Consider the following 121896-nt stretch of genomic DNA (forward strand, 5'->3'; position numbering starts at 1 on the left):
TAAGGGGAAAATGACAGCAGAAAAGTGTGTAAAACATATGAGCAAGAAACTTAGGAGAGAAAAATAATCAACGGATAAAAGAAAAATGTTCAATCTCACAGTAGCCAGGAAATTATAAATTGGAAAAACTATTTCACATTCATCATATCGCAAAAGTTTGCAAATAGGTTTTTGGCAAGAAAAAGGGAACTATGGGAACTCATAAACTCTTAGAGAGCAATTTGAAAATAATTAAGTTAAGATGAATGTCTTCAACCCAGAAATTCCATTTATATATATTCCAAGGGAGCTTTCAAACAGAGATGTGCAAAAATAATAATTGCCACAACTTGTTTGCAATGGCAAAAAATTGGGAAAAATATATTTTCATCAACCAAACAAATGGGTAAAAACTGTAATATAGTTATTGAATTAATCCATTATACAGCAGTTCAATTGACTGCAGTATACATGTATCAACATTAGTAATTCTCAAAAAACGAGATCAATGAAAGAGCAAGATACAGAATATCTACAAAATAATATTTATATAAAATTTAAGAACATGCAAAACAATTTTTTTGGTACATTCATGTTATAATAGTATCAAAAGACGCTTGGAAGTCATAAACACAAAATTCAGTAAAGTGTTCTTCTGGGGAGGAAGAAAATTAGTCCAAGAGTACACTGAAGGCTTCAACTGCATCAGAACTGCTTTCATGTTTTTTACAACCTGAAGTAAACACACCAAGATATTAAGATTTGAGGAAGCTGGGTGAAGAGCAAATGATGTTTATATAATATCCTCTACTATACTGCATATGACTTCAGTCCAAACAGGAAGTGTTTACTGACTTCAACAAGCTATCATTATGTAGCTATCAAAGGCATACAGAAAGTATCTGAAAGGAATTCGGAATGGAATCTGGCAGGAAATAGATTTATTGGATCTAAACATCTGATGAAGCAAATGGGGTGGAAGGCTGCAGACTTAATATCAGACAATAGTTACGTGATGGTATAGCTTAAACTCAGGAAAAAAATCCATACTTTCCAAAGGATATGGACACAGAGATTGTTTTTTTTAATGATTATTAAAAACTGAACCAGTCCTTTATCATTAGTGTTGGGTGCAAAAATTTTCTCCCAGTTGGTGGGGTTTCTCTTTGTTTTTGTTATTGTCTCTTTTGCTGTGCAGAAGCTCTTTAATTTGAGTGGTACATATATACCATGGAATATTACTCAGCATTCAAAAAAGATAAACACATGCAATTTGCAGCAACATGGATGGCGCTGGAAGGGATCATGCTCAGTGAAATAAGCCAAAAAGAAAAAGAAAAATACCGGATGGTCTCACTCATAGCAGGAATCTAGAATACTTAAATAAGGGACCAGGAAAATGAATAACTATAAGAAAGTGAAAATCAAAATCAACAAAAACTATGAACCAGAGACACTTTTTGGGGGGTGGGGGGCGGGAGGGGAGGGATTGGGGTCAGAATGGGGGGATTGCAATTGTATGGGGAATATAAAAATAAAATTTATTAATTTAAAAAAAAAAAACTGAACAAATGTTTGTTGCTAAGTAGATCCAGGAAAATAAGATCTAGTGTCTGGCCAAAAATCTCTGGCCCATAAGCAAACTGATTCTGCTGACATCTCTCCCCCATTTGATTGGGGTAATAATTCTGTTGACTTAGGGTGGTAAAATTATTTCCTTCATGGATGTCTTTTTAACTTTAGGGAGGTTTTGTGGTTTTTTTGTGTGCATGTGTGTATTTTTTAATAATGTATTTATTTATATGTTTTACATCACTGTTCACTTTGGTACAACGTTGCTTTCTTTTCTCAGGTGTCATCCCTATAGAATTTCCACCACCAGTTCACCTGTGCACCATCACCATAGTCCCTTGTGCTCTTCCAACCCTTGTTTTGGCCCATCTCTTTTCCCCTCCCCTGCAGAATGTCTCTGATTTATAATTGTCTGTTTATTTTTGTTTTGTTGTGTTGTGTTTTTTATTGTGATTATTTTTTTCCTTGATCCCTTATTCGATTCCCCTATATTCCTCCTATAAGTGAAACCATCCAATATTTTTCTTTTTCCTTCTGACTTATTTCACTGAACATAATCTCTTCTAGCTTCATCCATGCTGCTGTAAATGGCATTAGATTATCTTTTTCGATTGCTGAATAGTATTCCATTGTTATATATACCACATCTTTTTGATCCAGTCATCTATTTTTGGCACTTGGGTTGTTTCTAGGTTTTACCTATTACAGTGCTGCAATAAACATATATACATATAGTTTCCATATATATATATATAGTTTCCATATATATATATATATATATATAGTTCCATATATATATATATATATATATATAGTTTGTTTATAAAATGAGATGCTCTCCTTGACTAAGCTTGAGGCTTAGTCAGAGGCTCCTCTCCGAGTCCTTTCTGACTAAGCCCCAAATTTGGGCCTGTCCTTGGTCTATTTATTTTACTTTTTGCACTTTTTTTAATGATTTATTTATTTATGCATACAAGAACTGGGGTACAGGCCAGAGATGTGGGGAGTGAGAGGATTCACCAGAGAGAGAGTGGGGAGCAGAACAGGCAGACTGACTGAAATACACTGCTGAGGGGAGCAGCGGTTAAGTCAGGAGAGGTCTGTGGCATCATATGGGTCACCACCCTGGCCAGGGATCAAACTGGCGTTGCAGTGGCTACAGATAATTTCATGGTGCTGCATCTTAACCCCTTGCACCACCAGGATATTTTTTGCACTTTTTGCAAGACTCCTGTTGAGTCGGTTTAGAAAATATCACCCATCCTTGATCTGATCACCCTTAATATTTGATCAAATTCCTCATCTCTCACCCCCAAAGTCTTACGATCCTACCCTGTTGTCTATTATGTCAGTTCAATAAAGAATTACACTGTTTCCTTGTAATTTTTCCATTTACCAGTGCCTCATCCTATTTCCTGACTTTAAATCCCCAGTTTTCCTTATTTTATTCACATTTGAATTTGGTGTCACTCTGCTACTACAAAACTCAATCATATTCATCCTCCTTAAACAAAATCTTGGATGAGGACATAGAAGAACCCTAAATACATATTCTGAGTGAAAGAAGACAGTTTGAAAAGTTACATACTACATACTTCAATTACATGACATTCTATGAAAGGAAAATTAATAGAAAAAATGAAAAACATAAGTGGTTTCCAAGGACCCAGAATAGGAACAGGGTTGAAGAGGAGAAGCACAGGAGATTTCTAGGGCAATGAAATTATTCTATATGATAATGGTAGATACATAATATTATGAATTTGTCAAAACCATAGAATTTTATTGCACAAAGAATAAACCTTAACATATGCATATTTTTGGTTTAATCATTAAGAGGGCAGAGGATCTTAGGCATTAAAAATGTATGAAACAACCTTACTAAAGGGGAGAAAGATTTCTGACCTAACTTTGGAAATGAGTATTATCTATAAACCTAAAGTCAGAAGGAATTGAACATAAACACTGAACTCTAGTTGATAAAGTTGTTTTCCACATGAGTATGGGTTAATGATTCTGATACTACTATATATGTTTACTGGAATTGATGGTGGGAGCCTTGAGACCCATTATAGAAGTAGGAATTTATGGATAAACAAGGGGAGGAAGCTAGAATGGTCCATATGCTAATGGATTAGAGCTGGACAAATCAGTATTCACTGTTGCTTAGTTTAATATAGATTGCATGGTTACATACAGAAATAGTTATAGATATGTGTATATAACAGAGTTAGTATATACATATGCGTGTGTATATATATGCATGTGTATAAAAATAGCTATAAATATATATATCTCTTATCTTTGTTAACTGAGAGGACCTAGAAATAACAGTAGCAATAAGTATACCTAGTGCCCTGATCTTAGCTTCTAATTCCATTCTCCAATGGAAGGAGGTCAAGATTCCTTGAGAAAATGACTGATTATATGACAGGGCAGGAAATATACAAGATAAGCCTGGAGCATTCTTTAAAGATGGGGAAAGAAATGTTTAACACCACATATACACACACACACACACACACAAACTTTTAATTGATGGGACTGTGTCAAAAGGAAACAGAAGTCAATTTAAAGAGCTCTCAAAAGCCAAAACTGGAACAATCTGAGCAGTAAAATAATTACAGTAGTTCTGGATTATAAACTAAATTATAAAATAAATATCCATGAATCCATATGATATAGATGATTGAATAAATAAATGGAGGAGATAAGACATGTTCTTCCATGCACAAGAATTAAAAAAAAATTTATGCAAGTGTGCTGCATAAGGAGGGGGAATATATAAATCCCAATTCCTTAAATACAATCTATGCAAAGTGACTTCCTTCCAAAGAGTACAGTAAGGAAAGAGGAAAGAATAGGATTCACTTTACAGAAGAGAAACTTGACAAATGTTATCTCTGAAGCTGGATGATGAAAGTCAACATCAAAAGTGACAAATCATTTTGATAATTGATCATCTTGATGTGACGAGAATGGACATTATCTCTATGGTCTTCCTCCACCAACCATAACCATGTATAACTGGAGGCTGTTTATCATTCTAATGGTGAATGAATAATCAGTACTCCTCAGAACAATTAAAAACGAGGAAAGTTTGAGCAACTTCCATAGCCACAATGAGTCTTAGGAGACATGACGACCAAACACATGTTGTGCATTGGGAGATCCTGAAATGGAAAAGAAAGATATATGGCAGAAACTAAGAAATTCTGATTAGAGTATAGATTTCAGATCATTCCCATCAAAGATTAGATGATACATTTATAATGTATCAACACTGGCTGACTAATTGTAACAAATGTACCACAATTTAAGATGTTACTAGAGGAGAAAAGAGGCAGAGAATATTTGGGAATCCTCTGTATGATCTTCACAATTTTTCTGTAAATCTAAAATTGTCCTAAAAAAAGTCTATTTTTAAAAGTATTTTTGCTGTTATTTTCTCTTGTTTTTTCAAGTTAGATCATTCATTCATTCTACCTATCGTGTATTATCAAAAAAGACAAAGGAAGCATAAGTAAAACATCAGGGCTCAAGTGAATTTTCCTGTATTAAATTATAGAAAACAAATATTTGTTGATTGTTACTCTGCAAAGCATTGTGTTAACGGGCATAAAACAACATATGTAGCAAATGAAGGAAAGAGAAATCAGGCTGCCTCCAAGGTATTTGGCTTATAGACAAGAAAACCACATACTAAGCTGGGGAAGACCTCAGAAAAAATCATGTGAGATGAGGAAAGGGTAGGAAATCAATCATTTTATTTTATCCACGTTACATTTGAGGTGTTCATCATTCTAAAGGCAACATCAATAAAACGGTAGAGGACGAAGTAGAGAGCTTTGTACCTGCAAAGACAAATGAGCCAGGAATCCAATGACTTCTAAGAAGTTGAGTCAAGTAAAGATTTGAAATGTTGAGTAAATCTGGCAAGAGATCATTATGAAAATTGAAGCCTTCCCTTATTTCCCACACTAAATCTCCCCACCTACCCATCTCTTTCGTCAACATCACATACTCTTTCTTTTATAATTGAGAGTCACATTTTATAGCCTTTATTGAAGCATAAAAATTTTAGAACTTCCTGATTGTGAAGATTCACATTTCTCATTACTCCTAGGGACTAAAAATGGTTGTTTTAAATGAACTGAAGATAACATAGAAAGAAAAAATCTGATCCTTGTTTTAAAAATTAAAGAAAATTGCTACAAATTTAATGCAGTTCTAAAACTTCCGAGTCCATGACCTTTGATAGGTAGTAGGTAATGAATAAACCAAGTGGGTTAGATTAAAGTCTATTCTGTATTATTTATTTAATGGATTAAATTATTTTATTCATAAATAATTAGTCAATAATAATTAAATAGTAAAATTAAAAAATGCTAAAAATGAAGAAAACCAATCTGAACATTTGCTCAAATCTTTAAGTGTTTATAATAATTAGGGCATTATCAATCTCCCCACTGACTATAAGATGAATAGGAAATGGTTTCAGTGCTCAACAGTTTGGAACCTTTTATAATAAATTATCTTATCTTATTGAACATCACATCTTCTTTCTTTAAAAATGTTCTGTGGTTGGGGCCTCCCTGGTGGCATAGGCGTTAACTCAGTGCATGAGTTCAAGCCCCTGCCAGGGAGCTAACACATTTGGCACAGCAGACCTCTCCTATCTCACCTGCTGCTCCCCTTAGTAGTGTATTTCAGTAAATGCACCTGTTCTGCTCCCCACTCTGTCTCTGGTAAATCCTCTCACCCCCTGAACCTCTGGCCTACACCCCAGTTCTTCTATGCAAAAATTAGAAAAAAATGTTTTGTGATTGCTTTTGTCAGATTCTAGTCTCTGGGGTTCTTCTGGTTACTCCTAAGTCTTTCAGTGGGATCTTCCTCATTTGTCTCAATGCTGGTCCTCAAATTTCTTCTGTGCTTTACATACTTTTTTTTCTCTTGGTATCATCAGAACATTGTGCTGGTGTTTCTTCCACTACTGCAATTGCAAAAATATCAGTTGAGGAAATAAAACCGCATGCTACAAAAACAAATGTGATCAGTGCATAAAAATTCAAAGAGGCCTCCAAAGAGCCTGAGATGAGAGACCTTCAAAAATTCCAAAAGAAGATTCTGGTAGTAGGATTTAAAATAGAACATGTTCACCCCTTCAAATAATTTCACATCACTCCTTGGCCCAGGAGAAGAAATTTGTCAGCAATTGGGGCATGGTAACAACTCAAGGGTGATGTTTAAATAGACAGATATATTTCTTTAATGTATCACTGTATTCATATTCCTGAGCTTCAAATTCATATAATGATGTCCAGAGGCTATCATAAATGGGTTAGAAAGCCCAGTATGAGCACACATTGTATTTAAGATCATCTTTCATGAAGAGAAGTAAATGTAGTCTCTCCTGGGGCCACTTACTCTTCTCTTTCTTTTTTTTTTTTAAAGATTTATTTATTTATTTATACAAGCACTGGGTACAGTCAGAAGCGTGGGAGGGTGAGAGAATTCACCAGAGCCAGAGTGGGGAACAGAACAGGCAGACAGACGAAATACACTGCTGAGGGGAGCAGCGGGCTCTGCGCGCCATGTGGGACCCTCACCAGGCGGCCGGGGATCGAACCAGTGCTGTAGAGGCTGTGGGCAGCTTCACAGCTCAGCACTCAACCACTGCGCCACCAGGGAAGGCCCTCACTCTTCTCTTTCAAATGCCTTCCAGAAAGGATCTTTTATGGAATGCTGTCTTTTCTTTCAGATGTTCTGTGAACAGGTTCCAGCATGGGAGCCTTGGGAAGAGAGTAAAAGGAGGCAGACGTTCTTGACTTGTTCCCTGGAGAAGGACACTTGTCCTAAGTGACCTCTGACCAATGATGTTGCAGTGACAATCTTTCATGGAGTTAAAAAAAAAGCAAAAAAAAAGGAAAGTTCTGTAAGATTTTTCTATGGAGCTTCGGAGGCAGGCAGTTGGGGTTCCTAGCAGTTGGAGTCTTTAGAATTAGATCCAACTGAAAAGGAAGTAGAATGTGAACAGAAACATCAAGGAAAGACTAATCATCACTAGTGCAACCAAGGCATTTTCATTAGGTACAATATCCACCAACTCCCTGTAAAAATCTCCATTCCACACTTTCATCTGTACTACCCAGCAGTGTGCTGAGGCTGGCCCATAAGAACCATTAAATATTCTGGGTTTTGTGATCCCATTTGTTAGGCTGAACCATCATTTAAAATTAAGTTATATGCATGATATTAAGAACAAAGTAAATAAATGCTCAAAAAGTGTCACTTCCTAATTATTTTACTGCATTTTATTCATGTTTTGAATAATATATATAAATTCTATTGTATCTATATGCAAAAATGCTATTTAATGGTGAGCATCTCTTCCTGATTCCTTGTTCACTAACTACACATTAGTACCTTGAAATTGACCATGAAATTAACCATGGTGGGTGTATTTATACCATGGAAATTGGCCAATGCTAGAGGTCCATTATTATTTTTTTTTTTGCAGGAGGGAGGGGGGCATGCGGGGAGCTAAGTGCTGAACTTTTGTCATCAAACCCCACGCCCACATTTTCCACATTATCCACATGGGCCACTCCTTGGAGCCTCAACTCAAATCCTGCCTGGCATGAAGCCTCCCCTGATCACCCCAGCCTACTATGATTCCCAGCATTGAATACCCAATACATTGTGTGCCTGTAAGCCTCAGCTGGCCCTTGGCTAACAGTACAAAGGATTTAACAAATCTTTTTATATGGCTATATTCTTCTCTTCTACCTTCCTCTAAGTAGATTGTGTGTTCTTTAAAGACAGAAACTCAGTACATAGCGGGTATCAACAAAGACTTGGTAAATGGAAATTTGCATATGGAACTTTTTAAATAACATGTTCCAGTTCCCAAAGTGTTCCCCTCCAATGGAGGATAAAATGGATGCTGACCAACTTAAAAAGAGTCTTTTTCTATGATAATTTAAGACTACCAAATTGAAATGAAGTTGTCCTTAAAGATATATTAACTCACTCTGATGCTTACTCCAGTGAGTGGTAGATTAAACCAAGTGTTTCTTTTTCTTCACAAAGTGATTTTTGGTTTAGAACGTTGTGTAAATTAACTTTTAGTTGATCTCTTAAAAATGGATGGGAGGGGACCTCCTCTGGTGGCGCGGGCGGTTGAGCGCAGCGCTGTGAAGCTGTCCACAGCCTCTGCAGTGCCGGTTCAATCCCTGCTGGCGAGGGTCCCACATGGCGCAGCAGACCTCTCCTGTCGAGCTCGCTGCTCCCCTAAGCAGTGTATTTCATCTGTCTGCCTGTTCTGTTCCCACTCTGTCTCTGGTGAAATCTCTCACCCTCCCGTGAATCTAGCCTGTACTCTGGTTCTTGTATAAATAAATAAATAAATCTTTAAAAAAAAAATGGAGGGGAGGGCCTCCCTGGTGGTGCAGGGGTTAAAGTCTCAGTGCTATGAAGCTATCACCAGCCTCTGCAGCAGGAGTCCCATCCCCAGCCAGGGAGCTATCCACACAGGGCAGCAGACCTCTCCTGTCTCGCCCGCTGCTCCCCTCAGCAGTGTATTTCAGTAGATCTTCCTGTTCTGTTCCCCACTCTGTCTCTGGTGAATCCTCTCACTCCCTGCACCTCTGGCCTACACCCCAGTTCTTATATGAATAAATAAGCAAATCTTTTTTAAAAAAGCTCCACTGCCTCAGTTAGGCTGTCAAGAGGTGCTGACTCATGGTCTGGAGGATTCTCTCAGGAGCCACCTGGGGGCACTGCACAGGCAGACCTAGCACACTGACATTTTGCAGGGGAGCAGCTGGTGGAGGAAGAGGTGCTGGAAAAGCTGGCTGCAGGGCTGCAGGGAGGGTAAACAACTCTCTGGGAAGGAAAGTGGCTCCAACCTTAAGTGACATTTGGCATTTGCAAAAGGAAGTAGCCATCAACAGGAGATCCCAGCTGGTTTGACTTACAAATAACAAATCCAATTCTGTATCTTGCAGCTTGTCTTCTATCTGTAAACATTGAGGAAGCTATCCGCAGAGGCAGGTTCAAATTACCCTTGTGTTCCAGATCTTGGCATGGGGTTTTGGGAGTGGGTTTCAGAAAAGTTACTGGATGGAGTGAAAGAAAAAGAAGTGCAAGATGATTGATTCTGTGCTCCTCACCAGCCTTCCTGGCCCCCCAAACTTCAGGGCGATGCATTTGGAGGGAAAAAGCAGTGCTGAAGATAAAGACCCAGGTGGGAGTGATGGTTGGGGAGATGAGGCCTAAATCTGATCAATGGAGTAAGAAAGAGCAACAGGAGAAGGAAGCTTCCCTCTCCCAGAACTTTTTGGAAAATGAGTTCTGGTGAGTTGCTCTGGCTGGAATATGTCTGCACTGTTCCATAAAGAAGCTTACTTTGACAACTTCTTGAGATGCTCATTGCTGCCAAATGCATTCTGTAAATCCACTTAATGCATTTGTTTGGTTTTTCCTTTCCATATTTTTTAGTGGGGTACAAAGAGGGGTAGGACTGACCTTAAGTCACAATGACCCAATCTAAATAGGAGAAGCAAGTCAGAAGCATGAACGTCACTAGTGGGCAGGACTCATTTCCTAAACCAAGCAAACAAGGACTTCTCATCCTTGATGCCAGAGCTTCAGTAATTCTGCTCAAAAGACAGTTGTTTCGAATGCTGCAAGTGTCCAGTTGCAGAGAGAAACCCTCTCCATTTTCCTTGTTCCTGCCATGTCTGTCCCACCCAGGATTCTCAAGATCAGGTGACATCATTGCACAAACTTTCAGAAAATCATGTCACTTCATTGGATAAGGTTAGTTCTAGCTGACCCTACACTTCCCAGGCTGGGACAGACCTTTTCCAGGTCTCTCCAGGTTGCGTTGTCCACTTCCCACTGACTCCAAGGCCATGGGATGACCTTGCTAATGCTTCTGAGGCCCTGTGACTCCTGAGGCAGCTGGGCTGGAGCCCAGGTCCCTCCCGTGTAGTCTGGAGCAGCATCTGGTTGGGAGGTTTATCGCCAGCTGTTATCTCAGCGTTCCTTGATGCAGCTTAAACCTATTAATTCCTTATCTTGTCATCACAGGCTAAATGAAAGCATCCTCCACGGCACTTCCTCCCTTTGGAAGAAAATCTTTTACCTCTCGCTCACCCCCATGTAGTTGGCCTCTGTGTTTCCAAGAACTCTTTTTCTTGCTTCCTGTGAAGTACTTTGGGCTGAAGAACCTCCCGGGGAATCAGCCTGGGAGATGGAAAGGCCAGGAGAAAACGAAGCCGATCTAGCTCTCTTAGGGTGATGTGTTTGAGGCCCCCTGGATGAAGCCCTCTGCCCCCAAATGAGTCCCTGGGACCACCTTGAGGCCTAAGAATTACTGTTCTAGTCTTCATGCTATGATCAGGCAGATTTTCCCAATTCAGGAACCTCTTTTTAAACCACAAAGAGGTTTTGAAGGAGCAATCCCTAAAATGGTAGGAAATAAGAATCTACAGAACTAGGACCTGAGTGGCTGAGGCCTGAGACAAGGAAAGATCAGAAAGACAGAGATGAGACAGAAGTTGCAATTGTGCTGGGAAGGCTGCCATGCAGTGGTACCCAAACCTGGGAGATGAAATTCCCAGGCCTGGTGTAGGATAAGGAAAAATATAAGGCTTTTCTGCCCTCCCGCCATCAGGATAGATGACGGATCCCTGCGGTCCTGAATGCATGCCTGATGGCAGGCACCTGGAATAGGGTGTGGGCAGAGGTAGATGGGATTCACCTGGGCTAAGACTGGGCTTTTAAGGGCGGCGTCACAGGGACGCCAGCAGAAGCCGAGAGAGAAGCAGAAGGCCAGAGAGCCCAGAGTGAAGAACTGCTGGGGGCTAGGAGGCCTGCCAGCCTTCCGGCCCCCCAGCACCCTTGCCTGATGTGTACTGGGTAAATCCCAATAAAAGACCTGCAAAAAAACACTGAGGACTCTGACTCCTCCTTTACCCGGTCTGCTGGATCATAGAAAACCTGCACTGTGTCCATTCCTGATCATACACCTGGGTCATCCACTTCTCGCTCCTCCTTTCTCAGAACAATCTGGGAGGTAATGGCAGGGATGGGGAGGTGGGAGAGGGGTGTGGGGTGGGAGCAGGTAGATCACTCTGTGCTCAGAAGGAATAGGAACTCCTCTGCAGGACTACATTTCACTCACCCATAGTTCATCTCCAGAGACCTAGAGGAAGAAGAATTTGAGCATATTTCTTCCAGCTTTTCCTTTCTAGGCACGAGGACACATTTTCTCAGCCAATTCCCCTCCAATCTCATGGCTCTTTAGGTCATGTGGCCCCTACAGTTGCCTCTAGCAAGCATTAGCTTGATTAAATCCCTCAGGATCTATTGCTAGAGTAAGAGGGGGTGTGTCCATTCCAGCTCTTTCCCACCTAACCCAGAGGTCTTAGTACACCCAATGAGTCATGTTTTAATCCTCATCGGCCCCTCTCTAATCAAGGTCACCAGAGACTCCACTGTCTCCTGGTGTTTTACTTTTTGTTGTATCAGCCACCCTTGACATAATTGTTCACGCCCTTGTCCACCTGGCTTCCGGGACGCTTTCTCTTCTCTTCCTCTCTCACTGGCCACTTGATCTCAATTTCCTTTCTGGGATCCTCCTCATTTTCCAGCCCCATGGGGTAAATCCTCCTCATTTTCCAGCCCCATGGGGTATAGAGTCCCATGGCACAATCCTCAGACTTCTCTTTCCTGTCTCTTCATTCTATTCCTAAGGTTTGCTCATCTGTTATCTGTTATCTTGGCTTTAAATATCTTTATTTAATTGTAGTGACTCCCAAATATTCTTCTCTGACATGTACTTTGCCCCTTAGTTGCAGACTTAATCAATTTGACTGCCTAATCAACATCTCCATTGGATGTCTAATAGGCGTATCAAACTTTAATGATCAAAACTCCAGGTATAGGGGCCTCCCTGGTGGCACAAGGGGTTAAGACGCAGCACTATGAAGCTGTCCACAGCCACTGCAGCATGAGTTCAATCCCCGGCCAGGGAGGTGACCCACATGGCACAGCAGACCTCTCCTGCCTCGCCCACTGCTCCCCTCAGCAGTGTATTTCCACCTCTGCCTGTTCTGCTCCCCACTCTGTCTCTGGCGAATCCTCTCACCCCCAACACTGCTCGCCTATACCCAGTTCTTATAAGCATAAATAAATAAATCTTTAAAAATGAAACTCCAGGTATAGTGTAGAGGCAGGAATGGATATAGCGCAGATTTTCTGATCCAGCAGACTGGGTTAAGGAGTCCTGGAGCCCTCAGTGGTTTTTTTTGCAGGTCTTTTATTGGGATTACCAGGTGCATGGCAGGCAGGGGTGCTGGGGGTACACAGCAGGCCTCCCAGCCCCCAGCAAGTCTTCACTCTATCTGGGCTCTCCGGCATTCTCTGCTTCTCTCTCGGCTTCTTCTGCTTCTTTCTTCGCTTCTCGGCTTCTACTGGCATCCCCGTGACACCCCCTTAAAGGCCCAGTCTCGGCCCAGGTGAATCCCATCTACATCTGCCCACACCGTACTCCAGGTGCCCGCCATCAGGCATGCATTCAGGACCGCAAGGATCCATCATCTATCCTGATGGCAGGAGGGCAGAAAAGCCTGACATTTTTTCTTTACCCTACATATAGCTTCAAAATATATTCAGAATCTGATCACATTCATTTCCCCCACTCTATACAAAACCAACACCACTTTCTCCTTTCCTCTTCCCTCCAATAGCCACTTTTCCTACAGCAACCAGTGGAAATAGTATACTATAATAGTGAAATCATGTGGTACTTTTGCTAAAAATCTGAGGACTTCTCATCTTACATAACAAAAACTAGAATTGCTACAAATGACCTGTTATACTCCACATTATCAAGAGGCATTGAAAGAGGTGAGAAAGTGGATGACCTGAGGAAAGTGAGTGAGCATGCATGTGTGCTTAGCATGTTTCAGGAACACATAGGACATTCCTTTCTTACCACTCAAATAGTGATCGCCAAATTCACATCAGAATCTCAGAACATGCTCTTCTTTGGAAATAGATATAATTAGTTAAGGCTTGAAATGGGATCATATTGGATTAGGGTGGTCCCTAAATCTAACAATCTGTGTCCTCATAACAAGACCCACAGAGAGCAGAAGGTCATGTGAAGAGTGGTGGGCAGAGACTGGATTATACTGTCATAAGTCAAGGAATGCTTTGGGCCACACTTACTAGAAGAGGCAAGAAAGGCTTCTTCCCAGGAGCCATTAGAGGGAACATGGCTCTGCTGATACCTTGATATCAGACTTCATGCCTCCAGAGCTGTGAGAGAATAAATTTTCATAGCTTAAAGACATCAAGCCACATGGGTTTTCTCAAACTTCCCGTGTGCTGACAAAAGATGCCATTAGGTTAATGTCAAAATTGGCAGGAATCTTGACCTGAGAGCCTGTGTGGCTTTGTCCAGTCTCTTGACATCCCTGAGCCTCAAAAAATTTTCCTTGTGTATAAGACAAATCAGACTCTACTCTCCCCTCAGTTCTGAAAGTTGTGAATTGTCCCAGTCAGTGATATAGACTCAAATCAGGCAGTGAGAGCAATTCTCATTAGATGACATTGGGTTTCCCCAGCGCTAGGGACCTGCCCCAGATGTGTGCAATGGAAACATTCTCACCCTCATAAGGCACCTGAACGCCACAGGGAAGCTGCTGGAGCTGGACTTGTCCCTGGAAAGAAATCCGGTTCACGTTTGTTTCACAAAACTATTCTTTGCAACCCTGGGCACACTCTCACTATGGTATCAAGAGCTATTCCTAGCCAACATCTTCGAATGGGAACGGGCTGATGATGCTGTACCACTCACAAATGCAGCCAGAAAAAAACGGTTAGCAAAGCAACTCAGGCTTTTTATGCAACTAGTTTCCAGGAACCAAGCCCTCTGATTGGGCACTCCATTTGGGCAATCCTTTCATTGAAAGGACGCCTCCTCCGGACTTGCTGCTGTGTTGTCTTATGTGTTCCAACACTTGTAATTAGTTGCAAGAGGAGGAGTAGGTGATCATACCATTTTAGAGCAAGATGATAGATCTTCAAACTAATTCCTGTTTTTTTCACAAGCAAGGTGTCAAAGCTCAGATTGCCGAAGTCATTTGCAGAGACTGGAAAGCACCCCATCTCCATTCCCAGGAGCATCCTCTTCTTACACTTCCCAGAAGCATCCTCTTCTTACACTTCCCAGATATAAGCCTCCTGCAGGTCCTGCGCACTTTAGAGTTCACGCTGAAAGAGGGTCTTCTGCTCCGTGCTTCTTGCCATGGAACTTCTGCCCACTAATGGGGAAGCTGCCTGATTTGGCACGGAACCACCTATGTCTTCTAAGTCACGGAAGTTAAGTTTGCAAGATTCCTTTTTTTCTTAACTGTTCTTCAAAGACAGAAAACAACAACCATTTCCAATCTGATTCAAGACCACAGGATTGTTTTTAATTCCATTCATCAGTATCTCATTCACCCCAAGAGACTATGGGATGTTTCCATATTTACATAATGGGCTCATCATTTTAAGTTCCATAGGGCCCTCTCTGACATGGTGGCAATTATGTTTCCCTGCAAGCTTCCAAGTTTACTGTAAAGGCCAAAAGGGTCTTAGACACCCAGAAAACATACTTTTTATGTTTTTATAAACTCTATAAAACTGTAATTGGATCAAACTTTGCATTCAAAAGCACATTCTTCAGGAATATTTTATATGCACATAAAACATCGAGAAAATGTTAACATTATGATCTTAACTGTTTGCACATTGAAACCAGCTAAAGTTAGGAAAATGCAATCCATCTGTTCTCTTCTTTGAAATTTGATTATTCTGAGAGCACAAAAGAGTGCCTCAGGGGAGTTTGACACTGCCCTCTCCCAACTCCTGTTATCAGGTGATGGTGAGGTTGACTTAGGGAGGAGGAGAAGGGCCTGCTTTGCCCACCCTTTCTCCAAACTAAGGTCTGGTCAAAGAGGAGCCCTGGCAATAACGGCAAATCCTCTAACAGACTCCCCAAGCCTCAGGCCATGGCCTCAGGTGCATGGGGAGCTTCTGAGAGTCATCTCACCTGTCCTGGCTCTTGCACAGCCCTAATTCCCAAGAGGCCCGGGGATAAGGAAACCCAGGTTTTGCGCTAGCCCCTCAGGCTTGTTTGTTCAAGACTATCCATTAGGCATTTATTAGCCTCATTATGAAGTGCTAGCGGCCTAATTACTTCAAGCTGAGTGGGGGATAGCAGAGGCAGGGGGAAATGGGTGAACAATATGAGCAACAGCTGACATTTGCTTTCCCAAGGAGCCCTACTGCTCAGCCCCCCTGTTTTATCTGTTAGCACAGCAAATTGGACCCTTCATTATCACATTTACAAAGGGCTTGGCACATGCAGGGAGAAATAACTTGGAGAGGGAAAGAGTCAATATTGGGTGAGAGGCTGGTTCCCACCAAGGGTATGCCTCCTCCCCAAAAGAACAATACCCACTGCTCCACAGCCACACCTGTACCTGCTGGGAACCACCACCAGAATCAGGACAAGTGCAAAGATTTCTCCCTGGAGAATGGGGGTCTTCTATAGGGAAGATCAGACGGCATGGGGGAAGTATCTTGGGAAGGCCACTTGCTCTCTATTGAAGGATAGCCATGGTCAGAGCTTCTCAGACAGGTTTTGACCTCATTGGTGGCAACACAAATACAGAGAGGACTTTCCATCAATGATAAATTTCCTATCAATGATGAAAGGGGTTTCAATCTTCACTATGCATAAAGATCACCTAGAAATCTATAAGATAGACTCTTAGGCCCTGTCCCAGATGCAGCAGAATCTCTAAAAAGATGCCCAGTGCTCTGCATCATAACAAAGTCCTTAGGTATTTCATGAATGATACACGAAGACAGTGCTATAGAACAAGTTGCTTAATACACAGCATGCCTAAATCATCTCTACTGATTTCCTACCCTGTGAAGGTACAGGGCAAGGAGCCCCAAGGGCTACACATGGGAGCAAGAGACTGAAGCAGGGTGCAGCGCCGGAGGAGGAGAGCACAAGGAACTTGGAGACAAGTGAGACTGAGGAGCACTGAACTTAGAGTTTAGTGGAGGGGTCATAAGGGAAACACTCTAGCCCAAGTGCTACCCCAGGTAAAGCAGGAAGAGTGGAAACATGAGACAAAGGTCCAAAACTCCATCTGAGGAGACAGGGAAGGCTTCCCAGAAAATATAACATATGAACTGGGAGTTGAAGTTAGCCAAGAAAAGGGTATCCATGAAAAAGAGAACCTAAGCAGAAAATATAGTTTGTGCATAAGTCTAGAAGGGAGAGGCAGGCCAGTCAATCTGGGTCTTGAAAATGACTCAGAATTATTGAACCATAACATGTGAAGATGAGGGATGTAGAAATGAGGCTGGAAATATTTGTAAAGAGCTATTCTGGTTTGAATTCTATCTAAGAGAAAGTGGGAAGTCATTGAAGCAGAATAAGATAATTCTAGATTTGGTTTGGAATGAGTTTGAGAAGAAAGATGTAGGGGACAAACCAATGAGGAGGTTGTTCTAGTAATTTCTCCCCTCCAACCCTAATGAGAGCTGTGCCTGAAGCCTGTCACATTGCTGTTTTTCGCAAAGCTGGAACTGATGTTCTATAGGTAACTTCTTTGGTTGATGCAGCACATCAACCACTGGATAGTTTGCCAACTGGCAGGAGTGCCCTCTACTGGCCTCAGCTTCACACACCGCAACTTGAGACAAGTGGGGAAAGAGAAGACATAATGTTAAAAGTTTCTCTTGCCTGGTGAAGCAATTCTTGATGAAGGTAAGTAATGATAATCCTGTGCAAACTGAGATAAACACACCATTTCCCAGCTGCAAGTTGCCTCTGAGAAGTTCCTAGAGATGATAATCCACATGAAAATCCTCAGAACTCCTACTTGTTATGGGTTTCTGTGGTTAACTATCACTAACAGGCTGTCATGGATCTCAAGCCCCTGCCCCAGTTCTATCCATGAATGCTCAGAATTTTATAGTATTGTCATTGTTGATTCAATGTGCTAGATTTCTTCCTCAGATCTCCCACTCTGGAACTGTAGACTGTCTACAACTATTAGTATCCAAAAATAAAAAATAAAAGAGCACAGATGTAAGGTATACCATCCTGGAATATTCTGAAACTGACCCATCACCCCAGTAGCCAAGGTAACTGCCCTCTGCCTTAAAAAATCATCTCAGCTCATGGCAGCGGCATTCCACATGGCTGCCCTCTGCCCACTGCCTGGCTGAACAAGCAGAGGTGCTTCCTGCTATTCACTGGCATAACCAGGCTAGGTTTCCTACCCCTCCATACAAGCCCACACAAATTGGTCCCTGCACACACCAGCTCCCCTGTTTGCCACACACTCACCCCTGACCTGCCTGGGAATCAAGGGGAGGGAGAGTCAGAACTCTCCTTCTCTTATTTCTCTGGCCACACTACCCAAGGCTTCAGCAAAATCAGGCTGATGGTGAAGGATGAGCCATGGGTTTCTGGAATTTGAGAGACCTGAGTCCAAATCTCCTTTCCACTTGCAGGTCCATGGCCTCAAACAAGATACTTCATCTCTCTGGCCTCAGTGTCACCAGTTGTAGCATAATAATAAGAACTAAAACCACCAGCTTTGTTTATAAAAATGAGATTAGAAAAAAAAAAGTGAATGTGGAATTCTATAACTCATTACCTCTTTTTGAACTTTAGTTTCTTGATCCAAGAAATGGATGTAAATATGTATAAATGTAAGTAAATGTATATAGAAATGTAAATACATGTATAAATATATAAATGTATATATATGTAAATATATATATATGTCCTCTATCCTAGTTCACTGGTTTGAGAAGAATAAACAGATAATATCTGTGGAATCACACAGTAGGTAATATATATAAAATTGTTATTGAGCAAACTCTTGTCCTTACATAATGCTCTGTCATACAGAGAATGAGGATGTCTACAATGAAATACTACTCAGCTATTTAAAAAGATGAGATAGTGCTTTTTGGGACAAAATGGATAGACCTTGACGTGATTATGCTAGGAGAAATAGGTCAGAAAATGTATTGAATGGTTTCACTGATCAGTGGGATATAGATAACAGGAAAAAAAAAAGAGCATACTCTGCCAAAGTACAGCAAAATCAAATCTTAGACTTAGTGAAAAATATACCGGTTACCAGAATAGGGAGGAAGGAAGAGGGACTAAGAGAAGGTAGGGGAGAGGGTACTGGCACAGGAAGCTTGGTGGAGGGCGAGTGAAGCTTGTGCACATATAGAGGACTAAAAATATAACCCCAAGTTTATATAGACATGTAAACGACTGACAATTTTTTTTTTTTTCGGTGGGACCCTCGCTGGTGGCCAGGAATCGAACTGGCGCTGCAGAGGCCACGGGCAGCCTTGCAACCCAGCGCTCAACCGCTGTGCCACCAGGGGAGGCCCGACAATTTTTTTTAAAAAGAAAAGAAAGTGTCTAAATTATAAAAACACTTAACCCACAATAAAACACATTGAAGTCTATACAAGCCTCACAATGATAATTGCACTTTCTAGATCTTAAGGGAATTTTCCATAAATGCCATCAATTAAGATCGCATGAGACTGTCTGCTACATCGTTAGGGCAGCTAATTTTTAGCTAAATTTGTTGCCCGGCAGCTAATTTTTAGCTAAATTTGTTGCCCTTCCCTACATGCATACTGGCACTAGGAGTCAATATTCATTCATGTAACAAATTTGTAATGTGTGCAAAGGGACCAGGCACTATGTCAGGTAACAGGATTGCAGAACCTGCAGAAGGAAAACAAAAACAAACATGGCCTTGATCTGATTTAGTGCAAGAGACATATATAAATAAATATACATGCAAAAAAATCTACAAAAAATATAATACATAGGGTCTCATTTTATTCAACGATATTCATTCAACAAATACCAAATGCCAACATCAAGTTGCATGCTGGGAATAAAATGATCATCAAAACCAACCAGGTACCAACCTACAGTCTGGGGGACTTTTTTTTTTAAAAGTTATAACATTTTCTTCACAAGTTTCTTAGCTATTTGTTGGATTCTGTTTCTTGGAGGAGCATTTCCATTTTATTACATCCATACACATATGAAACTTGCGCATATCAGAATCACATTCTTTGTTTGATTTGTTGCCATGAAGCCTTAGATAATTTTACAAATATGAGAAAGTAATATACACACCATTTGTCCTTCATACTTTTTCCTAGTTCTGTCCTCACCTTCTGAGCATCTCATGCTCTATTCCCCATGCCCCCAATAAGGCGAATTTGAAAATATATCAGTGTCTTTTTATATTTTTATTCATAATCATAAAATCCTACAAAACAACATGCACACGTACACATACACACGCGGCATGCTAACAATCACATACACACAGAGAGGATATTTCTCTGGTATCATTTGTTTTACACACACTTTTCTGCATCTTGCATTACTCATGCAAATATTTCTTCAGGAAAATCTCTCCAAGTCATCTGGTATGGCTCCAAATCTTTTTTTATGGTTGCACAATATTTCATGGTGGAGCTATCAGTTTATTTAGCCATTTCTCTTTTGACAAGGAATTCACTTTTTTCTCTTGGCCACTACGAACAACCACACATAAACATATATGCTCTCATGACTTGTTTTGATGCAATAAATTGCTGGGAGTAAAATGCTGGTTCTCAAATGCTGGTTCTCAAATATTAATATATTTTCCCAGTTGCTTTCCAAAAAGGATATAACGGTTCATATTTTCAGAAGTATGTGTCCTTCATACACATCCCAACAAGGAGCTTGATTTGTTTTTAATTTTGTTTGTCTAATAGGTACAAATTGATACTTTTCCCCGATTACCAATGAATTCACTTCATTTTTATAGATTACCCTATGATCACTACTGGAAGTCACCAAATAGTGAGCCCCTTTGATCCATTTTTGGTGTAACGGTACATGAATTTTTTTTACTTCTCCTGATTCATTGTTTGCATATAGAAATGCTACTGATTTTAGTTATTGAGTTTGTATCCAGTCACTTCACTGTATTAGTTTATTTCCAATGCTTTTTTGGTTGTGTTTTTTGGATTTTCTATGTCTATTATGTCACTGCAAATAGTAATAGCCACTCTTTTTTATTTTCCAATTTGGATTCTTTTTATGTCTTTTTCTTGCTTAATTGCTCCAGCTAGGACTTCTAATACTATGTTGAACAGTGGTGGTGAAAATGGGTATTCTCATCTTGTTCCTTATTTTAGGAAAAAAATGCTTTTAATTTTTCACCATGGAATATAATGTTGGCTGTGGGTTTGTCATATATGGCATGTATTATGTTGTTACATGTTCCATTTATTTTCATCACGATTTCAATGCTTGAAATTATGTATAGATAAAGGGATGAATTGGCACATGCAGAAGCAATAGCTAATGAATGGGATGGGGAAAATGGTACTCATAACAATTACAGAAATTGCAATTTCACAAATCTTGAGAAAGTGGTAGGCTCAGGTTAGCCAACTATTATCTCAAGGCCTTCTGTGAAAGTCAGATAGCCTCCATAGCAGTATTTGAAGAAAACCTTATCTCTTGCAGCTATAGGGCAGACTACAGCTCAGGATTTCATTGTGAAGGTTACAGAGTTACAAAGGAGACTGAAGTAAGCCTTTGAAAGTCTCCTATGTCAAAGTAAGTGTCCAACAAAGAAAGGGTGGGACCTTAAAACTAGGGAAAGCCATATTTAGACAGATGATCAGAGTCAGAGTTTAACAATCTAGAGTCAGAATTTAACAACAAGAGTCAGAATTTAGCAATCTAGCAAGAATAACCTGAGTTGGTATATACTGTTGTGATGGTACCTTAGAGCTTCTACATGGCTGTGGTCAAGAACTGCCTTTGCAGAATATTGAAGAAGGATTCAGAAGTCTAAAAGAGATGGGCATATTAGGGTAGATTTCTTATGTGACATCAATGAATTTATCATTTGACTATGTTCTCCAGGAAGACTGAGAGGACACTCTCTTAAAAAATAAAAATAAAAATAAAAGCTTTCAATTAAATAACAGGTTTAAAAAAAAAATCAGTGATGAGAGAGAAATAACCTCTTTCGTAGACCTGGTTCGACAATAGGTGATGCTGCCATGGGATTCTAGAATGACAGTGGGTGGACATAATGGTCAAACATGGCTGCAAAGCAACCAGGTGCCCTGAAGCCCAGGAATCTATGACAATAGAAACTAGATCATAGTATTCCTGGGGCAAGAAATACGAGTAATCAACTTGAGTGTAACTTGACTTGTATAACTAAAAAAAAAAAAAGACACCACAAAGACCACAAACAACAAACTAGTAGTCGACACCAGCTGTCACAATATAATTGGAAAGTTTCTATCTCAGACTAGTTTTTAGATCCAATTCAGTTAATTAACACAGAGACTACCTGAGTCAAGGAAGTATCCTGCCATGGCACCATTAAAGATGTAATATATACCCTAGTATCTCCCCCCCCCCACCCAAACCTGTGGCCATTTATCAGAATTTCTGGTATTGTGATAAGAAGAATAGTCAAAACTTTAGAACATCACTAAATATATGATCTGAGCCAACATAGATAGCAGGGACCCAAAATATCATCATGGCCTCCCATTAGAATGGAAGTGTATAAAGGCCAGAGGATAACCGGAATCTGCTTCATCTTGCAGAGAATCCACACTTAGTTTCTTGGTTTCTGAGTGCATAACTGTGAAAAGTATATTCAAAACTGCTTAGATGCTCATATTGCTTCCCTGTCAAGTGGAGGAAAGCCATTTTGGTAAGAAGAGTCAAATAGAAACTCCCCAAAATATTACTACTCTCACTGAGAGTATAAATTAGATGCAAAATTTCATGTCTAGAGGAATTACAGAGATTGGCATCACAAATAAAGACTTAAAAGATGCAGAGAGGTGGTTGTCACCATACGCCTGTTTAATGCACTTCTATAGCCCCTAAAGAAATCAGGTGGATTAAGGTATATAACAACACATTACTATTAACTTAACCAAGTAGTAGATAAAATTAAACATGCTGGTGTGAGTTCTCTACAGCAACAGATTAACAGTCCCTGGTTCTTTGACTTAGCATTAAGGAAAATCAAAAACATTTTGCTTTTGCATAGGGATGACAGCAACATACACACATTATTATTCCTCAAGGCATCATTAGCTCTCTGACTTAGTGTCACAGTAATGTTGCCAGGCAAGACAGAATGAGCCTAAACATAAGGTAATTTTTTTTTTCTCAAATCATAACTCAGAAAAGAGGAAGTTGCCTTACATTCAACTCTATACAAAGTCCTACATTATTTCTCAATAACTTTACTTTAAATAATAAAGTACCACCTGTAAAAGGCACATGAACCAGAAGAGACCAAATTAATTCTGGTTTTGTATGCCTAAGGTCAGTTTAAGAAGATACAGGAAAAAAAATACAGTAATTATAGTGTACTAAATGCTAAATACAATAAATATACTTAAAAATTTTTAGTACTTACAATGTCTACTAATTATATAGATACATATATTTGTTCCATCAGTCTTTACTAGAAGTAGCTCCAAGAAGATAGAAAATTGCTCATCTACACTGCAAGTATCTAAACAGAATCCTTAGTGTCTAGGATAACTCAAAGTCAAACCAATCTAACTGAAGCATTTCCTCAAAGTCTCCCCCTAGAGACCCAATAAAAAAACTGATGATTTGACTTGAGGGCTAGTAATAATGTGTTAATAGGAAAGGGATCTACAACTTTTGTGCTCGGTGTCAAAGAGTAAATATTTCGGTTTGTGGACCATACAATCTCTGTTACTCAACTCTGTCATTGTAGCACAAAAGCAGTCATAGAGTGAGTGTGGCTGTGTTCTAATAAGACTTTCTTTATGGACACTGAAATTTGAATTCCATATGCTTTGGAATATCGTGAAACAGTCTTCTTTCTTTTTTTTTTCCAATCATTTTAAAATGTAAAAAGCATTTTTAGCTCATGGTACATATTAAAACAGGTGGCAAACCAAGCTGACCTTCTGGCCAAAGTTTATGTCCCCTTGTAGGTAAATAAAACACTGAATTTAGAGTTAAAAACCTTGAGTGAAGAACCACTACTGCTTTCAATTGTACAATGTGAGACTTTGGGAAAATCAAATTAGTTCAAATAAGCTCTCAAGATTTCGATTTACTAATCTATTAAATAAAAACATTTAGGGCCTCCCTGGTGGTGCAAGAGGTTAAGTTTCAGCACTATGAAGCTATTGGCAGCCACTGCAGCACGAGTTCGACCCCTGGCCAGGGAGCTGACCCACATGGCACAGCAGACCTCTCTGTCTCCCCCACTGCTCCCCTCAGCAGTATATTTCAGTCAATCCACCTGTCGGGCTCCCTACTCTCTCATGAATCCTCTCACCTCTCATCTCCCCATCCCCCACATCTCTGGCCTACACCCCAGCTCTTGTATGCATAAATAAATAAAACAAATAATAAATCCTTATAAATAAAAACAGTTAATTAAATGTTTAAACGCTTAAATTAAAAATCCTTTCAACTCTAAAATTTCTGTAGTGGCTTCTTGTAAAGGCAGGACAGGACACAGTGCAGGTTTTCTGATTCAGCAGACCGGGTAAAGGAGGAGTCAGAGTCCTCAGTGGTCTTGCAGGTCTTTTTATTGGGATTTACCCGGTACACAGCAGGTAAGGAAGCTGGGGGGCCAGCCCCCAGCAAGTCTTCATTCTATCTGGGCTCTCCGGTCTTGTCTCAACTTCTACTTCTCTTGCTTCTCTCTCGGCTTCTCTTTTGGCTTCTGCTGCCGCTGGCGTCCCTGTGACGCTGCCCTTAAAAAAAAAGCACAGTCTTAGCCCAGGTGAATCCCATCTACCTATGCCCACACCCTATTCCAGGTGCCCGCCATCAGGCATGCATTCAGGACCTCAAGGATCCATCATCTATCCTGATGGCGGGAGGGCAGAAAAGCCTGACATTTTTCCTTACCCTACACTTCTATTTCTAGCAATATGGCAGACTAGATGTACAAAAATTGCTTCCCAATACAAAAATTACATTAAAATACTAAATAAAATAAAATATCTTAAAAATTTTTGGTGAGCCACAGCAAATTGAAAGAGAATTCCTCTGAGGCCAAAAATGACCCCCCAAAATCCAAAGAGTTCTCAAAAAAGTCCTCAATTCAAAACTTTTCTGGGGTACCTTTCAACCTCTGGGACCCTAGCCATTCAAGTGTAACATGTCTCAACTGGAGGTAAGAAGAAAGGTCTGTACTGAAAGGGAAGTCAAATATGAGACCTTCAAACAAAGCAAGAACCCCAATGTCCATCACCACCAGAGTACCACTCAGTAGGGAAAATAACTATCAGAAGATTGGGATAGACGAGAACTTCCTCAAACTTATAAAGGACATACATGAAAACCTACAACTAACATTATGCTTAATGTTAGGACATTAGGGCCTCCCCCGGTGGCGCAGGTGGTTGAGCGCCACGCTGTGAAACTGTCCGCAGCTTCTGCAGCGCCAGTTGGATCCCGGCCGGCGAGGGTCCCACATGACACGACAGACCTCTCCTGTCTCGCCCACTGCTCCCCTCAGCAGTGTATTTCTTCAGTCTGCCTGTTCTGTTCCCTGCTCTGTCTCTGGTGAATCCTCTCACCCTCCCGCTGATCTGGCTTGTACCCTGGTTCTTGTATAAATCAATAAATCTTTAAAAAAAAATTAGGACATTAAATGTTTTCTCCCAGAGATCAAATATAGGGTAAGGATGCTCATTCTCAACACCATTATTTTACATTATACTGGCAGTCCTAGCAGGGCAATAAGCCAAGAGAAAGAGGGGGAGGAAACAGTGATATTGGCAAGATGGTGGAAATCCAGACCTTATTTCTCCACAGCCCAGCTCTCATTTATCCACAGAATCATTGATTTGGCAACCACATTAGAAATAAAAAACCATAATAAGAATTCCAGAATCCAGTTAAGAAGCTTAAGTATCTATCACATAAGCAAAACATGAGATCAGTCATACTGACGTAGATAAGAATTTCACTTTTTGGTTCTTCAAGAAAGAAAAAGGAAAAAGAAATGGAGTCCTATGAATTGCCTGAGAAAGAACTCAAAATAATCAAGAACTCAAAATAAAGAAATTCAATGAGTTACCAAAGAACACAGAAAACTAAACAAAATCAGGAAAGTGAGACATGAACAAGATGAGAATATCAACAAAGAGACAAACTATTCAAATGTACCAAATTGAAATCATAGAGCTAAAGAACATAACTGAATCTAAAAACTCACCAGAGGGATTCAACATCAGACTTGATCAAGCAGAAGAAACAGTCATTTGAAATTAGGAACTCAGAAGGAAAAAGAGTAAAGAAATCCTGGGCCTCCCTGGTGGTGCAGGCGGTTGAGCGCAGTGCTGTGAAGCTGTCGCAGCCTCTGCAGTGCCGGTTGGATCCCTGCCGGCCTCAGAGCAACCCACATGGCGCGCAGACCTCTCCTGTCTTGCCCACTGCTCCCCTCAGCGGTGTATTTCGTCAGTCTGCCTGTTCTGTACCCCGCTCTATCCCTGGTAAATCCTCTCACCCTCCTGCGCATCTGGCCTGTACCCCAGCTCTTGTATAAATAAAAAATAAATCTTAAAAAAAAAGAAAGAAAGAAAGAAAGAAAGCCTAAGGGGAAAGTAGGATACCAACAAGGGAACTAAGACACACATTATAGGAGTCCCAGGAGGAGGAGGAGGGAAGGGGAGAGGAAGAAAAAAAGAGGGAGGGGAGAGAGAGAGAAATTTATATAAAGAAACTATGCCAGAGCTACACTGGAGTTCAAATTCTGCTATTTTTTTTAATTAACTTACGGTAAGTTTGACAAGTATTATATTTTAGCCTCCCTAAGCCTTAGTTTCTTCTCCTGTAGAATGGATAAAATATAGCCCCTACTCCTGAACACTATTGTGAAGTTGAAAGATAAATCTCACATAAAAGAATAGTTCCTGGACATAAATGCTTGACAAATAGTCATAATTCTTTTTGTGTGTGAATAGATGATGAGGGTGAGATTTCTATCAACAGTTAGCTAGCAAAATACACTGTATGTTGCAGAGCTGTTTTACTTTCTCCCTCTGAGAGGAAGCCTCTTCTTTTGCCTCCTAGTCAGTCAGTATCTGGCAGTTTTGCCATCCCAAAGCCTCTCAGCACTTCAAGTAGGAAGGCAGTATAAAAACACTAAAGAAAGAATGGCTGAAAACTTCCCAAATCTTATGAAAGAAATGGATATGTAGACTCCCAAAACTTAGAGGATTCCAAATACTAAAAGGTAGAAAACTAAAAACTTTTCCTGTAAGATTGGGAAGAAGACAACAATGGCTATTTTTGCCACTTTTACTCAACATTGTACTGAAGGTCCTAGTCAGAGCAATCAGACAAGAAAAGTAAGTCATCCAGATTGGAAAGGACATAATTAAATTATCTGTCTGTGACACACAACCAGAAAGAGAAACTACCTTTTTGTATTTTAGAAATGGGTAAACTTACCTCAAAAATTTAGAAGAATAAATGCACAACAGGATCTCAGAAATGGAAAATGAAAGGGGAGGGGCGGGGAATCAAAATATTGAGAGACTTATCTTACCAAACAGTAGAATACGTAAGCCACTATATTAACTCAATTAGGCCTTGATATAGGAAAAGTATATCAGTAAAAATGAACATAAACTCCAAAGCCAAATCACAATAGTTTGAAATTTTTTAAATTATTCAATACAACATTGAAATCCAGGGGGAATATGTGTTAGTTCATAATTTGTGATTGTACAAGTGACTGCCTATGTGGGAGAGAAATGGGATTCCTGTCTCAAGCCATATTTACATATTCTAAGTGGCTTAAAATTTTTTAAATTAAAAAAAAATTAAAACTTGTATGGGGAGAAGGTCATGACCAAGAGAGCATGAAATGGACTTTGGGGGCTGTACCTTGGTTGGGGATACTTGGGTGTGTTCACTATGAAGTATCATGTAAAAGTATATTTACAAGATTTGGAATTTAAAATTGTGTGTATATATGTGTGTTATAGTTTTTTAAATGTTTACTTAAAATGGAAAAAAAATCTTGCAAAAAATCTAGATTATAATTATAGTCTAAGTGTGAGAAGACCTTCTTAACCCAGAAGCTGCAAATAAAGAATAAGTCACATTTGACTGAAAAAAAAATGTGAAACATTTGTATGGCAAATGGTATCACAAATAAAGCCAACATAAAATAGGTCAGCCAAAGATTTTTGTAGTATATATATATATCAGATACAAGTTCAACCATTTATAAATTAAAAAACTCTTATAATTTGACAAGAATGAGACAAATATTTCAATTCAAAAGTTGACCAAGGGGCAAACAATTTGGAGAGATGTAAACCCAAATGATTGATTAACATATAAAAAGAGGTTCAAATTCACTAGTAGTCAGAGGAAGATAAATTAAAATAACAATGAGATGTTTATCCATCAAACTACAGAAAATGCTAAAAGCACTAAAATAACTAGTGTTAGCACAGATGTAGGGGAAGGGGTGATAAGTTCATACATCACTGCTGAAGTGTGATGTGTCTGGCCTTTTTGGAAAGTTATCTGACAATTATAGATTTTAATTTAAAAATTTTAAAAACCTAACCCCTCAACCCTACAAGAAATTCTCCTCATGAGGATCAGATCAGCCCGAGGAAATATAATCACCAGTGTGAAGGACACATTTAGAAATGCTTACTGCCACATGTTCATAATGGGGAGAAAAATCTGGAAAGAAAATGAAGGGTGGGTATTCTCTCTCACAAGGGAATAATATGCAGTCACTAAAAAGAATGAAAAGGAGTATACCAGCATTTTCCTACCTTTTCTTGATTATCATTTCCTTTTGGGGTCTTTTTCCTTAATTGTTCTGTCATAAAATGTTAATATCACAGATAGACAGTTTGTTTATTTATTGTATGTGTATCAGTGCTTTATATATTAAAAGAGTACAGTTTTTTTCTACCACACTTCAAGAAGCACCCCCTGTTGTGGTTTTCAGCCCTGTTAAGGGATCAGGACTGAGTACACTCATTGACCTGGGGAGATTTTTCACAAGATAGTTTCTAGAAATTCCAATAAGAAAAGTACATATTATATGATTCCAATTGTTTAATATTAATCATTATAACTATATATGTACTTGTATATGTGTATGTGTGTGGTGTACATACACGTATGACAGTATGAGTAGGAAAAAAATATAGAAGGATATTGTCCAAAAGGATCACCTGGGTTTGGGAAGACCTGATGTGAGTGGGGCAGAGTAGGGGAACAGGGTCAAGCAAAAGAAAAAATGGGGAGATACTTCACTCACTAAAAATTGTGAAGTATGGAACAGGAAAAAGTGATCAAAAGTACAAACTTCCACTCATAAGTGTGTGCTAGAGGGGTAACATACAGCAAGGTGACTAAAGTTAACAGCACTTTATTGAGTATTTGAAAGTTGCTAAAAGTGTGGATTTAGAATTCTCAACACAAGAAAAATAAATAAATTTGTAACTATGTGTGGTGATGATTGTTAATTAAACTTAATGTGCTCATCATTTTGCAATATACAGATAAATCATTATGTCACATGCCTAAAACTAATACAATGTTATATGGCAATTATATGTCAATATAAATAAAATTAAAAGTACAATATAATCACATTTATATAAGTGTAGATACGTTAAAAAAAAAAAGAAAAAAAAAAGAAAAAAAAAAAAAGAGCTTTGCTTTGCTTTGCTTCCAGACTTCTAGTCTCATGGGAATGGATGGGAAGCAGGGACTGGAGGGTCTGTGTCTCCTGCAGTTCCAGGACAGCAGCAGAGTGTAAATAGTCCAATCTACTCAGTTTTCAATTAAGAGAAGAAAATATTCTTTCAGCATTTTTGGACTCTTCCAAAATCTTTCTGATGCACAGGATTTCCTCCTTACTATCTGAAAATAGAGTGTTTCTGTGAAATCTTTCTGAAACTAAAATCACACACGTCAAAGAAGACCTTACCATACGTTTATATGGAAGAAATTTTGAGCATCCGCAGACCTAAATCATACCAAATAACACATAAAAACTTCAAATAGCATAATAGATAGTAAAAGCAGAAATGATATGACACATGCATGGCCTATAAAAATGTAGTTCCTAGGGAAGAGGCTTGATGGGGCCACTCTCACTCCTGGGATGCATGCTCCCTCTAGACCAGCTGCTGCAAAACCAAGGTTTCTGGCACAAAAGCAAAAATGTCCTGATATCCTTCAGTTAACGGAAACAATCACTACAGCAGGTCTCTGAAAAGTGAAGTGGCACAATGCACAATTCCAGAAAGCGATGGATACCTGTATCCAATTCAACTGAAAACTGAGAAACTCAAATCTGAGAGGGACTAACCTGTCTTACGAAGGAAAGGAGAGGCTCATACCCTTTCCAGCTCACCCTCAAATGATCTTTAGTTGCAGACTGTGAAAACACAAGCAACCATGTGGCTGCTGCTGGTGAAGCTCAGGTAAGGATTAGCCTCTTGAAGAGGGTGGACACCTACCAAGCCCTCCTCTAAGAGAACATTTGGCACTTTCTGCCCATCGCATCACCTGCCTTAGACTCAACATTGACGTTTCCCTGGTGGCTATCTCTCGGGTTCATACCTATGGGCATTGAACACAGAAAACTTTCATATTTGGGTGACATTAATTTAAGTTCATGAGCATTGTTGAGTTCCTAGCACTCTCCTATAGGCCATCCAGCATAATAGACCCATTGATGCTGCCTGCATAGAGGTGTCAGATGGGATAATAACCTCTGAATTCCAAGTAGGATAGAATGGGTGTGGAGTGGATCTGGATGAAAGAACTTCCGAGTAGCAGGTCTGACTCTTGCCAAGGTGGGGCTGGAGTATCTCAGAGCCTGTCTCATCCCCAGTGGAAGAAACTTGCAGACGGAAGCAGGCCAGCAAACTGACCACAGCCATGGAGTTCACATGGGCCCCCAGGGCCCCAAAGCTCCCTAGACACCAGCTGGAGAGCCACAGCCTAGAATCTTCCTTAGATCTGGGGCAGGATTTCAATAATTCTCTAGTGCCAATGCTGATATAGGGGAGAACTGATACCACGCTATTTGAGAATATAAAACAACTAAGAAAGAAACAACTAGAGAATAATTTGAAACAGAATTAAATGCCAAAATGAGTGATATAGACAGTATGTGTGCCTGTGGGGCAGAGGACAGACCAGTAGATGCCAACTTGTTCCAGGAGGTTACAAATCAACTCAAGGTGTCTATTTCTTGCCTTACGAATGAGCCTTGATTATGGAATTTCTGAGGTCATTAGCAACAACATTCTTAAAAGAACATTTTGAGGCAATTTTTTTGCCAGGCTCATGTTTTTTACTAAGCTCTCCCTAGTGGTCCCTGTGGCCAGAGATTCTTTTGTAAAATTCCCATGGCTTCTTCCCAAGGGAGTTCCTTTTCCCTTTCTTAGAAAGTGGACTTGGTTGATTTGACTTGATCGCAGCCAGCTGTCTGGTGGAGGAGGAAGGACTCTCCTCCTGAGGTCCTAACCCTGGTGAGTAGCTGTTGCTCAGGGCCCCAGGTGGATAGGCACTGACAATGAACACAAAAGATGAATCAGACTCAACTTAGTCCAGACTGGCAGGCCTGAAGCATTTCCTCCCTCCAACAGCATAATTTAGAAGCCACAGTTTAACATCAACATCTGGAATGTCAGATGCTCTTGAAATAGATAACTTCTGTCAGGGAACACTCCTCTCTCTTTTAACATCTTCTTTTAAATTAAAACAATTTAAGAATGCACTGCAAATTTAGTAATCCTTTTTCTTAGAAGGAAGATGACTCAGAAGGGAGAAGTTGAGGAAACCCAAAGAATATGCCCAAAGTATTTTCAGTCTAGAATTTTCAATCTAGACCTCATCACTTTAGCATTTTCTGAATGCAAGGAAGCTATTTCTGAGTATAGATATGTATATGGGCATAACCATGTTGAATTTTGAATATATTCATCTGGTGTGTATAATACATAAATATGGAATTACATATATTGGGTGGATAGTCAGATAGGAATGGATGCATTTGGTTCCCCCTCTCTAAGAACCGCAAGACTTTGAGCTCAGCCTCCAGCCAGCAAGGCCACAAAACTCTACATCCACCTGTGTGACAGCAGGATGCCCTTTTGCTTGCAACCATGGCCATCATTCCTGCTTCCTCTCCCATTACCACTTCTGTCCACCACTCTGAGGCCCAACAGAAGAAATCTTCTAAGATATTATAATTCTTTCAACCCTTGGGACAGTCAGGTCTTTCCCTTCATGTCTGCATTCCCTTTGAGGACTTAAGAAAATTCTCCAAGAATTCAGCTAGCATTATTCTGACTCCAATACAGCCAATAAGTCCTACCCATGTCCTTCAGAGCTCTACAAAGTTTCCATCCCATATTTCCCAGTCATTTTTTTAGTTTTCTACTTTCTCCCCCACTGAAGCCCAGGAAGACCATGGTTTCTCCCATCTGCTTAGAAGTTGTAAATCTGGGACACCCCCACATCCTGCCCACCCCAAGGCCATACCAACAACACTTGGAAGTCTCCCAGCAGTCTGGGCCCTAGGAACACTTATGAAAGCTGAACTCCTGGGAACCTGAGTTAACGCCCCAGATTTCCTGAAGAATGTATGCAGAACTTCTCTATGACCAAAGCTACATGTTATACACACAAAAACATACACAGGACACAGCGTGCAAGTTTATTCATTCATCAAATACCCACTAAAGGCTTACTAGTGCAAGATCTACAAAAATAAAGTAGAAATGCTGACATACCCATATAAAAAAGATAAATAAAGAAATTTTAACAAAGGCACTATCAAGGAAACACTCAAAACCACCCCCATTTCCCAACATGTAGTAGGGTCCTTCAGCTCTGAATTCATAGAAGTCCCTATTAACCCACCCACCTCCCCTTCCAGCTCATCCTACCTCCAACACTTGTCCAAGAACTTGCCTCGTTATCCCCTGTAGCAGAGCTCTGCCTAGTTAGCTGTCTGCCCATCCCAACAATTTAAGCTAGCCTCCTTTCCAGGGGAAATGGCATTTTCATGACACTCCAGAGGGACTTAGGAGTCTCTGACATAAAGTTATCTCAGGAAGCTCTCTCTTCTCCAGCCAGACAAGCTCTGTGTTTTTCCTCACTGCTACAGGTGCCAGCCCTCTGTCCATGCTTTCTCTCCTCCTACCAGCCCTGCCACTCATACCTTGGCTTGATGCTGCCCTCCCAAATACCAGCTTTCAAATAAGATGTAGAACCTCTACCCTTTCTTGTCATCCTTGAATTTGAATACTTAAAGACCCATGCTAATCATTCCCAGGAAGCAGAGAGTAGCAAAAGTCACAATGAAATGTGTTAGTGGGGAGTTCCTAAAGATTCCAGAAACTTACACTGTTCTCATGCCTCGGATCATCACTGGTAAACTTCACTTCAACATGAAGACCCAAGAACTCCTCCTGGCCCGGAGCTGTGATTTGTTTGGTTTTGCTGTTCTATGCTAATTTTTTAATTAGTTGCCATTACAAATTGAGAGATTTCAAATTGAAATCCAAATTGGAATCTCCTCTTGAAAAATTGGAGGTTCTGCCTGCCCTGAGCCCATATTGCCATGCAGCAATAACTGGCAGAAGAGCCTCTCCTGTTTTGAAATGAAGCATGTCACATTCATATCGCACCAGCTCTAAGTCTGCCACTGTCTGCCCAGCCTACTCTACCCTTTTAGGTTCTCTTCCCAGGTCCTACAGAACATGTGAACTTAAACAAAACTCCTGTCCTGGAGTTTTGGTGCAGACTCCCAACTCCTACTCATGAGCGACTGATCTAGAATAAACAGGGCTTTCCAGCTTGAGAGAAGAGGCCAATGCATGGGAGCAGGACAGACATGAGTAAGAATGTCTAAACAATTAAAGAGGCCTGCAAAGGGGTAGGATGTCTTGGGAGAGAGTGAGTTCTTTTCTCTTTTCTCAGTGGAGATTTCCAAGCTTGGGTAAGGTAAAAAGTTCCTTCCAGGGCCTCCTTAGTGGCCTAGGGGTCAAGTCTCAGTGCTATCACCATGACAGCCCACCATGAAGGCCTGAGTTTGATCCAATCTCTGGGCAGTGAGCTAACCCACATAAGGCACAGCAGACCTCTCCTGTCTCACCTACTATTCCCCTTAGCAGTGTATTTCAGTAAATCTGCCTGCTCTGCTCCCCACTCTGTCTCTGGTAAATCCTCTCACACCCTTCCCCCCTCCCTGCACCTCTGGCTTACACCCCAGTTCTTCTATACAAAAATAAAATAAATAAAAATAAAGTCCCTTTTGACAATGCTATAAGACAATTACTCCCGGAAATCACTGAAGACTTCACTAGAAGATCCCACATAGTGGGAAGAACCCCCTCTGGGGCTACAAGAGCAGATAATAATTTCTATTTGATTGTAGGAAAGATTAAGAAAGAGTTTGATTTAACTTCATTTTCACATTCGACATGCTTCCCTAACTCACTCTGATGCCAAGTCAAAGCTGCACAGAGGGGCTGGTGAGAGGGGGGTCGTGGGGAGGGGGGGCAGGGGGGGTGCGGAGGCTGACCTGCTCAGGCTGTGGCAGAAGACCAGTGCTCTCCCCCAGCCTCACCAGGACAGCAAATGACAGTTACCTCCCTTCCTCCCCCAGAGGGCAACTCCCTCCCTGCTGCAACTGCAGAACGAAGGCACCCTTTGCAAACAGCAGAATCAAAGTGGAAAAAATTATAAGGCAACTTTTCTGGTTTCAACTTGTCCCCTACAGAAAGGAAATAGATTTTAATATAAGATCTAAGAAGCAACATGTTTAATAAACTGCAAAAAATGTACTTTTGGCTGAATGCTAGTATGATGAGCTTTGGGATAAGAGAAGATTTTTCTTTTTCTTTTTTTTTTTTTTAAACAAAGTTAGACATGAGTCCAAAAGGGGGCTGGAATCCACTTTCCACCATCCCAATGAAATGTTCTCTAAGCAGTTGGGAGCAATCACCCTAACCCCATCACAGATACCATGCAAACGGCAAGATGAAAGGCTTTCCCTGCTTCCTATTCACCCAAATGGAAAAGTTTATTGCAAAGGCTCTTTGTGCAAGCCAAGCAATATATAGCTCCTTGTGATGGACCATCACTTAGACACTGACAAATCCCATTCCCCAAGTTGTGGGGCCTCTAGCTGACTGTGCAGGGAGGCAGCCCCAGAGGTCAGGAATGGGAATATTTCATTGTGTCCTCCCCTATCCCAAGTGAAGGAATATTTCATTCTCATTCCCCTTAGCTCAGTTGGAATCTGAAGTCTAGACAGTTTTCAGATAACAACCATTAGAGACAGCAAAGGGGATTGCATACGCTTCCCAAAGATAAGCGGATGCTGGACTTCTCTCATAAGTTTTCTGAAAAGCTCTCAGAAGGCCCCTCTGATGAGCAACTGAGGGAAGAGGGTTTGGCAGTACATTCCCACATGCTGGGACACATTTTACTCATCCCTCACCCAGTTTGTAAAGGCGTGGGAGAAAGAAATTGTCCTCCCCCCAAAACTTGTCCAGAAATAAATGCAAATACAATCCCTGGGAAAGTAGAGGCATGTATGCCACTGTCCACCTCATTAATTCTTTCATTTAGCAAATATTTATCAGGTGTCTATCACTCCTCGGGCATTCATTGCATGCAGAAGATACAGCTATGAATAAACTTGATAAAGACCCTTTCCTTGTGAAATTGAAATTCCTGCTTTCAAGTCTGGCAAATCTTCAGAGAAGGACAATGTCTATGGTGGGCCAACTTGGAATTAAACTGCGAGATGTTATGTACTATACTCTCCTCAAGCAACCAAATTTACTACTCTTTTTCTTAAGTCTGTTGCTCAGTATCAGTAACTGAGCATCTCCATTCCAAAGAGTAAAGGTGTTCCACTCCACTAAGTTACGGGCACTGCAATGGCAGAGACTACAAAAATAAATAAATAGATAAATAAATAAAGTTTTAGGCAAAAATTGTGGCACACATAATTGAACAGTTAAGGGTTGTGGGCTTCATTCTCCAGACATCCTCAGGACCAAGCATGGTTCTAGGCATGAAATGGATGCTCAATAAATATTTGTATAGTTGTTGATTAAACAAGGAAACTTACAAACAAAAGAAGGGGCATGCCTGTCTGCTCAAGGGCTGCTGTAAATGTAAATGTTCTCCTCCTGCCTCTAAGGAGAGGAGCTCTGAGCTCCTCTTTTCAAGACTTGACTAATTTGGATAAGATGCTCACTTTGTGTAAGATCAACTTCTGAAAAAGCAACAGCAGTTTGACCAGTTTAGATCAGACTCCAAGACAGCTTTTAAGATGGGTACATTGCCACCACTTTTCTCACACAAGAAACTAGAAGTTCTATCAAGCCACTAATCTGATACCAGAGACCAGTTCTAAAAATTCCCTGGGTCAGCAGCAAGGGCATATAAATCCTTGGGAAAAGGAAAGAACAGCTTATTATTGTTGTGTCTTTCTTTCTTGAAGCTGGAAAGAATTCTGTGCCTTGATCCCAGTGCTTCTGTGCCTCTGATGAAAAGACTCAACCCTGAATCCCAGAGTGATCGCCTGGAGCAAAGGCTTGAGTAAAATTCCATCACTTCTCTTGCCAAGATGTGGCTTTTTGAGCCTGGGCTGTTGATGAAAATGTCAACAACGCTTGCATCAAGAGGAAAATGCTCATTCCACTGGCAAAGAGCATCCAACATTCCAATAGATCAATAGTGGTCTGATGTACACTTTGCTGGGTAGACAGCAAGAATACACTTCCTTCTAGTATGGATACTGGTATGCCTGCCTCAAAGAGGCTGAGTGAGGTGTGGAAGTTGAGGCCGGTGTACTCTTTCTCCCATATTGATGCCCAGAGGAGGCAGTTGGTCTCCATACCATATTGAGCATCTCCTACAGCAATGAAATTTAGGATCCATATTTGGAATCTGGCCACCCTCCAAGATCTCACCACACACTTGCAAATTACACATGGCTCCAAAGAACAACCAACTGGACTGTAAACCAACATTCTTTGGCAGACAAATCCAAATGCCAAATGATGGCATAGTTAACTAGAAGAAGGTGAAGGTTCTTATGGGCATAGCTAACCCTAAGCTTAAGACTCACAGGTTAAAATGTAAATGAATTATTTGGGGTTTAAGGACCTGATTGCCAAATCTTGGTTAGGAATGAGTTCACAAGAGTAGGATGATGAATGTGCTGGAATAGCTGGGGGAGAACCAGGCTTGTTTGTCTCAACTAAGTGTCCTCTTGTTTATTCACATTCCTAACAAAGGAGGAAAAAAGTTTGTTTTTGTTTTTGTTTTTAAGATTTATTTATTTATTTATACAAGAACTGGGGTACAGGCCAAATGCGCGGGAGGGTGAGAGGATTCACCAGAGACAGAGTGGGGAACAGAACAGGCAGACTGACAAAATACACTAATGAGGGGAGCAGCGGGCGAGACAGGAGAGGTCTGCCATGCCATATGGGACCCTCGCCAGCTGGTCAGGATCGAACTGGCGCTGCAGAGACTGTGGACAGCTTCACAGCACGGCGCTCAACCTCCTGTGCCACCAGGGGAGGCCCAGGAAAAAAGTTTGTAGCAGTGATACAATAACTAGCATTGCAGTGATTCCAGAAAAGGAGCAGACATTTGTTAAAGAAACTAGCTGTGTGTTTTTGCACAGAATCATAGAATTATCTAGCTGGATGGTTTCCAAACTACGCTGAGAATCCCTGAGAGACCTTGACTGGGTAGCACTACCCACATCTGGTGAATATAATGGGACCTCAGTAAGATTTTGTTTGAAGAAGTGATTTTGCTGCTTACATCAGGTGGGCTTCATTTAATGGCAGACAATTAATCAAAAAAAGAATTTAAGCAAAAATTGTGGCACATATAATTGAACAATTGAGGGTTGCAGGCTTCAACTACAGGCAAACATAGTGGCCTAAATAACATTAGGGCTGATTCACTGTTTCTTACTCTGCTTCCATTTACACTGCTTCAACCCTTCCCAGGCAATGGCAAGATGACTGCCGAGTAGATTCAGTCTCCACTCTATCATCTCAGGAGCACAGTGGTTCTCTTCCGCAGTAGTTCTCTACCAGTTAGGGTCACATTAGTCTTCCAAGTGAAAGAAAACTCAAAATGACAATTATTTCAATTAGTTAGAAGTTCATTCTCTCTAATATATAAAGTCCAGAGGCAAGCAGTCTTAAATAAGCTTCTTAATTATCAGGAATCCAAGCATCTTTTTCGCTGCTTTGCTATCTGCCACAGGTGGCTTCCAACTCATTGTCCCATGTGGCTGCTTGAGCCCCAGCCAATTTGTCCATAGTCCAAATAGCATGAAAGAAGAAGAAAGAAAAATGGCTTGCCCCCTTCCTTTAAGGACCTTTTAGAGAAGTAATATATGATACTTCCCCTTATACCCCACTGGCCAGATTTAATCATATATATATACATACCAAGCTCTAAGTAATGCTGGAATATAAGCTTTATTCCTTGTATTTATGAGCCCAGCTAAAAATTAGGAGTTCCACTACTACTGAAGATGGAGAAAATGAATATTGGTGGAATAATAATAGTGACTGCCCAGTCAGGACTAATAATTCCAACAGAAGAATATGAGTATCATAGGCTGGACGTTAGTCATATACCCATCCCTGAACAGCAAAGTGGAGGAAATACACTGATCTGATTTTCATGACTATGCCTGACCCAAAAGAGAAAGAAAGCACCCCCACCTGAGATACAGTTACCAGGCAGTATGGAACTGAAAGAACAGACAGTAAGGATGAAGTAGGCAGAGGCAGAGGAAGGAGAGACTGCATTATGCCCAATACTGAGTGGGCACTTGGTGTATCAGGTGTCATTTAATCCAGACCTGGTGATAACCCTGTCATACAGACAAGGAAAATAAAGACTTTGAAGAGTTAATAACTTATCCAAGGTCACAGCTGTTCAATCTAAAAGAAATATACAAACCCACATCTACTTGATGCCAAACCCCAGGCTATTTCTACCTCATCATATTGCTCTGTTTGGCTTCCACAGGAAAGTCAGGGCTAATGACTTTGCGAGGACTCTGTGATAAGGACTGTGAAAGGACTCTATGAATAATTAAGTTCTGCATAAACATAAAAGGATATTATGGTAAGAAAACCCACCGGACTATTAACATTTTCTCAGTGTGCTAGAAACTGGCTGTATTAAATCATGCTGCCTGCAGTGAGGAGACTGGACTTGACTTTGCTTTTGGTGTTCCAAGGATCCAACTCCTGGGTGCAACTTTACCTGAAGGCCAGATGTGTGAAAAGCCATGTATGCAGCACCTTCGCTTTCAATTCTTGCTTACTTAGTACAGGTTCACAGGCACTTGAATCTGGGAGGTTGGCCTTACCCAGTCACCAATTTCATTCTGACCATGACTTCATTGAGGCTCCAAACCAGCAAGGACTGGGCAAGTTCATCTTGGTGCCTAGGGCCTGACCTGATATGAGCACTGGGTATCTGTGCTCCACTGGACTAGAAACCTTTTCCAATTCCCAGTGTGCATCCAGAGCACACAACAAAGCTTTGGCCTGCATTTCCTGCTTTAAGCCCCAATACCCCTCACCAGAACCTAAGTCCTGCCTTGAACTCCTGCAGCAAAGAAGCTCAGGCATTAGTTAAGCTAGATGGGTCCATGGGTCCACAGAGTCTCCAAAAGCAACATGCCTTCTTTTTTATTTTTTTTAAGCAATTATAAATAATTTTATTTTTTATTTTTAATTTTATTTTATATATTTTTACATCATTTTTCTTTTTGTACAATGTATGCATTTTCATCTTGGTTATAATCCCGTGAAATTCCCACCACCCATTCACCCGTGAACTATCACCATGGTCCCTTGTGCTCTTCCCACCCCACCCTTGTTTTGATCCTACTCCCTTCTCCACCCCCACCCCCCACAGATTGTCTCTGCTTTATAGTTGCCTATTGATTTTTATTTTTACTTTATTATAGTTAGTTTTTTTTCCTGGTCCCTTATTTGGATCCTCTACATTCCCGCTATAAGTAAGACATGCCTTCTTGTGGCATTTTTCAAAGATAAGTGGAGGAGCTGTGTTGGATGCAAGAGTGAAACAGAGCAACCAGCACAATGTCTGGAAACCCCAGTCCTCAAGCTTTGAATGTAGTCAGATTAGGGTTCTGAGCTTCACAGTGCCTAAGCTTTGTGATCATATTTTATTTTGTCAGTATCTCATTGTATCTGACTTTCATTTGAGTTACCTATATAACTCACAGTAATGAAGCTATATTGTTTCTATATTATTACTTCTCATTATCTAATAGTTGAGGACACAGATCAGAATAGTTCATTGTTAAGTAATTCACCCTCAGTCACAAAGTTCACAAGTGATAGGATTTGACTTAGAACTCAAATTCTGATTCTAAAGCCCATGGCTTTTCCATTAGCTATACTGTCTCTTTGCTTTCCTTTTAGAACTCAAGTTCCTCAAGGACAATGTATGTACCTCTGTTTTGTACCTCAAAGTCAGTGTATGCTTTTAAAGGAGAGAGGAGAGAGGTTTAATAGGAAAATCCTACTTCCTGGGCTCACCCTATGCTCCTCTTGGTCCTTCTTGGCCCCCAAGCAGAAGATGCACCCAGACAAGGTCTTGTAGCTGAGCCACATCGGAAAGGAACCACAAATCCTTCCCTCTCCCCCACAACGCCCTGCCACTTTTTCAAGATTTATCTACTTCCTTCTAGTTCTGCCAACATCCTACCACTATCTCCAAAAGTTATCTCTGTTGTATATATTTAATGAACATGATGCAAACCTTGTATGTTTAGTGTGGCTAAAGTCAGTCTTAAAGAAGTGTTTTGACTGACTTGTCAATGTCTTAGACAACACACAGTAGATTTCCATGAATAGTAGACTCTTCACTCCCTCCCTCTCTCTACTACTGCCTATCTACCGAGGTCTCCCCATGGTGATCAGCTCCCAGCTGACTCTTACCAGGTGGCACTGTGGAAGCAATGAGCCAGCTAGTCTATGTCTTAGGGAGTGAAGTAAGATGAATCTCCTTGTTCAGATGTTTGGGTTAGTAAAAGCACCTCTGAATGAGATGGACGGCCCCACCATGGAATGTGTCCAGAGGCCTGGATGCAGTCCAGGTGCTTGGGGAGCTAAACCATTAGTCCCACTGTCTAATTTCAGTCTTTCTCCCTGGCCCTGGTGTCTAGAGAGATTGATTGAGCTCATGCCCTCAGGATGGGGGCAGCAGCGTGGGAGCAGTGAGAGAGGATGAGTCAGACAGATGGGGTGTCTCTGGATTAGCCGACTTGCCTTCACCACAAGGGAAATTGGTGGGGGAGGGAGCCCCAGGGAAAGGAAACCTCTGCCCTGCTGAACTATTCCACAGCAATTACCAGAGGGGAGATGATCCTCTGATCCCTGTGCAATTAAACAGATGTGGTTGTGGTCAACATGCTAGATCACTTTTTCTGCCAATGCACTAATGAGCCCTAAGTGGATCCCAGATTCTCAGTTGCCAAGGAGAGGTGTCCTTTGTCCCAAGACAAGAGAAGAGGATGAAGAATAGGGATGTTTGGGGAAATCTCCATTTTCTGATGTAAACTAAAAAGAAAAAAACCAAAGCACACAACCAATAAGTTATCAAAGAATATTTGGGAAGTACACACAGTGCAAAATAATGTGAATACACTGGGCAAGAATACCAGCAATCAATTAACAATTTCCTTTTGGCCCAGAGAAGAGATGTATTTTTGGTTCCCAACTAGGCAAAGTATTTTTTTTTTTTTTAATTCTGGACAGCACGAGGTAGCTTGTAAAGACTAGTCTCCATCCTCTAATACTCAACTGCAACAGAGGTGCTAGGTATTGTAGAAAGGAAAATCCTTAAAAAATAATTTAATATCTCCAAACTGAAGGATTTCACCCTTTTATTAGAAAGACCAGTTTGCTCATCCACAAACATAACCATGAAAGGTAAAAAAAAAAAAAAAACCTGTAGGGCCTTTCCTGGTGGCGCAGGAGGTTGAGCACCACACTGTGAAGCTGTCCATAGCCTTTGCAGCACCGGTTCGATTCCCGCCGACCTCGGAGCAACCCACATGGAGAGCAGACCTCTCCTGTCTCGCCCACTGCTCCCCTCAGCAGTGTATTTCGTCAGTCTGCCTGTTCTGTTCCCCACTCTGTCTCTGGTGAATCTTCTCGCCCTCCCGCGCATCTGGCCTGTACCCCGGTTCTTGTATAAAATAAATAAATAAATCTTTAAAAAAAAAAAAACTTGTAGATCCAGTCCCCTTGTTTTAAAGATAAGAAACCTGAAGTCTAGAGAAAGCAAGAAACTTGCTGAAAATCCCAGGTCCAACTTAGCTTATGAGAAACAATGCAGGTTTGATATAACAAAAGCGAACCGAATCCTGAAGTGGTTACCTCTACAGAGTATGCAAATATGTTTTGTGCACCATTGTAGTTGTGGGTCAGTGTCCAATGACACAATAATGTATAGCCAAACCTCAAACTATTGCAAGCAATTTGAAATCAACATGTCACTTGTGACAGCAATCCTTGTTGGATGGACAGTGAGCTGAGAGGATCAGGAAACATGGCATAGAGCCAGGGCCAGCTTGACATTCAACGAGAGTCTGAAGTGCTACACATTGACTGGACCTTGTAAGAGCTTTATTTTATGAGTAAGTCCAAAGGCAAAATCGAGGCAGAAAACAATTCTGTTAAAACGGCAACATGATACTGAAGAGTGACCAAAAGCACAAGGCGATATTAGTGAATGAAACTTAATCCCTTCACAAAGGCTGCAAAAATTGTACAATTCCAAAGTGAACCAAAGACATGAAAAACTCGAGGCCTAATAACTGGTAGAGCATGGTCAAGACGGCCGGACCATGAGACTTCATTCTAAAGGCCATGAGATGTGGCCAGAGCAGAGCCTGCGAATGAAAATTACCCTTCAGTCGGATCCTACTTAATCTATGGGACCTGGTCTGGCCTCTCTTTCAGCTACCCTTTTCCCAGCTACACACCCCAAGCTCTCACCTGTCACAGCAGGATCTCACCCAGGCTTGATTTCTCCTTCCTTATCCAAATCTGCTCTCTCTAGCTGTCAGAAAGACAGCTGAGAATCCCAAGTCCAACAGATTTACCCTAAGATGTTCATGGGACTACTGGCATTTCAAGTTTACAATCCAAAAAGAAAAAATTTCTAATGCTGACACACAATAATGGAGTGCCAGACCTAAGCACAAACCTTCCTAAGTGCCCCTCACATCATCCCACAGGAGGCCACTGTCTCCTCCCCATGTGAGAGCACAAATCCTTAGCACTGGAGCAACTGTGAAGCCCTGTGCTTTTGTAACTACATCCTTCACGTCCTTGATTGCTCTCTTAACTTGGGCCTGAGTTTTTGCCCTTACTATCTTTCTAAATTCAAATCATATTCCAAGATCTGACTTTCTATTTTTTTAATAGCATCTCCAGGAGATGTGATTCATATACCATACAGGTCACTCATTTACAGTTCAATAAATTTTTGTGTACTTAGTGTTGTGCAACTATCACCACACTCAATTTTCATTACCCTGAAAAGAAATCCCACAACCAGGAACAGTCATTCCCAATTTTTCTCCATCCCGCTCTGTCCTCAACAACTAACAATCTACTCTCTGTCTCTATGAATTTGCCTATTCTGGACATTTCTTAGAATGAAATCATACAATATGTGGTCCATTGTGACTGGCTTCTTTCCCTTAGCATACTCTTTCAAGGTTCATCCAAGGGGCAGCATGTAGCAGTATCTAATTTCTTTTTATTTTCCAATTATGTTCCGTTGTATAGTTATGACACTTTTTATCTATCATTCATCACTTAATGGACATTTGGATGTTTTCCCCATTTTGGCTATTAGAAAATTAAGCTGATAGAAACATTCTTATACAGGTTTTTATGTGGACATATGTTTTCTTTTCTTTTGGGCATATACCTAGGAGTATAGTTTTGCTCGATCATGTAGTAACCCTATATTTAATTCAGGAACTTCCAGATTGTTATAAATCACATTGAGATAAGACAACAAAGTGCAATGTGGTATCCTGGACTGGATGTTGATAGAGAGAATGGTTATTAGTGGGAAAACAATGAAATCTGAACAACACCTCAGTTTAATTAAAGTAATATACCAATGTTGATATCTTAGTCTTGATGGTTAGGTAAGACAGTAACAAAAAGGAAACTGGGTCTGGGGTATACAAGATCTCTATATTATTTTTGCAACTCTTCTGTAAATCAAAAATTATTCCAAACTAAAAAGTATTCCTTTGGAAAAATTCAATGTCTCTGCATGTCCCCAGTTGAGGAAAAAAAATTGTTTTGGAATTTTTAACCTTTATAAAAAGATAAGGAAAAGAAATAAATGAAAAAACTACCACTGTTATTTCTGAGAAAGTTATATACTAGTAGTTGTTATAGTTTACATTTTTCTATATAAAATAAAATCAATAAAGCTATTATAAAAGAGAAAAAATAATTTATATAAATTTTGGCTATAAAAGACACAAGAAAAATAGCTAAAATTCTCATAATTACAAATATAAGTGAGTGATGTGGTTAATCATATAGTCAATATACAAAAGGCAATGGTTAGTCTGTTTGCCAGCGATTCCAGTTAGAAACATAACAGAAAATAATGCCATTCTAAAAATCTAATAAAAGAAAGTAAGAACTCAGGGAATAAACTTAACTAAAACTTGAAGGTTCTATTTGAAAAGAATTACAAAACTATATTGCAGTACATAAAGAAAGATAGTCAAATAAGTAGAAGAGCATGGTTTGTTCTTATAGAAAAACAGATTCAAAAATGATAAAGATGGCATTTCATCTATAAATTATTTCATAAATGTAATGCAGCTCTAATGCTCAAAACAGGAGAAGAATATCTGAAAATCTGCAAAAAAAAACCAAAACAAAACCATGAACAAGGGCCTCTCTGGTGGTGCAAGGGGTTGAGCACAGCACTGTGGGGCTGGGGCTACCCACTGCCTCTGCAGCAGGGGTTCGGTCCTGGGCCGGCCACGGGATTGCCCTCATGGTGCAGCAGACCTCTCCTGTCTCACCCGCTGTCCCCTCAGCAGTGTATTTCAGTTAGTCTGCCTGTTCTGTTCCCTGCTCTGTCTTGGGTGGATCGTCTCACCACCACCACCACCACCACCACCCCCACCCCCACCCACACCTCTGGCCTGTACCCCAGTTCTTGTATGCATAAATAATTCAATCTTTTTAAAAAACATGAACAATTATTTGTGCTGATGAAAAATTGTAAGTAGTCTAAATTGTTTTCAATCAAGGACCAGGTAAAGTAATTATAACCATTTCATGGACTATCATGAAGCAGTAAAATGAATGAATTAGACTTTCTGTTCTGACATAAAGAGATGGCCAAATATATTTTTAAATGGAAAAACTAATCATAATGTTAATCTATATAACATGATACCTGTAAAGATGCATATACATGTATAATAATTAATGCAAGCTTTTCCCAAAGACACAGAAGAAACTATTAATAGTATTTATCCATTGGAGCAGAACTAGGGGCCTGAGAAGAGAGAAGGCTTTTAACTTTTCATTTTCTGTTGTTTTTCATTATTAAAACTGTTGACCATGAGTATGTATTGCTGTGATTTTTTTCTATTACAAAATACTTAGTGCTGGTTTTTATAATATAACTTAAAGTATATAATAATAATTAGGGCCTCGCTGGTGATGCAGAGGGTTAAGTCTCAGCACTATCAAGCTATCTGCAGTCACTTCAGCATGAGTTCCATCCCTAGCCAGGGAGCTAACCCACGTGGCGCAAGAGACTTCTTCTGTCTCGCTGGCTACTCCCCTCAGCAGTGTATTTCAGTCAATCCTCCTGTTCTGTTTCCCACTCTGACTCTGGTGAATCCTCTCACACATTCCCCTCACCCCCGGCACTTCTGGCTTATGCCCCAGGTCTTGTTTGCTTAAATAAATAAAATAAATCTTTTTAAAAAGTATATAATAATAATTAAGAAAAATTTAAAAATATTGATGTCATCAGTTTATTAAAATACTTAATAAGTTAAAAATAATTATGTTATAATATAATAAATAGAAATATAATAAATAAATAATAGGTTATAATAATTAATTCATTAATATGAATGTTCAGTGTTACAGACTATAGAATCCCAAAACAAATCCAAATAAATCTAAGCGTATAAAGGTAGCATCTGGAAAATAACAGAAAACCAATAATATCAAAAAATCTGAATATGCATAAGGGGAAATAAATAAGTTAAGGGGCAAGGAGATAGAATAAAGGAGGAGGAGACCCAATAGTCTATGGTAAAGAACTATGGGTGCTTTGGTGCTGGGCGGTATGGTGACATACATCTGAGAAGATGTAAACCTATTCCTATACATCACATACAGTGTGGTAAATCAAAGTTACCTGAATAAAAATAATGTTAATAAACTATAATTCAATGATTTTTAGTAAATTTATAGAGTTGTGCAACTATCATCACCACCCACTTTTAGAGTAGTTTCATCATCCCAAAAAGATCCCTTCCTCAACCCCAAACCGATAGATTTGCCTATTCTGGATATTTCATATAAACAGAATCATATGAAAACTGGCCTTTTGGGATGGACTTCTTTCACTGAATCTGATGTTTGTGTGTTCAGGTTGTATCATATATCTGTGCATCATCCCCTTTTTGTTGCTGAATAGTAGTTCACTATATGGATACACTGCATTTGTGTTTATCCATTCACCATTTGATGGACATTTGTATTGTTTTCAGGCTTGGGTTGTTGTGAATAATGCTGCTATGAATATTCTCAAACTAGTCTTTATGCAACTATTTACATTTCTCTTGGGTAAACACCTAGTAGTGGAATTGCTCAACCTTACGGTTAATTTATGTTTGGTTTTTCAGGAGCTATCAAACTCTTTTCCAAAATAGTGGCACATTTATACCAGCAACTTATGAGGCTTCTAGTTTCCTCACCAACATTTCCTGTTGTTTGCCAAAAGTATTAAAGTCATTTTAGTGAATGTAAAGTAGTGAATGTAAAATATAAAGTTAGAGTTTGCTTCACAACTTTGTCAAAATTCCAAGTATATTGGAATGAAAGTTAAATGTAAAACTGACTAGGAGAAAATAGATTTATATAATTCATTTTTAATTAATTATTAAAAATTAATTAATATTATAAAATAAAAACATATGATGTCAACATGAAGTTTCCCTAAGCTTACCACCTAAAACAAAAGCACAAAGAAGACCAATTGATTTGACTAAGTAAAATATTTACAGGTCTGCTTTTGTAAAAAACAAGAATAAGATTGGATGTTAAAGAATTAAATGCAAATAATATTTGCAATGTGTATAAATAATATTTGTAATGTGTATAAAGAGCAATTAGAAATAAACACAAAAATATTAACATTCCAATACAAAAACAGGCAAAGAATATCAATACAAATTCAGAAAACACATTGAAGGGTCAATAAACATGATTAAATTTTCCATTCCCATCATAATCAATAAAATGCAAAATACAGCTACAATAGGATATAATTTTATATCTATCCTATTGTTAAAAAAAAAAAAATTAAGGACAATACCCAGTGTTGGCAAAAAGGCAAGGAACTGAGCACACTCATCTATTTCTGTTAGGCAGTTGACAATTTCCCCTGGTGATTCTAAGGTGCTATCACAGGGAGAATCACTGCTGAGAATGCAGGGCTGGGCTGAGAAGGTGAGCCTCTTTCAGGTCTGATGGAGGGGTCTCAGTGCAGGCTAGAAAGACCTGGATCTTGAGTGCACCTCTCCTCCCTCCCCGACCTACCCTATGTGACATGCGTAAATGCTTAGTCATGAATTTGACACAGCCCAGGCCCCAGGGCCAGGCTGAGGAGAGGTTTGTTTTTATAGTACCAACACTTGACAGATTAAAATCTGAAGTTGGAGACTGTTTACATCCTTCGCGCTGTTTCTCTGGCGTTTTTGGTTTGCTGAAAGGGCTCTGTCCCTTTCCAGAGGTCTGAAGAAGGCCATTTTAACTCGTGTTATACTAACCAGAAGCATTCCAGGACCCAGGACTGCACACAGGCAGGGCTAGCTGCTCACTTTCATTTGGTTAAGATGTTTCTAAATAGTGCCATTAGATTCAGTGTCCATTTATCTGTAGCATATGAATTTTCTAAATATATAAACCATCTCCAAACGGAACTCTTTCTCAGCAAAAGCTATTTCCTGTTATAGAGGCTATTTCCACCTCAGCCCATTACAGACTGGAAACATCACAGCAGGAGAGAGATGAGGAGAAAGAAGGAGTTTGGGAAGATGATGTGAGGTCCTACACGTTCTTAATACTCAGTATGGTCCACAGACCAGTAACAGCAACATTATCTGGTAGCCCATTAGAAACACAGAGCCTCAAGCCCAGTCTAGACCTGCTGAGTCAGAATCTGCATTTTCATAAACTACCTCCTCCGCCATGACTCTCATGCACATTCAAAACTGAGAAGCACTGAGCTCAAGCTCACTGTGTGTTGGGATCACCTAAAAATTTTTTTTCCTTAAAAAAACATCAATCCCTAAGCCTCATCCCAAGAGACTCTGGTTTAATTGTTACAAGATGTGGCCTACATAGCAACATTATTTCACATATTTTTTAAATCGTTGTTCATTTTTAAACAATGCTTGCTTCCCCTGCCAGGTGTAGTCCCCATAGAATTTCCTTCACCAATGCACCCGTGCACCATCACCTCAGTCCCCTGTGCTCCTCCCTCCATCCCTTCCTCTCACCCCTCTCCCTCCTCCTCCCCTGCAAGATATCTCTGATTTATAATTGTCTGTTTTTGTTTTGTTGTGTTTTGTACTGTTATTATTTTTCCCCTGATGTCTTATTTGGTTCCCCTATATTCCTCCTATAAGTGAAACCATCTGATATTTTTCTTTTTCTTTCTGACTTATTTCACTGAGCATAATTCCTTCTAGTTCTATCCATGTTGCTGCAAATGGCATGAGTTTATCTTTTTTGATTGTACATAGCAAGATTTAAAAACTGTAATGCAGAGCAAAATGTTATCATCTAGGCCAATCACCTCTTTTTCAGCTGGACAAACTAAGTCCTGAAGACACGATTCATCGAAGGATCATATGAGTGTATGACAGCAAGTCCCATGGACAGCAAGGTTCATGGTAGAGACATTGGGATAAGTTGTGTAATGTCTTTCATTAGTGCCTGTAGTGGGTAGAATAGTGTCTCCTCAAAATATAAGTCCAAGCTCTAATTTGTTCATACACGTGAATGTGGCCTTATGTGAAAATAAGGTCTTTGCAGATCGTGATAGGAGAATGTTAATTTAGGGTGGGCCCTAAATCCAATGAGAATGTCTTTGTAAGAAGAAGAGAGGACAAAGAATGGAAGAATGGAGTTAAAGTGAAGATGGATGCAGAGCTTGAAGTAATACATCTACAAGTCAAGGAATAGCAAAGGATCTCCAACAACCAGAAACTAGGATAGTGGTATGGGCTAGTTTCACCCTCAAAGCCTGCAAAGGAATCAACATCAAAACACCTTGATTTCAGAATTCTGGACTCTGGAACCATAGGAGAATAAATACAGTTCTGTTGTTTCAAACCACCCAATTCGCAGTGATTTGTTTCAGCAGCTCTAGAAAGGTAGCACAGCCCCCCTTAAGATTTCCAACTCATCTGGTTCCAACACAGGCACTCCAAAAAGTTATGTCTACATCTAGACTGGACCAAACAGTCCTTGATAAGCACAGCTACTCAGGAAACGTCCATTGCTCAAAAATATTCAAGGGTTTGCTGTTTATAGTGAAGCTAATGATGTTATTTGCCTAGGTCCCCACAAGGAGGTCTGGAAATGTTGTTTTCATAATTCTGTATTCTTTTTCACAGAATGACACCTTCAAATTTTATGAGCTTCAAAACCACAAACTTTGAATGCACCCCTGCCTTTAGTGTGAAACCTAAGTTCCCAGTTGGACAAAGCACTGGCACCCAGCCTCAAACAATCTCTCCAAACGTATCTCCCATGTGTGACCTACCTAAGCCCTCCCCTGGGCTCATTCTCTGTGTTCGGGAACACTTTCTCTGTGTTCCCAAACACATTATGCGCTTCTACCTTCCACAATGCAGCTCAGGTTAGTTCCCTGCTTCTGTACTTACCTAAGTGTGTGCTTTTCACAAGACTGATTTGAAGCTCCATTTTGCTTGGATACCATTTCTGAAAACTATCTGGAAAAGTTTTCTTCTGCATAACTCTCTAGTTTGTATTATCATTACCTTATTTTTTAAATATTATACTTATCTTCCTTTTAACTGGCCAGTTTGTTCTCCAAACCACCAAACCACTTGTAAAAAGAAAGGACCTAGAAATATATCTGCGTGGCATGTCCCACTCTGCACCACCCTCCTGATCTCCCTTCTGCCTCTCCCTGACATTCTGTCTCAAGCCAAATAGTAATCCTAAGGCTCCCACATATGTACTGTTGCTCTCATGTTGACATTTACACCCTGGACAGCAGGGAAACTTTTTTTTTTTTGGTGGGACCCTCGCCAGTGGCCAGGGATCGAACCAGCGCTGCAGAGGCCGCGGGCAGCCTTGCAACCCAGCGCTCAACCACTGCGCCACCAGGGGAGGCCCCGGACGGCAGGGAAACTTTACAGTATCTGTATGTCCGTGTGTCCTAAGGCATTCTGATATTTCCCCAAAGAGTGATGTTTGAGCAAATGGGCACTGGCACAGAGTCTAAATCTATTCTGCCCTCCAGGTGAGAAATGGGGCTCCACCAATGCCAACTCTTTGTCTCCAAAATGGAGATAAAAGGGAACATGGCCTAGACAGCTTTCCAAAAGAATGTTTTGATCTGCACTTTGGTTCTGGCAGATGTGTCAGGATTTCTTATAGGTCATGTCATTGCATTTGGAAAGAGAAAGATGACCCTGCAAAGCAAGAATAAAAGAAGACATTTGGGATGACTTGGGTAAAGATGTGTTTGTGGTCACTTATGAGCTAGACAATAAAGTTATGGAAATGTGTCTTGAAATTTTCAAGACACCGGCGAGGGTCCCACCAAAAAAAAAAAGTTTCCCTGCTGTCCAGGGTGTAAATGTCAACATGAGAGCAACAGTACATATGTGGGAGCCTTAGGATTACTATTTGGCTTGAGACAGAATGTCAGGGAGAGGTAGAAGGGAGATCAGGAGGGTGGTGCAGAGTGGGACATGCCACGCAGATATATTTCTAGGTCCTTTCTTTTTACAAGTGGTTTGGTGGTTTGGAGAACAAACACATTTTGGACTTGAGTGCTTTAGTTAGCCCATATCTATCAACTTGACAGGTACTTTCCCACCCCCATGTCTAACTCTTCACAGATGTCCATATTGGACCCTTGCTAACTGTCCTCTTCTCTGTTGGAGTGATCCTTGAAATGTTACAGTTTGCCTCCATAGACGAGTATTAAGCTATTATCATTGGTTCATGTGTGACCCCATACTGTGATAGCATAAGTACATAGACTTGACTTTCAAGACACCCTTGAAGAGCTCACAGTCTAATGGGGAAATCTCACATTGCATTGCCATCAGTTCATCTCCACATGTGTGTGTGCTATAGAAGAGGTATGTACAAAACACTATGGAAGCACAAAGAAGACAGAAACTTACTCATTCCCCAGAGATGAATCAATCACATTCCTCCCTAAACCAAATGTTCAGAGAGGGAAGGGAACTGACAAACATTAACAAAATCATAGAATGACACGATTTAGAGATTGCATTAATAATGTGGCATGGAGTTTAACGTTTATTTCAGAATCCAAGAAGTGTGTGATAGTTCATGGTTTCTAAGCTTAGCCTAGGCTAGAATAATTAATATTCTTGATAGACAAAAAAAACTGGATTATGGACTATCAACTCATATCTAAGCAAAGGGATTTTGATTACCAAGAGGTAAGGGAGATGGTATGAATACATGATTGAATGCCTGAACAATGACTCTGGACAATAAAGGAGTTGCCAAATTAATCAAAAGCCATACATGATTCAGTAGAACTATGTTTGTATTAAATATAAGCACTATGAGTAAAATTTATAAAAAATAAAATCCAGAGTCTAAAATGTGGTCAGAATTCAGGAAAAACCCAAGCATTAAAAGAGAATAGGACTAAGGGAAAGGTAGAGTAATACATATCAGCAAAACAAATCTCTAATATATTATCACATAAGTATAAACTTATAAGGTCTACAAATCAGTATTCTGGATAACATGAATTTTTGGTTGTTTGTTTTTTTTGTCAAGTTTAATATTATGCATTCTTTGTTCAGTTACTATATTCACAGGTTATTATCCAAAACCCTAATCTTTATACTCTTTATTACTTTTTACTTTGATTTTGACACACTAAATACTTGAAGAAAATATAAATGTTAGCTAAAGGGTAGCAAAAAACTTGAAGAAGAAAAATTGAGACTCCTAGGATACAGCTCTGAAGATACAGCTCCGTAAATACATATAGGACATACACATGCATTTACTCATTGTGAAATTATTGGTAATAGCGAAAAACTAGAAACAATTTAAATGTCCTTTAAAGGGAGACTGGTTGCTAACTATGTATATCTATCCAGTATAGTTTTATGTAAACTTACCGAAATTAAACTCTCTAATAGATGGATATGGAATGATTTCTAAGATCATTATTAAGGAAAAAGTCAAGAATATGCAAATGGTATACTTAGTATAAAGTATAACTTCCTTCAGGAAAGAAAAAGGGGGGAAGTATAACACAATTCCTTTTGTGAGAGAAAGCAGGGAATATACGCATTGTTGTTGTTGTTTCAAAAAGAAACATGGGAAAGATAAAGCTGAAATAAAAGAAAATAGTTACCTCTGGGGTGAGGGGTAGGGTGCAGAATGGGGAGGTAGAGATGGGGTCAAGGATTTTCCAAGTTTAATTTTTATATTAGTTTGACCTTTAAGTTTTATAAATATTTTACATGCTCATTGTTTCACTTATAACAGGAATACAGGGAAACCAAATAAGACATCAGTGTAAAAAAAAAATAACAGTACAAAACACAACAAAGCAAAAACAGACAATTATAAATCAGAGACATACTGTGGGAAGGAGGAGGGAGAGGGATCAGAGGGAGGGAGGAGCACAGAGGACTGTGGTGAGGGTGCACGGGTGCATTGGGGAAGGAAATTCTATGGGGACTCAATCTGATGGGGGGGGGAGCAAATGTTCTTTAAAAAGAAATAAAAGAAATAAAAGAAATAAAGAAAAAAGAAAAGAAAAGAAATATTTTACATGCTCAATAGCTAAAATTAAATTAAAAAGAGGGAAAAACCTAAAATCTTGAATGGAAAAAAAAAAACCAGAAACAAATTAACCTAAAAAAATTAACAACATAACTATTATGAGAGACACTATTATTTTGAGGAATTCCTGAATAGATCTGTACATCCTCTGTTCTCTTTTTACAACTATATTCTAAGTACAAAAAGTCCTACAAGAAAATATCAAACTTGACTTGGTAAATTGATCAATCACAACACTAGAACTATAATCATTGAACTATTCTATGTATATTACAAGGTATTACAAGGTAAAAAATAAAATAAGTTATTCTGTAAACCAATATTTTCAGAATAAGAGACACTATATAAAATGAACTATATAAATAAAAGTGAAGATAAAACCTGCAATGTTAGATTAAAGATAGCAACATAAATTCATTTTTTAGAATACTTGCCCCTAGATCTGCCTACTGAAAGACCTAGAAACTACGATGGTAACTCGAACCTACCTAGAAACCAGATTTTTTTTTTTTAGTTATGGTAAAATATATAAAATTCTTACTAACTGAACAGTTTTCAAATGTACAATTCAATAATGATAAATCAGATCTTGGGTTTTTTAATCACCATTTACCCATTAAAAATATAATCAGGACTCTCTAGAAATGGTTGATTTCAGGTCAGGAGCAAGAAAAGAATGTGGGAAATTGGAAATCATGATGTTCCTGAAAACAAGGCAGCACCCAAAGACCACTGAGTTCAGAGCAGAGGGACTCAGGAGCAAATCTGAAGGTACTCCCAACTCCCTAAAGATTCAAATTTGATTGTAACTTATTGGAATACTGTAAATGTATTTAGTTTAAATAAATAAAATCCATAAGTCCATAATGATCCCTAAAGAAGGAGAAAGAAGTATAGGGAGGGTGACCATGGAAGAAAGTTCTTTACAGAAAACCAGGTAATATTAAAGAAAAGATAATATTTATTAAGTCACCACTTTACAACCTCCAAAATAAGCAGTGATCAGGTAAGGGTCATCAAAAGATGCCAAAACCATTTGGTGAGATGCTGTTGGGAACAGGAGATCTACAGGGCGCTACAGTATCATCCCCCAGGTTGCCAGGATGAAAATGTACCTTACAACTGCCAGATTTGCAGCCAACACTTTTATCAAAGGGTCACACACAACCGCACTCCTAGCAATGTGTCTGATACTAATTTGTTTGTCCAGCCTTAGAAGAACCCAGAGGGGTAGGGGAAATTTTACCCTGAGCCCACAGCCAGCATCTTAGTTGATGGTCCCAAGAGCCCCATTAGAGGGCCTCCCTGGTGGAGCAGGGGTTAAATTCTCAGTGCACAATTGCAAAACTACTCAGGTTCAGAGAACAATAATGGGGTTTATTTATTTATTTATTTATTATTTTTTTTAAACACTTTTTTTTTTTTTTATTTATAGAGGCATGTTTTTATTTATTTATTTATTTGTTTGTTTGTTTTGTTTATACATGCACTGGGTACAGTCAGAAGCGCGGGAGGGCGAGAGAATTCACCAGAGCCAGAGCGGGGAGCAGAGCAGGCAGAAGGACCGAAGTACACTGCTGAGGGGAGCAGCGGGCGGCAGGAGAGGTCTGCACGCCATGTGGGACCCTCCTCCGGTGGCCGGGGAGCAGCTGGGGATCGAACCGCTGTGCCGCAGAGGTCGCCGGCAGCTTCGCAACCCAGCGCTCAACCGCTGCGCCACCGGGGAGGCCCATTAATGGGGTTTATTTAATAAACCAGGGAAAATCAAAGAGTTACTGAGGCCAAAAAAAAAAAAAAAAAAAAAAAATGGCTGTTAACCTTACCCAGAGCAGTGTCCAATGTTTTCAAGTCCTAAACAAAACAATAGGCCACGTGCCCAAGATGGCATCTTCCTGCCACTGAGGGCCTGGAGCACATGGCAGCCAGACTATAGGCAATGTTCCAACTCACAAAGACAACAGAAGACACTCAGGAGATGCTCCCAGAGCTGCCCAGATGCCCGAGCACAGCACCAGGCAAGTGACACTCAAAACAGCAGCTGCAGCAGCTGAATTACCCACAAACAGCCACACTCACGCAGCTCAGCGAGGTGCCTGCTCTAGGTCTTTGCTTTCTCTGCCAGGCTGTAACAGCAGAAAAACCAGGAACAATTTCAGTCGCTCAGCTAATGCAAAGCCTCCAAACTTTTCCTCTCTGAGGTTGGCTGCTGGCAGGCTCTCCACATTCATCAGAGGCCCGCAACAGCCTTCTGGAAGAACGGCATGGTGAGGGCCAAAATCGCTGACCCCAGAATCACTAAATATCTGAAAATTCTGAATAATCTGTGGCTGCTTCTGCCATCCCTTATATTTCTTATCAGCCACTCTACCCCAAAATGCAATACCTTTTAGCATTTTCCCTGGGGCTATCTATCCTCACCAGCAACCCCCACCAGGGGACAACTACCTGTCATAGTCTTCAGTTTCAGCCACCCATTACACTATCAGAAACAGAGAGATCTCCAGGCAGGACACTGATCACCAGAGTGGAAAGAGACTTGCCCAAGGTCATACAGCTAGACACTGACTTACAGGTTACTAGGCAAATTCACATACATTAAACACTGGGGCTCCATAAGGAAAGTGAGAAGCTGCAGGTCCTACTCTCTCTGGAAGAAAAAAGGGCTGTTTTGGTCTCTGACTACCCTCTCACGTTAGTTAGCTCTGGCTGCCATAACTAAGAACCACAGACCTGGCAGCTTAAACAAAGAAATCTTTTGTCTCACAGTCCTGGAAGCTAGAAATCTGAGATCTAGGTGTTGGTAGGCAGGGCTGGTTTTTTCTGAGGCCTCTCTCCTAGCCTTGGAGACGGTCACCTTCTTGCTGTGTCTCACCACATGCTCTCTGTGTTGTCTGTGTCCTAAGCTCCTCTTTCTATAAAGACACTAGTCATTTGAGATTAGAACCTACCTAATGACCTCAGCTTATCTTAGTTACCTCTTCAAAGACCTTACTTTGAAATACAGTCTCATTCTGAGGTACAAAGGGTTAGGACTTCAACATATGAATTGGTCTGTGGGGGGCAAAGAGGTAATATAATAAAGTCCATAATATTCTTCCAGGGCCAAAGTCCTGAAATTACTATTTGATTTAGACCAAATCAAGGTAATTAGGAAATAAAAACTAAGCTTTTAAGTTTACTATTAATTAAGTATTAAAATGTCTTTGGATTAATAATGCAGAGAAATTTCTAAGAAATGCTATTTTTGAGCATAAGGGCTCAAACGAGGGGCTCAAATTTATCAAAGAATGCTATAATTCACAAATAATTAATACTGCCTCTGTTTATAAAAACCTGATGGGTTTTCATTTTAAAAAGGAAACCTCTAAAAATAGATATAGGAAGATAAATAAAACACCACATTTTGGAGCAGCTGAGTTAGTAGATTAACAGCCATCCTAATGTTTCATTGAACAAAATAACCTTTGACCTTGCTTGTGTCTTGTGAAGGCAGGATTCTGGAGGCCAAAGGTTAATTGGTCTGGAAATGATAATATGTTTATCAGCAAAATAAACTGAGAAATAATGTGAGAGTAAAGGCCAATCTGTTCTCACTGTCTCAAATTCCTAGGAAAACACAATGGAATTGACAATCCGTGCAGTACAGTCTTTGCACAAAAAAGGGACATTTTTCCATTTTTGTGGACTGAAGAGGACTGTGCCAATACAAACTTCTGCTTTTCATCTTCTGAGCAGTCCAAGGCAACAGTGCTATCTCTGACCCAGGGACATGTTTTTAGAAGCATTGGATCCTCTTCACACGAAATTAATTGTGTATTTTCAAATCTTTCCTAAGTACTCCCCGCCTTGCTGCTCCCAACCCTACTTGACCCAGCTGCTTGCTACATAAAGCAGTTTTGCAAGATCAGCTCAGCTATGATATTGAGGGGGCACTCTATTAAAAGTCTACAAAGTTGGGTTCTAATTCAGACTTACCGCCTTCTGTGTGATTTGGGGCAAGTTAATTCAACCTTCTGGACTGCAGTTTTCTCATCTGTAAAACTACTTGTGACTCAATAATTTTAAGTCTTTACAATGATTTTTTTTTATTCTTTTTTAAGGAAAATGAGATGAGATCTTGAAAAATGTGTTTCAGTTCTGTCTGACAGAAGGAAAAGGAAGAGAAAACCAGCAAAAAACGAATGAATGTTCCTCCCTAAAAGCCCCACTTCTTCAAAAGTGGCTGGAGCACCTGGGGACTGAGGGGTGGGGAAGAAGCAGTGGACAATGGAGTCCTAGGAAAGTGGAGAACAGCCTCAGTTCTGATGGACACTGACGTGGGTCTAGAACGCCAGTCTTCTGACTCAAAGCCCAGTATTGCCACTACCTAGCTGTGTGACTTTAGGAAAGTCACATAAACATCTCTAGCCCCCAGTTCCTTGATCTACAAAAGGAGGGAGTTAGAGTAGATGCTTTCTCTCGTCTCTGAGATTGCATTAGTAAGACAGCTGGTATTGTTAATTGATAAGGAAGAGGTTCAAAGAGAATCCATCTGTTTTTAATTAAATTCCATTTGAGACATCTTTATAAATGCTCTGGGTCTAGGAGATAACATATTAGGAGATACTGAAAACGTACATATTGAATCCATATGGCAACGCATAAAGGACAGACCCAATTAAATTAACCCAGAGGCTGGTAAGAACCAGGAAGCCCATGGTTTGCTTGATTTGGGGAGGGAATTAAAGTTTATTGGGCAACAGAAAGGACAGTACTTTTAATGGAAATTGGATGTTAGCAGAAACATTGTTATAGGAAATTGACATCCAAAGACTTTAACAGAGTAAAAGGAAGTAAGGAAAGTAAGAAAACAGAAGCCAGAGATGAAATAGGAGAAATGGAAGAAATGTTACCCATGGGTATGCAGAGTAGAAGGAAGGGCACAAAATCTCAAGCAGAGGACAATTCCTACCTATAATTCACATTTATCTATGGAGTTTATTTTTTAAACTAATAAACTTTATTTTGGGAGTAGTTACATATTTTCATTTCTGTTTTATATAGAAAAATACCTAAATGACAGAAATGACAGATTTGATGTGTATTTTGGTTTTTGTTTTTAATAAACGCCATTGTTTTACATCCTTGTTAATATTTTGCCAGTACAGTGTTTCTCCCCACAGATGTGGTCACTGTAGCTCTCCCACCATCAAAGCACCCATAGTCTTCCACCATAGGCCATTGTCCTCTCCCCCACTTCTCATGCCTCCCCCTCCCTCTACCCTCTTGGATACCTCAGATCTATGGTCAGCTTTCAAGGGTTGGTTTTAAAGTTTTCTTTTACCCTTTGTTTTAAAGCTTTCTCTATATCCCACATATAAGTGACACTGTCTAAAATCTTTCTTTTTTTTTTTTTTAAAGATTTATTTATTTATGATACAAGAACTGGAGTGCAGGCCAGAGGTGCAGGAGGTGAGAGGATTCACCAGAGACACAGTGGGGAGCAGAACAGGCAACCTGACTGAAATACACTGCTGAGGGGAGCAGCAGGCGAGACAGGAAAGGTCTGCTGTGCCATGTGGGTTACTTCCCTGGCAGGGGAGTGAACTCATGCTGCGGCAGCTACGGATTGCTTCATAGTGCTGCAGCTTAATCCCTTGCACCACCAGGGAGGCCCCTAGAATTTATCTTTCTTAAAGCAGTTTTAGGTTCACAGCAAAATTGAGCAGAAAAGAGAGTTCCCATCTACCCTCGGTCCCCACACATGTACAACTTCCCCCACTGTCAACATCCCTACCAGAGTGGTTCATTTGTAGCATTGATGAATATACAGTATCAACCATTATCATTACAGTTCATAGCTTACCTTATGGTTCACCCCTGGTGCTGTACATTCTATGAGTTTTTGACAAATACATAATTACATGCATCCACCATTGTAGTATCATGGAGAAGTTTCACTGCCCTGAAAACCCTTTGTGTTTCACCTATTCATCCTGCTCTCCTCACTCATCTCTGGCAATCATTTCTTTCTTTATGATCTCTGTAGTTTGCCTTTTCCAGAATGTCATATGGTTGGAATCACACAGTAGGTAGCCTTTCAAATGGTCTTCTTTCACTTAATAATATGCATTTAAGTTTCCTCCATGTCTTTTCATGCTCAACAGCTCATTTCTTTTTTTTTCCTTTTTCTATTTTTTTTTAAATAATAAATTTTATTTTTATATTCCCCATACAATTGCAGCCCCCCCCATTCTGATCCCAATCCCTCCCCTCCCGTGCCCGCCCCCCTAAAAGTGTCTCTGGTTCGGGCCTCCCCGGTGGCGCAGCGGTTGAGCGCTGGGTTGCGAAGCTGAGCGCGGCCTCTGCGGCGCCGGTTCGATCCCCGGCTGCTCCCCGGCCACCGGAGGAGGGTCCCACATGGCGCGCAGACCTCTCCTGCCGCCCGCTGCTCCCCTCAGCAGTGAACTTCGGTCCTTCTGCCTGTTCTGCTCCCTGCTCTGGCTCTGGTGAATTCTCTCACCCTCCCGTGCTTCTGACTGTACCCAGTGCTTGTATAAACAAAACAAACAAACAAACCAGCAAACAAATAAATAAAGCATGCCTCTATTAAAAAAAAAAAAAAAAGTGTCTCTGGTTCATAGTTTTTTGTTGATTTTGATTTTCACTTTCTTATAGTTATTCATTTTCCTGGTCCCTTATTTAAGTTTTCTAGATTCCTGCAATGAGTGAAACCATCCGGTATTTTTCTTTTTCTTTTTGGCTTATTTTGCTGAGCATGATCCCTTCCAGCGCCATCCATGTTGCTGCAAATTGCATGTGTTTATCTTTTTTGAATGCTGAGTAATATTCCATGGTGTATATGTACCACATCTTCTTGATCCAGTCATCTATTTTGGGGCATTTGGGCTGTTTCCAAAGCTTAGCTATTGTAAACACTGCTGCTATAAACATAGGGGTGCAGGTGTTCTTTGGAATTGATGTTTCTGTGTCCTTTGGGTAAATACCTAGGAGTGGAATTGCTGGATCATATAGAAGCTCTATGTTTAGTAGGTCCAGAAATCTCCACACAGCTCTCCACAGTGGTTGGACCAGTTTGCACTCCCACCAACAGTGCAGAAGAGTTCCTTTTTCTCCACACCCTCGCCAACATTTGTTCTTGCTAGTTTTTTTAATATGTGCCAGTTTCACAGGTGTAAGATGGTATCTCATGGTAGTTTTGATTTGCATTTCCCTGATGACAAGTGATGTTGAACATTTTTTCATATGCCTGTTGGCCATTTGCATTTCCTCTTCAGAGAAGTTTCTTTTTAGCTCTTCTGCCCATTTTTTGACTGGATTATTTTCTTTGTTGTTGTTGAGCAGCTCATTTCTTTTTAATGCTAAATAATATCCCATTATCCACATTATACCATAACTTATTTACCCATTCACAGAGTGAATGACATCTCAGTTGTTTTAAGTTTTCGCAATTATGAATAAAGTTGCTATAAATATCCATGTCCTGGTTTTTGTGTGGACATACATTTTCATTTCATTTGGGTAAACATCAAGGAGTGTGATTGTTGGGTCACGTGCTAAGAGTATGCTCAGTTTTATGAGACTTCTAAACTGTTTTCCATACTGGCGGTACTATTTTGCATTCCCGCCAGCAATGAATCAAAGTTCCTGTTTCTCCATATTTTCATCAGCATTTGGTGTTGTCGGAGTTTTGATTTTGGCCACACTATTAAGTGTACAGTGGCAGCTCATCATTGTTTGAACTCACAATTCCCTAATGCTGTGTGATGTTGCATACTTTCCACCTGGTAAGATATCTGTTCGGGTTTTTTCCCATTTTAATATCAGGTTTTTCATTTTCTTATTGTTGAGTTTTAAGAGTTCTTTGTATCTTGGATAAAAGTCCTTTATCAGATGTCTTTTGCAAATATTTTCTCCCATTCTGTGCATTATCTTCTCATTCTCTTGACATGTTATTAAAATTTAGTTGACATCTGGTTAAAATGAACAAGTTCAACTTTGAAGGGGAAAATAAATCACAAAGCATAGCCCCTGAAGGGAGCATAACAGAAGGGCACCCAGTAGGGGGGATAAAGGAGCACAGAGTCTGTACAGTTCTGCCTCAGAATATACGTGCTAGTGTGTTTACCCAAGGCGTGACAAAAACACTGAAACAGGTGCTATACTGGAAAATTCATTTCTGTAAGTCTCAGAGAGATGTTTGGGATAGTGAACACCATTTGCCTTAGTTTTCCTCTCTTCTTTCCTCTCTTCTTACAATTCATCTAAAACATTTTGTAGATGACAAGGAATTCCTATGGCTACCATGCTTGGACGCCACTTCTTACAGGAAGCTCCCTCTAGCCTTCCAAGTACTGATTTGATGTCCCACTTTCACACTCTGCCCCAGACTACTCAGGGACTCTCACACTCCCACATAATGGCCTGCATAGCCATCCAAGCCCTCACTAGAGTGAAAATTCCATGCGGCAAGAGCCACTTGCCTTATTTCCAGCTGTATCCAAAAATTTCCACAGTACTAGGAACATTGTCAGCTCTCAACAAACATTTGTTGGATTAATAAATGAAGTAAGTACTGGAGGGTGAGACAAAGACTCATTGTATTAATTTGCTAGGGCTGTCTTAACCAAGTACTGCAAACTAGGTAACTTACACAAGAGAAATTGATTGCCTCACAGTTCTGGAGGCTGAAAGTCTGAGATTAAGCAATCAGCAGGGCCACACTCCCTCTGAAGGTAGTGGAGAAGGACTTGTTTCAGGCCTCTCCCCTAGCTTCTGGTAGTTTCCTGTGGCTGCATAGCTCCAGGCTTCATGTGGTATTCTCCTGTGTCCCTGTTTATGTCAATTTCCTCTTCTATAAGGATACCAATAATAATGGATTAAGTCCTATCTTAATGAACTCTTTTAGTCATTTGCTCATATTTTCATAAAGACTATCTCCAAATAAGGTTACATTCTCAGGTACTAAATGTTAGGATGACCTTATCTATTGGAAGGGGTGGGGGGAGTGGGTAGGACATGCAATATAACCCATAATAATCATCTTGAGATTTTGAAATTTACCCTGCAGGAAAATAGGTACTTTAAACAAGAGCGTGACAAAATTAAATTTGTATTTTGGAGAGATCAATCGGTAGAGGTGCGAAATTGGAATAGAAACATGCAAGATTGAAAAAGAGAGATGAAGTCAGTCCAGGTGAATGGTAATGAGCTCCAAACAAAGGAGGTAACAATGGCAGTAGAGAGAGAACAGAGTTTCAGAAATATTTTGGAGGTAGAGAGGGAAAGATGTTATGACTAACTGATGGTGACTAATTAGAGAGGGTGTGCCAGTTACTAATTTAGGGGATTACAGAAACAGAAGTAAGTAAAAGAAAAGAGATCAATTTGGGGCTTGTTTTAATTAGACATTAGAGCTTGAGATGTTTTGCACCTCAATATCTGTCTCCCTGGATCTGTACCTACACTAAAACCCAGAATAACTTTCAGTGCCTTTATCCAGCATCATCTAAAGACAAAGAGGTAAATGTATATGGATGGCCACTTAACAAAGAAACGCTAGTATTTCTTAGAATTTTTTAACTTTTCTTTTTTTTAAGATTTATTTATTTATGCAGACAAGAACTGGAGTACAAGCCAGAGGTGTGGGGTGGAGAGGATTCACCAGAGACAGAGTGGGGAGCAGAACAGGCAGATGTACTGAAATACACTATGAGGGGAGTAAGGGGCGAGACAGGAGAGGTATGCTGCGTCATGTGGGTCAGCTCCCTGGCTGACTGGCCAGGATAGAACTTGTGCTGCAGAGGCAGCGAATAGCTTCATAGCGCCTTGCTTAACCCCTTGCACCACCAGGGAGGCCCGATTTTTTAACTTTTCATTTTGAAATAATCACATAAAGAGTTGTTTTTTAAAAGTCATACATCTTTCACCTGGCTTCCCCAAATGTCACCATCTTATAGAATTAGTATAATTATCAATTTTATGAATTACATTATTAATTGTATGCTTATCAATGATTAATATTTGTATTATTGATTGGTTGTATAATACTGGCACATTATTTACTAATTTTCAGGTAATTCAGTATCTTAGATTATTTTTAAGGCAATAGTTTTTAGAGAAATTCAGAACAGTGCCTGGCCCTCAATAAAGACTTGTGAAAGAATGAAAACTTAAATGAATGAAAATTAAATTTAGACAAGGAGGCAAACATACAGTGAGTCACCAAGAGCTGAGTTAGGAACATTATCTGGTTACCTCATTTCATATTCATTAAAACCTGTGACACCATCAATTAATTATCTGATTTTATACAAGGAAATAAAGAGTATAGAGTTTTTGTCCAGAAGATTTGATATATAAATACAATGGAAGAATAATCAGCTAGTAAAATAAAATCAACTCCTGCCATATGTGACAATATGGTTATCTCTTGAGGGGATTATGCTAAGGGATTAAGTCAGAAAGAGAAAGACAAATACCAGATGATTCACTCACATGTGAAAGATAAAGAAAGCAAAGAACAAACAAAACAAAACAAAAATATCTCTTGGGTTCTGACAGCAGAATTGCGGTTACCAGAGAGGCAGGACTTGGGGTAGGAGCTAAGGGTAGAGGGTCCATGGACTGTGGTGGTGGTTGGCACTTTGGTACTGGACATGGTTTGGTCCCAAACATTTGAAGGAAGTGTGAGCCTGTACTCATAAAACATATACAATGTTGTGAACCACTGTTAACTCAAAAACAATTAAAATTAAATATAAAAATATGTTGAATGGGGGTCTCCCTGGTGGAGCAAGTGGTTAAGTCTCAGCACTATGAAGCTATTAGCAGCCACTGCAGCACAAGTTCAATCCCCAGGCAAGGAGCTACCCACATGTCACCGCAGACCTCTCCTGTCTTGCTTGCTGCTCCCCTCAGCAGTGTATTTCAGTCAGTCTGCCTGTTCTGTTCCCTACTCTGTCTCTGGTGAATCTTCTCACCCCCCACACCTCTGACCTATACCCCAGCTCTTGTATGCATAAATAAATAAAATAAATCTTTAAAAAATATATGTTGAATGGATGTAAAAAAAAAAGACAGTTTAAGGAACAGCTTAGAGACAGACCTTGAGGAAGTAACCTCAACCTCAGAAGTAAGGAATGAAGGGCCCATTTTCCTCAGGGACTCATATCACCTAGCAGGACACATAACATACCAGAGAATACCTGCCTTTTAATACTGCAAACCTGGCCACCTTCTTCAATCCCATTAAATCCTGACAGTTCATTCTAACAGTCTGCTTACTTTTGAAAGTGACTTTGTTGTAGCAGAACCAAGGCAGTAAAAATGCTAAATGGGAAAAGTTTATCTTAAGGGTTCCTACCCTCTATTTTCCTTTCCCACATCTTCCAATACTTACCTGTTAAAAGATCATCACACAATAGCCCACCCTACTTCAGACATCTTGTTTCTCCCTTTGCCTAGTCCCAACTCACCTGGCCTTTGTCCTGTTGTGTGTGACCCTGCTTGTGACTGACTAATCTGACAACTACTAAAGGGCAATGGAGAAATGTAACTTCTCTGCAGATTTGACACCATCTAAGGCAAAAAGCTTGCCCTGGACTAGCTCTTGGTAAAACTGTGAACATGTGTTGACATCCCAGATAAGGGTCCACTGCTACCAATTCATGACCTTTCCCAGGCCCCTGTGTCTTCAGGCAGTCTCAGGACCCTCAGAGAACCCTCAGGAAACTCTCTGAGAGTGTCCTTAGGCTATTTTCTTTCCCTCCAACTATTTCCTTCCACCTATTTCAAAAAGAAAATTCATTTACATCCTGTTGTACCCTCCAAGGTCTTTTGGACTTCTAAGAGAAGGAGAATAAGTTAACATATTCATAAGTATAAACATGCCTCAGGTAAGCAAACTGCCATTTATCAAGCGTGGCTTTTTGGTCAGCAGGTTGCAAATGAAAGAAGCAAATCTTATCATGGAAATGTATTTTTCAGTAGGAAGACCTTGGGCCATTTCTTCAGTTACACAGTAATCTTTTTTTTAACTTCTATTTCTCAAAGACCCTACCTATCAGTGTTTTATATGTAGGATATAAGCCCTGCTGGTTAAATGAAGGGGTTGCTAAATTGGGGGAGGCACAATAAGGCTAATTTTTAAGGTTAGATGGGGTTTACTAGGGACATTATACAAGTCTCTACATTCGGGAACAAAAAAATATAACATAAACCACCTGGCAGTCGAAAGGTTCAGTACCACACAACTGGGATAGGTATAGGAGCCCTGAGTGGGCTGAACACGCATGCTGTATACAAAGTGGGTTCAATAACACTGGTGGAGGGGTGTTTCAGAAAGCAGAGAGGATTCTGAAACATACTAACCAGAGTTCGGAGTCTAGGCCCACAAATGGAGCTTTCTCAAAAAAACATTCTCTCCCTGACCATTAGTCTCTTTTTGGTGGGGAGGTCCTTCATGCCTCTTGATTCTTTTCTAGCACTAAGTTACCCAACTCCTTCCCTCTTTCAGTGAGCCCCCAGGGCCAAAGTCAAGAGGAGAGTAAATTTACTTCCCCAAAAGAAAGATCAAAGTATGCACCCCTTCTTGGACAATGCTAGTTTCCAGGGAAAAGAACATCTTAAATATACAGATAATCTCTCTTCTCACTGTCCCCAAGCTCTGAAATGCGTATTTCTATAGAGACACTATAGAAATCTATTCTTCATGTTTGATGGATGCTTTTCCTTCATCCCCATGAAAATTAGATATAACCTGCAGTGGACTTGAAAGGCCCTCTTAGGGGATTCGTGAAGTCTTCACTCGTAGAAGTCATAAAGATAGTTTAAATAGTGCCCTGCTCTAAGAGGGACACTGGACAAGTTCTTCCAGCTCTAGGAAGTTTCCATTTTAAGGGAGATCTTCTTTTACTTTTTTGCTGTGTCAAGACTTGTATTGAATGAGGTTCCAGAGATACATAAGCCAAATCATCTACCCCAGTGAGTGAAGGTGGCCAGAGGGCCTCTTATTCTTTCCAGCCTTGACTAGTTATGTAAGTTTTGAGGCCCCATACAAAATGACAATGTACCCCCATGGTCAAAAATTATTAAGAATTTCTATTAAGTCAAGCACAAGACCCCTTCTAAGTGTACAGGCAATTGCACAGGCCAGCTTTGCTTCCAACTCTAAGATCCTGCACTGTGTTGGTGAGGAGAATGTCTGAAATCACCAAACCCTCTGCTACCATGAGCCACTTCACATGGGAGAGGTCCTCAATATTAATCCAAGCAATAAAAGCAAAAGACCCCTATTAGTGATGTTGTTCAAACCACAATACTTCCTCACAATGAAAGAGACAAAAATGCAGGCAGAACAGCTCTTTCCTGAGGCAAGTGTTCAGTGTAACTGTTAGGCATCTGCTCAACCTGTTTCCAGAAACTGGGACACATGCTGTTTTAGATGATGGGATTTAAATGGAAAGGAACAGATGCTGTCACCTCAGGTATGCTAATAACATTACCTCAAATGCAATAGAGACAAACTTATGAAACTGGCTGGCTTGAAATTACCAACAAATACATGAAAACAAACAGATAATGATCCTTGAAGTTCTGTCCATTAGACAAGTGCTGCCTAGAAACAAGAATGAAAACTAGGAAAGTGGATGTAATCTGTCCATTCAGTTCTGCTACAATGCTTTAGGAGGAAACAACAAAAGAAATCTTAGATGAAATCAGAGGCTTGCTTAGCCTCATGAGCATAGCCAAAGGAGAACAGTTTATAATTTCTTTAGTATAAGTACATCTTCAATTCAGAACATTATGAAGAGCCTGGGAGGAAGTGGTCGGACACAAAGAGAACAAAGCTCAGGAGGGTGGTAACTGAAGAGAAGAAATAAAGTACAGCATGGAAAGCTATTTGTAAGCAGGGCTGAAAATGAGCTCCAGGTCAAAAGTTGAGCATGAGTCAGTGATATAGAATAGGACCCTGTATTGAAAAGCTAGCTTTGTTCTAATCAGAAAAAAAAAGTTTAAGCTGAAAGAACTAAAAGGCAATTTTCTGATAATATTCAACACAGATTTTTGCTCTTATTGGGTCTTGCTAAACACAAGGAGGTTCCAACGTTCATATGAAAAGACTGAATCTTGGGAAAAGAGATCCTATCATACAAAAAAAAAAAAATAGAAGTGTACAAAAGCTGTGAGAGTTTTCCTCACCCAAGCAGACACAAAACTCAGGAAAACAGGGTAGGTAGGTAGGCAGGCAGACAGATAGACACATACATATATGCAGAAAGGTACTGATATAAGGTATTAACTTATGCAACTATGGAGGCTGGGGCTGTCCATGACCAGCCACCTGTAGGATGGAGACTCAAGAAAATTAATGTAGTTTGAAGGTTGAGAGAGAGTCAATGGTGTTGCTACTCTGGGCTGAGAACCAGGAGTGCTAAGAGCAGGTCAAGATCGATGTTTCAGCTCAATCAGAGAGCAAATTCAACTTTCCTCCACCGGTTTGTTCTTCTATCCAGGCCCTCAATAGACTCTATGATGCCCACCCACGTTAGGGAAGGCGCTCTGTTTTACCCAGTACACCAATTCAAATGCTAATGCCTTCAGAAAACACCCTCATAAATACACCCAGAAATAATGTTTAATGAGCTATTTGGACATCACTGGTTTAGTTAAGTTGATGCAGAATTAATCATCACACCAGGAATATTCATCCTTCCTTGAACACAGAGACTATAATGTCCAGTTACCTTTAGCTGTCAAAAATCTCTCTCTTCCTTCAAGATTATCTACCTCTTACATTCTCTTTCTTCTCACCCTCCTGCCACCCACAAGAATATGATAGAAAAGACTTAGACATCCTTTCATGCCAGTTGTTATGACTAAGTGATGTTGAGTGGATTCATTTTCAAAGCATTGCTTGAGACTCTATGAAGGACAGAATGAATATAGAGTTCAAAGAAAGTAGATACAGACAATGGACTCAAATTTCAAAAAGGGGGGGAAATGAATTTTCAAGACTATAGGCTAGTAGCTTGATTTCAGCCCATGAAAATATAAAAGAATTTTTGAAAACATCGAAGAATAATATGACCATTTGGACCTGGCATAGGTTCATGCATAAAGATTGTATCTGATTCATATTATTATTATCAGTGTTTAATCATGATTACTAGATTAATATAGTAAAAATCATACAAGATAATGCAAATGACTACTCAGCCTAACTCCTGATATTACCAGCCCAATAAATGATCTTGCTATTAATATAATTATGCCACACTTTATATTCCCTTGACATTTTCCCCTTCCCCTGTCACTTCCTCTGAACCTCAGAAGCCTCACTTTGCTTACTAGTGTCCTCTAGTTTTTATAACTATTTTTGTTTTGTCAAATCATCCGCTATGAAATGTCCCATAATTGTCTTTATCATTCTGACTTCCTTTACTACACATAATTCCCTCAAACTCCTTCCATTTTGTAATAAATAGTAACATTTCATCTTTCCTATGGCTAACTAGTATTCCATTGTGTGGATATACCACATCTTGTTAATTCAGTCTTATATCAGTGGGCACTTAAGTTGTTTCCATGTCCTAACTATTGTAAATAAAGTTACAATAAACATTGTGAGGCATGTGGCTTTTTGAGTTGACAGTTTTATGTTCTTTGAATATGTGGCCAAGAGTGGGCTTGCTGGGGCATATAGTATTTCCATTTTAATTTCAAGGTAAATCTAAATCACTTTCCATAATTATTGCCCCAGTTTATATTCCCACCAACAGTGTAATAAGGTTCCTCTTTCTCTATATCTCCTCCAGCACTTGTAGTTGGGAATATTTTTTATATGTGTCATAATCACAGGTGTGAGATATCTCGTTTTGATTTTTTTAATTTTATATATATGTATTTTAAGATTTATTTATTTATTTATTTATTTATACAAACACTGGGTACAGTCAGAAGCGCGGGAGGGTGAGAGAATTCACCAGAGCCAGAGCGGGGAACAGAACAGGCAGACCGACAAAACACATCTGAGGGGAGCAGCGGGCGCGGCAGGAGAGGTCTGTCATGCCATTTGGGACCCTCGCCGGCAGCCAGGGATTGAACGGGTGCTCGGGGATTGAACCAGTGCTGCAGGATTCAACCGGCGCTGCAGAGGCTGTGGGCAGCTTCGCAGCCCAGTGCTCAACCGCTGCGCCACCAAGGGAGGCCCTATTTTATGTATTTTTTATATCACTTTTCATTTTTGTACAATGTATGCATTTTCATCTTGGTTATATTCCCCATACAATTCCCACCCCCCTTGTTTTGACCCTAATCCCTTCTCCTTTCTGCCCCCCAATAGTGTGTCTCTGGTTAACAGTTGCTTGTTGATTTTAATTTTTACTTTATTATAATTAGCCTTTTTCCTGATCCCTTATTTAGGTTTTCTAAATTCCTGCTATGAGTGACAACATCTGGTATTTTTCTTTTTCTTTCTGGCTAATTTCACTGAGCATGCTCCCTTTCAGCTCCATCCATGTTGCTGCAAATTGCATGAGTTTATCTTTTTTTGATTTGCTGAGTAATATTCCATTGTGTATATGTACCACACCTTCTTGATCCAGTCATCTATTTTTGGGCATTTGGGTTGTTTCCCTAGCCTAGCTATTGTAAATAGTGCCGCTACAAACAGAGGGGTGCGGGTGCCTTTTGGAATTAATGATTCTGTGTCCTTTGGGTAAATACCTAGAAGTGGAATTGCTGGATCATATGAAAGCTCCATCTTTAGCAGGTTGAGGAATCTCCACACAGCTTTCCATAGTGGTTGGACCAGTTTGCACTCCCATCAGCAGTGCAGGAGAGTTCCTTTTAAAGACTCATTACCCAAAGCAGCGATAGCAAAGGCAAAGATAAACCGCTGGGACCACATCAAATTAAAGAGCTTCTGTACAGCAAAACAGACAGTAACCAAAACAAAAAGACACCCTACTGACTGGGAGAAAATTTTTGCACACAACACTAATGATAAAGGACTGATCACAAAAATCTACAAAGAGCTGAAGAGACTCAACAAAAACAAAGTAAATAATCCAATTATTTTTATTTTAACCCTCATTTCTCTTATTTGAAGTCATGATTGGCCTTCTGGATATACCATTTGGTGAATTATATTATTTTAGCAAAGCATTTGACTGTCTCTAATGATAGGTAACTATATAGCAAATCTATAGTAAACAAAAAAAAGTCTGAGATTAGTATACAAACAGACAAATAAACTAATGGAGCAGAATAGAGAACCCAAATATAAATCCACACTATACATACAGTCAAATCTTCTTTGATGAAAGTGCCAAGAACATACAAAGAGAGGGGAAGGGCAGTTTCTTCAATAAACAGTGCTGAGAAAACTGGATATCTACATGGAAAAGAATGACACTGGACCTCTATCTTACCCCACGCACAAAAACTAATTGGAAATGGGTTAAATGTAAGAACTAAATGTAAGAACTAAAATCCACAAAATACATAAAGGAAAATGTAAGGAGAAAGTTCCTTAAAATTGGTCTTGGCAATGATTTCTTGGATGTGACAACGAAAGCACAGAAAACAAAGACAAAAGTAAACAAGTGGGAGTACAATAAACTAAAGCATTTCTGCACTGCAAAAGATATAATCAAAAATTGAAAAGACAACCTACAGAATGGGAGAAAATATTTGTAAACCATATATACCTGATAAGGACTTAATATTCAAAATATATAAGAAGTCACAATTTCTGAAGAGTTAATCCTTAATTGAAGAGAGGAAATCCTGCCATTTGCAACACTCCAGATCAATCTGGAGGACATTATGCTGAGTGCAATTAGCTAAACAGAAAGAGATAAACACTATGATTTTTTTATTCCATTTACATGTGAAATCAAGAGTTGCTGAAGGTTTGGGGGAAAAAAAGAACGCTGTGCATTGTTGGTGAGAATGAAAATTGATAATCACTATAGAAGTATGATGGCTTCTTAAAAAATTAAAATAAAACAACTTTATGATCCAGTAATCCCACTTCTGAGTACATATCTGAGGGAAATGAAATCAAGATCACAGAGAGATATCTGTACTCCCAAGTTCATTGCAGCATTATTCACAATAAACAAGATATTAAAACAACCTGTGTAACAGATGGTTGAATAAAGAAACTGTCATTATAATGACATTATAATAATATAACAGTATAATCATATTCCAAAATAATAATAGTAAATTATTATTCAGCCATGAGAGAGGAAATCCTGTCATTTGCAACACCCCAGATCAATCTAGAGGACATTATGCTGAGTGCAATTAGCTAAACAAAGAGAGATAAATATTGTATGATTTTTTTTTATTCCACTTACATGTGAAATCAAAAAAAAAAAAAAAAAACAAAGGTCTAAGTCATAGTAACATAGTGTATAGTGGTGATAACCAGGGGCTAGAAGGTTGGGGAGATTCTGCTCAAAGGGCACAAGCCTTCAGTTATAAAAGGAATAACCTCCGGGAACTTAGAGTACAGCATGGTGACTGCAGTTAGTAATTATGAGTTGAGTACTTGAAATCTGCTAAGACAGGAGAACTTAAGCATCCTTACCATACACACATACCATGTGATGTGATGAATGTGTTAATTAACTTGATTGTAGTAATCATTTCACAGAGTACTCATACGTCAAATCATCAGATTGCACACCTTAAATATACACAATGTTTTCAATTATATCTTAATTAATAAAACTAAAAAAGAAAAAAGATCCAATGAGTGAATGAACTGAATGAATGAATGAATGAATGATACAATGAGTACAGAAAGATTCTGGGTTAGGTCAAAAAATTGTGAAATGTCCCTCTTGGAAAAGGGACAAAGAAGTGAAGATAGAGTAGTGGGAACTATAGAGGGTTATAGAGAACTCAGGAAATGTGGCTGCCTAGTTGAAATTGAAGGGGCTGTGTAAGAAAATGAGAGTCATGTGCTTAAATTAGGTAAAATTACTTAATTTAACACCAGAGTTAAATCCAATAGATGCTAGGAAGATATCCCAAGCAGGGAACCAATGCTATGAGACCTGAATTTTTGTATTACTCATTAGTAATAAATAGACCATTGTTCCCCCTAGATAAAGATGGGCTGAGGGAAATGGTTAAAACAGGGCAAGGAAATTAGATTAGATGTAAAAAGATCATTATGTGAAAACTTTGTAAAATCTTTCCTAGAGTCCTCAGAAATTTACCACTGGAGTTTCTGCTATGAGGCAAGGGAATTGTTTACATAATTTTCAAGGGCATTTCCATGCCATGGTAAAAAAAATATGTATTAGTGATACAGAATTCCAAAATGTGCCCAGATGCATAGGTTGGGGTCATTCTAAACTGCTCAATAACACGAACAGTAAATCAACTCAAGGAGGAAGAGGAGGAAAGAGAGGAGGAGGAGAATGAAGATTGATAGAAACAGAAATGTTTAATCTATTCCATGGTCCTTGATCTAGGCTGATCCCCGAAAGTGTCTCATCATCCTTCAGATTATCAAGGCAGGAAAACAGGTTGGGAGCCACCAGGTGAAAGTGCAGTTGATCAGTGAATAACACAGGATTGACCTTAGATCCAGATTTTCTTAAAAACAGAGGATGTACTCTTACGGTATCAATAATCCAGTACAGTACTGTATGTATTTTACACTCCTTATGATTTTCTTAACAATGTTTTGTATTCTCTAGCTTACTTGATTGTACAAATACATTATATAGTACATGCAAACATGAAATATGTGTTAATCAACTATTTATGGTATCAGTAAAGCTTCCAGTCAACAGCAAGCTATTAGTAGTTAAGTTTTGGGGGAGTCAAAAGTCATATGTGGAATTAAAACTGTGCAGGGGCTCAGTGCCCCTAACCCCATGTTGCTCAAGGGTCAGCTGTACATCACTGATCCATGCACAATTCCATAGTCGCACTTATATTTCCCTCAGAAATTAGGTAGAACTTCAAGCCCAATCACCAGTCCCAAAATAAGCAAGGGCACCAGAGAGCACACCAACCTAGCTGACTCCTCCACATAAGAAAGATCAGATTTCACGTCTTTGGGGGAAACTTTTTAAGTGTGAGTTGTGTGAAGTGAAATGTGTACGTTATGACGGGTTGACTAAAAAAAAAATTATTTTCTCTATACTCCTACTTTGTAACTGGGGGAGGGGATGGGAGAGGAAGCTGGGGTAAGAACTTAAATTTGTCCATTCAAGAAAACTTCCTTTCCCAAAACAATTTTTTGATCCTGGGTTAGGTTGTAAATCAGTAAATTCTGAGTTCCTCCTTCTCCTAAAGGAAATTCAAGTCCTAGAGGAGTCTGCATATCATTTGTGGACAGGAAAGCTGGCTTCCTATTCTGGCATCCTCTGGAGTAAAGTTGTCCTGCCTAGCCTCTGGGCATCCTTTGCTGCTATTCACTGAGGTTTGGCAGATCCTGCCTTGTTCTTTTTAGCTTCATGCTGTCAACAATGTAGAAGTCTGGAGGCCTAGCCAAAGGTCCTCACATTCTGTAGCCTCCTCATTCTCACCCCCAGGCTTCTTCCATATCGCTGGATCTTCAGGTACATCCAATAAGGGGGTTTTGGTTCCACCAGCCACAAGTGCATACTGCACAATCTCTGGCCCACCAGTCTTGGCCACTCTCATTTGCCATCAGTATGGCACCTAGGTTGCTCTTATTCACAGGCTCTGTGCTGAAAGAGGGGCATCAAGGTACAAATCTTGAGAAACTACAAGCAAGCTACCCTGCCTGAAATTCTGTTCATCTTCACTGCTCCTCATTCCCTCCCCCACCAGGTTCTGCCAGAAAGAATACAGACATATGAGTGTGTTGACATACACAATAATATGACTTACTGTCAAGTCCTCTCTCACCCAGGACCCTCTTCCCAAGTATCAAGAGAGTTCTCCTTGGATTGCACTTTCCCTTCCATTTCCTGGCACAAAAAAAAGGAAAAACGTTTCAACATATACTCTTAGTGGTCAAGGGCTGCAGGGAAAACCACAGATTAATGACAAACGGAAAGTACATTGAGAAATATTTCCAAAAAAATCACTCTTTTACTCAGTGTATGAAAATTGTTTTCATTGTCTACTCCACTAGCCTGACCATTGAAGGGTAGAGACTGTTTTACCTGTTTGAGGGTGTTCCCAACTGCAAATATTGAATATGCAGGAAAATAACACCTAGGAGAGCTTAGTGAGTCAGAGACAAACACTAGTAGGCATTTAATGCACAACAGGATTAGATGATGGAACAGGACAGAAAATTCAGAAACAGCAACACAAACACATATACATCTAAACAACTGATTTTCAACATAGGTACAAAAAAATGCAGCAGAGAAAGGACAATCTTTTCAAAACATGAGGCTAGAACAATCAGATAATCACAAGGGGGGAGGGTATAATGAACTTTATTCCATACCTGTGGTAAGCAGAATGACGCTCACCTCAAGATGTTGAGAACTTAATACCCCCAAACCCATGAATATTTTGAGAGTGAAAAGGCAAGCTACTGACTAAGAAAAAAATGTTTGCAAAACTTATACCTGATAAAGGATTTTTATCTAAACTATATAAAGAACATTAAAAAATCACTGCAGGTTTACTCCACTATCCAGAAGTACATATCCTATGTACCTTTCATAAGCCAAAATTGCAGAAAATGGGCCCCCCTGGTGGCGAAGGGGTTAAGATGCAACCAGTGAAACTCCACAGCCTTTGCAGATGAGTTCCATCCACTGCCAGCCAGGGAGACTCTCCTGCAGTTCCCCTCAGCAGTGTACTTCGGTCAATCTGCCTGTTCTGTTCCCTGCACTGTCTCTGGTGATTCCTCTCACCCCCCACACCTCTGGCTTGTACCCCAGCTCTTGCATGCATAAATAAATAAATCTTTAAAAAAATAAAATAAAATTGCAGAAAGTCAAGAAGCAATTACCATTAATTTACATAGAAAAATTTTTGAGCATCCCCAAACCCAAAAATACCCTGCCAAATCATATCAAATAATATTTAAAACCTAAAATCACACTAACATTTTGCAAAAGCAGGAATGATATAATAAATACACACTTGTATAAAGTAGTTCTGGAGAAGGAGCTTGTGGGTGGGAGAAACACTTGCAGCTTGGGGTGCATATTGCCCATATAAGAGCTTACTGCAAAACAAACACTGAACATTATTTTTGCTTTTCACTTTTTATGGTAAAAATGAAAATCCTCTTTGGATTTCTTTTGATAAGCAAAAACAGGTACTAATGTAGGCCTTCTGCAGTAGCATAGTAGTGTAATGAGAATTTTCAGAATGCAGGGGATAGCTGTAATAAGAAAACACACAAAAAAAAGACCACTAAACAAGATCACATAAAACGATATGTGGATGTCAAGAAAGCACATAAAAAGATGTCCAAAATCAGTAGTCACAGAAAAATGAATTATGTTACTCATAAGTAGAGGCAGATTTTTAAAAGGGGCCTGAGGAACCTTTTGAGGGATATGAAAGTTCACTAAGCTGATGGTAATGATGGTTTCATGAATGTATACATATGTCAGAACTTATCAAATTATCTACTTTGAACATGTATGATTTATTGCATGCTATTTTTCCCTTCATAAAGCTGTTTCTGAAGTACAATAAGAAAAAAATTTAAATACGTAAAAGGCAGACAAGGTAACAGGTCAATCTGCCTGTTCTGGTCCCTGCACTGTCTCTGGTGATTCCTCTCACCCTCCCACACCTCTGGCCTGTACCCCAGCTCTTGTATGCATAAATAAATATTTTTTAAAAATAAAATAAAATTGCAGAAAGCCAGGAAGCAATTACCATTAACACCAGACGAGGTAAAGGGAGGTTTCTTTGGCCGCCTAGCAAAAGCATACTCAGTTAAGTGAGGGTGTCAGGACCATGGAGGGAGAACTGCTGACGCTCTCAACTCACTTGAGGGGTGTAGTCTGGGGTGATGGATGGAAATCTTTGGGGCAGGAAGAAAGAGAAGAGTTGGAGGTGGAATGCTTGACAAGGTAAACCAGTCAGCTGACTCATCCTCCCTTCCCCGAGTGTGTTGCAGGAGTTTATCGAGGGGCCAAATGGATCCCTAATTGCTGCTTCCTATTCCTAAGTATGTATGAACAGGTTTTTATAGATTTCTTTGGTGTCCCACGTGTAAACTGCGCAGTGAAAATAACCCTTTGCAATCAGTAACTAGACACTACCTCGCCAAAATCAATAGGGGAACGACACCACCGGGAAACTCCCGCGTCTCCAGCCCCAGCCTCTTCGGGTCCGCTCCACCTCCAGGGCCGCGCCCCGCCCGGCCAGTTCCTTCCGGACGGGCCTCTCCGGGCGGGGCGGGAGGCGGAGTCGGCGCTGGCCCCGCCCCCGGTGCCCGCCCCCGCCCTGCGACGCGCAGCCTCGGCCGGGTCGCTTTACGGCCGGAGCGGTGGGTGTGGGTCCTAGACTTGAAGTTGGAAGCGGAGCTGAGGGGCGGGGAAAGAGGTGTTTTGCGGCAGGACGTAAGTGACGCCGTAGGTGGCGCGACAGCAGCTGGGGGCAGAAGAGCCGGGTTCGTGTTTCCCGGGCCGAACCGGGTTGTGGGGGGCGCGGGGCCTGGACGCGGGCGGTGGCTGGAGGCCCACGGGGACACTATGGGGAAGGGGAGTGGGGCGGTGGAGACCTTGGGCTGCTTCGGGCCATGGGTGGGGCTGGCGGGCTGGCGGGCTGGAGCGCTGGGTCCAGGCCGGGGATCTGACCGGTGGTTGGTGTCCCCTGAACCCGCAGCGCTGCCTGTCTTGACCTCGCCATGAGGCCGCAGCAAGCGCCGGTGTCCGGGAAGGTATTCATTCAACGAGACTACAGCAGTGGCACACGCTGCCAGTTCCAGACCAAGTTCCCTGCAGAGCTGGAGAACCGGGTACGCAACCTGGCTTCCCTCACCTGCTCTGGGGCGAGGGCGGGAGACTCCTCGGGGTCGGGAGGGAGTGTGCGCCGACTCCTGGCCCTCCTGAGTGTCTCGAGGCTAGAGGGAGGGTCAGGCCTAGTAGGGGCCTTGGCCAGCGGTGAGGAAGAATAAAGCCAAACCCCCAGGTGTAACTCTAGAGTGCTCAGCGCTGAGAACCTGTACCTAGCCGCCGCCTTCTTCCTTTGCTCTCCCCCACCCACACACGCAGAGTTATTGACAACAGTGATGAAGAACTAATTCTTGAGGCTCCAGGCCACCTAACTCAGCATGTTGTAAACTGTATCCTTTTACCACGCCACGCAAGAGAAATCATATTCTCCTCACAAGTGTTTGTAGGGCCTCTGTGCTGCTCGCACTGCTCGGCAGCAAGGGTTTATTAAGTGCTGTTCCAGTCGTGCTGATAGTCCTTGGAACCTGAAATACGTGGAGCATCTTATGGCCTGCACAGGGAAACCTCTCTGAATAAGAAATCTTGTCACTCAAGATTATGATCACTGGGAGCCACCTGTGTTGTGTTGATTTACATATCAAAATTGTCATCAGGACCTTAAGAATAAGGAAGAATAATGTTTCCCCTTTCTTCTGACTTGGGGGTAGGGGGTTCATTCTATCTTATTTTAAAGGTATAATGAAGTATGCTTATGTGCGTGAATGTGTTTTTTTATGTTCACGTGTATTCATTCATTCACTCAAATAGTGACTCCTGGTCTTCAGCCAGATGACTTTATCTTCTGTTTCCTGTTCAGAGGTCAATTTCTGGTTAGAGCTGAGCAGGTTAGAGCTCTTTCCCCTTTGACAGCTAGGGTAAGGGACTGAGAGGTGATTAGGCATGCTATGGGTGTGGAACTGAGAAATGCTGGTCATGGAACAAGTGGGTGTAGATGAGTCTGTACTACAGAAATGTGTAGCAGTCATTTCAAGTCACCTTGTAGTGAGGTTGTTCTACCTGATTGCCAAGATTAGAAAATCAACAATGATCAATTATAGTGACCTTCAGTTTGTTTTAGAAACATAGGCAGGTTAGTGACTCAAGTATGTTTCTTTAAGTGCAAATTAAAGATCAAGCCTGCCTTATAAAGATGGTTTGTAGATTAGCTTGTTTGTGACATGCTTATAAATGCTTGTTTGTTGTCACCATGTTATTGTTATGAATTAACTTAGCCTGACACTAGGTGAACATTTCCAGAGTGGTTGGAATTGGTCGAAATTGAATCTCTTACCTATTGCTTAACATCACATTTAACATGTTTTACATATTAGAAATTACATGAAAGGGATTAAATGTTTCATTTTTAATCCATTTATAAAAACTGATATACTATTTATGTACTTTCAAATCAAGTTAAACTTCTAACTTATAGTAGAGTCAGATATTTGCCTTCTACTTTGTGTGTGGCAGAGTCTGTTTTTTAGTCCAAATACAGAAACACAGTGTAGTCACAGCACTCACCTGATTCTTAAAGGAAGTTGATGTTTCTAAATTCTAAAGTTGCTTCTGACTTCTGATAGCCCCAAATAGCTTGGGATTCTGAATACTATGTGGAATGTTATATGGTGGTGTTCAGTTGTGCCTTTGAATTTTTTTTTCTTTTTAAATGTTTGGGTTAAAACACTAGCTTATACTAGTTCAAAGCTTTCCCAAACAGTTTGGGTTTTTTTTTGTATTGAGAATAAATTTAAATTACAGGTTTAAATTTTACTTACTTTGTTTGAGAGAAAATTGAAAGGTTTCTTTCTTTGTCTACTGCTTATCCTAGACATTGTGCTGATTGCTTTGCCACTGGAGCTGATTTCTTTTTGTGAGAACATCACACTTGGCAAACTAATATATAAATGTCTTGTGTTACTTTAAAGCATTACGCACATACACACATTTGTACCCTTTAATTTGAGACTGAGGACAAGTTCTGTCTGTTAACAAGTTTACTTTCTTCATTGACTCTTAGAATGTAATCTTTTGATGCTGAAATGCTTTGTTGCTAGGACCGTTCTTTAAAAGAAGTTTCATTCTCACTTGAAGCAAAATACAGACATTTTAGGCACCCTGGGTCTGGGCAGAAGGAGGGATAAATGATAAATGCCTGTAACTGAGGCATTTGTTCCCCTATTTACCTTTAAAAATATCTCTACATCTGGTAGTAGAAATTACCTTTGACTTGCCACCTTTGCCTTTTGATCACTTGAAGCTTCAGCCCCATGTTTCTACCACATAGTTAAACAAGAAACAAAATTCTGGGAAAATGAGTCTGAATACTATTTCCATTCTAACTTGGTTTTTGGTTCAAATTTGTATTTGTTCAATGTCGTATTTGTTGTATTTGTATTTGTATTTGTTCAATGTCGCATAAGTCAAAATTCTGATTTAAATAGTGTCAATGTCAAGTACCTGGGGGAGATCCTGACTGCTGTTTTATATGCGTAGCCCTTAAAGGCAGTGAGATTCAAGTGCTCACATTTGTTCTGTTGAGCCTTGCATATCACCTATGGCTTTGCCTTTACTGCTATACAGCATGCTTTTTCTCTTTTTTCCCACTTTTTAAATAACCTTTCTAAGACTTCTTGATTTGTTAAAGCTTTCATTCCTTTTATTATTATTATTACTAATCTTCTTTAAAAAGTCCTTCACCTTGGTTTCTCTTTTAAATACATGATTTGCCTCCATGCCATAAAGCATTGAAATATTGGAATGACTTTGAAGAATTAGTATTTCTGATATAATCAGTAATTCCAATCTGAAAGAAATAAAATGTTTCAGGATTGGATTCATGGTTTTGTCTCATTTTATATCCAAGGAAATATAAGTAATTCAAAAAACTTTCTTTGTCAGATCATAACATTGTAAGCAAAGCAACAGAACATTTTACTAATAGACAAACTAAAGGTGTTCGTTAATTTCAGCATAATTAATTATGTGAAGATAACAATTTACCATTAATATTTGTTCACTGAGCTATTCTCCTAAGTCTGTTTTCAGGGAATGAGAACTCTGATGTAAGTTCCTCAGGCAGTCCTTAGCATACATCTGTAAGTGGTAGCTTAGTGAAAGAACACTACACTGGCTCTTAGTACCATCTCCACCCAGGCACTCCTTATCAGAAATTCTTAATATTCTGGGAAATTAAAAGTAGCTCCTTAAAAGAACAATTTATGTTAACATTTTAATAAGTTTACATTAAACTTTTTCATACCATTGGCTCGAATCTCATTGTTTTTTCCACACAAAGAACAAAACAGTGATTACAAATTCTTCTGACCTAAAGGATTTTAATGATTTAAAAGTGTTAATGATTTTTTTATTCTTTAAAATATTATGTTCTTAGGAATAGTTTGCCTTATACTGTTGTGAGGTCCTTTCACTATTTGTATATAAAGCTTCATAAAAGAGAGAATTCATAATTTGTTTTAGGAATAAGAGATAGTATGTCAGAGAAGGTCTAGAATAAGGAAGATATGCTGTGCTTTGTTACCAAGAATGATAGTATTGGACAAAAATACTAATGGACCTTTGAAATCCTGGAATAAAGTATTGAGATTTGAAATCTACAGAGTACTGTTAGAAGAAAATAAAGTGATACTGAAAGATAAAAATAAAAGCAGATGATTAGAGTGAAAAAATGAATGACAATGGTAGTTTTAATATAAATGCAAGATAATGGTGTCACTGAATAGAAAGGCAATGGGAATGACTTGGTGTGAAGAGTGTTGTGGTTATTTGAGACTTTGCCTTGATCAATGGGCTTTTTGTCATCAAGTAATTACTATAAAAGGGATGCGATAATTGAGTTATGTTTACAATACAGAACTTGCACCTTTTGATCCTTCTATATAAAATGCCCTTTTTTTATCTAGTAAATTCCCAGTGGTTGGGTACTCAATTTAAGATTAACTGCTCTCACCAGATAAAGGGAACTTCTCCTTCCTTTTGTGCCCCCACACTATGTATGCCTTTATTATCGTATTGTCAATTTATTGTGTTTTTGTGTTCATATAGTTACTCTGCTTGGGTAAACTTCTTGAGGACTAAGACTGTCTTAGTCATTTTTCTCTAAAGCCTATCATAATACCTGCTGGTAGATGCTCAGTAATTGTGAATATAAGTAAATGGAAAGATGGATGGATTATACAATTCAGTTACTTGAAGTTCAGAATAAATAAATACTGTACTGAGCCTTAAAGATATCCAGTATCCATTAGGGGTAAAATTAAACTCTAAGCAGTTTTGGTAACTTGGATTTAATCACCTAAAATTGTGACAGAACAGCAAAATAAAAGAACAAGCCTAGTGAGCTGTTCATCTTTTTTTCAAAACTTATTGTAAATTCTTTATTTCCTACAGATTGATAGGCAGCAATTTGAAGAAACAGTTCGAACACTAAATAACCTTTATGCAGAAGCAGAGAAGCTTGGAGGCCAATCATATCTTGAAGGCTGTTTGGCTTGTTTAACGGCATATACCATCTTCTTATGCATGGAAACTCATTATGAGAAGGTAAGGCTACATTTGTTTTCACAAAATGTCTTTACAAATCATAGTGACGATTGTTACAAAATTTAAAGGAACATAATAATAACTCATACTTTGTTGTTGTATCCACATCACATAGACAAGAGTCCTGAGTCTTTCAGAAACAGGTCAAAATTGATATGTCAACTTGATGTCAGTGTTTAAATTCACTACATTTAACAATGTAGAAAATCAATATTCTCAATCTGTTAGTGGGCAGACTGAGGGGTACCCCAGGACACTCCCAAACCTGCCATCTGCTGCATAAAGACAGCAGCTCTTTATGCAAGAGTAAAGCATACTCACAGTATGCTTACACAGTATGTAAGACCTTTGATAGAAAAGAACTTTAGTAGAATTTTGTGAATAAAGAGGGAAGAAGAGAAAGGATATCATTTCCCATTAAAACACCCAGAGTTACCCATTCCCCTCTTGCGTAAATGCCCAGAAAGACAGGGTTGGACCAAAGTATAGCATTGAGGCCCAGAAGCGTGCCCTGAGTCTAAAGCACCTGCTGGGAAACCATAGGGAAGGGGCAAAAAGTGACAGGCAAGTCTGGGACCAACAGAGCAAAATGAAAGTACAAATCAAGATAATGGCTGCCATTATCAGCCTCCCATATGCCTCACCCACATCTCTTCCAAGCGTCTCTATATGTCTGAGCTTCATGTGTCTCCTTACACTTCCCCCAAATCCCTGGTACAAGTCCAAAGCTGAGAAACAAGTCTTCCTTCCGTGTCACTCTGCTCCACGTGTCTCCTCCAGGTCCTCTCTAGCTTCCCCTCACCCCTCAGCTCCATCATTCATTAGATAGGACCAGGGAACATGGAACCTCCCCTGTTTATGGGAGTCATCTCTGTCAGTTCCACCCAGCTTTCTGAGAATCCTTTTATTGTATTTCCCCAAATTTCTGTCTTCAATCTTACCTTCCCTCCTGAGTTCTTTTATTTCTTGCCTGATAACATCAGAGATGATTTTTTTCCTCTCCTGAGTGCTTTTCTCTTTCCAACTACCAATCAAACCCAGAGTTGCTGACTTCTCAACTTAAGTTGTCCAAAAGTCATACTTCACACCTCCCCATTTTCAGTGCCATCGCTAAGTATAGAGGGAAGAGAGGGAAAAATGTATCAGTTTCAAAGACAGAAGTGTTTTCCATTTTCATTAGTTTTTCATAATTTCTTCTGCCACACTCCTAATTTGTACCCTCCTAGACTATTGAAATAGTCAACGGATTAGTGTGATTTCTTCCATTCTTTTACTTTTCCAAAATGTCTGCTGCTGTCTTCATAAAACAGCCTTACATTGCTGACCACTTTTGCTAGATCAGAAGTCTTCCCAGCTTCCCTTTATTGCCCCTGAGCAAAGTTCACCCCCCTTCTCAGGCTGACCTCCAACTTACCTTTCCAGCTTTCTGTCTCCCTGTCTCCACTCCCTTCATCTCTTTATTTTTCAGCCAAACTTGATTTTTCGCTAGTCAGTACCCTTCAATGTTTTCTCCCACCTAGAATGCCAATCTTCCAGGCATTCAAATCTCACCAGTCTCTATGTCCCTCTTGATCTAACTTTTCCTTAACTTTTCCAATCAGAAAACATTCTCCCCTCTTTATAACTAACAACATTTTATCTTTATCTGTCCTCTGACACTTATCACTCTCTACTTTGGAATGTGGCAGTTTACATTCCTCTTTTATTTGCCCTTCAAGTGTTTTTCTTGCAATCAAGGACAACCCCCTTAACCATATAGTATCCCTCTTTATGCCTAATACCTTGCCTTGGGAATGCAAAACACCCGTTGAAAGTATGTTAAATGAATAACTTTAAGTTAATCACAGTAAATCCCTATTATATCATTAAATTCTGACCATGTTTAGAAATGAAATGCTCTAAGGATATCTGTGTTATATCTCACCTGATAATGCTCCTGTGATTGTCATGTACTCCTGTGTAGTAGAAAGCAGATACCGTTGCAGCTGAAACATTTTGAGCTAGTGACTGAAAATGCTGCTATATTCTTCATTAACATCCTGTGTGTGATCTTTTATGCTTTATATTTCTATATCATATAAAACTATATTTATTAACTAAATGAAGAGTTTATATCTTACATGTCACACAGAGAAGCAGCTTTCATTCCTGTTTAATATTCAAAGTCGGAAGTTATAAAGGATCAGTATCTGCTTTCAGTCTGTTTTTGTCTTAGTAACTTCTCTTCACATTAGTTGTGAGTGAAAGGACCAGGATTCATTCTTTCAAGATATAGTTACCGAAAACCTACTATATGCTAGACAATGTACTGGGGTATAACTAAGTAGGGCAAACATGTTCATTGACCTTATGAAGGTTATAATTTAGTGGTAGCAATTGATGATAAGAAGGAAACAGCCAACAAAATTATATGTTATGGTAAATGCCTAAAAGGAAACAAACTCTCCTATGATGGAAAATCATAGGAGATCCCTAATTTGGATTGTATGGTCAGAAAAGGCCTCTGAGCTGATACTTCAGCTAATATGAGAAGGACAGCGTGTGAGGCCATTCAAGCACTGAGACCAATATATGCAATGGTCTGGTGGGATTGATGAATCATGGGAAATAAAAGAAGACTGGTGTGGAAGAGGAGTGGAGAGAGAGTAACTCGAGATAGAGTTGGAGAAGTAAAAAGGAGCTATATCGTGAAGGAATGTGTAGTCCATGGAAAGAAGTAAGAATTCATTTTCAGTGTGAGGGTAAGTACCAGAGATTTTAAGGAAGAGAGTGAATGATCAGATTTACTTTCCTTTTAAAGAGATCTCTTCATTCTATAAGAAAAATAAATAAAAGCAGAAGTAGGGAAGCCAGTTAGGAAGTTCCATCTAAGTCTAGGCAAGAGATGGTAATAACTGGGACAATAATGGAGCAACAAAAATGGAAGGAGGTAAACAAATCAAGTTATGTGTTGATAGTAGAACCAGAACTTGAAGAAGCTCTGAATGTGAGAGGGGAGGGTAAGGTTGAAATCATATGGAGGAAAGCCTTATCATCCAGGAGTAGTCACTTAAAGAAGTATATGTTATGCAAATTTGAGGTAGAAATACATCCAGAGTACTTTATTTTGTGCTTAAACTATTAGATGCTTGAGTTCTCATTTCAATATAGGTTTTGAATTTGTTCATAAGCTTTTAACTAACTTCTATTTATCCATGTACATTTGCTGAAGTAGATACAGGATACCTCCTCCTGATAGATACTTACTTCTGATGTTGTTAAAAGAAATCTGTAATTGGGTGCCAGCCCAGTCATTTACTAATTATGGGATCTCAGACAAGTTAATATGAGTCTGAGTTCCCTCAAATATAAAATGATTCTTAGGATCATTTCCCATATGGTAGACACTTAATAAAGAATGTTTTAAAATAGGTTTACAAATTAAATAGTATATGTGATTTAATCAGATATTTGTGAACTCACAATTTTTGTATTTTAAGTATGATTGCCTTTAAGCAGCTGCTAATGTATTTAACTGCTAAAACATTTTGCAGCTTTTAATTGAAAATTCTTTGGATAATTAATCTTGGAAGATAGTTCTCAGTATCATAAATACAGAGAAAATTGATTAATCCCAATACATGTTTTAACTTGGGTTCATAGTGAATATATAAGACACTACTTTATAAGTCTAAGAATGTCTCTTTTAAGAAAAATTGTTAAATGTGTAGTGTATTTTTTATAAAATGACAGAAATATACAACACTAAATTCCCCCATTTGTCACTTAAGAATTTCTGTGCTTTTAGTTTCTACTTTATGAACAGACAGTATTGAGTCATTTCTTAATGTTTTTAACACAAAAGCTTATAGTCTACAAATAGTGCACCAAATATAATAGTGCTTACACTTTGTCATGCGTGTTAAATTTTTTGAAATTGTGAAATGGGCCCTTTAAAACTCACTAGAACAATCATGTATTTTTCCCTAATGTGCTATTTATTGATTTAAAATGAAGATAAAGACTTCAGTGTTATTTCTCTATTGTGGCTACACATTACAATTAGGGAACAAATGGGCTTGTAGAAGATTCTTCTCTCAGTAGCTATCTGCCTCGTTATCAACTAGAAAATACCCCTTCTGCCTCTATACTGTAATCTGTAAAAGGAACATAGAAGGAACTTATTTTCTGAAGAGAGTAAAATCCTAATGTTCTCCCTTAGCCTCAATTTAGTTTTTTTTTTTGAGAATGGACTTCAGTTTAATGTTCTCAACGAGACTAATAGTCTTTTTCTGAAGTTTGATCATGTTTTAGTTTTGTAAATATACAGATTGAGGTTTTGAGGATAACAATATGATTTGGTATTATAGTATATTTTAATATTAATTTACCAAAAATAATAAAATATGAGTAAAATGTCAACACCAGATATTTGGAGAGTGAGAATGGTGCTTTGTCCTATCTGGTATACAGTATGAGTTTACCTGTACTAATGCTTTCTTACTGCTAAGAAGTCTTAATAATTTAAAAGCATCTTGTTTAGGAGTGTGCTACCTTCACCAAAATAGTGTAAGAGGATTTGGAGCTTATAAAAAGGAAAACTAATTGTTTTCTTTCTGAACTGATACTCACATCGACTGATACTCACATGTTATTAAAGTTTAAATAAAAACCTTGTACAACAAAGTTTTGCTTGAATAAAAAAAAGGAATGTTATTTCTTTGCTGGTAATCTGTACCCAAGCTAAGAGGGAGGAAAGCTGTTCTGAAGGTATCCTTTCTTTGAAACCAGCCATGCAAACATTTTTCTGAGTGTCCCCCTAGTCTTAGTGGGCTGGGATGAGGGGAAACTGACTCTCCAATTTCCAGTTCTGGCAGGTGAGCTGAGAAGGAAATTGGAGATCGAGAGTCCAGAGTTGGGCACTTTTATGGACCACTTCTTTTTTCAATATTTTATCATAATTGACACTGTGACAGGAAGAATAGTGTCTAAGATTTTTTTGCTTATAAAGACCAAGCATATCTCAAATTCTTTGAAAGCTGAAAATAGAAGAATGATATATTACTTTAGGTAATTAGGTGGAAAGAGTATTTTCTTTAGAAATAGTATTCTTAATTTCATATATAAAGAACTGTAGATTGCTTTAAAGTATTTTCCTTCAGTAAGAAAATTTGTTATATAAACCACAATTTTAAATTCTCGGTTTATACAAAGCATCTAAATTGTAAAATCCTAATTTGTTAATTTGATCTGGTACATTAAACAGCTACACTTAAGCCATTTCTTAATTTCCTACTTCATTTTCAAACATTTTTTTTCTCCCTTTGTGTTGCAGTCATATTTATCTGTCACTTTATCATATGCTGGTAGTGTGAATTTAAAAAAATATAGTAATTAAAGAGCTGGATCAAAGTCTCTTTGAACATTAGAGCCAGAAAACAATTATGATGACTTTGATTCTGAAATAAAACATGTAACTCTTTGATTTTGGATATAGCTATTAAGATTTATTTTCTTCTAGCTTATCTGTCTCAGAATTGCCCTTATTAAAGCTGGAGATTTGGCAATTTCCAGAAGTTCCTTTGTATCCTATCTGGTTTTTGTCTACATTTGCTTTGACTTTTACAACCTTAATACTAAACTTATAAATTGAGGTTACCGTCCAGGACACAAGCAAACTACAGAGTAGCACTACATGCAGTCATGGAAGTGATATAAGACACTTGTAGTCATCGGAAACTCCATGGCACCTAAGGCCACATGCTTTACAAAGGAAATAAACTTTTAATTTTAAACTAATATAGGCCAACTCTGTATTCTTACTTAAAATAGATGAAAACACAAAGAAAAGTAGTAGTTCTTAAATGTTAAAGGCAAAGACCGAACTATCCTTGATATTAGAAGATGTCATTAACAACGCTTTACACGCAGGGAGAGATAAAAGCTTACCTAGCCATTATGTGTATAATCATTATTTCTCTGTATCCAGGATTGAAGTGGATAGGAGCTAAGGAGGAGGGCCTTGTTTCTTACCATGCTTTATATGGCATTGAAGATAGCTGTGACTTGAAGGGCTTATCATGCTCTGCTTTATGCAGTTGAGCCAAATAATCAGAGTTACAGTCCTCCATATTAATAGCCATATGACTTGCTTTGAACACTAATTCCACTGACTGAATATTTTGAGATCCTACTGATACTTAAAGGGAAATCTGATGCAATTTTTAAAAACTGTGTTGTTTCTTTCTGTCAGGTTCTGAAGAAAGTCTCCAAATACATTCAAGAACAGAATGAGAAGATATATGCTCCCCAGGGGCTCCTCTTAACAGATCCTATCGAGAGAGGACTTCGAGTTGTATCTTTTTAGCCCAGATCATAAGGTCTAAAATCTATAACAAGGAAGTTTGATGGTACCATTTGGCATTAGCTAGAGAGAATTTAACTACCTTCTCATGTATTTGCCCTAGGAACCTTCATGTGAATTGCATACATAAGTCTCCTATCTTCCACCATTTTTTCCTAAAATATGTCTCTCCTTCCTTTGCATTATGCAGTATTCTGTGGGTTGTTTAGTTATTCTGGTTACCGTCTTTCTTGGTGGTTCTGAGGGCATCTTGTAGTAATAATGGGGGTGGTATGAGTAATGCATTTCAGCTGCAGAAACTGAACCTAAAGCCCCTTTGAAATGCATAAACTCATAATGTGTGGTGAGACTTGTCATCCAAATGAATTGCAGTTCCGTGGGTTCATCTGACTAGTTGAAATCAGTTACAGCTGCCAGATGTATAATTTCATTACCTTTGACATACTGTGCATATTTTTAGAGGCAGTAAGCTTTGAAAGTCACTAAGTGAATTTCGTAAATAAAATTGCAAAAAACTAATTTAACTTGATAACTGGAGTAATGGATAAAATAATTTTTTTAAACATAGGTCAGATAATCCCAGGCCTTCCGGCCAATAATAACCTCAGCAATTTTATTATACTTTGCATCAATGATTCTTAAACTTTCATAAGCCATGAACCCTCTCCCAAGAAAAAGTTTACATATAATTTTAGGGCATTTTCAACCCCTGAATTCATTACTTTCATGAATTCTTGGTTAAAAACTCACTTATCCTAAAATAAAGCATCCTTTTAGAGAATTTTTTTTCCCAAAAAAAAAAAAAAAATAGTATTGTGGGTAGCACAGATACACTCTACATGCAGAGTACTACAAGCAATTACATTTCTAAAAACAGGGTGAAGAAAGCATGTTTAACTTAGGAGAAGTTTTTAAACAAAGCAGATTGAGAAATAGTCTGTGCAGATTACATACATCTGCTTTCCCTAGTCCCCTTTTATATATTATGTCCTTTTCAGTGTTTTCTTAACAGCCATGCTGTTAGATTGAAATTACCATTTATGAAGACAGAGGCATGAGCAGTGGAAGATAAACCATAGAATTAAAGGTAAATATAAAATGATTTATTTGCAGTTTTTGCAAATTTATGGAATGCATGTATTTTCTTCCCTGCATGGTAAAAATAGTTAAAAAGGTGTATATCCTCTATCTTGATTTAATATTTAAGCCATTCACTGAATTTGCTTGATATGTAAAATGTATATTTAACCTAAGTTCTATTTGATCATATAAAATTTAATCCTGATTTTGCCCCCTGTATTACTTTCAGACTGTTTTTTGGTTGGTGTTGTTATTACTTTGTGTTTCGTTTTTTGTTTTTGTTTTTTCTTTCTTTTTGGAGTTTGGGGCATTTTCTTGTTACAATAGGCATTTAAGTTGTTGGATTTCACATGTCAGAATCAATTCAGGTATTTCCCTGTCTAAATGACTTACATAAACCCAAAGGAACATTTCAGAGGAGAGTGAAGGAGTTCTTAATACTTCATTTACTGTGTTTTTTTTTTTTTCATTCATATATTGTAGTTAAGTGGCTTCATAGCCCTGTAGAAAAAAAAAAAATAACTAACTTTGTGGGTACAACCATCATTTAATTCTTTTATTTAGAATGTTTGTTTCTGTATGTCTATATAATGATGCTCTTGAATAAGTGAGATACAGATTAGTTAATACTAATAGCATTCTGTTGGCAGAACATGTAGAACCAACCCATGGTACATTAGCACAGCCTTCTAAGTGATCGAACATCATCCTTACTGTTTCTGCCAGTAGTCTTCTGTTGCTGCATTTTCCTAATTGACTACTTCTACGTGCATTAATCACTAATTAACAGACAGAGTCTACCAGAGCTGATATATTCCTTCTCAGAACACCAGTAATAGTGGCAGCTACTGTTTTGAGGCACCTGCTTGCTATGTGCCAGATATTAAAACAAAAATGGTATTGCTACTTCTCACAAGAATATTGCCGAGTATTTCCTCCATTTACAGATGAGGTATCAATAGATGAAAGGATATTCTTCCTAAAGTGAGAAAGCTAACAAGTAATACAATGTAATATGAACCCAGGTGTAACTGACCATGAAACCCCTGTTTTACACTTATCACAGCAGAAATACAGTTAATCGGATGACTCTAAGTGTTTATCACCTTGTTTTCTTGTTCCGTGTGGCTTATTTGTTGTGTTTTTTACAGTAGATATTTATTTTAAATAACACATTTGCAGCTCCAATAGGTTCTAATTGTACCAACTTTATAAAAATACTTTGAGGCAGTTGCAGCCATTGATTTTGACTACATGATTATTTCTTTGCCCATTCTTCTGTCTCTCTTCTTTCCTATGTAACCTCTTCCAGATATGGTTCAAGGTAGAATTTATCCTCCTCATATTTTGTCCACTGTTCTTTAGGCAAGACCTGCTGCTTAATGGTAGGTCCAGTCCTCTTTTAATGGGAAACATCCTGTTGTTATAAAGATCCCCAGGAAGTTTTTTATAGTTACTTTTACATCATCATCCTCATATAGTGTATCGTCTTGCATTAACCCCAGTTTATTGAATCCTGCCTCATTGTAATATTATTTTCAAATACCCTCCAGCCACCAGCTTGATGCTGCAACAGCTGGCCTGCCTGCCATTTTGACTGGGACTAATATGTTTTTTAAAACATACTTAAAAAAAATTTTCTGAGGCCAGCTCCTATGCCCTTCATTGAATCCTACAGACCAACCAGTCCTTCAGAGCTGCCTTCTTTTAGCACTAGTGAATGTATCACCTTAATTCTTGAAAGGCAAGGATCTAAATAACGACATCTTTTGCCACATATTTTATTTCTTTAAAAGGGCTTCATTTTGATGTACTTGTCCATAAATTTTCCCACATACAATTTTCAAACTGTTACTTCTCAAACAAGCTATTAGGAATCCTATGTATGGGTTTTGTTATATGCCATTAGAATAAGTTTGTTTTATCAACTGCAGCTGCACTGATTTGGTACAACCCATTTGTCATGACTCATTTTGTAACCATTGTTGCAAAATATAAATGTTTCTCTGAGATGGTATGGGGTTTTGAACAATTAAACACCAGAGACTAATCTATCAATATTCAAACAAATGAGATTTTAAAATAGGAAAGATTTACATTAGGGACTTCTGGATAGTTTCATGAATGCAAACATTTTTGTTCATTGCAACTTAGTTTTCAGAGTTGTGTGTTCCTCAGAGCCCAAGATCCAGTGTGGGCTGAGGTCTTGCGGAGTGGGAAAATCATACAAATAATGAAATCAGTTCTCCCGTTTTTCTTAAATCTAGAGGCTGTCTTCAGATTGAAGCTTTATGTGGGAACTAAATAATTTATTTAAAAGTGTACAAATTGTGGATGTGGCTTTTTTGAAAAACTTTAAACAGAAATATTGTGCTCTTTAAGTTTATTTTTTTAAATATCTTTATAATAGACAGATGGTGTTTCCTTTCTTTAAATTGTCTTATTTAAAAATGGAATATTTAATTCTGTCACAATAAATTCATGATAGTAAAATAGCTAATATTTATTGGCATACTTACTTTTTTTTTTTTTTTTTAAGATTTATTTATTTATGTATACAACAGCTGGGATACAGGCCAGAGATGCAGGGGGTGAAAGAATTCACCAGAGACAGATAGAAAACAGAACAGGCAGACTGACTGAAATACACTGCTGAGGGGAGCAGCAGGCGAGACAGGAGAGGTCTGCTTCACCATGTGGGTTGCTCCCTAGCCAGTCAGGTATCGAACTCATGCTGCAGAGGCTGCGGATTGCTTCATGGTACGGTGCTTAACCCCTTGTGCCACCAGGGAGGCCCTAAATACTTACTTTTAACTATGAAGACTCTGCAAAACAGATACTGTTACCCAGTTTTTCTAATGAGGAAACAGAGCGGAGAACTTCAGTTACATGTCCAGGGCTAAAATTTAATAGGTAGCAATTAATGTGACCTGTCTCCAGATTCACTACTTAACCCTGTACTATTGCCTCTCATGACATGATTGGTTAGAGATGGAAATACGCAAGACTTGGATTTCTAACTAATGAACTTTGAACTTACTTGGACAAGTAGTCAGATACAAGTATTTTATTAGATAGACCCTGGATTAATTGAAGCATATGTCAGCTGGAATAACAGAGCTGTCTTAGAAGTTACTTCATCATCCCTTTCTAAATTACTTTTCCCTTCTAATTATAGATCACACCTCCAGCTGGGACCCTCATCTATCCACTGGCCGATCGCAGAGTGTCCCCTACCTCCTCTCCAGAGCATCATTCCTTTGTATCTGCTGCCAGAGCCACGGTGCCATTTACTCCAAGGACTAACTTTCTAAAATTCCACATCTGGAGTGACCTCTAGTCGCTCAGCATCCACTTTGTGTCTCCAAATTGTGTAGAACTCTGTAATCTTTTGATTAGTTTCTGAGAAAACACAATGAAGCATTTCACTTTTTTTCATTCAAAGCCATTAACAAAATATGCAGTTGGTCAACCCACCACAAAGTTCATATTTTATCTGCCACCAATACTAATGGTTCTCTTTATTCCTTTGAGCTAGCTTCCAAATGGCTCTAGACTTCAACAAGTCCTATCTTAACCAGTGCTGAGTTTTATTCCCCCAAATTAATCATTATTTTTCTCCAGGATTTTGGTGACAGGTAGTGGTTTTACTAATGCATTTCCCAGATTTCAAAGAACTACCAGTTTTGCTATGACTAATCATAAAGACCTATTTCTGCTATTCAGTTTCTCAAACTGGAGCGCAATGGAAAAATAATGTATAATGTTACTTGTTTTATTATAGCAGTTATTCCTCATTAAAACAGTATTTAATGCAATTTCCAGTTATTTTCCTTTGGAGAATTTTGTTATTGCATTACCTTGAATGTTGGGAAGATGTGGTCTGTGTTGCTTGTTCATTACAAAAATAAGTAAGCACAATAAAGTGGATGCTAAACCATCAAACTCATAAATGTCCCTGCTGTGTCCCTGAATGTGTAATAAGCAAGTATACTAAATATTTTAATTATAGTTTTGTTATAACTTATGAGAAAAACATTTGATAGGAATAATAACTGTATATTGCTAATTTTTAACTGTCCCAACTGGCAAACCTTATGATTCATAGACTCCTCATATACAGTATTCAGTGCACAGAAATCCTGTAATTGGTTCAAGTGTACAGTAAGTGGTTTCCAAATAAAACTGTCGTGTTGAGTCAATATTTCTAGTTCTTCTTTTGGCTATATGTTCTTAGTATCAGGGCTTCTTGTGCCCTTCATTCATCTTTGGGATTTGAGAGCACTGTATTTGGGAGAAAGTGAAGAAATTTATTAGGAGAGAATGAAAAAGTTCAAAGTTTTACTTTCAGAGATGTTGTAGGTGCTAATATTGGATTTAATCTTTCATATTTAATTTCCTTTATGAGTCTGTTAGTTATTAAATAAATCCCATAGGTCTATGTAAAATTTTAATTGTATAAAACGCCTTTGTTACTTTATAGCCTATAATAGTGTGTCTGTCTGCCCTTTAAACCCATTGCAATAACTTTGCTGAAATACTAACACATTAGTAAAATTTTTCTTAAACAAATTGTCTCTGTGTCATACTTGGTGGTATTTGGTAATGTGGTAAATTATATGAAATTAACCTTGGCAGATAGACAATATTAGAATCACAGTTACAGTATAGCCCAGTATTTTTAAACATCTTACATACATAGTTTGTCATACTTTTCAGGTTTTTTACATACTTTGTCTCATAAGAGCAAATATGTGAGCTACGTAGGTGAAAACCAAGAAAATAGTCCCTATAATCAAAAATGTATTCAGTTAAAGAAATAAGAGAATGTTCCATTAGTGAAAAAGGTATTATTGTTACTATCTTGGGTTAGCTAATGACTTCATTTTCCTTTTTAATGAAATACATTTGTAGGAAGTAACTGCTTATAAAAGTCTATAGTCAATGTTTTGTGAGTTGATTTTCTTGATAAGATTTTCAGCTTCTCTTTCTTGCCCAGTTAAAATAGTAGTAAATAATACTCATGTGTAGCCAATAATCAAAAAAGTTCTAAGGCCCAAAATTATTATTCCACTTGACCTTGGCTCCTAGCATAAGCTAATGTCAGTTTCTCGAGGGTGACATGCTTTGTCTTTTGTTTTATTTCCATATAAAGGATGTCAGTGTAAGTGATGTACTTTATTTATACACTTATATCCTCTTCCCCTTATCATGCTGCTCTCCTTCCTACCCCAGCTCTCACCTCAACAAAGAGAATTGTTTCCAATGCTGTTTACATCTGTCCTTAACCCCAAGCATCATCACACATGGTGCTGCATATACTTAACACATATTTGTAAAGTGAAGGAATGAGGTATAAGTTGACAGGTCAGTATAGGTACTTTACTACAACTTGATATAACTGGAAAATATTTTAAAGTTAATATTACTCCTTAATTCTTTTAACTGTAATCTTTTGATAAAAGTTGACTTTTAGAAAGGACCTAGTATCACCAAAGACTACAATGATACTAAAAGTACTAACTGAAATAGGCCAAAGTGTTCCCACTATTTGTGCCTGGTTGGAGCATAAGTATCAATAAATAGAACCATTAACCAGTGACCAACTTTAATTTGTAAATGTGTGAGGTGATAAGGATTGTATTCTAAAAAGTTGGAGTAAACAGTTTTATGCAGTACTCAAACTTGGAAACACGTAGAGGAGAGCCAACATCTGGTTAATGTCCTACTTGCCATGATTGTTGTGAGTGCCAAGATGCAGGTTCTGGACCTCCTAAGTTCTGGAATAGTTTAGGAATACAGCAGTCCATGTATTTTGCTCCAAAATGAGTAAACACAATTATATAACCAATAAAGGTTATGACTCTTCCTGTGTTGTATCCTAAGTTTTTCCCCGGTGCCTTAAATGGTGCAGATGTGAATTTCTGTAAAATTCTGCCTAAAACCAGAAAGCCCTATAGAAACAATGCTTACTTAAAAATTCTTAAGCATCCACTTTGAAAGAAGTAATTTTAGGAAATAGGCACAACCAAAGATTTTTGGTTAATGTCACTGTCAAGTTAAAGTATATGCTAGCAGAATTTTAAAAAAAATTTTTAAATAGCTGAGCAGTATCAGTATTGATGTTAGTTAAAAGAATTTAATTAAATTTGTGTTGTTGCTTTTTACCTTGCACATAAAATCTTTATCCTCTAGATTAATATATCATTTTATTTTGAAGACTTTCATTTCGAAGGAGCTTTTTTTAAAAGTGCAAGGGAAGGGGACCTAAAAATGGTCCATTGGCTGCCAAGTCTGTTGTTCGTGATCTTAATGTTTCCGTCCACATATATATTCTCTTACTTCATAGTCTCACCAGTTTGTTGCTAGGAACTGCACATAATTGTTGTAATCAAAATGCTTCAGCAATTACTCTTCTGTAAACAACCAAATGCTAACAACTAGAAGCTCAGATTCTGTGATATACTCAGAAACAGTAGATGTAATATGACCTTTTCTTAACAATTAGAGTTGTGCTCAACTTTTGCACAACTTTTTACAACTTCATAATGTACAAACATTTCATTTAGTCTAGCTCCTTATTTCTGGGGAATTTAAAGGATGATATACTTGAAAAAGCCACATTATTGTAAATGTTACTGTCTAATTTCACAATAGGGAGTGTTTCAGTTAAACAACTGGAAAAGGAAAGGCCTAACAGCATGATGGGGGCATTTTTAATATTGTACAAAAAGATATTCACTTAATATCTAAGGACATGGAAGGACAATTTCAGCATGGAAAAAATTCATCTCTTAACCAGAATTCCCAACAGTGGCCACATTTAACAATAGAAACTTTACAATGCCTGCCAGCAAGAGATAAAAGTTAAAAATAATCAGATCCCTGATTAAGATTCTATGAGGAAAAAACAAACTTGCTTGTGTACATTGTTTTCTAGTCCCAAGCATTATGCTGATTTTAAAGTGAGCACAATTTTTCTATTTATCCAGGAAATGTGTGGTGTCGAAGTAATGTGCAGCTGCATGTTAATTATATGCAAGTTAAAGGCAGAAAATCCTGCCACTGAGACTGAAGGAAGCATGTAGGGTCATAGGATAAAATTTAGTCTAATCATTTCATTTATCAGACAAGCATATTAGAAACTTAAAAACTCACATGCCTAACAAAACCCCAGCAAGGAATTTTATGGAACTTGAGATAATGATTCTCACAAGACTTACTAATAAATTCAGTATTGCTATATATGCCACTGGTGCAAGGATAGACTGACGGAACAACGGAACAGAAGAGAGAACAAATGGCAGACTCAAGAAGTACAGGGGGCTGATAGTCTCCTTTTGCCTCTCCCAATACTTTCTCAGTGTGTGCTCCTTTACTGGAAAATGGATGTCTACAGATTGCATCTACCTGGCTCCTTGTCATGAGGCTTCCAGTGAGGTTTGGCCAAAGGGAGGAATAAACAAGAGAATTGAGTTCAGTAGTGCACTGATCCATGGGAGCAGCTAAATGCTTGGTCAGCTTCTTAGGGATCTGCAAAGCCAAAGCTAAAATGCTAATGAGGAATAGAGAAACACTATGTACAGGGATCTTAAGGAATGGGCTCGGAGTGTGAAGAAACTCATGCCGTGTAAATGCTCACCAGATAACATTTACTGCAAAGAGGTTCTCACTAAGGAAGTAGAAAGTTCTGTGGGTGTCAGGAAGCCTCTTTCCGACCTCCTCAGTGCTTGCTCAGTGGGATCATGCAAATGGTCATGGCAGCAAGGATGGAGGCTACACGTGACTCAACAACATGAATCTCCTCTCATATGGCAAGTCTGGCTACTGCCACTGCTGAGTGCCCAACAGGCCAGCAGAGGCCAAGCTAATCCCTAGTCTGATGCCATTCTCCAGAGGGATTCTGATGATGACAAAACTAGACATCTTATTTATTTCTGTTTCCCCACCACTACCCCTGTGTCCCCTTGTCCTTTTCCTTCCCTTGCCCTCTTAACCTCAGAGTTCTCAAGATGTTTATTGATGTCCACAAGTTTTTGAAAGAATTTAAGTTGTTGAATCGCCTGCTATATGCATGTCCAATATTTGTTTATATCATTTTAACTTACTTTACTGTACTTCTTTCAAATTCCCTCCATTTTTTTGAAAACAACTACATTGAAATTGAACATTTTAGGGTCTTCCTCGTGGCTCAAGAGTTAAGACATAGCACTATGAAGCAGTCCGCAACTACTGCAGCACAAGTTTGATCCCCAGACAGGGAGGTGACCCACTTAGCATGGCAGACCCCTCCTGATTCACCTGCTGCTCCACTCAGCATAGTATTTCAGTACATCTGCCTCTTCTGCTCCCCACTCTGTCTCTGGTGAATCCTCTCACCTACCCCTCCCCCCGCACTTCTGACCTACACCCCAGCTCTTGTATACATAAATAAATAAACAAATCTTTAAAAAAAAAACTGGACATTTTAATTACAGAGTTGGGACTCTGTTTTGTGACTTAAAGAGACTATGGGACTTTTTTTAAACCAAAGAGTGACGAGAGTAATCACAGACCTTCCTCAGTTTTCATCCAGGCACAGAGAAAAAGCTATATCCGACAAGTAAATGTAAAGAGCTATATCTAAAATAAAACTGGAGACAAAAATAAAGTTGCTTTGTGATTACATCCCATGTGTTGACCTAATTATAATTTATATACATGCATATACACTCAGCTCATGTATTATCACCATATTATTATTTTTGGATACATATGTGTATGATAAAATACATAAATATACCTGAAACAATAAACAGCAAGTGAGGATAGTGGTGACCTCTAGAGAAGGAGAAGGAGGACTGTGTCAGAAAGAAGAGCATGGGGCTTAGATTGAATTTGTAATATTAAATGGTCTGGTATTTCCATACCAAAAAAAATTATAGTAGCAACAACATGCACTTTTCAATATAAATTACCATATTCTAAATATATGTATACCAAGTAGCAAGATAAATTGGACACAATATCCACCAGGCCTGCCCTTAAATTTCGTTGGGGCTTTCAGTTTCATTGTCTTGTAAGCCTTTGACCTATTGATTCATTTGAAACCAGGTTTCACTGATTGTCAAGAGGCACTAACTCTCAGTTTTACTAGATCTAATTAGATCTAAAAAAGTGAAAAATATAGACTTGGTTTTTTCATGCTTACTGGGTTTGTGAACAGACCTTTAAAATAAATGAATTAAGCTTCCTAGAAGCAACATATCACCAAAGGTGAAGTTCAGGGTCAAGTGGCAATCCTCACTTAAAATAGACACATCTAAGATGAGGCAAGGAGAGGCTGACTGGGAATATTATGATCTCACTTTCCCACAAACAGGGACAAGTTCAAAGTAATTTCAGCCTTCCAGAGTTGCATGGGTTATAGCCAACCCTATTGAATCTAAATAACTGATAAATCATAGAATGAATGACGGTATCACAGCAATTTTAGATATATGATAGAGCAAATGATCTAAGGCTTCTGGCTCTTGTTTCCAAAAATATCAATAATTCAATACAATTAATGACCATATTTCAGTATTGTCAGCTGAAACTGTTTTCAAAACTGAACTGAACATAACAAGCCAAAAAATTAATAGTTCTTATCACTTTGGGATACTCTAAAAGTGGAAATATTACATTATCTCTTTTAGCTAATTTAATAGCGAAACACCCAGATAATGTTATGTGACATGGGATATAATTAATCATCCCATTCTCTAACCTTCTGATAAAAAGGGTAAATGCTGAACTCAATTAAGATGCTTATTTTCACCAGTGAAAAACCTGTAGCAATGCAAAATGAAGAAACTTAGACATAATGCAAAAGTTTCCAAGATGTCACTAATTTTTAGACTTCATATTTTTATATTAACCCAAGCCTCTTAGCCCTTGTTATTTCAACTACTGATGGCTCAAGAACTATATAATTTATAGGTACCCCATGTGGAAATGAAGATAAAATGGAAACAATTACAATACAATTCTAACTCCATAACTAAACAAAAAGTTTAGGACAGAATTACTCTTTTATCATTTATAATTTCAACACCTATTACATTTCTTTGCATGAAATGTTAATCAAAGTGCTTCAAAATGTTAACAATTTTCTTTGAAAGAATGTTCAAAAGGTTTATAAATGTTGCAATCATCACACAAAGAGTGATTCTAAAAGAAAAATTAAAACAATAATGTATATATTTTGCCAAAAAAAAGAAAATCTTAAATCTAACTGGTTGTCAGTTCAGGGAAACCATTACCCACATACACATAAATCATAATTGTATTCTTTTTTTTTTGTTTTGTTTTTTTTAATAGAGGCATGCTTTTTATTTATTTATTTATTTGTTTTGTTTTGTTTATACATGCACTGGGTACAGTCAGAAGCACGAGAGGGTGGGAGAATTCACCAGAGCCAGAGCGGGGAGCAGAGCAGGCAGAAGGACTGAAGTACACTGCTGGGGGGAGCAGCGGGCGGCAGGAGAGGTCTGCGCGCCATGTGGGACCCTCCTCCGGTGGCCGGGGAGCAGCCGGGGATCGAACCGGCGCTGCAGAGGCCGCGGGCAGCTTCGCAACCCAGCGCTCAACCGCTGCGCCACCTGGGAGGCCCATAATTGTATTCTAAGAATTGTTCCTACACAGAACAGTTTTCAATAACTTTTAGTACAAAGTGGAATGACCCATTTCGTTAGTTATGCAAAGTTCTCAAAATGTTGCCATGTCTATGATCCATTAACACAAAGAAAGATAGGGCACTAAAATAAAATAATTGTGGAATTTTGATATAGAGTCCATTCTTCAGCAAAGCTACCCTTTAACCTTTTCTTCTGAAGATAATCAAACCTTTTTCCTATGGTTATATATTTTAAAACAAAAGAGCATTGCCCTAAGTTGTAAGCACTTAGAAATTCTGTGTTTGGGGCCTCCCTGGTGGCGCAAGAGGTTGAGTGCCGCACTGTGGGGCAGTCCGTGGCCTCTGCAGCATGGGTTCAATCCCTGGCTGGCCAGGGAGAAACCCACATGGTGGGGTGGACCTCTCCTGTTTCAACAGCTGCTCCCCTCAGCAGTGCGTTTCAGTCGGTCTGCTTGTTCTGCTCCCCACTCTCTCTGGTGAATCCTCTCACCCCCCCCCCCAATCTCTGGCATAAATAAATAAATAAATCTTGTGTTTGACCTGTTTTTCATTTAGACCTAAAGACAATCCCCTAGAATAAATTACATAGATCCTAATAAACATAAAACCTGCCCAGCCCTTAGACATGTGAGCTTTTCAACAGATGCACATGGCATAATTGCACAGGAAATGTCATGTTTTGTTTTGTTTTGTTTTGTTTTGTTTTTTTGCTTGAACTTATTCCAGCAAATCATTAGGAAAGAATAATTCTACTCAACTCACTAAATGCTATATTGGCTGCAGTTCAGAAGATAAATTTAATTTTATTAAGGAGGAAAATTCATGATCATCCTATATCTATAATGAGCAAATATGACAATACAGCATTTGTATCTGCTCACAGTGTTTCACATGCAACTCTCTTGGAACTTATTCATACTTCTTTTTTTTTTTAAGATTTATTTATTTATTTATACAAGCACTGGGTACAGTCAGAAGTGCCAGAGGATGAGAGAATTCACCAGAGCCAGAGGGGAGAGCAGAGCAGGCAAACTGACGAAGTACACTGCTGAGGGGAGCAGAGGGCAGCAGGAGAGGTCTTCGTGCCATGTGGGACCCTGGCCTGGCAGCCGGGGGTCGAGCCAGCGCTGCAGAGGCTGCGGGCAGCTTCGCAGCCCAACGCTCAACCGCTGCGCCACCAGGGAGGCCCTATTCATACTTCTGGCAAACTATACTCACATGTCATCTCAGAGAGGAGATTATAGGCTCAATGTGTCCTCTCCCCAACCCCTCCACAAATAATTGTTATTCATTGATTACCACTCTCCCATCACAAGATCTATACTTCCTAGTCACTGCTTTATCTTCAGCACCTACACAAGGCCTGGCAGGAGATACTCAAATATCACTAGATACCCAAGATGTATTTGTTGAACAAAGAAATTAATGTATGAATGGATGATGCGCACTGTACTAGATGTGAGGAGTACCATCAGGGAATCCACAATCTAATAAGAGAAAGGGATGTTAAAACTGCAATATAGCATGATAAATGTTATATCACAATAATATCAGGTATATCAGTGGCCTAAAAAATGTGGCTACACTAGGGATGGTTTCACAGAAGAAGAGTTACAATACTTTGAGTTTTGAAAGCTAAATAGGAGCTCATATGATGATTAAATGAAAAGAATAGAAGCCTAAAAAGAAGGAACAGTATGTGCAAAGAAAGGAAATAAAATCCTCATGTGCTTAACTAGTTTGACACAAATGGAGCACAAGGGTGTAAAGGAGGTAGCCCAAAATATAAGAAAATAGGCAGCACTGTTTTCAGAAGGAGTGACTAAATCACAGCAGTGTGATCTCCATTTTTCTCTCCAGGGACTTTATTCCATCTTCCAACATGATGCCTCAGTGCAGCTGTCTAGGAGCAATAAGGCACTAGCCTAGGAGTGTTCTGCTCACTGTCCTTCCAGGAAAGCATGGCAGCTGCAAAATAGACACACTCCTACATGGCAGCTCATGGGTCCCAAGAGACATGGCTTAAGAAAGATCCTGGTGGAAGCTGCTCCGCCCTATGAGTTAGCTCTGGAGTCATGTAGCATCACTTCTGCCACATCCTCTTGGTCCAGAGGCAAAAGACTTACAGAGAAGAGAACACAGATCCCCTCCCTGGAAAGAGTAGTGTCAACATGTCTTCTCAGTAGAATTCATGGAAAACACAATCTGTCACAACTAAAAACTGCTGGATTAAAAAGGCATTAAAACACAGTTGAAATGAACCTGGAAAAGTCATCTATTTGTCATCAACAAAATTCATTCTGCAAGACACAGTTCAAATGCTCCCTTCCTTAGGACTCCCTCTTTGCTGTACCCCCACCCTCAACTTTCATCACCATTTGAAATTATGTCCACTCTCTCACTTAGTACATTCTATTGTAATTAGTTTAAAAATATGGATTATGTGTCAATTAACCACACTTCCTCTCCCCCTTCAATGCATATGGCACAGAACTACATCACGGTCTTCAGCTTGAAGAAGGTAAAATTACTTCTAAGAAAGTGAGAAGTGACACAAAGCACAGAAAACAAAGGGGTGCAGTGAGAAAAGCATCAACAATTTAGAGAAGAAAAACTAACAACACACAAAGAAAATAAAAGGTATCAAGCTAAGCTTTCTTCCTACACAAAAGGTGGAGGGCATAAGCTTCAGATGTCAAATAACCTAGAGCGCAAACAGCTTAGGGGAAACATTGTCTAAAGCAATGGTTCTTCCCAGCTCACCTGCATCAGGGCCACCTGGAGGGACTCTAGACCCACTCCCAGGTTTCCTTTCTCAGCAGGTCTGGGTGGGGCCCAGAACCTATAACAGCTGTAGTTTTTTCATGATCTGCTACCATATTCCTCACACATACCTAAAGATTTTTTTTTTTTTGAGATTTATTTATGCACACAAGAGTTAGGGTACAGGCCTGCAATGCTGGGGTGAGGGGATTCACCAGAGACAGAGCAGGGAACAGAACAGGCAGACTGACGAAATACACTGCTGAGGGGAGCAGTGGACGAGACAGGAGAGGTCTGCCGGACCATGTGGGTAGCTCCCTGGCCAGCCGGGAATCGCACTTGTACTGCAGAGGCTGCGGACTGCTTCATAGTGCGGTGCTTAACCCCTTGCGCCTCCAGGGAGGCCCCATACCTAAAGATTTTTTAGAACTGGAAGCAACAGCCACAACTGAAGCCCTAGTAACGATGAAGACCCAGAAAGGGCGTGCAGAAGTGGGTACAGAGATGGCCCAAGACACCAAAGAGGCCTGATTTTAGACAGAGCCCATTTCTGTGAGGGCCTCACTACAGGCCGGGGTCCGAGCGACTGCACCCCGGTGGCCTCAGCCACGGTAGCGAGGCGCCCCCTCCCGTCCCTACCGAGTGGAGTCAGCCGGGGCCGCAAACCCAGCAGCCGACCGGGTGGGCGAGGCCAATCCGTCAGCTCCCGCGGCCCCCATCAGGCGGTTGCTGGGAGAGCAGTCCCGAGACGCAGTCCCCGCCCATTGGCGTAGGCGGGGCCGCCGGACTGTGATTGGCTAGCGCCGCCCGTGCGCGGTGACGTCATACCAGGGCTGACAATTTCTGAGCGCAGCGCGGGAGCTGGGAAGTGGCGGGTCGGGTGCGTCCCGGAAAGACTTGGTACCTGTCATTTCTCCGCCCGGTGCCCTTTGGGGGAGCCGGAGCCTGATCCCGCGAGCGTCCTGTCCCAGCCGCCGGCTCCCGACAGTGCTGCTGCCTCCCGCTGCTCGGGTGAGCGTCCGACGGGGCTGTGCGTGCGCGCGCGCTGGGGGGAGGGCTTTGTGGACTCTGGGCCCAGGACAGGAGCCGAGCGAGGATGGGCTCGCGGTTTCCTAGACTTCGAGCACTTCTCCCTCGTTCCCGCCATCTTCCTTCCAAAGCCATTGGGGTCACTGATGGCGTAGCATTATGGTTGTAGAAATGAATTCTAGCCTTTGACCCAGGCAGAGGAAGAACAAGCGGTGCTCCAGGAATGGTGAGATCAGGAGAAGCTTTATTACTACTCCTGCATGAGGTCCCAGACCTGGGTAGCCCCTTAAGGTCTGAGCATCCGTTTGAAGACCAAGGGTTCCTTTTATACACTACTGTGTCCATATCTGTTACATTGATAACATTGTTTTTCAGCAGGCAAAGTCCCCAGACAAGAGGGGGCAAGGTAAGGGGGAAAGATGCAGGCATTCAGGGATGGCCTTGGAGAGAGAGACAAGCTGGTTGGCTGTCCGACCTTGTAGATAAGAGTGCTGAGGCCCTGACCATGAATCTTAAAAGGGAAGGAGCTGTACGTAAGCAAACGTGTTAATTATGCCTGCTTTGGAATGTTCATTGCACCTGGGCTGGAGGTTCTGCTGGAATCTTTATTATATTCATTTGCTCAATAATATATTTTCTCATCAGTACCCTGGTCTGATGGGTCTTGTGGTTGTAGGAGATTCGACATTGATTAGTTTTCCCAACAGTTTTCAGGGCCTGCTATGAGTTAGGCACTGTGTAAGTGCAGGGACTATAGAGGTAATTATGATCCCAGTAATTAGATACCAGGCACTGAGCAGAACTGCACTTCTGTTTGAACAGAGGTGAATACAGACCATGAGGAAAAGGACCTCTATTGGAAGACAATTATGCTGTGGTGTGGTAGATGCTCAATTTGAGGTATAGGTGGAAATACTTGTAAGGGGTGACCTCTTTGAGAAACTGATTAATAGTTTGAAAGGAGAGACGGAGAATTGAAAAACTGAAGTCTGTGAATTCTCTAGCCACTCCCAACAAGCCTCTACAGCCCAGAAAACCTTACCCTTTTCCAGATAAGTAATTGCCTATTCTCGCAACTAAGTGAAAAACACATTGCTGGTTATTGGTTATTTTATTCTCACTTGGCTCTCAGTTTCAGAGAAGATGACAGAAGAACTGGATCTCATAGAACAGGACTCTGATGGGGATAGTGAGGAGGTGGTCCTCACACCTGCAGAGCTCATTGAAAAGCTGGAGCAGGTAAGCTTCCCAAATAGAATTCCCTTGCTCCAAACTTAACCTTTTATTTAGTCCAACTGTACAAGTGTCAGGAATGAGAAAAGGAGGAAATGGAATTCAAAGCTTATTTCGAGAGAAGAGGGAATGAACCTTCCCATCTACACAGAAATACAAAATAGTGGGAACAACCTCTTAGAAACCTCATAATGCCAAACACAAAATACTTAGGGAGCCAGTAAATGACAGCTTTGAGCACATTTAATAGAACAGTTCACAGAGCAAGAATCTATTTATCTTTGCAGACAGTGCAGAGATGTTATGTTGGAAACTAGTAAGTGCTATATCTTTGTCCCTTACTTTATACATCTGTGTTTCCCTATAGAATGTGTGGGTTAACAAGAAGTTGTTATATACTTTTCTAAGGGAAAGCTAGTCTTATTCTTCTTTTTCTTCCCTTTTGCATTCTTGTACCAACTGTTGTTTACATTTCCATTGCTTATCTAAAGATCATTTCTGGATAGTTCTTCTTTGAGTTATAGCTATGACTCCTTGAGTAGTTTGTGCTACTAATTGTGTGAAGCTCTTTACTATTACTGTTTTATGAAGGTCTGGTGGTTAGGAGTTCAGACTATCTAGATTTAAATTCCTCCATGCTATTAGTCTATTGTGTGACCTTAGGCAAGTAATATAATTTGCCTCAAGCCCTTCTTTGACTGTAAAGATAGATGTAATAACAGTGGCTGCCTCACATGGCTGTGAGTATTAAATAGGATCTTATAGGTAAAGTGCTTAGCTTGTTGTGTGGCACATGGTAAGCACTCACTGTGCTAATAATAGCTACAATAACCCAATGAGGAAAGTATTTTTGTTAATCTCCATTTTGTGGGTGAGGAAACTGAAGCTTAGTGATATAAAGGAATTTCCCTAAGGTCACACAGTGACTTCAGAGATGGGATATGAACCATATCTCTAACTCCAAAACATGTGCTCTTTTTCTACTATAAATGCTGCCTTATTCCTGTGTCCTCCCTTAAACTGCCCCTTTCCAGAACTTTTGTTTTTACTTTGCATTCTTCCTTCTTTCCTATCATGCATGCCACCATGAGTGACAACTGAAGGAAGATAATTTTTATAATTTTTAAATTATATCTTACAATCTTTATGAGACTAATGATTCTTAGTCTGTTTTTATATCACATGGCTTTGTGAAAACTCTGACCTTCCCAGAATACTACATATTGACTAATGCAGAATTTTCCATATAACCCTACGAGGGTCATTGACACCCTGAAATCTGTCCACTGATCTTGTCTGTGGACTCCAGTTTAAGAGAGCCTGTTTTTTTTTTTTAGGAAATGATTCATTAAACAAAAATCAAAAAGCACAGAGCATTAAAATAAAGTGCATTCAACTATATTAAATTAAGTTCTTCTGTTTCTATACTTTGATGAGTAAAAAGACAAGCTGTAAAACTGGGAAAAAATTTGCAAAATATATAATTGACAAACTGTTAAAAATATCTGCAGTGCATAAATAAACCTTACAGATTGCCCATCAGTAAAATGAAGTCTTAACAGGCATTTCCCAGAAGTGGAAACCAGGATGGCCAATATAATGAAAAAGATGTTTAACCTTCTTTGTAACAGGAAAATGAAAACTTAAATCACAACAAGAAATCACTTTATGCCTATCAGATTGGCAGAAATGTAAAAGGTAAACCATATAAAGAATTGGCAAGGATATACAGAAATGTGCACATTTGTATACACAGTGTGCATATAAATTGGTTCAATCACTTTGAAAAATAATTTACTATTGCCTAGGAAAGTTGAAGGTACCTACTGAAGGAATTAGTGTGGCCCAATAATTCTACTCTTATTTGCCACTCTGTTCTCTCTATTTTAATGAAAATTTCTGTGTGTAATCCAGTAGACATGCACAAAGTGTTTTGTGTCTTGCATTAGTTAAAAACTGAAAATAAGCCAGATATCCATCAACAGTGGAATGGATTAAAAAGTATGGTATAAACACAGAATGGGGTTGGGGGAGAACAGCAATGAAAAAAATAAAAGATAGTTCCTGCATGGATAACTAACTCTAAGGAACATCAAAAAGTAAGCTCCCTAAGAAACCATATATGTACATTTCAAACGCTTGCCAAGCTGTTGTTCAAGGCAGAGCTTGCCAGCGTGGGTGAGTGGTACCCTGGTTTGCTATAAATGTGGAATAGCCAGAGCCTCCAGGAATAGCCAGAGCCTCCAGGCTGATTACCACTTCTGGGTGTCACCAAAGGCTCCATAGAAGACTACCTAAGGGTTGTAGGCTCTAACAACACAGCCTCATCGTGGCATGGGTAAGCCTGCCTTATATCTCCAGCCTGATGATCTTGCCTAAGGTCAGCCAAGGAGGTGGACTATCCACTAGATAGCTGTTGCTACCGTAGACTCAGACTACCTGGCGTGGCCTCAGGCAGCCTGAGGGGGTCACTGACTAACACATCACCAGGAACATAATGAGGATGCTATTAAATGTCTATAAAATTAATTTAAAAGTTATCTACAGTGCAGAGTTTGTCATTTTTTAATGATTGTATTAGTTTGCTAAGGCTACATACCAAAGTACTGCACAATGGGTGGCTTAAACAACAGAAATTCATTTTCTGAATTCTGGTGGCTAAACATCCTAAGATCAGGTGCCAGCCTGGTTGTTTTCTTTTGACCTATCTTGTGATCTTGTAGATGGACATCTCCCTGTGTCTCCACATGATCTTCCTTCTATGTGTCTGTGTTCAAATTTCCTCCTCTTTAAAGGGTACCAGTCATTTTGGATTATGTCCCATCTCAGTCACTTCATTTTAACTTTATTACCTCTTTAAAGACCTATCTCCAAATACGTTCACATTTTTAGGTACTAGTCGTTAGAATTTCCACATATGTATTGGGAGGTGAAGGAAGACATAATTTAGCCCATAAAAATGAGGAGCAGATTGTCATTAAGAATTTTGATTAGGAGGCTTCCCCTGTGGCGCAGCGGTTGAGCGCTGGGTTGCAAAGCTGCCTGCAGCTTCTGCAGCACCAGTTCGATCGCTGGCTGATCCCCGGCTGCTCCCCGGCCACCAGAGGAGGGTCCCACATGGCGTGCAGACCTCTCCTGCCGCCCTCTGCTCCCCTCAGCAGTGTGCTTCGGTCCTACTGCCTACTCTGCTCCCCGCTCTGGCTCTGGTGAATTCTCTCACCCTCCTGCGCTTCTGACTGTACCCAGTGCTTGTATAAATAAAATAAATAAATAAATCTTTAAAAAAAAAAAAGAATTTTAATTAGGATTCAAATATAGCCTTTTAGACATAGAACCTGATTGTTCTAAAATGCCCTGGATTTAAACAAATTGCTCACTAAAATTTTTGAAAAGATTTTATTTGAAAGTTTAATATTTTATTATTGTATTTTCAAAATGTAAATGGGAAATCTTCCCATACCCACAGTGTATTCCAATTTACCTCAGTTTCATCCAGTGCTATCATTTTTTTTAATTCTATCTCGTGAAAAAACTGGGAAACATTATGTAGAGATACAAGCAAATGTGGTGAAACTACAGAAAACTATACACTAAAGTCAGGTTTATGGTTATCACTAAGGAAGGAGGAACACAGATTTTTTTTAAATAATGGTAATATCCTTTAATGAAGTTATGTGCACACAGGTAGTTATGTCACTCCTCTTTATGCTAATATGTGTTTCATGAACATTTTTGTACCTATTTAATATTTAATTTAATTAGCTAAAAAGAAAAACTGCTTTATAAGTGCTCTGTGAAAATTTTATCTTTTCTCATTTACTATGCTACTTGAAAATACAGGTTCTCTTTCTGGCTAATTTTATATACCTATAATACTATTACAGAAGCTTGAGCACTTGAAAAAAAATTTATGATAGTAGCAATACCCAGTATTTAATAATGGGTCTTAACAGTGATAACGGGAGAAGTGGAGGCTCAAGGATGTCAAAAGTAAATTGGGAGAAATAAATTTTGAGCTATGCTAAAAGTAAGTTTCCTGTAATTGAAAGATAAGTATAGTCTTTTCTCAGTACTTATAGATATTTCAGTTCTCAAAGCCTTGGTAATTTCTGAAATGTACCAAACATCTGGGCCTGAGTTAACCTCTTGTTCCAAAACTGTGTAATAGATGAATATCCATTTCGAATATGATCCTTTATTCTCTGGACGGTTAGTAAATGACATAATCTGTGTTTTTTCATCAGTAAATAAAGAAAACCATATGCATTTCCTCTCAGGTATAATGCTGATTGAAAAAGTATTTATAATGTGCTCTGAAATTCAGGAATGAGAAGATGTATTGATTCATAAAAAGTGTTTCTTCATTTCTCTAATAGAAATGCTGCTGGTGCCTCCTGGTGGCATATAACTGGTAAAGAAGTAGAAATGTGTAGATGTGACTTGGTAAAGGGACTGTTTGAACACCAGATGGTGTTACTGGCTATTCCTGGAGGTTAAATATATTTGTGAACACAGTCTTCCCACTAAAAGAAACATAAAAACCAGCATTAATTATAGTTTGTCTTCAAAGTATTTCTAATACTTCCAACTAATAAGCAAACAGTTCCTTTGCCTAAGGTAGCTGTGATTTTTTTGGCATAATATGTACTGACTCACAGGGTTATTTCTCTTCATTATGAGTGAGGCTCACATGTTTTAATTTACATTGTTTTTTAGGCCTGGCTGAATGAAAAATTTGCCCCTGAGCTGCTGGAAAGCAAGTCTGAAATTGTAGAATGTGTCATGGAACAACTAGATCACATGGTAAGAGTTGCTTGTCTCAAAGTTGCAAAGGAAGAGAGCATTAAAAGGATTTGTCATCTTAATTAATTAGAGGTTTGAGAGGTTATGATCTGAAAGCAAATCTGTTTTGTTTAGCCCAGCCTAGTTTATTATTATTTTTTTAATTTTATACATTTTTTACATCATTTTTCATTTTTGCATAATGTATGCATTTTCATCTTGGTTATAGTACCCACACAATTCCCACCCCCCTTGTTTTGATCCTACTCCCTCCTCTCCCCACTGTAGTGGGTCTCTGGTTTATAGTTTCTTGTTGATTTTGATTTTTACTTTATAATAATTAGGTTTTTTCCTGGTCCCTTACTTAGGTTTTCTAAATTCCTGCTATGAGTGAGACTATCCAGTATTTTTCTTTTTCTTTCTGGCTTATTTCGCTGAGCATGATCCCTTCCAGTTCCATCCATGTTGCTGCAAACTAACAACGACAAATGTTGGTGAGGATGTGGAGAAAAAGGAACTCTCCTACACTGCTGGTGGGAGTACAAACTGGTCCAACCACTATTGAAAGCTGTGTGGAGATTCCTCAATCTGCTAAAGATGGAGCTTCCATATGATCCAGCAATTCCACTCCTAGGTATTTACCTAAAGGACACAGAAACATTAATTCAAAAGGGCACCTGCACTCCTGCGTTTGTAGCAGCACTATTTACAATAGCTAAACAACCCAAATGCCCAAAAATAGATGACTGGCTCAAGAAGATATGGTACATATACACAATGGAATATTACTCAGCAATCAAAAAAAGATAAACTCTTGCAATTTGCCTAGTTTATTATTTTTAAATACTGTATTAGTTATCTACATTTACAACGCTTGAGAGTTATCTACATTTACACAACTGTGGATATCAGCTTCCTATGGAAAGTCTAAAATCCCCCACCACCAGCTCCACATGTTGACATGAGAATGGCTGACCAGGACGGTAAAGGACAGGTAAAGGTTGGTGTGCTCTCCAGTTCCCACAGTCCTAACTGCCCACCTCTCCTGGACCTTACTTCCCTGCCCCCTTGCGGACATTTGAGTCTGTGACTCTTGGCTTAGAAAAGCACCGCTTCCGAGCAGCTTTAAAACATTGGTATTTTACAGTTTCTCAACTTGAATTTAAGACTCTTTAGACACTTCTTCTGTCTGCTTTCTTATCTCCTTTACAACTGGCTTAGACTTCTCTGGACACTTCTAACTGACCATAGTCAGATTCTATTCAAATGGTCATTTTCTAAAATGACTGTTTTATTTCTCATTCTAAAATGAGACTGTTTTATTTGTGCAGTTAAGAAATTCAAATAAAATGAGAATTCTTTTTTTATATAAAAATATTTTATTTCTTTATATCCTTATTCTATAAGCTTTTCCAAAATGAGAGTTCTTATGTGATGAGTTTCTGTTCTTCTTTCACTTAAATTTAATTTGTGGGTCTTCAGCAGTGCCAGCGACAATGATCATTATCATCTAGGTGCAGATTAAACAAAAAAGTTTCTTAGTCTTGGAGCATTATATTTTATAGAAACTCGATTTTCTCTTTTTAATAGGAAGAAAATCTCAGGAGAGCCAAGAAGGGGGATCTGAAAGTCAGTATCCATCAAATGGAGATGGAGAGGATTCGCTATGTCCTTAGCAGCTACTTGCGGTGTCGTCTTATGAAGGTTTGACATGGATATATTTATAGAATAAAATAATTCAGTCTGAAATATAGATAGAGCATAGTGAGGAGAAGCTGTGCTTGGGCCTGGGAGGCTCCAGGCCATGAAAATGCTGCTGAAGCTCAAAAGCAGAGTAGCTAAAGCGTTAAGGAGGGCCAGAGATTATTCTGGAGAAGCACAGAGAGAATGTGTATCATGCACCTCCAGGGACATAGCCCACATTTTTTGTCTACTTATCTGCTATGTGAATGGTGCCCCCTGGAATTATAGTGTGGCAGTGCTGAGGGTAGAGCTTGTATTGATTGAATAGGGGATAACGAGTAGAAGAAAACTAGTCTTAAAAATTATTTTCATCTTTAATAGAGGCCATGTCAAATGGACCATGATAACTTGACATTCAGCAGTAGCATTGTGGCCATCCAACTTCTAACAATGAAATTGCTAAACATTATTTTGTATTATGTCTGTTTTAACCCCAGAAAGTTCTAACTTTCTTGAAGTTTTCTTCTTATTTGGTTCCACTTGTCCACTTTGTTATTACAACACAAATACTTTCTCTCTTCTATATGAGAGTGCTTCAGCTTGCAAATCTCATCTAAGTCCTTTCAGTTAAACATTTCATCCTAAATTCATTGACTCTCCTGGTATCTTCCTTCAAAAGGTTTCCGTTTATCAATATTCTTTTTAAATTGTACTACCTGCCACTGAATATAGTATTGCAGTTTAGCTTGCTCACTTTTGTGAAAAATAACATGATCGCTATGTATTAAACTGATAGTAATGCCACCCAGAATCTCATTAGCATATTGGTTCATGCTAACCTCCTTCTGTGCTCACCATTAACTCAAACTTCTTCAGTTTTTAAGTTATTATTACCCCATCCTGTCACCATCCTGAATTTGTGTAGTTTTGTTTTTGATCCCTAAATGTAGGACTTGCTATTCATTTCACTTGAACCTCAACATCTTATTAAATTGAGCCATTTCAATGGTTTCTAGATCTTGAGCTTGTCACCAAATATTATCAAAAGGTTTGATAAGTATGTCATCAAAGGTCTTACAGTTAATTGGCATGGGCCGCTGATATATTATTCCACCAGGGACTTCCCTACACATTGACATCTGTCCCTTGATTCACTGTTGTTGTTCAGTATTTAGGATTTTCCCTACGTGTACTGTCACCCAGGCCCAGATTTATAGTGTGTCCATAAGGGTGTCATTGAGACATTATGACATGTTCTGAAAACATTGAGACACATGGTATGTCTCTGGCCTCCACCTTCAACTACTGGACCACTATCTTTCATCTCTCTTGTAAATTCAGTAATTCTTCTGAGATTATGAAATTACATATATTTTTAGTGTACTGATATAGCAGCATTAGTAATTTACATATAACAGGAGAAAGTACTACACATACATACAAATGTATACTCCCCGCAAGTGTTAATTTATATGGAATATAATTGGTCCAAGCTCAAGAACTTACACTCATGTAAGTGGAGAAGTGCTCCTTTATTTTGGCCTTCAGAGTCCCCTTACTTTTGCCATTTCCCTACTTGCTGAAAGCATTAGATATAATCCTAGCAGCTTTGACTCCAAACAACAGACTAGTTTCCCTTCCCAAATTCTGACCACACACCATCTTTGTAACTTTTAGCTTTTTTTTTTCCTGGTAGTCCTAAGAACTTTTCCCAAGCTCCACCTTCTTCTGGACTTTATTCTTGCTGGTTATATTCATACAATAAAGTATCACAATTCTATCTGTGTATGCATTCTGTATGTGTCTTCCCAGCTTTTTTAGATTTCAAAGAATACCCTGTGCAATTACATAAAAATGTTAAATAATATCCACAGCTCTTCCTCTTGAATATCATTTATAATTATATGTTCAGATTTGTTTTTATGAAAGCCTCTTATCCTTTTAAAACTGCTCTTGTATGTATTACCTCTGAATTCTTTGAAACCTACTCTCTGCCAAAATTGAGGTCTTATTACTAGAAAGAATCTTGACCATGAAGACTTGCCATTTCTAAAGGCAATTTCTAGGTTAACCTCCAGCCATTTCAGAAAACTAGTGTGTTTGAGACGTGGATCTTGACAGATGTTTTTGTGACGATTTGTATTTATCCCCACAGATAGAGAAGTTTTTCCCTCATATCCTTGAAAAGGAGAAGACACGCCCCGAGGGAGAACCTGCTAGCCTTTCTCCAGAAGAGTTTGCCTTTGCCAAAGAGTGAGTAAGCAGTTAAGTGTGGGGCCAGACTTTCTTGCCTTGCCTTGTAAGCATGAGCTCTGGTGGTGGTATCCATGAAGCCTGTCTCAGAGTCACTGCTCACTGTCTGATAGCCCTGGTGGTTCCGACCAGTCATGTTGTTGCAGTAATTTGAATTTATGCATTTCAGGTACATGGCTAACACAGAGACCTATCTAAAGAATGTTGCCTTAAAGCACATGCCTCCTAACTTACAGAAAGTGGACCTCTTAAGGTCAGGTAAGTTCATTTTTTGGACATCCTGAGGGGCCATAGTTTATGTCCCAAGTATCTTCAGCTGCATTAGAATAGGAGCTTCACCTTCACTCTTTCCTCTCAAACATGGACAGATACATAGATAAGCAGAAAAGAGAAAGGGTTCTGGGTTAAAAATTAAAAATGTGCTAAAAGCAAGTGTAAGGGTCACCTTTTCAGCATAACTTGTATGGTTATGTTAGGTTAGGTTCAAATTAATTCTGGTAACTGCCTTTGTTAACGTAGACTCATTCATCTATCCAATCCTTTGTTCTTTCATCAATTATCTCCTGAGTATCCATGATGTTCTAGGCTCTTCTGAATGCTAAAAAACAAAGGTTACTTCAACCTGTCTCTGCTCTAAAGGGGCTATCTTTTCCTCAGATTCCAGGAAGTGTGGAGAATGTCTAGCTACTAAAAAGCATTTAACTAGGAGGCTAGGAAACCTGTCCAGGATTCCTTGTTACCTCTAGAAAAGGCTCCTCTTTTTGTTGGGAGGAATTCCTCTTGGAGAAAGGGGGAGCAGATCTAAATGTAGGAGAAGAAAAGGAAGACCTAAGGCCTCCAGTGCCCTCAAAATCTGAGTTAAGGGAAGAAAGTGGTAGTTATAACTCCTAACCTTAGATGAACCAAATGAGGACCCCACTTATAGATATAAGTCCATATCAGTCATTTCAAAATTCCTGTATCCAAGTAAGACCTTGTCACACAAAATTGCCAGACCAAATCAAACAGTTCTCCAGGGAACTGGAACCTGCCTTGTTCACAAACTAAACTTAGTATGCGAAGCCCCAAGCCTGTGTACAAGTGGGCTCTGGGAATTCCTCTCCCACCCAGCCTGTAATTTACAGCCTGTAACCCTTGTAAATTTACTATAACTAGTGTAAGTCCTACCCACTCCTTCAAAGTTCTTCCCACATTACTAAGCGAATGCCACTCACATGAGGCTTCCTAGTGTTGCTATTACCTCCTTGCCCGGAGAGACCCTGTATTATCCTTGACTTCTCCAAGATGTGCAGGCTTCCCTACTCATTTTAAATACCCATCATTTGTGGAATGAGTGGTTGCTATGAGAAACCATGAGTGGAAAGTGTGCTGTTTCGGGCCTCCCTGGTGGCACAGGCGGGTGAGCACGGCACTGTGAAGCTGTCCGTAGCCTCTGCAGCGCAGGTTCGATCCCAGCTGGCCGGGATGAAACCCACATGGCGCAGCAGACTTCTCCTGTCTCGCCCGCTGCTCCCCTCAGCAGTGTTTTTCGTCAGTCTGCCTGTTCTGTTCCCCGCTCTGTCTCTGATAAATCCTCTCACCCTCCCGCACATCTGGCCTATACCCTGTTTCTTGTATAAATAAATAAACCTTTAAAAAAAAAAAAAAGTGTGCTGTTTCTAGAAAACACCAGATACCTTCTCCAATCACACCTTTCCCCACAAGACACACATGCATGCAAATACTTTTATATTAGAGGTTCCTCTGCAGCTTTTCCCATATAGAGCTTGTTAGCTGAGCATTTTCTGATTACATTATTTGTTTTTTTGGCAGTTCCCAAACCAGATCTAGATTCATATGTGTTTCTGAGAGTGAGAGAACGACAAGAAAACATACTGGTAGAACCAGAAACGGATGAGCAGAGGTGAGTGGCGTGTGTCTTTGATGGTAGAAAGTACTCCTCCTACTGGAGCCCCTTCTAAGCTCTGCAGATACATGTTTTTCCTCCTTTTTCAGGGACTATGTGATCGATTTGGAGGAGGGCTCACAGCACCTGATCCGATATAAAACCATCGCCCCTCTGGTTGCTTCTGGAGCAGTACAGCTAATTTAAAACCAAAAATACATAAACAAGAATGAAGATGTGAAAAACCCACTTTATGCCTAAGGACAACAGACTTTTCTTGCAATGTTGTGGATCATTTGGGTATTGAGAAGGAGCTCAAGGAAGTCTTGCCAAATGTCCTCCTAACTTCCTGCCATTTTAGCCAGTATCAGTAGAGGGGGCCATCGCTCTGCTGATCCTTAAAACTGAGCAAATACATGGAGACTTTTGCTTTGTGCACCCTTCCCCTTTATAGTGTTATTGGAACTCAGGAAAGTAAGGCAAAGGTAGTATGTAAAAAGTCATTGCTGCCTATAATTAGAGGACTGTAGTTAGCCCTGACCTTGTAGTGGCAGGGGAATTCAGTTAATCTTCTAATAGGAAGATTATAAATAGATTAAAGAAATAGCACTGTTCTTTCTTCTCTGTCATGTCACTAGATTGTGTGAACTAACCTATTGGAACCTCTAATATTGGACTTAAAACCGCTTCTGTCATGTATAACTGAGAATACCAACTCAACTAATAAAGCATTAAGTTTCAGTTTGGTGGCCGAGGAACCTCTGGACAGTTCTGGGTTTGTAGTCTGATGAAGGGTGTGCTCCCTGATGCTAACCTGCAGCCTTCCCTGACTCAGGCAGCTTTGCCAAGCCAGCCTCCAGACCATCTGCCATGCCTTGGGCAAAGCTCTCTCAGCACTGCAACATTAATTATCCAATAGTGTGACCTCAGTTGCAGTTTTTCCTTTTTAAGCTCTTCACTTTAGGGAAGTAGATGAAATTAATCTTACTGTAAATGGAAAATCTCCCAGTGGTACCTAAAGGAAGGGTGTAGACAGTGAAGGAATCATCTTTCCTTGAAACATGATAAAAAGCAACTTGCATTCTTTATTATTGCTTGATGAAAAGGCAGTAGATTTTCATTCTCATGATGCAGGCTGTTAAAGCAATCAAGGTAATATTGCTATCATTTCCGAGAGAAATTGCCAAGGAAAGCAAGGAAGGTTTCATGCATTAATGAAAGTGTTTTATACATCATCCCCCTTCCCCCAGGGTGTTTTTATCCTCTACAGCCATTTACTAAGCAAATACATGTTAGCAGACAGTGTACCAGTTAACATTCAAGACACTGAGATTCCACTGTCCCTACTCATGGGGACAAGCGCCTTGCAGAGATGAAAACAAGATGACTCACCAGAGAGTGACTGGATTGGGTGATCTGAGAAGTTCTCACTGAATTTGGTGAGGTTGAGAGCTGAATAATAAGAGGAAGGACATTCCAGGCAGAGAAAACAGCAGAAACAAAAGACGCGCAGCAGAAATGAATTCTGTCTGTAGTCAATATGACTGGAACATACTAAGAGGAAGATTGTGTGCAAATCACTTACAGCTTTCTTAGCAAGGATCCCATTTGGTCCTCACAGCAATCGTGAGAAGTGGGCAGGTCTGACAGTATGCAGTAGTGGAAAATAAAGCAGATGTGTAGTGATATGTCTGAGACCAGAATCCAAGCGGGCTTCCTAATTACCTGTGTGCCTTCTCTCTCTCTCCCTGCCTCTCTGGCATGCTACTAAGCACAGGAGGGAGCATGGGTTATGTGCTACTGAAGCCTTAATGTGCACCAGTGGCCTAGAGATCTTGTTAAGAAGCAGATTCTGATTCAGGAGGTCTGGGTGGGACCAGGAACCCGTACTTCTGCGGAGCATTTAGTCTGAGCGGTTGCTGCTGACCAGGGATCTCCTGTCCGGTTTGTGCCAGGCTTTACAGCGGAGTTTAAAAGTCTCTACTAAAGTCTCAGAGAATCATTTCGTTTCCCACATCGCCTCTTCAAAGGAAGACTCATTTAGATATGTCATTTTAAAACAAAGGGAAAGTTGTATTTTAAAACCAACTAGAAAGGGAAATGATATGTTTAGTGTGACATTAACTTAAACTTGCAGTTCATAATATTTTATGGTTAAAAACTTGTCACTGAAAGCATGACAGACGTTTTCTTCAAATTATTGCATCATCCTATAGTTTGTCCATAACAAAGCGCTTTTTCTGAGAAGGGCCTATTGGTCATATTTGGGTTTTCCCAGCAGAAACAACCATATGTCCACAGCAACAGGACCCAAACGGTGTTTACCCTGTGCCCAGATCCCAGCAGACATCATGGCTTTAAATTCACCCTCATAGACATCAAACGTCCTTTTGTGGAGTACGAGTTGACCATAAAGCTTTCAGAGTGAACTGTTAAGCAAGCATTTGTATATCATTTCTTCATAAAATGTTCTTTAAATAATTTATCATGGGAGACTAAATGTCTCAAACATTCAGAATCTTTCAAGAATTGATACTTCTTTAGTATTGTGATGAAGCAATACAAAACAAAGCAACTCTCATCTTAGCATTTTTAAGTGTGCAGATTAATGGCATTAAGTGCATTCCCATCATGCAACTGTCACCACCACCTGCCTTCATAACTCAAGTTATAAAACTGAAACTCTCCCTTTGAACAGTAGCTTCTCCTGCTTCCCTTCCCCTATCCCCTAATAATCACCATTATACTTTGTCTTTGTGACTTTGACTATTCTAAGCACTTCACCTAAGTGGGAATCAAACAGTTTTTCTCTTTTTGTGATTGACTTATTTTCTTAGTTTAATGTCTTTAAGGTTCATCCCTGTTATAGTATGTTGCAAAATTTCATTTCTTTTTAAGGCCAAATAATATTCTATGTATATTTATGACACATTTTGCTTACCCATTCATCTCTCAATCAATGGATATTTGGATGGTTTCCACATTTTAGCTATTGTGAATAATGTTGCTTTGAACATGGGTATAAAATATCTTCTTGAGGCCCTGCTATCATTTCTTTGGGGTATATACCTAAAGTGGAATTTCTGGATCCTACAATAATTCTATTTTTAATTTTTTGAGGAGTCTATTTTTCCATAGCAGCTCTACCATTTTACCAATAGTATACAAGAGCCAAGCTAACAGGTGTGAAGTAGTATTTATTGTAGTTTTGATTTGCATTTCCCTAATTCTTAGTGATGTTGGGTGTCTTTTTATGTGCTTATTGGAGAAAGTTTGTCCTCTAATAATCTTATTGAGGATTCTGTATATGTGATGATTTGCATCCCTCTTGCTGCTTTCAAGATTCTCTGTATTTAAAGTTTGATTATAGGGGCTCCCCTGGTGGCGCAGCGGTTGAGCACTGGGCTGCAAAGCTGCCCGCAGCCTCTGCAGCGCAGGTTCGATCCCCGGCCACCGGGAGGGTCCCATATGGTGCAACAGACCTCTCCTGCTGCACCTGCTGCTCCCCTCAGCAGTGTATTTCGTCAGTCTGCCTGTTCTGTTCCCTGCTCTGGCTCTGGTGAATTCTGTCACCCTCCCGTGCTTCTGACCGTACCCAGTGCTTGTATAAATAAATAAATAAATCTTTAAAAAAAAAAAAGTTTGATTATAATATGTCTTGGTGTGGGTGTCTTTGAATTCATCTTACTGTTTGTTGAGCTTCTCTGATGTTTGTGTTTATCACATTTGAGGAATATTGAGGAATATTCAACCATTATTCAAATATTTTCTCAGCCCTTTCCCATTTCTCTTTTCTTTCTGGATCTCCCAGGATGCACCCTGGATGGTGTTGTATCCACAGGTCTCTTAGACTCTGTTTACTTTTCTTTAACCTTTTCTCTTTCTGTATCTAAACCTTGATGATTTCAATTGTCCTATCTTAAGGTTCATGCATTCTCTTTTCTATCTGCTTAAACCTACCTTTGAATCCCTCTATTGAGTTTTTCATTTGAATCATTGAAATTTTCAGCTCTGTAATTCTTTTTTATTTATTAATATTTTCATTTTGCTCATAGAACATTTACTTGACCCTCTGCACATCTTTAGTTCTTTGAGCAACTTTTAAAGTCTTTGTCTCATAATCTGCCATCAGATCTTTTCAGGGATATTTCTATTGATTTATTTTTTTCCCCTTGAATGGGCCATACAATTTCTATTTGTTCGTATGCCTGGGGAATTGTTGAACGTTGGATTTTAAATTTAATAATGTAACTTTGAAAGTCAGATTTTCCCCCTAGCCCAAGGTTTGCTGGGTTTTATTTTTGTTTATTGTCATAGGATGTCTGTCTCTGTGCTGAGGATCAGCCTCAGTATAAATGTAATGTTTTCTCAGCTCATTCTGAGCCTTCCCCCGAGCATGTACAGTCACTTTCTAATTTTCCCCATATATGTGGTTGCTTTTGAATGTCTTAGTCTTTCATGTGTGGTGTCTAAATTGGGGGAAAAGTGAAAAAGAAAGGAGAAAAGAAGGGTGCCATCTCTATAGATCCTCTAAAAGCCACTTCAGCCAGAGAGGAAGATTTCAACAATGGGGGAAGTGCAACAGCAATGTCTGCCTGCTTTTTGTCTGCATGTCTGTGATCAGAAGCAGCAATCAGCAATATTTGAGGACAGCGTCCCTTTTTCCCACCTTAGCTTTCACAAGTTATGTGCAAGGTGCTCCAGGATCATTTGCATAGCAGCCTGTCACAGGACTGGGGGCAGAAGGTAGATGACTGATACTCTACTAAGAGCTGAAATTGACCAACATTAACTTCACTTTATGGTCCAGGCCTTCCCCTGGAAGTTGCAAGTCTTCAATAGAGTTCCAAAATTGTGACTTCAGACAGATTCCCTAATGTAAATTGTTCTCTAGGTGGGGAGGCAGATTCCTGTGTTGCTTACTGTACCATCTTTCCAGAATCCTCTAACAATTGACTTTCTGACCAGCTCACTCTGAAAGTATTCTAATCTTGTCATAAAAACTTCATTTTTAAAAAAGCAAAAAAAAAAGTATTCAAATAGTAGACTTTATTTCAAATAATTTAGCTGTTTTTAAAAATTGAACATCCCTCCCATGACTGAAAAAACAACTACTAAGAGTATTCAAAAGGAATGCATTCTAGATTCTGAAGGCATGTCAATGACCACTTCTAATTTTTATCAAGTATTTACCCTGAGTCAGACTGTTCTATCCATTAAGTAGATAAACTTATAAATCCAAACAGTAACCCAATGCAAGAAATCCTGGGTATCATTTTGATGAAATGCTTGATCCTTGTAGGGCATATGCCCATGCCTTTGAATAGGCTACTTTACAAGTCTATAGTGGTAGAAGTTAACTTACAGAACACTGGTAAAGACATGACTAGTTCCTTACTGCTGTGCAAATGATTACTGTAAGGCAATGGAAATGAATTTTGTCCTGTAGAGAATAAAGTCAAATCCTCATTTGAATGGGTTTTTAATATTTTTCTGGTTCTCCCATTACATAATAAGTGAAACAACATCTTAGGCACATGTCCCTTTTATGTCTGTATGAAAGTCAATAGTTGCTACCACATAGGTGTTTACAGATTAATTTTTTAATACAATCATAAGGTGGGTAATATTGTTAGCCTCATTTTATAGATGAGAAAACAAATGAATTTACTGAAGATCACATAGCTACAAGGGAGAAGAGCAGGGACTCAAACCACAGTGAGCCCAGTACTTCAGAGTCCACCCTCTTAACTATCTTGCAGTTCTCTCCACAAAAGACTTTACCGTTCACATTACTTCACAGTAGGTGGCATTTTTCATAGCATAGGAGTATTTTAGGCTTTAAGCATAATCATGCTCTACTTACCACAGCGCTTGCAAATTTACCTAATTTTTCAAGGCAGGGAAAACCATTCAAAATAAATTCAGGGCCTCCCTGGTAGAGCAAGGGGTTAAGCACAGCACTGTGAAGCTATCCACAGCCTCTGCAGCACGAGTTCGATCCCCAGCCAGCCAGGGAGCTACCCACATGGTGCAGCAGACCTCTCCTGTCTCGCCTGCTGCTCCCCTCAGCAGGGTATTTCAGTAGATCTGTCTGTTCTGCTCCCCACTCTCTCTCTGGTGAATCCTCTCACCACCACTCCCCGCTGCACACACACACACTGAAGCACTGGCCTATACCCCAGTTCTTGTATGCATAAATAAATAAATAAATCTTTTTTTAAAAAAATTAAAACAAAATAAATTCAGCAAACAACTACCCTTTAAACTTCCCTTCTTGTCCAGTTCTATTAGGTTCTTTGAAATTAAGACAAAGTAAATGACTATTTCTTCCCTGAAGGAGTCTACAATGAATCTTTAGAAGACTCCCTATGTGAAAATCTGAAAAAGTGAGATTGTATGGTTCAGAAAAAAACACTTACTTTCATTTTCAGGACTAAGATGGTTGAAAGGACATTACTTTCTTGGGCACTAAGCTTTGCATATGAGGGGATATTTTAAATCTCTTAAT

At 39.3% G+C, this 121896-nt stretch overlaps 3 protein-coding genes and 2 pseudogenes across 8 annotated transcripts; 2 read left to right on the forward strand and 3 right to left on the reverse strand.

Annotated features, from left to right (window-relative positions):
* Positions 1–12218, reverse strand: part of LOC119258227 (60S ribosomal protein L6-like) — a 17437-nt pseudogene extending 5219 nt beyond the window's left edge.
* Positions 12219–24178: 11960 nt separating this feature from the next.
* On the reverse strand, positions 24179–103917 carry LOC129146778 (uncharacterized). 4 transcript variants are annotated; one of them, XM_054700914.1, is made up of 4 exons: positions 103425–103917; positions 74086–74165; positions 71811–71896; positions 24179–24480 (listed from the first exon to the last, which is right to left on the reverse strand). In XM_054700914.1, exons 1-3 carry the CDS (start codon positions 103892–103894, stop codon positions 71853–71855), a joined length of 594 nt encoding a protein of 197 aa, XP_054556889.1. In that variant the 5' UTR covers positions 103895–103917; the 3' UTR covers positions 24179–24480; positions 71811–71852. The 4 variants fall into 4 exon arrangements, 3 of the variants coding, with proteins under 3 accessions (XP_054556889.1, XP_054556888.1, XP_054556890.1); XR_008553981.1 differs by lacking the exons at positions 71811–71896; positions 103425–103917 and adding an exon at positions 76443–76528; XM_054700913.1 differs by lacking the exon at positions 71811–71896.
* On the forward strand, positions 76578–93672 carry GOLGA7 (golgin A7). Of its 2 annotated transcripts, none has more exons than XM_037526127.1 (6): positions 76578–76742; positions 77008–77140; positions 81525–81677; positions 87910–88011; positions 89045–89107; positions 92279–93672. In XM_037526127.1, the coding sequence occupies exons 2-5, from the start codon at positions 77030–77032 to the stop codon at positions 89090–89092; spliced, it is 414 nt and encodes a 137-aa protein (XP_037382024.1). In that variant the 5' UTR covers positions 76578–76742; positions 77008–77029; the 3' UTR covers positions 89093–89107; positions 92279–93672. The 2 variants fall into 2 exon arrangements, with proteins under 2 accessions (XP_037382024.1, XP_037382023.1); XM_037526126.1 differs by lacking the exon at positions 76578–76742 and adding an exon at positions 76749–76792.
* LOC119257843 (cytochrome b-c1 complex subunit 7-like) lies at positions 90306–90661 on the reverse strand (annotated as a pseudogene).
* On the forward strand, positions 103357–119004 carry GINS4 (GINS complex subunit 4). Of its 2 annotated transcripts, none has more exons than XM_037526130.2 (8): positions 103357–103531; positions 104682–104788; positions 109499–109585; positions 111155–111268; positions 113403–113500; positions 113670–113758; positions 115313–115403; positions 115496–119004. In XM_037526130.2, exons 2-8 carry the CDS (start codon positions 104693–104695, stop codon positions 115590–115592), a joined length of 672 nt encoding a protein of 223 aa, XP_037382027.1. In that variant the 5' UTR covers positions 103357–103531; positions 104682–104692; the 3' UTR covers positions 115593–119004. The 2 variants fall into 2 exon arrangements, with proteins under 2 accessions (XP_037382027.1, XP_037382028.1); XM_037526131.2 differs by lacking the exon at positions 103357–103531 and adding an exon at positions 103587–103775.
* The last annotated feature ends 2892 nt before the right edge of the window (positions 119005–121896 follow it).

The sequence above is a fragment of the Talpa occidentalis genome, unplaced genomic scaffold, assembly GCF_014898055.3.
Source record: "Talpa occidentalis isolate TD23 unplaced genomic scaffold, MPIMG_talOcc4v2.1 talOcc4.4, whole genome shotgun sequence".
Classification (NCBI taxonomy): Eukaryota; Metazoa; Chordata; class Mammalia; order Eulipotyphla; family Talpidae; genus Talpa; species Talpa occidentalis.

Bases quoted from the DNA above. Each gene is read 5' to 3' on its own strand.
- GOLGA7 (XM_037526127.1), top strand. From the start codon at position 77,030: ATGAGGCCGCAGCAAGCGCCGGTGTCCGGGAAGGTATTCATTCAACGA. The intron at 77,141-81,524 runs GTACGCAACCTG...TATTTCCTACAG, and splicing joins CTGCAGAGCTGGAGAACCGG to ATTGATAGGCAGCAATTTGA. The intron at 81,678-87,909 runs GTAAGGCTACAT...TCTTTCTGTCAG, and splicing joins TGGAAACTCATTATGAGAAG to GTTCTGAAGAAAGTCTCCAA.
- LOC129146778 (XM_054700913.1), bottom strand. From the start codon at position 103,894: ATGGACACAGTAGTGTATAAAAGGAACCCTTGGTCTTCAAACGGATGC. The intron at 74,166-103,424 runs GTACCAAGTCTT...TTTTTGTGCCAG, and splicing joins ACCGGGCGGAGAAATGACAG to GAAATGGAAGGGAAAGTGCA. The intron at 24,481-74,085 runs GTAAGTCATATT...TTTTTTTTTAAG, and splicing joins GGGTGAGAGAGGACTTGACA to GGCAGCGTCACAGGGACGCC.
- GINS4 (XM_037526130.2), top strand. From the start codon at position 104,693: ATGACAGAAGAACTGGATCTCATAGAACAGGACTCTGATGGGGATAGT. The intron at 104,789-109,498 runs GTAAGCTTCCCA...ATTGTTTTTTAG, and splicing joins TCATTGAAAAGCTGGAGCAG to GCCTGGCTGAATGAAAAATT. The intron at 113,501-113,669 runs GTGAGTAAGCAG...TATGCATTTCAG, and splicing joins GAGTTTGCCTTTGCCAAAGA to GTACATGGCTAACACAGAGA.